Source organism: Parus major, chromosome 3 (genome assembly GCF_001522545.3).
Source record: "Parus major isolate Abel chromosome 3, Parus_major1.1, whole genome shotgun sequence".
Classification (NCBI taxonomy): domain Eukaryota; kingdom Metazoa; phylum Chordata; class Aves; order Passeriformes; family Paridae; genus Parus; species Parus major.
In genome coordinates, this window is record NC_031770.1 from 99,067,888 (window position 1) to 99,195,345 (window position 127,458).

At 37.7% G+C, this 127,458-nt stretch overlaps 2 protein-coding genes across 7 annotated transcripts; one reads left to right on the plus strand and one right to left on the minus strand.

Annotated features, from left to right (window-relative positions):
- The first annotated feature begins 8,510 nt into the window (after positions 1-8,510).
- SLC66A3 (solute carrier family 66 member 3) lies at positions 8,511-18,138 on the plus strand. 2 transcript variants are annotated; one of them, XM_015621457.3, is made up of 7 exons: positions 8,511-8,676; positions 10,753-10,835; positions 11,281-11,350; positions 12,025-12,082; positions 13,245-13,365; positions 14,572-14,613; positions 16,513-18,138. In XM_015621457.3, the coding sequence occupies exons 1-7, from the start codon at positions 8,534-8,536 to the stop codon at positions 16,599-16,601; spliced, it is 606 nt and encodes a 201-aa protein (XP_015476943.1). In that variant the 5' UTR covers positions 8,511-8,533; the 3' UTR covers positions 16,602-18,138. The 2 variants fall into 2 exon arrangements, with proteins under 2 accessions (XP_015476943.1, XP_015476944.1); XM_015621458.2 differs by lacking the exons at positions 14,572-14,613; positions 16,513-18,138 and adding an exon at positions 13,793-14,391.
- ROCK2 (Rho associated coiled-coil containing protein kinase 2) lies at positions 16,807-120,837 on the minus strand. 5 transcript variants are annotated; one of them, XM_015621456.3, is made up of 34 exons: positions 120,663-120,837; positions 80,249-80,330; positions 69,857-69,957; positions 63,502-63,639; positions 60,728-60,988; positions 55,156-55,300; positions 52,709-52,847; positions 50,935-51,026; positions 49,974-50,133; positions 49,333-49,396; positions 49,161-49,172; positions 47,882-47,947; positions 47,501-47,580; positions 47,060-47,108; positions 46,205-46,340; positions 45,985-46,076; positions 45,486-45,732; positions 45,073-45,179; positions 44,248-44,407; positions 43,382-43,542; positions 42,800-42,984; positions 41,549-41,618; positions 40,166-40,269; positions 39,859-40,045; positions 39,441-39,534; positions 39,207-39,301; positions 38,379-38,558; positions 37,992-38,160; positions 34,900-34,970; positions 33,816-33,904; positions 33,027-33,105; positions 32,564-32,825; positions 31,723-31,936; positions 16,807-27,103 (listed from the first exon to the last, which is right to left on the minus strand). In XM_015621456.3, exons 1-34 carry the CDS (start codon positions 120,810-120,812, stop codon positions 27,100-27,102), a joined length of 4,245 nt encoding a protein of 1,414 aa, XP_015476942.1. In that variant the 5' UTR covers positions 120,813-120,837; the 3' UTR covers positions 16,807-27,099. The 5 variants fall into 5 exon arrangements, with proteins under 5 accessions (XP_015476942.1, XP_033368958.1, XP_015476939.3 ...); XM_033513067.1 differs by lacking the exon at positions 16,807-27,103 and adding an exon at positions 27,110-28,437; XM_015621453.3 differs by lacking the exons at positions 16,807-27,103; positions 49,161-49,172 and adding an exon at positions 27,110-28,437.
- Between the last annotated feature and the right edge of the window lie 6,621 nt (positions 120,838-127,458).

Consider the following 127,458-nt stretch of genomic DNA (forward strand, 5'->3'; position numbering starts at 1 on the left):
TTACAACCAGCATTGTTTCACAAATCAAACACTTCTGGTTTTGGACAAGACCTTCCATGTCTTACCCAAAAGTTGTGGGCTACTAATCAGAATCTAGAAAAGCAGTGATGGCAGCCAGAATATGGGAAGATGTGTCATATAAGGAAAGGTTAAAAAGACTGTAAAAAGTTTAACCTGAATGAAAAAAAGCAGTCTTGGAAGAAGATAGCAGTCTTTAGATATGTATGCATCTCTGGAATGAGAAAAGGAATAATTTGCACTTCAAGGGAGTGTCAGGCAACAGCAAAAATAATAAGCCTAAGTTTTAGCATGGAAGAATCACATTAACTTTTTGGGAAGACAGCAGTAAGGATAATGCAGCACTGGAATGGATTCCCTGAGGAATCTCCACCTTTGAAAGTTAAACACATACATCCATCAAGAGGGAGATATTTAATAGGGTTTGTCTTCTATTGAATAAATTGAATGACTGTCTGAAGAGCTTTTTACCAGTTGTCTGAATAACCAGAGCTGTTGGGATCAGAACATGATTTTTCAAACACATTCACAAAGAATTTTTTAAAAATTCCTATTTTAATTATACTAGGTTTAAATAGATTTCACCTCTAAAACACAGATTAATCACTTTTGTTATTATTGAAATATATTTCTAATTCTTCTAACTATTCATATAGGATACTTTTCATGAAGTCCAGATGTGTCTCTTTTAATCACACTCATCTGAGAGGCTTGTTTAGAGACCTCCTGACAGCCATGTAAGGACACTTCTCAAAGAACTTATTATGTCATGTCAAACAATTTTCTTCAAAAAAATTGAGGAAGTCTTTAGTGAAAATGTGTAGTCCTGTGTCCTTAATCAGATAAAGCAGCCACTGAGGTACCAGGCAGTTCCTGAAGTGGGGGCGTGCAGTGGTGATGTGTGCACAGCACAGGCAAAGCCCTGCACTCCCCTCTGCTGTGTACTCCCTTGTAGGGTCACTTCAGGCCAACAGATCACAACTGGAAGGTCTGTAGGAATACCTGAAAGGGAGCCAAAGTATGCAACAATTTTTGCCTTAATTGTCAGAGAGTCCAAACTTGTCCAACTCCAAAATGTAAGTCTGTGCCATGTTGCGAGATCACACCAGCCTGCAACTGTGCTGCCTCTTTTGATGTGCAGTTAAGCTAATATCTTGACTTTCTGAGCTCAAGCTAATTGAAATTACTCTAAAATACTAGTGGACAACAACTGGATAGGACCAGCTTTCCAATTCGTTCCTATTTCCTGTTGAAATCAACAGCAACTCTTAAGCATTTTGACATTTCAATGATTGAGGGGGAATGTCTTGAGAACCAAAGTTTCCGATTTGGAATAGATCAGATAATCTGTGTGACACAGGAATATTGCGAAGATCTGGACATCTGATTTTGTTACATTATTACACTTTCCCTAATAATTACACATAAATTATTTAATGCTGTTGCAATTAGCTCTCCAGCATTATATTTCCAAGGTTAGTTCGGGTCTCTCCACTGTGTACAGCAACCTCCCAAAAAGACCTTTTTGCAATATCCAGGGTCCTAAACAAAACTGCCTCAGCACCTGCAAGTAGAAGGTGGCAAACAGACAATCTCTAGACTCTATTTCATCCCCAGTTTAGCCATAATTTTTCTTTTACAATAATTAACTTTGCCAACTAATCCTTATTTATATAAGCAGAGTGTCTTAGAAAGATTGGATGAGATTATAATAGTAGTGAAATCTGCAAATAATCAGTGGAAATTCCATTTATCAAAGAGATTGTGTAAATATTAAACTGTGTGGTAAGTTACTTGTAAAGCATTCTTATGGTGTATCACTTGGGCTTCAGTTTTATAAGCTTTTTTCCCTTTTGTTGCCAGAACTCAAACAAGGGATTATCCATGTTTAGAGAATTCATTTTCTTTATTTCTTTCAGTTAAAGAGCACAAGTGGGTAGCTATATTGATTTAGTTCTTCCCTTAGTTATATACTGCTTTCTCGCCTATATTTTTGAGTATAGTTATAATATTAATAATGTGAACAGGTGTTTCCAGTGCATCCAGATTTTGCATGTTCTCATTTTGAGTTTCATTCAAATTTAAAAACTGTGAAATATATATTTTTTAAAAACCCATAACATAGATAACTTCTTATAAATCTGCATTTCTTGTGCTTTTAGAACACTCTTTGTACATAGTTCCCAGATGGCACCTTAACTTTAAAATTTTGTTTACAACAGTAAATCCAGTTATTAGAAATTCTATTTAAAACTGTTTCTTGAGCTTTAGATTACTCTAAAGTAAACAAAATAACTAAACAGGTTTTCCTACAAAGAAGGTCTCATCATGCTGTGACAATTACTGCATAAACAGGAAGATTCCTGGAACTGGGAAGGGCGAGGATGATTATGTATGAACATTAGATGGGCAATACTGTCAGTCAGGGCATCATCTGTTTGTATGTTTTATGTGCATACATATTCACGCTGCTCAGCTTCTATAAAGAAATAAATTTCTGAACTAAAGTTCTTCTTAAATCAAACAACAGTTTTCTAAAATGGAGTATTTTTTGGTTTGTTTGTTTTAGAAACCAAAAATAATCTGTCAGGGCTTCAAGTTTCATTTCCTAAATCCTGCACAGATACAAACCACTAAAACTTTCCTAAATCTGAATGTCTCTCTTAAAAACTACTTGCTACTCTGAATCCATGTCAGATATGTTTTCCTTCTTCAGAAAACTTCATGTTTGCGTCAATGAATTCCTTGAAACACAGATGGGTCTCCAAGTAACTCAGGAATTCTGCTGAAGGCTGAAGAGGTGCTGGCACAGGCCTGCCCACAGCCCTCTTCTGTCATAGGGCATAGATCCCACAGACTGACTTCAGCTTGTGACCTTTCCAAAGCCTCTCTGAGAAGCTCTGTGAACCTATGTTTCTACAAAACTGCCAGCACTTAAAAAGGTTATTTCCAGCTGTCTGGGGTTACAGCCTCATCTCAACACAAAGTCTTTATGCCAGGCTGATGGAGCAAAATCACTGCAAATTTTTATTAAGTCTTTTAACCCAGAGGAAAGTCTCAGCTGGCATATAATGATTGATAAATTGCATTAAGAGGTAATGTGCAAATATACTGGCACACTAAATATAAAAATGCTGACATTTGGGTTCACCCTATGACCTGATCTCTTAAAACTGTGGGTTAGCTTTCCCCAGTTACTGATAACCAAATACCATCACTGGACATTTTTTATATGATCTGTGAATTAACAAATTTATTCATGCAGTAACTCTTATGTTAACTGCAGGTGTTGCTGAGAACAAGAAACAAACCAAAGATGTCGTCTAGAACCACCTGCAGCTATCACAGTGCTTATTTAGCAGATACACTGTTATCTTTAAAGCCAAATACACTGAAAACACAATGTTTACATCAACTCTCCACCACAAATCTTAATGGAATGCCAACACGTCTTTAGCAGTGTGTTACTGTGGAGATACATAAAAAACCCCATAAAAACCAGAGTGAAACCCACACCTGGCAGTTTCAGACCTTAGCAAGAGCTGCTTCCCTTATGTACTCACACTCTTAACTCTTGCTGGAGCCTCCTCTTTGGGTAAGTTAGATGTAAGTATGGATCTAGAACAACACCAGTTCCAGATGCAAAAGCTGCAGCTTAACCTCCTCTCTGGGCTACAAGCTCAACACAGAATTTCTAAAAGGGACACAAATTAGTATATTTTCCTTCTCTTCTGCTCCTCCCAGATCATAACTTTATTAGGCTTTTGGAATAGGTTTTAAAATCCATGTTTGGCATTCTAGGCTCTTTCAGTTCTACTTTTTAGATAGCAATATTATTTAAGATAAATGTCATTACCCAGAATGGCCTTAAGGCCTTCTGTTAACTCAAAAAAACATTCCATAGACCAAACACTGAGTTAAGAGGGTTTGGAATTTTGTTTATAGTACTTTCATTCAATTTGTTATGCTTCTGTTCAGCCTAACATCAAGTAAACCTTATTTATATAAAGTCATGTTTTCAGTTGCCACAAATATATACAACACACTGCAGACAGAACCAACTATACCCAACCTCCACTGTTTCTTTTATATTCGTGTCATGCACATATGTACAACCTAATTTCAAACACGAAGCACACAGGGATCCACTGGACTTCTTTAGTAAGATTTAGTAAGGATATTCAGAGTGGAAGCAGTGTCACTGTGCCATCGAGGAGCCTCAGCACAGAGATAACCTCCTCCTCAAGGTGAGCTTTTGTGACAACTCTGCATTGATCTGCTACTCAACAGTAAAGCTCACAGCCCTTGAGCACTACAAGTGCTCAGCAAAGACAACCAAATGCAAAGAGTACCTAAAATCATAGCCATCCTTTTTCAATTTTGTTTTAAAATCTTGATAATTTTTACCTTGTCTTAATCTTGATGTCTCTGGTGGCAGAATGGAGCCTCAAATACGCAGCTTACATAAGGGCTGAAGTACAAATCACAGTCATGTGGCCAGAAGGGACCTCTGGAGGCCTCTAGACCAAGCCCCTGCCCAAAGCAAGGCCAACGCTGATGTTACACCGGGTTACTCAGGACCTGGTCCTGCTCAGTTGTGAATTCTCCACAGATGGGAGATGCCAGAACCTCTCTGGGCCACTGCTCCAGTGGTCAACTCCATTCCCTCACACGTGGGTAGCTCATACCTGGGAAGCTCATTTTCCCAACCCTCCCTTTTTATTAGTGTTTGAGTTCAGAGAAGCACTGCTGGATCAGCCAAGCTCTGCCTACTCAAGTTCCAGCTCACCAGATGAGACAGTTTTTGTTCTGTGAGCATGTTCTCCTCGAGTTTCAATGCACCCTCCTGATCTCCATCGTCCCCGTCGCATGTTCCTGAGACATCCTGACAAACCAATTCCCCAAACAAGAAAAATTCTGTTCTTTTGAAGCCCAGAATCTTTATTCAACTATTTGTCTTACTTCTCCTGGAGTCTGAATTCCAAGTGCCTGGAGTCACTGATGCCAAGGCTGCCCTTTAACTGCACATTACCTATTTTTGATTCCTTCTTTCTTTGTTTTTGAGCAACAAATCCAGCATCTGGGTCAAAAAAGAATGTTCTTGATGACCCACAAAAATTGTTTGGACTGCTTTTACCCAACTGGGTCCTTCTCCAGATAGCAGAGCAATTTTGTATTCCATACATATGCATACATTCCTGTGCCTACAATTGTGAGCTCCTTGTAGTTATTTAGGGCTTTATCTTCCTGATCAGACAATTTAGGAAAGGTGCCTGTACAATGTTCCCCATGCCAGTGTCCCCACCAATTCTGACCCTTCAGCTCTCAGCTGGCTCAGTACTTACTCCAACAAGCAGGGGATAGCCCCAGGCAACACTCCAGGCAACTTCCACTCATCTCCCTGTCTGCTTTTCCAAAAAAACCTTGAACCCTCCCACTCGTAATGTGCTGTGCCATCCTGTCCCTGTGATCCCTAAGAGGTCACAGCCCTGCTGCTGTGCAGGTATGTTTAATTCTTCTGGCTTCTCTCCTGAGCTCTATGGGTTGACACACTGTGCTCACACTCCCTTCCTTGGGCAAACAACGGAGACTCCTGCAACCTGTTGTCCCTGGCAACTCTGTCCATCCCCAGGCTTCCTTCACGTGTCTCTCAGGGATTGTCACCATCCACACAGGTTCCTCACTGGTGCAATCTTCTTTACTGTAACCTAGAGCTTAAAACATCAATTATCTATAAAATGAACTTCTCCCTGTTGGCACAGCAGGTTGTGGAAATAACCAGCAAGAATGCACTCTCCACATTCCTTGCAAACCCACAAAATTTCAGGCATCATTCTGTTCAAAAATTCAACTGTGATAATCCAACATCATTTTGGGGAAAAAAATGTTTTGGCTTTTTGTCCTTGGTTACTATAGGAAGATTATTTTTCTTCTCTTTGTTATTTTCAATAGGAATCAACATTCCCATTTGAGGTGCAGCAGTGTAAAACCACTGCCCATCTGCTGTAGAACTAGCAATCTGTACTGAAGACTCAGATGTTTTGAATTCATTTCCTGAACTGTAATTTGAAGGGGTCTTGCATTCTGCTGCAACTTGCCAAAACTGAAACTTGATGTAGAACTAAATAATTTAAACAGACTAGGAAGAATTCATAGTGCTCACAGATTAATCTTTTTTCATGACCTTGGATGGGGCTGCCCAGCCCTGTGATGTCTGTTCCTTCCCTAAGCTGCTGTTCACGTGGGCAGTGAACAGATGCAGAGAAACAGGGCAGGGGATGGATGGGAAATCATCCTGTTTATCTGACTGCTTGAAATGCAAAGCAGGACACATTTTTAAAAAGGTAAAATGCTGACCAAAGCTAAATACTAAATGTCTCCTTAAATGTAAAAACAGTTGAATAAAATGGGATCACGGACCTGCTTAATAGTTTGAAGTTAGTTCAGCTTCTTGATTACTCTAGAAAGGTACAAGGCAGTACACATTACTGACAATTTTATAGTTTTCTTGGATCAGCATCCACACAGTTGTGCAGATATACAACTCCTACCTTAGATCTTTCTCTGTTATTCTCAGATTATCTGAAATGACTGACACATCTACACCTCAGACCTAATTTTAAATAACTTGAAATTGAACTTGAAATAACTTCAAATCTTGAATAATGATTTCTCAACTTTTTTCAAGCACATAATGCTGCCACAAAGTCAACAACTGTTTATTAAGAAAATCTTGGAACAGTTATTATTTAAGGTAAACCCAGATTTTCCTTTCTTCTTTTAACTTATTCTCTTTGAAAAGCTTATTTTGAGTTGTATTAACAGAAACACAGTTTCTACATCAGAATTTTGTATTGAGGGCTATTTATTTCCGAGTTTTGATATTTTATGTACTTCTTCTACATAACTGCTTCATGTTATGACTGAATTACCAAAGGGCAACATGATTTACAAATTAAGAATTAGTAACACTGTTTTAAAATACCCCAAAGGGTATGTGGAATTAATGCAATTCACCTGTTTCAAGCCATTTTAAGAACTATTAATCGTAGTGAAATACAACTTCCATTAAAAATTAAAATGAAGAAATGCTATGCCTGCAAATAACCCCTCGTGTTAAAGCAATTATGCTCTAGGTAAAACTCTGAATTCATGGTGTGGATTTGACAGTCTGAGCAGTCTTGGCCATATGCAGGCACAAAGGAGCCAAGATTCTGTGTAATCAGTACACGTGTATTCCTTGGGTAACATTATTTAGTTCTGACAAGATGAGAAGTACAAAAGTTTTCCTGTTTGTATATAACTGTGTATGGTAGGTAGATATATGTTCTGGAGAAGCTCCATCTCCAATAACCTGTGACAAGTAACTTAAAGAATAAAAATTTTCAGCTCCCCTGAAGTTGCTGAAAGACTAACTGGAATATAAGATAAAAGAATGTAAAGGTATGCATGCAGGATGATAAACACAGCTGGAACCAGTGAAGAAACAGATAAAAAGGCCTACAGTGGGTTTTTAGCACATTTTATATAACAAGAAACAACAGCACATACACAAACTTCAAGGAAAAGCCACCTTTAATATTGAAGCATTCAGTGAATACAATCACCAGACAGCCATCTTAATAAACCTCCAGAACCATAAACTTCCAGTAAGCAGTGAATGCATGTAAATTAGTTCCAGGAAAATTATATTTACATATTAAATAAGAAACACATTTTAATGAATGCATATAGTTATAATGAATAAAAACTCTGTTTTAAAGTACCACTCCAGACACAGAATAAATAAAGATCTGCTGTGTCTTGCACAAGTAAAGAATGCCTGCTTTCTAATACTTCAAATTGTGTTAGAAAGTTTATTCAAGCCAATTTCGGTATCATCTGACAAGTCCAGCATTTATCAACTTTAAATTTTGCTGCACATTTTTCTTGTAAACATTACGTGCTGCTGTCAGACCCGTGCGATCCCTACTGCAGAATTAGATGCACAGCAATGCAGGGAGAGTGACCTGAAAACCACGGGCGCTGGAGCACTCGGGACTCCACTTTGGGGCAGAAAACCGAGCACCAGCCTACAGCTCCAAAGCCGGAGCTGACCTGCACTGCTCCGGGGTGAACACGGCCCCCGGCCGGCACAGCGTCCCCTCATCCCTGATCTGGGGATGCTGTTTATGGTAACGGAGTCATTCCAGAGCCAACACTCTGAACCTGGAGCGGAGCGGTTCTCGGCCCGGTCACTGAGGGAGTCAGAGGTTGGGAGGCCTCAACCAGCGGCCCGGGGCCGGTGCGGGTGTCCCCTCAGTCACCGCTGTGTCGGGCACCACGGCTCGGGGGTGACCGTGGCACTGCCCCTCCCGACGTGACGGAGGATGCTCCGCCGGGCCCGGCTCTCCCCACCTCGTGCCCCGGGCAGTGCGGGCGCCCCGAGCGCTCCGTGACGGCCGAGCCGGCGCCATCGTCCCACCACACCCCAACCGCCGCTCGCGGACTCCCCGTCCCGGGCCGCCGCAGAGGGATGGCGTCGGTGCTGCTGGACCTGGTGCACTTGACAACGTGGGCCGTGTGTGCCGTGATCAAGCTGCCGCAGCTGGTGGCGGTGCTGAGGGCCGGCTCGGCGTCGGGACTCAGCCTGAGCAGCCTCCTCATGGAGCTGGCCGGGTAAGGCGGGGGCACGCGGGGCAGCGCCGGGAGCAGCGGCTGGAGCCGCGGATCCCCTCAGCCGGGGGTGCGGGGCCCGGGGCTGCTGCGGCAGCCAGGGATTAATTCCTTCCTCCACGGCTCAGGTCAGGCGTGAGGGTGCGCTGAGGGGCGGACTGGGGGGCGGCGAGCACACCCCGCGCCCTCGGTGTCTCACCACCCCCTTCGGAGCTCAGGACCAGCCCCGCCACCTGAGCCCACAGAGCCTTTCGGCAAGGAACTTCCTGTTTTAGTGATTCCGCGCTGTCATTTAAAGGGAAACTCGGCTTTTTTAACTTAGCCCAAAGCATCCCGGAGCGCGCATGTCCCAGGCATACAGCAGCTGCAGAGGGTGTGTGCCTCTGTTCAGGTTATTCAGTGGCCCGTGGCCCGTGTGCCCTGTGGGGCAGGAGCGGTACTCGTCAGACAGGCTTCCCTCACCGGAATCAGTAAGACTTAAGTAATTCCTTAAGAAAATTAAAAGCCGTGTCAAACTCCAAAGACTTGTGAGCCTGTAATGAGCTTACATGGTCTAGGCTTATTAAATTTTGCTTAAAGAGGATTGTATGAAACGACAAATAAATAAATGCGGTGTGGGTACAAGTGAGAGAAAATACCTTGAGGAGCTCTGCGTTGTCCGAACCGAGGCGTGGAGGTGGGCAAAACATCAGCCGGATGTTCAACTCCCCGCGCCGAGCTAGGAAAGGGGGTTTTATTCAGAAAAATCCCTTCACAAAAACGGCGTGGTGTTTCTGAAGGTGCCTGTGCCGTGTCTCTCGGCAGGGCCACAGCTCAGGTTCACAGAAATCTCTCCATGCAGAATCCCTCAGGTTGCTCCCCGCCCGCCTCTCTACAACACTGAGCCCGTTTTTGTGCTGTTCATCCTTAATACACCTCAGAGTAAATGAAGCAAATTGGAGTTCCAGCAGAGATTACTGACCCCACAGCCTCAGCCAAAAAGCAGTGACAGCATTTTAATCATTTGTGTGCGTTGGTGTGCATTAAAAATGCTTTGTAAGTAATGTTTGAGATGAGCATGGAGAAGCTGGAAATATCTCTTCAGCACCTGTGTGAGAACCACGATACCCACACAACTAGAGGTTCTGGTTGTCTTTGAAACATTTATTGTGACTGTATATTTTGTAGACTCTTTATCCTTCTACCTTTAAAGACTTTGAATTCCTTTGCAGGAAGCTGTGTGACTACCACTACAAGCTGGGCTGGTTCTGTGAAATCAACATAGAGTGATCAGGCAGAGGAGTGACACAGAAACATGGTGCTGGTGGCTAGGAGTCTCATTTGACTCTCTATCAAATAGTCCCTCTAGGAAGTTTGGATATTTAAATTCTGAATAGTGTAAAAGACAATTTCTTACAAGGCAGGCTGTTCCTTCTGCCATTTTTTACACCAGCAACCATATTTTTTTTCTTAGGTAAAACTGCCCTTGAGTCCTTTCTCTTTTCTATACAGCTTTGAATTTTCTATCCAACCCTGTGGACTTGAAGGAAAGTTGGAAGTACAGAATACGTTATAAAAGTTCAGTTCCTTTTAGGTACTGTATTGTGGCAGGAAGGAAAATTGCCGTTGTTTGGTGAACTTAGACTCTTAGTCTGACCAGTATAGCTACACTGAGCAGTCTCATAACAGTATAGTCTAGACAGCTTGGAAGACATTTTGAACCCCTATAAAACTTGCTTAATGTATAGATTGAACTACAGACATAAATAAAGAAATCAGAGTTATCCTAGAGATGCCAGGGCTCTTGCAGAGAGAAGGTATCTTCTAGGTCTGGAAGCCTTTCTTTCTCATCAGTTGTAATTAATAAAATTATACCTTATATGAAGACCTCAATGAGAAGTGTGGGCAGCGAGAGTAACAGAAATAGATTACAGAATGATCAGGCTTGCTCTGTGTGTGTGCCTGTGTTTGTTTGATCAGATTGACAGCAAGGGCTACATTTACCTGGAGCCTTTTGGCATGACCAAAACAGTATAAAAGTTGTGAAGGCATTTTCATGTCCTTTTGTGCAGTCATGTTGTTTTGTATCTCTCTGTTCAGCCACATTGTGTTTCTGAGGTACCAGATCTACTATGGTTACCCTCTGAAGACATACCTGGAGTATCCCATCATCATTGCACAAGGTAATTTTTTTAAGCCATGTTGTGGAAATGAAATGGGGCTCATTTAGCACTCCAGGTCTCTGCATGTAAGTACAGTGCTCCACTGCAGTGATGCTGGAGTTGGGGGGAAGAAGGAATTAACATCTCATCAAAAACTGAATTCTTTTAAATGTCATTGAAAGAGATGGTCAGGTAGAGGAGAAAAACCTAATTATTACACAGAGTCACAGTGTAAACTCATCCTTTTGTCCAGTGCCTCCACATGGGAGAGAAACATATTAAACACTTCAGACTCTAAGAAAAGCTTAGTTTTGGAGCTCGCAGTGTTTTGGTCATCAATTACATTTGAGAGACAAAAGCTGTAAGAAAGGAGTTTCCATAGATCTCATGCCCAGTGGAACTGTCTAGGATTGTGTTTGGACCCCTTCAGTCCTTTCTGTGATGGGCCATCTTTTGTTTATTGCAGATGTCATTCTCATTTACTGTATTATGCACTTCAGTGGAAATGCGAAACGTGCTTTGGTCTATGCACTCATGTATCCTTTGAAATAGGAGGTTTGGAGGTTTGGTTTGTGTGGCTTGTTTGGTAGCTCTTGGCATAGCAGCTGTGTCATCATTTCTTGTGTGCTACTATTGTAAATCCTTCTCAGGCACCCCTCAACATGTATTCCACATTCACCTGCTGACTTCTGGGTTCACAGTAAAACCTCTACAGGGAGTAAGCATTATATGTTTGCTCTGCTCTAAAAGACCCCCAACTCAAAAAGAGTAAACAAAATCCTTAATTTACATCTTTGCTACAGGGGTCCAGAGAAGAATCAACAGATTATATATATATATATATATATATATATAATATGGGGTTTTTGTTGTTTTTTTTTTATTCCTACATATGCAGGTTGTACTTACTACAATGAAGACAGCAGTGTCTGGGTTTTTTTCTAAATAGGACTTGGGTTTAAATCTCAAATCTTGTGCTTTGGAGCAGAGTTTGAAAAACTCCAGACACTATTTGACCAAAGACAATGTGAAAAATTGGAACACTTAGTGTTTCAACTAGTTCTTAATATGTTTTATCTGGATTGTACAGTCTGTTTAAAAGTTTCAATAAGATTATTTACAGATGTTTAAAAAAATCCTATTCTTCAAGCAGTTTTGAGAATTTTGTATCCTATAATTTTCAGTGCTATGACACTTAACATACTATAAGATATTGGGGGGGCTGGTACATGCTAACACTGGAGAAGTGGATAATAGACCTGGCTATGGTAAGTGCTACATGATTATCTGAAATTAGATCTTCATATGAAATGTCTTTTTTTGTGGAAGTATTTATTAGTGGACTCTCTCCTACATTTATGTCCCTGGAAGAATTTGTTGTTTAGGTTAGCTGCCAGAATAACCAACCAGTTTGCAGATACAGGTTCTTCTGTGAGTAGCTGGAAAACAGCACTGAAAATAGGGACTCTATGGGGGGAAAAAAAGGTTCTGAGATAAGTTGTTACTTGGTGCCTTAAATAAAACCAGCAAATACTTAAAATGTTGAAATTCTACTGCCACTTTAGTCCTAATGTTGTAATCCCAACCAATAAACCTTTAACACAAGAGGAAGAGAATAGAGCATCAAATCATTTGAAACAGGGATTGTGACGTATTTATTTTTTTCCCCTTCAGTCAACCAATTTTGCAAGGAAAAAGCCATCTGATAATGCCTGTAAAAGTTAAAGATGGTCTTTATTTAGCAGGAAGGAGAAAGTAAAGACGTAGTTGAGATGAACTGCTAATGCAAAAGATGCTACAAATGGGGAGAAAAGCTCCCAAGCCCTACCCTGATCATCCTTACTTGCAGCAGAAATCCAGGCATGGCACAAAGGCCTCTGTGGAATCCTGTCTACCTGCTGCCTTTGCAAATCCCCTTTAAAAGGGGGACTGAGTGAATAGTGCATTCCTGTTACTATTTTTCCCCTCCAACTGGTCTAATTTTCCACACATTGTTGTCAGTTTTCTCATTCCTTTATGGTTTGGTTTGCCAGACATAATGGTAACAGATGGTCTGAATCAACCTTGCTGTTTAGACTGTGTCAGTCTCATTTTAGCTGACTTTCATAAACAGCTTTATGGAACAGATTGCAAAGCTTTTTTTTTTGTTTCTTTGCTTCTTATTGTATTTTCCTCTTTCAAGCATTTGTCAACAACAGTAGCAACTGTGGTCTTTGAGCCTCTTGCTGTGAAGTACCTCAGAAAGGAGTCCCTTGTTTCTGGCAACTTCCAGATTTTGCTTCAGTGTTCCTTACTTAAAAGCCAAAGTGCTTGGGTTGCCAAATACTGGAAAAGTGTCAGGTTTTTTTATTCTAAATGAAAAAGCTACCTCTATTCAGATAATTCCATGGCAGAGGCAGAGGTTCTCTCTCTTTTTCACCTGCTTTTCAGAATGTGTGCACGTTCATCAGTGCAGCTAGTAAGCTGGTTCAGCTGCAGCATCTCTGGCAGACCAAAGATTCTGGACAAGTGAGCACCCTGACCTGGGGAATGTCTGTATACACTTCTTCAGGTAAGCTAGAGAGAACTTGGTGTGAAGTACTGAGTTCTCCTAATGCCTCTTTTCATAGGTCTTTACTCAATCATAGTAGGTAAGGATCTTAGTTTCCCTCAGTGCTGATGCCTGAGACTCAGATACCTACCACACAGTCCCTTGAAAACAAGTTTTAGCTTTGACACCTGTGATAAAAACCAATGATTTAAAGTGTGAATGTGGCCAAGGAAACCTGAATTGAAATAACTGAAAGGCTGTCTTTATGAGGAAATTTTTTCTATATTACACAGTTTAATAAAGTTGATAGTGATCCAGCATGAAAGGTGCTAAAATTTCAGATTGGTATCAGTCAGATAATGCTAATTTTGAAAAGCTGTCTACAAATAAATACACAATGCTAAATACTTTTAACTCTATGGCTACTTGTAATTACATTTCTTGACAGAATTCATTAACAGTCATTTATGGAGTTCCTGTGGTCTGCATGAACCATTCTACAGCTGTTTGTCAGAAGTGCCTTTCTCATCTTCACAAAACTTAAAATATTCTTAAAATATTCTCACTATGAAACTCACCATCCAGTGATGCTAGATCTATTTCTACATGGAAAAAAGTCAGTAATTAGAAGTTGTGATGTGTTTGGTGAACAATGACAGTAAACTTTGTGAATGCTTTTACTCTGCTGCAAGTGTGAAATAATTAACATTTAGATTCCTTGTGGGAACAGAAGCTGTATTTCTTGTATTTGCAAAGCCTGAAGGCACACAGGAGAACATTCCCAATGGTTAAGTCATTCTAGCCCATCTGTGGGTGTAGCTCAGTCAGCTACTGAAGGAGGGGCTGAACAGAAAGAAAAGCAGTAAACGCACCACATCCAATCTAGCATGACAGATATAAAAATTCTAATTATATCTGTGACATTCTCATTAAAAAAGACCCTTAATACATTGTCAGTCAGCTTTGAGAGCTTGATTTCTGAAGCTAAAATAGTGAAGAATGGACACACTGAAAGCAGGAATGTGTACAGAATATATTTTCATACAAGATTATTTTCTGTTGAAAAATATTTTTGAATATTTTTTGAAAAAATTTTGGAAAAAAAATTTTTAACATATTTTGAAAAAATATGTTGAAAAATTATTTTCTGTTGAAAAATTTCATCCTTTTTCATAAGTATAAATGTGTCCTATGTGTTCCACTAATCAGGATTCATTCAATTTACAGCAAGAATTATTACAACTGTAATGACTACAAATGATCTTGCAGGTGAGTGAAGTGTGGAATTCTCTGTCTTTCCAAGGGAACAGCTGCCACAGTAGTTTTTAGTTGTTCTGTAAAACACCTAGAAGGTCTCACAAGAACAAACCATGAACATGATAGGTTAGCATGGTGAGGGCAGGAGTCACACAGGATTACAAATCAGACAAAGACATCAAGAAAAGAAAAAGCCAGAAAACTGCTTACACTTGTCATGTGGTGAAACTGGTCCAAAAGAGTTTTGATTTTTTAAAAAAGGCAAAATTACACTACAAAATTAATCCTTGAAATAGAATAGTAATGTATTAAAAATAATTGCTATTTTAATAAATAAAAAACCATACTAAAATACAACTAAAAAAACCTGTAGTAATTGAATGAGATTTTAAGTAATAAGTATTTCACTTTCTTACTGACAAATTTTTAATTTGTGAATTAAAAAAATTCTTCTAGAAAAGTAAAATTCAGCTTAGTATGTGAACAGTTGCAGGTCCAACATGCAGAAAGTTTATGGCAGGCTGAAAATTAAATGGTAGGCTGATAAGAAACTCAAAAAACTGACTTAAAATACATAATTTGCAGCAAATTATAAAGCAGATTTATTTAACAGCTTCTTACCATTCTGAGAAAACTGCAAGAGCTAGCAAGTGTCACAGATTTTTCAGTAAATTGTTCAAAATCAAGACTTGGTGGATGCAGGAACATTAACAATCCCTTTGTACTTCATCTGGTGGTTCCTTGTTCTTGTTCAAAACTATTTCATCAGAAACATCATTTGAATGGATTTTGTAATTTTCAAGCAGCCTTTGCAGCCCAATAAAGCTGTAGCTTTGCAAGCATTTCAAGTGGGTCTTTCACTGGGAAAGGAAGTCCCATTTTTGGTCCACATTTCCACCCCCATGCTTGCTGCATTTTCTTTGCCAAAGTAAGGAGTTTGTGGGGCTGTGCAGTTAGCTGGATCACCAAGGATTTGGCAAAATGCTCATGAAGGGATTTAGTCAAGGTCAGGTACTGAGTCCACGTCAGTCACAGCTACACATTTACACTGAGGGGGAGGGAGAGCTTCCCTGTGGGGAAAGATGAAACATCAAAGCAAGAAAGCAAAGCTGGTGCTGGGTAAAGCTGCTGTTTAAAATACAGCACCATCTACTTTGGAACATGGAAGGGTCAGCAGCAAACATTGATGCTGTGCTTCTCCAATAGAAAATGTGTCCAGTTAAGTTGCAACACTGAATGCATCACATCCACTGGTATGAAACAGTCAGATATCACATCATTCTGAAACAAAGTTTTGTGTATGTTTCTGTGAATATTCTGTCTACCAAATGGACATCAAACATACCTATACTTTAAATACCTTCTCACAGGTAGAGGTACTATGCTGTTACGGTTTTTAAAGCTGAGTTAACCCAGCTACTGAAAAACTGATTTTTTTGTCAGCAGTTAGATTTTCTGTCACTAAAATCTGACAGATACAAGTTTTTCCGATCTTCTCAAAGTCTAAACTTAAGAGATGGCAGTAGAGAGTAGTTCCTTTATTATAAATAACACATGTAACTATAAAAGACATCTGAGCTGTGACTCTGAAGTTAACTTTTGGTGTACATATAGATTTATATAAGGCTTCTCATGTTTGTACTATTCTCCTGGTTAAAAAAGAATTAAAAGTATTGTAGTGTGTAATTTTGAGCTATCTCTGAAAGTGATCCAAACACTAAATGCCTTTTTCTCTTGGATTCCTGCTCAGAACGTGTGGGTTCCTGAACATGGTAATTGAAACTAATTGGCTGGAAACAGTTTCAGAATGTGAACCAGCCTGTCTGTAAACCAGCAAAAGTTTACAAACCAATGTTATAACAGCAGTTGATTTTTTTTATTTATGCTTAAAATATTTTCTTTCCCTTTTAGTTCTCATCCGTTTCATAATCATGCTCATTCTCAATATTTGGGTCACAGCTACAATTCTGCACTACAGGAAGACTAAAAAGACTGGTTAGAAGACATTCATCAGTACATATATCATTACCATGAAAAAAATATATAATTAAGCCTAAAGAATTTAAGAATTCCTCAAAGACCGAGGAAGCTGTCTTTCTCTAATATTTACCCTTTAGCATACTTCTAAGTATTTACAGTACTTAGAGACTTACAATGTAGTACATTCATGCTTATTTTCTCTTAGAAATAATTCTGATAAGATACTTAATTTAAGCAGCATATTTTTATTGGTCATTTCAGACAAGTTTCACTGATACCACATTTTCTCTGGATTCTTTTTACTACAAGGTATTTCATAATTAGATGTATATATACTCTGGTTTCACTTCAGTACTTTCTGGTTACATATAAGCAATTTTCTTCAATTATACATGATCAATTTTGCACCAACATACTGACTCGTCCTTCTGCTGCAAGACTGAAAAACCACAACAGATGTTTGTCTTCTTCTTGCAAGCAACTCAGTTAGTTCAACATTAACTGTCTGTATTTTAGGATGAAGAAAATCTGAGTCAAGGCCCAATCCAGAACAAGATTCTAAATGTCTTTTACTAAGTCACAAATCCAGTTGGGATTGTAGCACTTACATGCAACACTTAAATAGTACAATTTATACAGCTGATACAGGATACCCACAGTCACTTTCCTCAGTATACCCAGTATATATCGGCTAAGAGCAAAAACTCAACCATGAATTCTTTTTCAACGTGAGCTCTCATTCACTGAACATACTGTTTTGGGAACAGCAGGGACTAGAATGTATGGGAATTAATGAAACTGTAACCAACAGTTAAAAATGCTGTTCAAGCAGAAGTTCCTGGAACCATATGCAGAATTCCCAAACACCATCCTTACTGACAGTGACGTGCACCTTCATGCATCTCAGCAGACTGATCGCCCATCTTGTCAGGTTTTGGTGATACTGCTCTGTGGTTCATGAGGTTTTGGCCTGTCAGTGCTAAGTGTGTTGAAGAACACAGACTTCACTTAAACTTTTACTTCAGAAATTCTAATCAATTTGTTGTACTTGAGTAAAAAGGGGGAAAGGATATTCTTGACAACAGGGGATTTTGGAAGTACTGCCTTCACAACCAAAAGTTACATTAGTATTCATACAGCTTGCCTTCATTTCTCATTACATTCCCCAAAATTAAAAGATACATTTCAAAAGAGTTCTTACAGTATTGTGTTGATTCCATGTAAAAAACCAAGGCACCCTTGATCCCAACACCCTTGAAAAATATGGGAAGACTGCATTGACTACATTTGAGGCAGGTTTTCTTCAGAACATTCTAAATTGTGTGACTGCTGTGGAGCAAAGGGATCTGCAAAAGCAGATGTTTCTTCCAGTGTGCACGCAGCAGCTGGAGCAGGGCCTTCACCATCAGAAAATAACTGCTTCATACTCTGAATTTTAGTGGGAAGGGCTGGGAAGAGACGTGTCTGTGGGCATTGCTTTCATGTATCCCACATTATTGAGAGCAAGTCAAAGATAAGCTTTTTTTTTACTGCTCCAATAAAATACATCAATCCTTCTGTGTTGGTTGAAAGATTAATTGTAAACATTTTTATTTTATTAAAGCTGTGTAAAGTATCTGAAGTGATCTAAATGGTGGCAAGTGTCATGTTACATTTTCAGGTGATATTAATAAATGCTATTCTTCAAAGATTGATACTGTCATTCTTACAGTTAATTTTCATTGCATTTGAGTTTTTATTGCCGCCATATATGAAGAGAAAATGAAATATTCATTACAAGTCATAAATGGGCAGCTTTCACCTTAACACTTGAAGCATCAGGCTGAATATTGACCTGCCAAATGCTAACAAGCTCCAGCATCTTAAAATGAAAAAAACACACCTGCTTTTTAATTAAAGCCTTTTCTTGATAGAGAAGGATTTGTGTGGAATCCAAACCCTCTCTGTTATTGACGTATTTCATTCTCCTGAGGGATGCTGTAGCAAAATGAAGCTGCTCCATTTTTGGTTTGAGAATCAGCACCTCAAGTTGTTTTTTTATCATAAAATACAGAAAATACATTTAGGAACAGTTCCTAATAGGTTACTTAATGCATTTTGAATAAATCACCTTAGAAACCTGTGGGAAAAAAAGACTGAGGAAAACAAACAAAGCTGGGTACTTAATTAACTTAAGGTAAAGTAATTTTGTGGACTTGGAAAGCTGGACCATGAGTTCTCATTCAAACTGCAAGAGATATGGAACAAATCATAAAGTAGCAGTAAATAATTTTAAACACTTTTCCCCCCTCTCAGTTACTTCTTTCACTTTCATAAACAGAGGCACATTCAAGTTCCAGGCAAGCCCCACAAAAGTGCAGACCCTGTGTTTTTCAGGAGGTAAAGAATAATCTTCTCAGTGGCTGGATTAAAGGCAACAGCTTTAGACAAATACATAGACAGGATAAACCTTGTTAAACTCATCATTCACCAGTATCAGGGTGGACACAAGGAGCTTGTTTGATGTGTAATGCAGCAGCGGGGCAAAAGCAAGAGGGGAAAGCATCTTGGATTTATGGCAGAAGGTATAAGCAAGTAAGCAGCTCTTACCCACAGGGCTGCAGGTAATCCAACTCCATTCACAGATGCTGTACAAGTGTGGAATTGGACACTCGGTGTCTAGTTGTACCAGTTCACAATATGCTTACAAGGTAATGCAGTCTGGCTGACAAAGTGTGGGTCTTGTTGGGGCTTTCAAAAACTGTGAGTGTCCTTGTCTGTGAAAAGACAAGATCTGAATTCCAGTAGAGTCCACTGAATAACCCCAAGTACACCTCCAGCAGTGGATATGATGAACTATGACTGGATTTGGCAACAGGTAAGCTAGAAGCTCACTACAGCTATATGAGAGAAAAAAACATTTACCATGAGATTTACTATTGAAAGAATGAGGATGTGAGTCCAGACAGCAGGCTGCAGGACAGTGAAGATGTGGACACTGGAAGATGTGTATAGTTTATTTTTTCTGGACTGTCCTCAGTGAACAGAACATTGATCACAAATGCAAAACCATCCTCTCCCCACACTATGAGTCTCCCTAACACTGGGCTTTCTGTGCAAAGTGGACTCAGATGTCTTTCCTCGTGCTGCTCCGACCCAGCAAGGGATGCTATTGCTTGGACTGCTCAGGAGTCCCTGTCCCTGCCTGACTCCTGAGCCTCTGTCAGCCTTAGTGTGCACTGTGCTCCGGGAGCTAGCTCTGCTCTGATCTACTGCAACAGGAGAGAAAGGAGTGGGGTGGGGAGGCAGCGACACCCCCCAGCCACTGCAGATCTAGAGCTGGATTCTAGTACAGTTTGACCCTGGAGAAAGTAATTCAGAATTAGCTGAATGGCCCCAGTTTTATAGAATACCTTCACTCACTTCTTTAAATGAGGTAAAATTACTCTTCCTCCACCCATCATTATCCATTTAGTCACATATGTAATAGGGGGAAAATAAAAAAAAAAGGAAGTAACAGCTGAGTTCACTCAAGGAACTATTATAAATGAAAAGCTCCACAGATGTGGAGATAACTGAAATGAGGTAGTTTCCCAGTCATGCATTTTTCCTGATGATGAATAATAATGACTTTCCTACAAATTCTCTTCAGGCTGTTTTTTTCACTCTCTTCCAAATTCTTCCATACTTGAAATTCATATTTATGTATGAAGCAGAACATCAAATGTCACCTTCATCACTAATAATGGTTCAAGGATGTCTCACTTTTTCAAGGTGAAGAAGATGAAAAAAATCTTAAAATAGGATGTTATAAAATTCTTGGTTTGTACTGAATTTAACTGCTTGATTTTGAGCCAGTGTTCTCTAGGACACTTCAGAGTTCTCCATGATGACAGCTGTTGAAGTCAAACAAATGCCTGGGAGCTACAGTGATCATCACTGTAAGAATCTGATAGATCATCACTTGTGATGGATCCAATTGCAAGACCTTGCCAGCACCGCAGACCTGAGTCCCAATGGACCTCAGGTGTTTCCTGCCTAATGGCAAGACAGATATACAGACATTTTCAATTTAAAGGTGTCAGCTATTCCATTTTACATTGGCATTAGTTTGGGGCAAACATCTCTGTCTTGGAAAAAAATCCAATCTTTGGGCCGGGGTAAAATAAGAGACTTTTTACATCATAGTTTTGATGAAATTTAATTTGGGATACCTGAAGGACAGTTTAAGTAATTGTCACAATTTTGTTCCTGTTTTGTTTCCTTATTTCATCTTAGCACTGTCTTAAATTGTCAGAAGCCTAAATAGGTACTTCAGTGCATTATGTGGTACCACTGACTCACATGGAGGGAGCTTTAAGAGGCCAGACACTTTGTGTTATCTGTCAAATATTCTGGAAAATGATGTAAAAGACAGAACCTGCACCAGCCTAAAATGTGACAAGGTAAATTGGCTAATGATGATTCTGATTCAAACTGAGTAGTAACATAGCTCCATGCTGAAAATCAATTCTATTTACCACTTTATGATAATTACAAGTTATTTGTGCACACACCTGCTCTGGAATGTACAAGATTTCTGCTTTGGAATGTGAAGGCTTTGGCCAGCAGTACCAAGATTCATACTATATGAAAATCATAAATGGAAGAACACACATCCTATGCCTCAGTGTTGCCTCTGTCATGTAAATCATGACTCTTTAACGAAGCACTAACTGAGCTTCTGTAAAGCATATTTTAAATAGTTACTGGTGAGAAATTATTTCACCTTCAAACAGCTGACTATATACAGATTATGTATACAGAATAGTCTGACTTTCAAGAGTCTGATTTGTGAGATTTTAATTTATTTTTTCATGAAATGCACTGTCAGCACAACTCATGGACTCTCTGAGCTCAAAGGTATTTTCCTCTCTCAGCATTGCTAGTTTAAGTTAGCACAAATGCCCACCTTCCAGCAATACAACTTGCCTTGCTGTAGCTCAGAGCAGGTAGGGGAGCCTCCCCACCATGGCTCCCGACTGGACTAAAGGCTACACAGGTCCTACTGAATCTCAGTGGTCCCCAGGACACAGGGATTGTGATATGCTGGAAAAATCACACAGACACATGAGACCATGGAATCCAGCAAGCAGATTCAAGTCCTGAAGCTGCAGCCTGACCTGCACCCAGCTGCAAGACCTGCTCCAAGAGCCCACTGGGAAATGGAACAATTGAGGTCAGAGACAGCGCAAGGTGAGCTAATATAAACATGGCTCATATGGTGGGGTACCCAGCTCCTTCAGTCTTACAAAGATTATGGGATTTCGTATTTCAGGTAACTCCAAAAAAAGTTTCCACCAGTTCACTTATTAATAAAAAGTCACACATATTGAAGGCAATTCAGTGGCCAAAGTCCAAGCAGTTGGACTGTTGGTGATCCAAAGGAAAAGAGAACTGGCCATGATCTCACAAGCCTGGTGTACTTCTCCCTGGATAGCCATGCTTACTAAGTGGTGCAAGAGCATCCTGGGCAAAAACCACCCCAAACAGCAATGCCAAATTCCCAGAACTACATGACATGAGGCCCACAGCGGCAATATAAGACTATGTATAGAAGTAGGCTCACATCTCTGAACAAACACTGAAAGCCTAGACCTTAAAATAGGGTGGTAGGACTGAAGCATTCCATGCAGTTGTCTTGGCTGTGAAAGCATTTCTGTGCAGCTCCTCCAACAACTAAGGGTTGCAGGGACATGACATTACTGGACTCTGCCCTTTCTTTTCAGGGTGATGGTGTGTCTTTCCAGAGTTCTTTTAAGAGATCAGGACTACATACACTTACAACTGAAATTTTGTGACCTTTCATCATGACTTTCATCTTGAAAGATCACTTTAATCTTACAGCTTCTACAAGATTATTGGAGCAGAAGCAGCTGCAGTCAAATGCTTCACCTTTGCAATATCAAGTAGAAGAGTGGCTTTCTTACCTTCATAAAACACTGCTTCCTGCCTACAAAGTGGCAAATATTCTGAACACAAATTTTCATTTATAAGACCTGGTAATTAGCATCATTATTTTCTCTACATCCCCACTTTGTGGAGCTATGTTTCTACAGTTACAGCTTTTCCATTCATTGCAGTAGTTTCTGGGGAGAACTGGGCTGGCTGTATTTTGAGTGTTCTCTGCCACACACATTTCAGTAGACTTGTCTAATTTTTCAGATGAGAATGTCTGAGTATATACATACACCTGTCCACTTTTTAAGCAACTTCAACATGGAACACAAATTGTAGTTTCAGAACCACTCCATCAACATTCTTTATTGAGATTGAAAAGAAGACTCCTCCCCACCCTCATGAGGGGTACTTCAAAGCAGCAGGCAAACCCTATGATCCTTGGGATTCTGATAGAACCTTAAATGATTCAGAAGATAATTTTAAAAAATAAGAAATAATGTTTTCAATGTAAAGTATATTATGTGCAGAGATAATAATTTGTAAAAAAACTGTAATGCACTGAAAAAAGCACCAAGCTTGTCAGAGGTTAAGGACTGTCTAGATGACACTTTTAGTCATATGGTTTAGTTTTAGGTAGTTCTGTGAGGAGCAGACAGTTGGACTTGATCCTTAAAAGTACCTTCCAACTTGATATATTCTATTACATGAAAAAATAAATTAATCATTATTTTAACATGAATGTCAAAGCAAACTATCCAGGAATGTGGAAGAGACTGAAATACTCCACTGAACTGGACCTTGTACAGTTTGTTCTTCTGCCTCAAAAACAGAATAAGGAGGTGATTAAGGGTTTGTAAGAGCAATGCAGATAAGAAGTTTGCTTTCATGTAAGTTCTCCCTTTTCACAGCAGCATCCCAAATATCACCTCACAAGCACAGGATGGGTAAAGGCACTTGGGACCAAAACATATAGGCCTCTTCCAAGGATGAATTTCTCAAAGCTAGAAGATGGGAAACTAATACATTGTAAGATTACAAACAGAAATGCTCAAATTCCTAATGACCATTTGACATTAGAAACCAAAAAGAAACTAAAGAGAAAAAGCACTTAATTTCAATGGCAGCTTCCCTGGCCTTGATGCCTTCAGAGAGCCACTGAATGACTGTCAAAATTTAGGAGGTTCAGTGTTTTCAAGAGGCACTAAGAGATTTAGACACTTGCAGTGAAATTTCAGTGTTTTTTTAAATTTAGCCCCTGTCACTAATAAGATCCTTGAGCCTCTTGCATATTTCCAAGTCCTACATCATGCTGTGAGTCTATGTCATGTGTTTGGTTACAGCATCAGCTGTGCTCAGAAGCACAAGAACCACCATAGCTTTCCTCTAGTTAAAAGCAGAGGTGGTGCTGGATTGCTGGCAGTGCTGGGAGGGGCTGCACTTTGGCAGGGACCACAAGAGGTCCCTCGGGAATTGCAGCACACAGCTAGGACAGAAGTGGATGTCTCACTGCAGAAAGCTGCAGAAAGGTCTGGCACCTGACAAGGTAATTCCAATGGGGTCTGCCTTTCCTGTTCAAGTGAGCTCTTGGATTTGGAACCAATGAGCAAGTTGCCTTGAGCTTCTGGCTCCAAGTTTGTCCCCTGTTTTTTCCAGATTAATCTGCTGGCTATGCTATTTGTTTAGTCTTGTAAGACAAAAGGACTTGCAATAAGAGAATTTTCTATAGGTAAGTGGTTCAGGCCATAAAAATGTCCTGTTTGCTTAGGACAAGCCTGTACAAAAAGTGTTAAAACACTGGTGAGTTTCAAGACAAATACTCCTTAGTTCATGAATATACCCTTCTCTCAAAAATGTTAAAATGTCACCACTAGACAATAAGGAAACAACACAATCTCCAGGAACTAGCATTAAAGAGGTGTTTGCATTTCACAGCTGAATAAGGGAGAAGAAGAGAACAGCAGTTTTGCCTTTTGTGTCCTGGGTATAAAGTGAGGTTTGTGCACCTCAGACCACTGGCCTTGAGGAACCTGTGCTAAGTTTGCTCTGCTCTGAGGCAGAGGGCAGAGCACAGGACCCCCTGTGCTCCCCCTCAGCCCGTGTTGCTCCACGACACCATCTCAGTACAGCCTGCTGTATGTACAGCTAATGACCATTTGTACAAGCACGGAATTTATCAACTGTGGCTAGCAAATACTCTAACATAGTACATTTCCTAAAATGTCAGGCTTAGCAGGGCCCTGTGGATTCACAGAAAATGAGGGCAAGCCAGGGAGAGAAAGTGCAAAGGATCCAGCCCCAGCAGTGGAGGAGCTGCAAAACGGCTCCCTTGGAGTCTGCGCTTCCTCCGCACACAGGCTTTGCTGGGCTGCCTTTGGAGCAGCCCTTGCCTTTCCCATATCTGCTGCAGTAGTTATCTTTTTATTTAAATATTTCCATTTAAAACCAGCTTCTCAAGTTCAGGAACTATTTTACCTTACTCAAATAGTTTATTTAAAAATATATATATATATATATATATAATATTCTCCAATTCAGAAAAGGATAGAACTTCCCGCAATGTAACATTTTTTTTTTATATATATAAAATATTTATGCATTCAGTGAATGGAAACAGTTTTACTGTATACATTTTTAATGTTGTACTCTATGCAAATCTGCATTATCTAAAAATATACCGTACTTCTGTAAATCAAAACAAGCAAGGAAAAACCACTGTAGCTGTGCTCTGGGTTATAATACCTAAGAGAAATGATATGAAAGTTTTAGTTTGAATTTAAGAACTCACAAACAACATTTTACTTTGTGAGTGCATAAATAGAAGACTGAATACATTCTTGCTTTGTTAAGCTGAACTGTAGCAGAGGTTACAAAATGTAAATATATTTATTAATTTTCAGTATTTCAGTGTTTCCAAGTCCACCTTTCATGATAGTGTTAAATAAAACATGGTCCTATCCTTCCAAACATTTCAACACTCTTTAAAAAACAAAAACAAACAAACAAAATTTTAAAGTGAAATGTCCTCCTTCATTGAAGTGTTAGATCATATTTTAAATTACTGCACTCCCACACAATATTTTATATATATATATATTCTAAATATATATATATATTTATATATATATATAAAGAGACCAAATAGGAGACTACATTTTTTACTGTCAATATGTTTAACATCACATACTGTAGTTGTATAAAACATGCATTTTCTGGGATAATTATGAACACATCATGAATGAGCCCACATAAATTATATTTTTTGTACAACTCCAAGTTAAAAAAAAGGTCAGATTAAGTGCCTCTGAGGCCCTTTCTTCCCAGCTATCAGTTCTCAAAACACACTACTGAAATATTTATCTATGCCTACAGATATGTGCTAGAGAACCCGATTAAAACTTTAAAATACATCTACAGTATATTTTACTTTTCTTAAAGTTTGTGACAGTCCTCGGATATTGTGTTGTGAAATGTAAAAATAGTCACAGATTCTTTTATTTTCCAGAAATAAAATAAAAAAAAAATCAAAAACACATCTAGGAGAGTATGCAAAAACAAGGCAAAATGAAGTTTCATAGCACTTAATGAGGGTTAATATAAGTCAATAACTAGTATTGAGGTTTGTAAAAAGGGCTGGATGAGCAGTTACATGTACAAGCAAATGGTCTGGTAAATCTCATGCTCTCAGACATTGTTCCTGTAACCAGCACTTCTCCACCCTTAGAACCAGTCAATATACATTCAAAATAGGTTGACACTGATATACTTACGAGGTGTAAAAATAGTGCACTATTTTTTCTGCCACAAAGCAAAACTGCATCCTAAGAGCTGGTAAACTTTCCTTAAATAGAAAGAATGGGCAAAAAAAAGAAACTTGGAAAAAATTTAAATTAAGGCAATTAGACAGGTAAAAGTGGACTGCCCTTGATGACATAGCTGAAACTAGTATATACTTCAAACCTATACTAGCTGCTGAACACTGACATGCAGCTTCTGATAGATGTGTATGAATGATATAAACTTCAACATTATGGCTTTATACAAGTGCATAGTTGCAACTGCAATAAGTAACGGTATCTGATTAATAAGCATAAAAAAATAAAGTGGAAAGATTTTTAAAACCCTCTTGCAGTATTACAGTACAATATATATACACAGTATAATGGTCACTTCTTACAGATGCAGTCTATATCACTATGGTGGATCTTCCTCCAGTTCACTTGCAGACGTGCTGGTGGCATCTTTACGAAAGCTGAAAAGTCAGTTTCTTCCATTTCAATACTCATTCCTCTCGATCCTTTCATGAAATGTAGTGTATGTGTCTTGCCAAGAAAGCTTTTGTGGAACAGAGTTTAAAAGGTTACCTAACATATCCTTTGACTATTTACCAACCATTCCTCAACTCATCAGTCACTCGGGAGAATACAGGAAAACCCTCAGAGATTAGTAATTTATATTGCAGCAAAAATGTAAACCTCTGATATATATAGCACAATCTCTCAGGAAAATATATATTTTTAATATATTTTGGGATATGTTTCAGTCTTGCTGTAATGGGAAGAAAATTATCACCTTGACTGTGTCTGCATTCACGGAAAGCAGTTAGCTGAAAAAGAAGAAGGAAGTTTGGTCAGTAAATGCAACAAATGTAAATCTGACAGAAATACGCTTCTTCAAAGTCTTCATTTAATATGGGTTCATCATTGTACTTGTGAGAAGCACCTTTCCCCTGCATCCAACAGCAACATTACTTTGGTATAGCACATCCTTACACACTGTAATCCCAAATCAAAGCCCCTTGCAATACATGAGGGTAAAGTACAATATGCACTGTGTAATAGTTACTTCTAAGGGATTAGTGATCTGTAAGCTTTTAATACACAAAGATGCAGTATATTTAATTAACATAATGCTCATTACTGTGAACACTAAGCCAGTTAAGTTCTGCAGGAGCTGGTTCCTCAGTTCCCTGAGCACAAAGCTGAGGAGCAGCCCCAGCACCACTGTTATACAGCTGAGACACATCTCACACACTGTTTAAAACAATTATTGGGCATTTAACATTTACGAGTTTTTTTTCTGTTTAAATGTAAGATTGCATCAATGTGTGAAATGATCAGATACTGAGGTCTATAAACTAGGTAAAGCTATTTGCAGTATATCCAGAATTAAGCCACGGGACAAATCAGATCACTGCAATGGCTGTATCTTTCTAAAGCAGTCAAGGAAACCACATCACAGAAGCTGCAGACCCATTTGTTTACAGTTTTCAAATGCGTGGTTAGGTACCCAGAAAGCACAGCACTGCAAAGGAATGCCAAGTCAAATTCACTTCAGAACAGAGGCAAAAAAGCAAAATGCAACTCCAGTGATTTCATGTCTGCTAGCCATAGATCAGTCAGTTTATGTCCAAAGCTTAAAAATGAAAAGTATTTGTAAATACCAAGTCTATTTCAGCTAAACATCCAACTGCTACCACTTCCCTTTTATTCTTCAAGTATTCTCTGCTGAGGTTAGCAGTATTAGCATTAGAGATGAGCAACAACCCTGGAAAAAGCAGTTTTGGGGTTTTTTATCAGGCAGGCAGACATGAATTTTGAAAAATAAATCTAGAATTAGAAAAATAAAAACACTGACAAAGGCAACAACTTTGTTTTAATGAAAATGACTCCTCTCAAAGTTCAGTATGAGGAACAGAATCTCATTTTTCTGTTTAAAATATTAAAATGAGATCTTTATATTTTCTCTGCTTTGAGAAGCAAAATCCAACATAGCATGCTGTATTCAAAGGCAAACAAATCCATTCCTCTCTATTTAGATTTACCCCTTATACTTCTTCAGAAATCAAAAACATCGTCATCATCATCATCATCATCATCATCAATATCATCAACATCATCAAAGGACCAATCCCAATCCTTAAATGCCAGATCAAGTAATCTGCAACAGGAGGGTTTGATGTTTAATGAGTGTCACACTTTTATAAAAGACTTGAAAATTCCTTTTGGTATCACTAAACCTTTTTAACTGAAAGACTGTTTAAGGCAGGTGGGTTTGTCCCTTTGCCTGTCATGGGTAAGAAGATTCACTTAGTGTTCATGTAACTTAAGAATATTGCATTCATTGCAAATTCGTCTCAAAAATCATTCCATTCAATATAGAGCACTTACCACATTGATTTTTTTCACCTAGAATTTCAGTAGGAAAGACCAAAATTAAGCGGTTTTATGCTCTCCTGCTATCTCCTTCCAGACAACAATGCAAGCTTAACAATTTTTCCAATAAAATCAAGATTTTGAGTGCTGAAAAGAACACTGAATAAGATAGCTTCATCTGAATGTACAAACAAATAAAGCAGGATTTTACTGTATCCCAAACACAGGGTAGTTACACCATACAGCTATTCTGTAGCTCATTATTTAAAGTTAAGCAATGCCAAAAAAGAGGATATATCAAATTGTTGTCTAGGCCTCCCTGTCTGTGCTCCTTGTATGGTCACTATAGAACAAAGAAGGCAAGCAAGGCAAACCCTGTCAGCAAATGAGTCATTTTACTTATCTGAGGCATTTATTTTGGGATGGGGTGAATCATTGTCTAGAAGCACTCATCTCTGTCTGTTGTAATACCTTAAGTAGTGACTTTTCAACTGCTATAGCGACAACAAATGAAAGCCAGCCTAGTCTTCTGTCCAGTGAGCTGGAAGGATCCTAATTAGCATTGTATGCCCAAGCATAGGATGCAGGCATGGAAACCTTACCCTAAGAGACCATCAGTATAAACATGTTACATTGTTTAGTAAAGTCAATCACATGTTTTAAATAAAATGTGTTTCAGGGGAATTTGGATTTTCAGGCTTTAAACTATTTAAACCTTTAAATGTGACAGAGCCCTGAAAAGGCTCAATATTCATTTGTTAATGAACTATGGCTATTACACTTTAAACAATTTATCAGGAAGTAAAATACATTAACGTTGGCTTTTTTCCAACTTGGAATTATCCATCTGGCATGATCCAAGCAAATGGCTAAGCAGAAATTATATGGTCTGTATGAAAAACTGGTTTGCCCTTAAATCCTCATGAAGAAAAACAGCCATGAAAGCACTGAAGAAACCATCATTGTGTGAAATTCCTAGCAGCAACAGCATTTTTAGGAGCAGGCAGCTTGGAAGGGACCTCAGGAGGTTTCTAGCCCAACCTCCTGCTTAAAGCAGGGGCAGATGCAAAGCCACTGAAGGAAGCTCAAGGCCTTGTCAGGTGTTGAGAGCCTCCAGGGATGAAGCCTGTCCAGCCTCTTTGGCCTCCCTCTGCACTGGCTTTACCCTGTACCCAGATCAGGAGTGTTTCCTGGTTCAAGGGAGCCCCTTGTTTCTCACCCTGCCACCATGCAGCACTGCCGAGCCTGGCTCTGTCTCCTGGACACCCTCCCCACAGGCTGGGGCAGGCTGCTGTGGGAGCCCCTGGACATGTCCATCATCCTGGCTCAACCAGCCCAGCACCCTCAGGCGTCTGCTCTGACCATCCTGGCGGCCTCTGCTTGGCCCTTCCCCAGGGTGTTCAGGTCTGGCTGGAACTTGGGGGCTCAAAGGGAGGCAGTATGGTGCTGCAGACTATGGAGTGAACACAGAGGGATAAAATCTCCTCCCTGCCATCCAGCTCCGCTCCTCTTGGTGCAGTCCCAGAGCCTACCTGGCTGCCAGGGCCCACTGCTCAGTCCCTAGATTGAACTGGCAATTACATCTTCATTCTTAATAAAGTTCGTAAAAGAAAATTATTTCATATGGTAAGCTCTTGCACAAAAGCCTCATAGAAGCAACACTGACCTATAAATTTACCATAGCAATTACAGCTATTTATGAGTATGTGGTTTCTAATTAAAGGTGTTTAAATCCATACAAATTTCCAGGTCAGTTTGACCGACCTGCATTAATCTGGTAATAAGCGACATGACCTCACAGAAGTACACTTTTCATCTGTTAGGTACATTTGCAAGGCTAACTTGGAAGCTTAAACTGAAGAATTACATGCTTTACACACAAAAATAATACTCCTCGTTTTTTCACCAGTGTAGAATGGCAAATACTGTACTATGAAAGCATTTTGTATAAATGCTTAAGACTGAAAAAAGGGTACTGGAAGGAGAAGAATTATTTCCAGAACACCTAAGAATAGCCATTGAAAAAAAAATAAGAATTTATAATATACATTTATATGTTAACAGCAAGAAACAGAGTACCACCACTAAGACTGCAAACAGTATGCAGAAGAAAAGTAATCTACCTGTCCCCCAAATTGTCACGAATGTTTTTTGATTCATGCTTTCATTCCTATCACTGATGTTTTGGTTATTTTTGCACTAAGAAACTCCTCAATAATTGTTCCCTAAAAAGTGATTTTAAAGCTTTTTTCCTTTGTGATTATAATAAATCTATTAATTTAAATTCCAGATTATGATTTGGATCAAATCTGATTCTCTTTTAAATATGTAAATTAAATCACCAAAAATTAGACTGTTTGAAGGCTGAGAGGGAAGTGCAATTAAATTACGCTAGGTCCTTCCACTATGCATTTCCACCCATTAAAATCCCAGCATCTGTTGAAGATTTAACTCTTCATAGCATAAGGATGTTTTGTGGTAATAGCAACATCACAGCAAGAGTGTGCTTCCCTGCATTCCCCACTGTAACTCTGGCCACTCACCCAGCCCAGGTCTCACCAAGCCAGCTGAGATACTGGTACCAGTCTGGTCACAGAAAAAAGGACAGCAATCCTGTCTAGGCACTGCCTAATTACCTCTCTGGGGAAAAATGTTAAGCCTTTGCTAAACTGGAATACTGCAAGGAACAAAGTAAGTCAGACAAACCTTTTCACAGGCTGCCAGCACTGGGAACTGACAGAAGCAAACATAACCTAGTACTGCAGGTGATGAAAAAAGCAAATTGGAAAAAAAGCAGAAACTCTGCACTGCACAATCATATAAATGCTACCTGCAGAATGCTATCAACTTCCACAGCACAACACATAGGATTCTGCTCCTTAGAAGTGATCCAGTCATAAATGAACAATTTTTGTATGGACAATTTTTAGCAAATCAGAAGAATCTGATATGACTATTCTTTCAGGAATCCTGAGACATTAGCATGAGTCCTTCTACCTCAAATACGGAACTGAAACCAATTGTAGTAAAACATGTAAAACAATAAATTAAACAGCAGCTCTTGTGTCACCTTGGTTTGTTTGGAGGAAGCTGTCGACTTGGTCGTCTGATGGACTGGTTTGGCTGTACCTTCATGGAAGTTCTAGGAGAAGATCGAGCAAAGGGGTCTGGTGCTGGAGGCTTCTTGGGTATTTTTTTCACCAGTCGGCTCACCCATTTTTGCTGTTCTTCTGTAGAATTAGCTAACAGTAGCAGATTCTTCGCAGTAGAAATATCATAGTACACTGTAAAAAGATTTAAAAAAATAAAAATTATTATTCTTATTATTCTAAACATGGCCTCATATCAAAAATTAGCTGCCAGATTAGCATATTCTCATACTTGGTGCAGAGAAATCAGCAGAGAGGTCAAAAGCAAAAGGAACCAGTAGGTTTCCTGGCTGCTCACAGTACCTCCTCCTTATATTTAGAGAGTAACTACTTAGTACTGTGGAAGATACACATTCACATGGGGGAAAACACAGGTAATACAAAGAGGTGTGACTGAGACTAAGAAATTATATACCACTGTGTCACAAGGAGCAACCTTCACCAAATGTAACCCCTTCCACAGCACTGTTGTTTCCCACAGCAGAGCAAAACACACAGTGTGAGCACTTTACAGCCACCACGCTCTGCTGCATGAGGATGACAACACAAAAGGTACATGCACATCACAGCCACACGCCATGAGCTCAAAGCAGGGTGACCTGCATGGAGACACCCTTGGGTCTGATGGGGCTGATGGCCATGTACTAATAAAAGACAAACCAACCTTTATGTTTAGTTGGGGTTAGATCATTACTAGAATCCTCTGATATTAGGATGCCTCGACTCCAGCACTATCTGCATATTCAAATACTTGCTATTTACCTTTGCAAGGCGCTATAATCTCTTCTTTTTTATCCATGTGATCTTTGTGACATTTGATATGGCAGCGGCGACATTCCAGAGCAGGAGGAGGTTTAAACATGTGCCACAGGGGCTTCATACAAGCTTCACAATTGGTTGGGAAGTGGTAAAGAGTAGGTATAAACTCATGTCCTTTGTGACAAATGTAATTTGACTTCTCTCCCATGGGCTCCACAGGAAATTCCTGTTCCTTTTTGCTCTCTCCTTCATTAGCATATAGGATCTAGAATGAATGCAAAATAATCTCAGTACTCCTAGATGACAAATATAAATTCAGAGTCATTATCTTAGTACAAAGACTGAAGAAGTACACTAGGAACGATTTTTCAATGATTTTTAGTAAATATTTCATTATACCACATTTTTGACAATGTCTGAAATGCCATGTCTGTTATACTAGAAACATTAATTTAATAATGAATACCTGGAATATCCTAGGAATTTCCTTTGAATCTGCTCTGTACACATCAGTCTGAGTGACTGGTCGGACATGGAAGAGTTTGCTATAGGAAATTGTTTCAATAAGGACAAAAGTTATTGTTACCACAATGATAAATATTTGTACAGATTTCTAATCACTTGATAAAGCCCTGTCTTTTAACCCTGCACATGAACTCCCAAAAACCTTTAAAAAAAGAAGTAAAGAAGTATGTGTATATATATATATACACACACACACACAGATATATTGGGAGAAGCACTGAGAAACCATCATCGTGTGACTTTAATGGTTGCTGGCAACTTTCTAACACAATCCTGTCCCCATGCTCTGAATAGCCACATTCTGCTATTTATTAAGAAAATAAAATAACTATATAACCCATCTGTAAGGCCACGTTGTAAGAGAAAATATATGAACACTGAAAATGATATCTGCTGTTACAGTTTTCTTTGCGTGCTTTGCTCCCAAGTGTGTGTGAGGAAGGTCTGTCTGAGCTAGTGGGTGCAGTTCAGTTAGACCAGGGCTCAGTGCAGCTCCCTAGATCAGTCTGAGCACCACACTGCTCCTCCTGCACCAGTGCCTACAGCAAACCCCACTCATCACCACAGTGGGTACCCAAGGGTCCTACTCTTAAAGTTGAGATTAAAAAAAGTCACGTCCCATGTGATATTGTGCTCCCAGACTGGACCTCAAAAGGCCCTTTGGTCAGAGATCTTCCCAACAGAGTTCAGCTACAAATCAGAAGAAGGAAACACACGTGGCAGTACTTACTCTATATCCAATACCATATGGGGATTAGATTGTTCTTTATCTTGTTCGCTGTCATAGAACAGGATCTTCTTGCTGCTTACAATTACATACTGTTAGGAGACAAAAGGATAAAACATGTTTTAATCCAGCTTATCACAGATATCAAATATGTCACAGCAATTATCTATCACATTATCTATCATATGTTGTAGCAATATTTTTCTACAATTTGATTAAATGGTACCTAAGTGGACAATGGTAGTACTGTATACTAAGTCCATGCCAAGGAATTCATTGCATAACAAATAAAATTCTGATTACCTGACAAATCAAGTTATATTATCAGGTTAACTGATTTTTAAACATATGTTAGTATCTATGAAGAAACAAAAATAAAAGTCAGGAAGAAAATAGGATATAAGCTTTTCCTTCCTATTTTATTGATTTAATTTTCACTTTTGAAAGTGAAAGGACTGGTAGAGAGAGTAACAGTCATCCTCTGCCTATTTCATGTGTGCAGGTCATACCTAATAGGGATCATACTTAAAGAGATTACTATTATACTTACCAGAATAGCTATCAATGTTCACTAAAAAGCTAATTACCTAAAAGCTGTCCTACTTCAAGAATTTTGCCTAGAATTAACTGTATGACATCAGTAAAGAAATTTGCATGTAAATGTGTATTATTACATTTTGGACAAATACTCATGAAAGAGATTACTGAGAAGCAGTAAACAAATGAAGGCTGCACAAGGCAGGAGGAGTAGGTTTTAGTCTTATCTCGTAAATAAAGTAATTGTCAAGAGCACCTGTTTCCAGACTCTGCCCAATTCCAGCTATGTCAAACTGCTGGGAATGCTTATAGCATGTATAAACATTTGTAGATCATGAATGAATGTTCTCACTTCTGGCTATACAAAGAGGTGTCTTAAGCTACTGCAGTTGTCTTAAGCTGCTTCTCTCAGATGTAGCTATACTAGCTAACATATTTTATGTGTTTAAGTAATGAGAATCATGTATCAAAGAAAAACTGAAGTGCTGAAAACCTACATCAAGCTTGAAGTTGAACCTATGCATCAAAAACATAAATCTGGTTTTCTTACCTTTTTAACCCATCCAAATTTTTTTGTGTTATTTCTAACAGGCATTGATAACCAGCCTTCCAATCTTGATTCTGAAAAAAGAGAAAAGTATTAAAGAACAGACAAAACATCATTTTTGGGACTACTGTGTATTTCAAAAGTTATTGAACATCAATAATAAAGCAGGAGAGCAAACATGGGAAGATGAACTATTTACCAGTATGAGATCTTGCCAAGTTTACCATGGTAAATGTTCAGGAATACGTTAAATAATGTACCCCTGAGTACAGCCAATAACCAGCAATGCAATCACAAAAAAGTAGAAGACAGAAGGAGGAAGGGGAAGAACAAACTTGCAAATATAGCACACACATTCCCTTTAGTAATTTTTTCAAGTCTTGAAAGCCTTATATCTATTAAGCTTTACCTTTTACAACAGCACCTGAAGATATTAGTACAGACCACACATCCAATCCAAGACCAAAAAAAAAGACAAATTACCACCACAAATAACCTATATACCCTATATGCTGGGGAAAATGTCAGTTTAGTATACCAAGTCATACTTTTTGGTCTGTAAATTTTTCTTTTCTCTAATTCTGCCTGCATCTCCTAGACTTTCCAATCCAAAATAAGTAATTTCTGGTTAACCCTTAGGCCTTGCCTGAATACAACTGCCCTTTCACACACTTGCAGTATTTTATATAACACTGGCACATTTGTCAGATTTGATTTATCTAGAGTATTGAGAGCTCAGCTGTTGTTTGGCACACACATTTCAGTAGTCACCAAAAGCTCAAGAGGATCACACTTTCCCAGTTCTTGGTAATACATGGGATCACATACCCTTTGACCCTATTTTTGTAGCTGCACTTAACACAAGTGTTTCTTCCCCCTATGTGTTATTAAGGGGAACTATTTAATTGCAATAATATTTTCCTAATGAGTTTCCTACACTAGCAGATAACCTCTACTGCTGTTGAGGGACCTCCAACTCAGAAATAGTGAAGTGTTAAGCATTAACAAACACAAAACCATGGAAAAAGCAGAAACATGCTCCAAAATTACAAAAACTATTTTCCTTCTCATCAGAGGGCATTTGTAGGCTCCTGCCTATGTTTAACACAGTGTAACAAATAATTACTAGATATTCATAGAATTCTTTTAGGGTCTAGAGAGACTTAAAGCAAGATACACAGATACACTGTGTCTTCAACATTTATGGCCCTACCAGCAATGCTGTTGGTGACCTACTTTAATATACACATCAAGTACATTATGTACTTTTTGTACACATTTGTACATTTTGTAATGTGTTTTGCCTCATAGCTGCCACCTTATATTGTTCCTCTCAACTACACCTCATAGAAAGTGTAGGAAGCACAATGCAAAAAAATAGTCTATGCAAAAAAATAGTCTATGCCATATCCAGGAAGCACATGTAGGGCACAAAATATGCATGTTTCTCCTATTTCCTAATATATGATTTTCCTATTTTTCTCTGTAACCTGTAATATAGATTAAATTGGACAAAATGAGAGCTTCTGATTATACTTTTTCACTTCTGGTGTCCATTCAATACTAACAGATCAGAAAAAGGGCAGAATATTCCAAACTTCTCACAATACATGTTTATAAACACTAGGAGGGGAAAAACAATGGAAGACACTATCCTACCTCAAATCTTTTATAATTATGTCAGCAAAAAATCCCAGCTTAGCCATGTTTTTTACTTTAGAACAAAGCAAATCCATACACATACCAGAACAGCAGCTAGCAAAGAAAAAAATATGTATGTATGTACGTATGTATGGAGATTTTATTTCACTGGAAGCTTCAGAGCAAAAACCAGAGGATGAGGAAAATAGAGGAAATGCATTATTCTTTACTCTAGTTTGATGAAATAATGTCAAAATGCCAAAAGAGGTTGCACCTTCAGAGGAAAGGTATTCACACTTTAAAGGAACCTCATGTGAAATAGAGTAAGTGGAATGCAATAAATTTAACATGAATCAGAAGCTTTGTTAAAAGGGTGTATGTATAGTCATATCAAATGAACACAGAATTAGTAAAACAGGGCCTTATCACTCATAATATACTTTTAAGGAAAACATTGTAATTCTCAGGACTGTAGAATGAATTTCTACAAGAAAATCACATATGTTTAGATGTGAAGAGTAAGATGTTTCCACACTTCACTTAAACACAAAGATTTGATTTCTTGCTATCCAGCACCTTAGGGTCATACAGAGAGCTGCAGATACTGTGTAGGGGCTATCCTGAAAACAAGCCATAAGGCTCATTTATTCAATGTCTCAATAAAAATGGTGGGTTTATAACTGTCAGCAAGCATTTGCAAGCATTTAGAGAAAACAGGCCAGTTACTTGTTCATGCAAACTTTCTCATGTATTTGTCAGTAATGTTTACTGCCACTGCAGTGTGTAATCTGCCAGATTTGGTTTATGCTTCTTTAATTATGCATTAATAGTGTTAGTTCTGAAACAGAGAAAACGACACAATAAGAACAAAACCAAATGGTTCTTAGGGATGTCACCTGCGCTATCAACTTCTGTAGGGCTGTGGGAACAAGACAAAGGTTCTTCCTCTGAGTCAGAATCGGAATCAAGAAGCATGCGAGAACTGGAAGGCTTAGTGGCAATACTGACAGAGGTAGAAGAGTGCTGATAGGTAAAGGACATGGATTCCATAGTGTGAGACTGAGTGATATGGACTAAACATAAAGCATAAAGGAGGAAAAGTAGAAAAGAAGTCAAAATAGAATCTCTAAGAGATTATTAGTTTTACATTTCATCACGTACACACAGTAATTGTAAAGTAGCCTCTAAAATAAAGTGAAAAATATTTAGTTCTAATGGAGCAAAACAGAATTTAAAAAAAAATCTTTAAATAAATGTAAGGTGAAGTATTACAACAGGCAGATTTAACTAGCATGTAAAACAAGTGATCACTATCAATGGATCGATAAGATGGTAGAAATAGATGAAGATGTAAATCACAGAATCATCAGACCATCAATTTAATACTCCACTTTTTATGGAAAAACACTGGTATAAACTCAGTTAAGGAAGAAATACTGATAAAATTTACATACCAGGGAATCCATCATCTGCCTCAGCTTCTCCAGGTCCACTGCCTATGCTACTGCTGTCCAGCCCAATGTGCAGTGACTGCAGCTGGGAACGAAGCTGTTCAATATCACTGTCTTTGCTGTCCAAAGTCATCTGCAGTTCAATCCGTATCTGACTCTCTTCTGCTATTTGCTGCAGGGATAAATTGCAAGATTTCCTATTATCACAATATTTGGTTACTCAGAGAAAATGATGCAGAATTCATACCCAATCTCAATATACATTCTGTGTATTTCTTTTGGTTGGGGAAAATTCAGAAATGGAGACTGGATACTCTACCTTAAAGTTTGTATCAACAGTATGATTTTACAGGAAATACTGCAATGTTTATATTTACAAAAGGATCTTACTGCCTGCATTTCATTTATTTCCTTCTGATATTTGATCATCATCTGGGTTAACTTTTCTCGTTCAGACTTCAGTTCCATATGCAGCTTCCTATTTTCCTTTTCCTTCCGCCGTACATCAGTGTCAGCTCCACGTTTGACTGGACCCTTCCGATTCATGATTTCAGCCAATTTATTCACAGCCTTCCCATAGGAAAAAAGAAGTGACAAGACCAACACTAATAAATACACAGAGTTATGTTGTGAAGAAATAAAGTTTTCTCTCTGTCTATAATCAGGCACTTCTAACTATAAACTAAGACCTCTGCAATCCAGTACTAGAAGCTTGCTTTAATCCAACGTATTACACAAAATATAAAAGAAGGTAATGATGCCATTTTTACTTGAAGGAAGCATTAGCTGTGTGAGCACTTTCACTCATTTAAATAATCCCTTCAATTTTCATTAGGTAGACCCAAAATATGTCTTTGTTTTAAAATGACACTTGTTCTAAAAAACAATCTAGATTAAAATCAGAAATGTACTTCTTTATACAGAGGAAAAGACTGAGTAAAGGAAAGCCTGAAATCAGTAATATATCAAATAATTTGACAGAAATTAAGGCTTTTGCTAGTGGAATACATCTGGATTAGAAGTTCCTCTATTACAAATCATAAGGATCCATTTTCACTACACTGTAAGCCTACTTAGAAGAAGGAAGAGAAAAACCCATATATTTTCTTTCAGAGCAAAAAGAAATAAAGCCTTACTAGTACATATCTATAGTTTATAATGGAAAGTATTATATTAAAAAATACATGTGTCTACATGTATTTGAATATATTTGCTTACCTGGGTTTTTAATGTTCTTTCATTCAACAGCTGTTTCTCAAATTGTGCTCTAATATTTCCTACATTTGCTTCTTCTTCTTTCAGCTTTGTAATTTCTGTAGCAAGGTAATTGAAAAAAATCTATGAAAACTCATTACAAACAAATATAGTACTATGAAAGAACAATTAAGGGTTCTAAGGTTTCAATTTAAGGGTTCTAGTTTCAATTTAAATCACATTTCAGAGATTACGTACGTTCTTGTGCTTCCTTCAGTTTATTGTTTAGCTCTTCTTTCTCATTAGCAAGATTAGCCACATCACTAGTTAGTGTCCTGTTTGCTTCCTCCAACTAAAAAAAAAAGACATGTGACCATGTAACAAAACTCATGTGGCAAGTGAAGAAGCATTAGAGGACAGAAGGAAATGCTGCAGAGTGAGACCAGGATAAGAGGACTTGCTGTAAGAGGGGTAGGGGCAGAAGAAAGAATGGTCAGAGAAATGCATGGAAGAAACACGGTAAGAGATTCTTGAATTTCAATAATAAGAAATAAATATTTTTAAAACATTAGATATACTCCTCTATCTTTAAAGTTGCTAAAGATCAATGGATAACTCAAACTGCAAATAAAGTTCATGTACAACTACAACCAAAATTACAGGTCATGTAACTCACCGAGGCTATGGTGGCATCTTTCTCAGTAAGTTCCTGTTTATGCCTCGCCATCATCTCTTTAATCTCCAGCTCTTTCATAATCTTCTCTTTTTCCAAATCAGAATACTGCTCCTCAGCAATGGAACGGGCAAGTTGTTCTGAATCTGCTTTTGTCAAAGTGATCTCTAGCTGAGCAGCCAAGGAATCTCTGCAAATTATTGATATATACTTTTAACTTCAAAATGGGTAGGTTAGGGAGGGGAGGAAAGAAAACAGCAAAAAAACATCCTGATCTTTTATGTATTAGTAGCCCAACTAGCAATCCTACCTCTCATCCTGTAACTCTTGTATCTTTTGTTGCATTTCTTTACAAATTTTGGTCTTTTCCTCACATTCTTCTTTAAGTTCTCGAACTTGTGTCTTATAGAGAGTCTAGAATTTAAAGTTGGAAAGAAAATTATGTGATTTCTATACTATTGAAGGTCCACAAAAATTATACAAGTTGACATGGTATGCAGTTCCTTAATCGTATTAATTGGAGTATAACTGTGCAATGCCTTCTCTATACTTATCTAAATGTCATCATTCTCACTCACAAATGTGCTTTGGTTATTTTACTTCATTGTTGTTCCTTTTTAAACTTGTATATTTGTGGATGGTAGATGTACGATATACACTTTCTATGTTGGTATACATACTGTTGAAGATACTCTGAATGTGAAAATCACTATTTCATACAAAATCAGAAGTATCAGAAGCAGAGAAAATAATTTTTGTATCTATTGTAAATGCATGTGGAGTTTAGATTCTAATAATATAAATCCATGAAACCAACATGACAGTTAAAGAACTAAAAGAAATACAGGAATAAGAGAAAAAACAATTAGAAAATAATTTGAAATTCAAAATTTCATGGAATCAATATAAATCTAAAACTCTGAAGGAAATGAAAATGACTGACTACAAGTCAAGTGACAGACAACTCTAAGTGTACTTACTGCAGGGATTTCAGGACAGATTGTCTCTCTCTGGCCCATCTACAGCAGTCAACTGACCTCAATTCTCCCTTTCTTTCCTATAATGTGTATGACATTTCCATCTATAAAACTCTAGGTAGGCCTTCTCCTCACAGACCTAATTCCACAAGGAAATCTTAATTTTCCGTTAATACTGAAACAAACCTTTTGGCATCTCCTGCAGTGCAACTGGCTGTGCACTGTTAATAAAAAATAACCTCCACATGCCAGTGATTATTTTTAAGTATTTATTCCGGTTCACCACACAACAATAAATGAAAAACTCCCAACAGACACTACCAAGTTTGGTCGTAATGCAAAATTTCCTTCTGAGCCGTAGATGCACATGTTTTGTCACATCATGTGAGAATACAGCTCTTCTCTACCAGACAGCATGGAAGAGATGCTGAATGCCAAAGGCTTGAAACATGCAGAGATTATTCACAGGGTGGGAAAATGAGCTGCCTGACTCCTCCCTCTGAATTTCCCTACAAAGCTGGGACATTTCTCAACATGAGCTTTTTGTGCTGCCCAGTGATCAAGATCAAGGCAGCAGACAACACTGGAGACAGCCACAAGAAAAACAAGTAGCTTTGGGTTAGAGATGTGAAACATCTGATGGCTCAGGGGGAAGAAGAAAAGCTAACATACTCAGTAAACAGATTAATATTAAATTAAAGCAGCATAAGACATACTGAGAAATATTGTTCAGCTTCGAGCTGGTCTTGAAGCTCTTTCATTTGTCCATCTGCATCTTGACGTTCCCTAGAAAGGAAAAAAATGATTTAGAGATATGAAGATATTCCAAAACAGTAAACAGAAAAGACAGCATTCACACCCTTGAGATCTCCACCAATTTCTTGACCTGAGTATCATCAGCTATTAAACCTGAAGCTTCCTCTGGGTACCAGCTCTCTTTTTCACTTGTACAGCTGAGAATACTGCAGTAATAAGTCAGTTTAATACTGCTAACACACTAACTACAACAGTGTCACAAAGTTTAACCAGTAAGAAACACTGATAAAGTAAACAGCACCAACAGAATCTTATTTCCATGTAAAATGTCACTGATCTGACTGGCTGTTTTGGGTCTCTTGTTTGCTAGTTCACAGTCTGTGAATGTCTGTATTCCTTGACATGCATATTTTCTTGAATTCATCTGTTATTTAAACAACAGTCATCTCCTTAACAACAGAAATGTAGCAGAAAGTACTTCTGTCAGTGTTCCACATTATGGCTACCTTCTACATGACTAAATACATCTTGCTGACAGAAAAGCAAAGCACAGGGAGACAAAGTCAAAAAGGAGCTAGGATTGAGATTCATCTGATACTAATGGTAATCTGGTCTTTTTATTCACAAGAAAGTTCTTTATATTAAAAAAAAAAAAAGTTTCTTTCCTTACTATCAGGTGCAAATACTGCTTCTGCTTGTAAGACCTTGAAGAGCTCCTATCTAGACTCCTATCTAAAGGTCCTACCGATGTGTTTAAAGATCTGTACTACTAGATATTTCCAAATGGTTATGCTTCGTAGCTCTGTAGCAGTATTAATTTCCAACTTTGATAAGCTCCCCTAGACTAATAATTCCAGTAACTTTCCTCTTCATTGAAGTCCTACATCATTAAAAAAAGTACCTAGACCTTCAGTTAATTAAGTGTTTCTCTGAAGTTTTCAGACTTATATTTAAGCTGTGTTTTCTAAAATTTTCAGAATAACAAACATCTTTTAATACAAACCTATACATTGCTGAATTACTAGGGCAAGTCTCAATTAGAGTCACTTAGTCAATTAAAGTAAATTATTTTAAAGAACAATTAAGTTTTGCACTGTAGAATAGCATATTCTTTGCAGCAATTATTTAAAATTAATTTTACTCCCAACTTTTGTTCCAAAAATATTTCAAAATCAGTAACATGACTAAAACATATAGAACAACTTGCATACTTGCGGAGTTCATTGTTTTGTTTTTCCAGACTTAATTTGATTTCCTGAAGGTGGTTATTCTCCTGTTTTAACTGCTTCTCCGACATTTTCAAGGTGTTGACCTGCTGTGTTTGCATCTTGAGGTCATTTTGAGTGAGACAGCGCTTTTGTGTTTCTTGCTCTATTTTTAATGTCAAGTTTTTTACCTGAAAAAGAAGCAGAAACCTGTAAATTTTACAGATCTACACAGGAAAACAACATTTAAATAGTCTCTAATTGACTTCCTTTACATCTTTTGGTAACTCAAAGCTGCTTCCTGAATAAAGGCATTAGCACACATTAAATTACCTAGCTTTTCCATGTCAATCTCACAGCATTTTCCACTGTAGAGGACAAACCTTTTAACACGAATAATGCTGAAATATTTCAGACAAATGACACCACATTCCACGAAGTAGACTTTTTAAAGTTTCAAAGGCAGAGAAGAAAAACTTTGTTGCAATTTTCATTCACTACTATTTCTAAATACAGCTATAACAGGAAAACTACTAGGACACTGAAAACAAAGTTTGAGTCAAGACTCCTTCTGTCAGTGTTCCTTACATCTTCACTCAGTATATCCTTTTGCCGAAGGAGCTCATTTATTTTCTGTTGCGATTGTTTGAGATCACAGTCCAACATGGAGCGCTGCTTCTCAGCTTCCAACAGCCGATTTTCTACTTTCTGCTTTAGAGCTCTCTCTTCCAAAAGTTTCTTTTCCATTTCTGTGAAGTAAAAGATGTAAGACATCAGTGAAGTGTAAAACAGGAGATTTTGGAGGCCAAAGGGAAGAGGATGCCTACCCTGTACTAACAATAAGCCACATGTTTCTCCCTTTAAAACTGAAGAGAAAGACTACTTAAAAGTGATTAATTAAAATTTTCACAGTAGATACACACCCAGAGGATGCTTTTTCAAGCATTTCTGACAGAGCTATTTCCTACTTTTGAGCTTCTAGATAACTTCCAGTTTATCTGCAACACCTCTGAGATTAAGAAAACGGGTGGAATTTAAAAAATAAAACATTTAAATCTACTGTGATCTGTGATAATATAAAATCAAAGAGTTGAAGCTATTTGGGAACCTGATATGCCAAGTGACTCAGCCATTATTACTGAATCATTTTTGCTTCTTTTGAAGATCTGTAACCCCAAAATTTTTGTGAATGCTCTGCAATTGGAAGGACAGGATCTGTAGGTAGCTTTTTCATTAACTGAAATAAACATAAGCCATTTAATTGAAAAGTAAGAGCCATCTTCTGGATTTTTTTGGTAATTATCCTTCTCTTCAAGATACTTCAGTTGTAATGAGATGTACCAGAATATGCACAGTGAAAAATTCTACTATCTACTTTGTATAATTCACACCTAAGTCCAACTGTGATGCCAAATAGATATACTATATATATATATATATTTATACAAATATACCTTTCATGGCTTCAGATTTTGCTTCCTCTATCGACTCATAGATTTTATTTTTGTCTGCTAATCGTGCTTTTGTGGCTTTATGTTCAGCTTCTTCTTGTTCAAGGTTCTGCTGCATAACTTTAAATTTATATGTCATATCTATTTCCATGTTGCTCTTTTCCTGTTAAATAAAAAATAACATTGAAATAAAACATTAAATACATCAGGTTAGTGGCAGAATGTTGAACAACAGTAACATGCTGCATGAAAGGATGCTTGGAGCAGAAGAGAGAGCTCATGCTAAGGAACTAACTGAGAGCTCATTTCCATAAATGTTTTTTTTGTGAATGCCAAAACGCTCTAAAAATTTACAGTGACATCCCCAGTTGCAAACTATTACAGAATTACTGCCTTAACAACCAACACTCTGTAGTAAGAGCAGCTCAAAGATTAAATTTATTGAAGAAATTTTTCAAGCCTTTTGTTTCAATAACATATTTGTTAAAAAAATCCTATTAGCAGAAGCTCTTTTATTTTTGTCAACAATGAGAGTGTAAAAATACTCCCCACATGAAATGAAATGTAACTACTCTACTGTTAAGGTACACACCGGAGTACATAATTGGGTACTTAAGTACTTCAGAAGTAAAATGTATCATGATTTTTTGGGAAATTATGTCTTTTTTCTCCCATTTATCAAACTGGAAAAAAATTATTTAAAAAAAAAAATCTGAAAACAAGGCTTATTTTTTGTATAGGTTTGGTTGCAATGTCTCAAGTAATAAAAGTACAAATCAAAAATTCCTTAAGAATGTAACAATGATGTTTATTTAGCAGTGCTGTTACCTTTTCTAAATCTGTGAGCTTTTCCTGCAGTTGTCTCTTCTCCATTTCCAGTTTAGCTAATGCGCTCTTTCCATTTTTTACTTCTTCTTCGAGGCTAGATATTCGACCTAAAAATTACCAAAATATCAATGAGGTTGGTCAGTGTGTGAAAACAAGACTGTATTTTATCTATTTTGAGATTTTTGAAATATAACCGTTTCTAATTCTGACTATTAAGAATGCCTCCTTTGGGGTGATTCCACAAGTTATCAATAATGTTTTATAGATGTTACCACACATTTTTTCTAAAATGCTATTCACAATTATGTAACATATTATAAAACAGCACAGTTATCCAGTCACAGTCTGAAACTCAACACCACCCAAACTAGAAACAAGAAGCAATCTTAACTTCAGAAGATTTGCAGAAATACCTTGTAAATCACTGATAATCTCTGATCCATGACTTCGATCTCTCCTTTCTGATTCTAGAGCTGACTGAAGATTGAGATACTCCTTCTCCAGTTTGAGTTTTGCATTCTCTAGCAGGCAGTTCTTATCTTGTAGCTCTCTGTTATTAATTTCCAGCTGCTGGATTTGCTTTGTGCTTTCTGTCTGGTTCTTCCTTAACCTGGCTGCAGTATCAGACTCGGACCGCAGCAAAGAATTGGCTTCATCCAACTAAGAGTGATAAAAACATACTTCAGAAATAATTAAAATATAAACCCCACTATTTCTACTACAGAATACTAAATTTTATGGATTAAAGAAACAAGGAGTATATTTTAAGATTACTTTTGAACACCAAAACCTAGAGAAAAAACAGCTTTTAAAATCCAATTACACATTTCAAATTCCCCCACTGTTACCAAAATCTGTACTGTAATCAGTACAGTGATTATTTTAAAATACGTGTATATAAAGTTGGCATACTTGTCTTTGTAGTTGATTGATTTTTTCATTGGATATTTGAGAGTTTTGATTCCTCTTTTTTAAATCTTCAAGTTGGTCTTTCAAACTGTTAACTGCAACAAAAACAATTCAACATTGTTAATCACTGCCATGAAAATGCTTCAGTTGGAACTATAATTAATTTATTTCAAGAATTAAAAACCCACATCAAAATGGAACCTTTAAGCATGGTTCAACATACCCTCATTTTCCAAATTGCGTTTCTTATCTGCTTCATGTTCTGCTTTCCTCTGGTATTCTGTATTCTTATGCTGAAGAAGAGCTTTCTCTCTCTCTAACTGCCTGACTGCAGACTCTACATTCTTCCTTGAAGTTATCTGGATATATTTAAAAAAATACACTGCTAATTACACACACAGGAGTAGTATTCTTATACGATAAAAACACAGCTCATGCACTCAGTTTCGTCTGTAATGGAGGAAGCCAGTCCTGCTGTAAATACAACGTACCAGAACACGTGGTCAAACCCAGCCCAGCATGTCTGTGGCCAGGAGCTTTGCAATTTAAATACTGTTTGATCATCTGGGTTTGACAAACCTGGTGGACCTGCCTAAGCAGTCACTCTGGGAGCAGAGTGACATGTAAAGGTACAGTCTTGACGTGCACCTGCATGAACTATACATTAAGTTGTACACAGCCACATCCAGATTTGTAGAAGCAGTAAGGTGCAAAGCTGGGCAAGAAACAGGGTCCCATTACTAACATCAAACAAAAGCATGGCCTTTCTCCTCTGGAAATACTACTCTCATACCTTCAGTTTTTAAAATCTGTACGGGATATTTGTGTCATGCTGTCTGCCAACTTAAAAATATGGTAAAAAACTAGCTCTGGAAAGAAATGTGCAGTTATGGTACAGAAATCATAATGAAAATATTTTAGCAATGACAACAATTTATGCTTGTGAATACCAAGAAATCAGCTGGTGTTATTTGTTATAAAATATACAGCTACTCAAAAGCAATTTGCTGTTATTGAGGGAAGAAAATCCATGCACAAATGTTAAAGCTCTAATTCAGTGAGAAATCTATGGCCTTACCTCTTCTTCGAGCTCTTTCGCTATCTTCTCTAAGCGAACACTTGTAGACCTGAACAAAATTGAAAAATCATTTAAAACCCTGCTGATAACACAGAAATAAGAATGTTTTGATGTGTTTCAGTAATTTTATGTAAGGTGTTTTTGTCTCATTAATTTTATGCAGGATATTCTATTTTAAGCAATAATATAAAACTTCAAGGACTGCTGAAATCACTAAACAGTGAGATTCTTATAGGGAGTTAAAGCAAAAAAAAACCTCAACAAATCCCAAAAAAACCACTAGTCACAGGAGTAGCAAGAATTAAGCCAGCAACTTACAGTAAGGTCTGCTTGCAGGGTTGGGAATCCCCAAACTGGATTAAAATGCTTTTAAGCATTCAAAAACAAAAGGTCTAATAAAATATCCTTATAAACACACCAAATATGTTCAAACATTCTCACCTGTACTTCTGTTCTAGTTCATCTTTGGCTTGTAATTCATTACTGAGCTGTTCTTCTAGCTTGCTTAATTTTTTCTGAAACTGTGTAAAATGTCAAAAAAAGCATGGCCCACATATTAAAATGCTTTCACAGAAAACAAATGGAATTCAATTAAATAACAAAATAAGGGAAAGTGAGGAAAATTAATTCAATCTTCCAGTATATTATTTTAAAACCATCACTAAAATGTTAAATCTTTACAAGGTATTAATTCTGATGATTTTAAATATATGAATTTATAGCAACAAAATTTGCTGCATGCTGAATTGAATTGAACTGTTGCAGAATTATGTGCCACAGATTGTGAGTCATTAAATTTATATGGGCAAAAAACATTGTTACCGGCCCTTTGCTGTGCTCTGTAGCCAGAGACTTTCCACTGGAGCAGATGTTTTTGGATAGCATTTTCTAAATGAAATGAAAAAATAGAAAAGGGGTGTACATGACCAAATTGGACAATATTCAGATAATATGAACACATGTTCAGTGACCTCACATAAAGAAGAATTTCTTAAGTCTTGCACCTTAGGAGCTAATGAATACTTTGAAAATGCTTTGATTTGCTTACTCAAATATTTTAAAAAAATAATTGTGACTCCAGTACCCAAATAGTCATGAAATAAATTTTAAATAATAAATTTTGGATTTATCTCATTACTTCAGGCTTTCAAATGTATTTATTTTCCTCCCTTCCTCTTCCTCCTCTACCCTCCAAACACAAAATGTAAAATGTGGTTTTCCAAAACATTTATTATTGTTACAATTAGAAGATTTCCACAACTGGAACACTGAAAAGGACATCAAAACCAGAGATTTGCTGCTTGAGAAAATACAAATAAAATAAGTTGTCAAAAGTGAAATGCAAAATTTTACCATCTGCATGTACTAACACAACATAAAGCAAACATCATGAATGTGACCATATGTATTTCAAACAGCAGTACATTTCTATTTAAAAGCTGAAGTTTAAACTATTCATCAATTCATCAATGACAGGAAGGAAGTCTAATAAACATCTGCATTTAAATTTATCTGATCAATACATAATGCATTTCCTTAATGTATTTTTTAAAGTTTGAAAAAGAATTGTAAGTTTTAAGGAATGTTAACAATATATTATATACACTCAGATAATACAAATGTTTAAGTAATATGAGTAAGTAAGTATATGAAAATACCATCACTTTTCCTGTCATGCAAATTTAAATTCATTTGTCAGTCTTCAAAAGCTGGATAAACATGCTCCATATACTCCAACTGAGTATGATATAAACATTCCCTTATCCCTGCAGATGACAATTTACTTTTTCAAATCCTGAATAAACCAGTCATGAATCATTAATGCAAGTGTGGGACCTTCACAGGACTACTGCTGTCTGTGAGAAACAGAGCTTCACGCATTGGCTTTCCAAACAAATTCTGGATGCAAAAAGAATTTGAGAAAAATCTGTATTCATTTATCTTTATACTATAGCACCTTAACACTTGAGTACAACTGTTTCAAAATACAACTGATTTACTGCTAACAATTTGGTGAATAAACATTTAAGATACTTCACACCCACATAAAATTATGTTGGAATTTTTTCTATTCCTTTCATAATTCAGATACTATACTTACCTCCTTGTTGTCCTGTAAAGAGAAAATACCATTTTTTTTTACTCAGGATCATTAAAAGACAAAAAGCCCCCCACAAAACTTCTTTAACACTTATTTTAGACTGTTTCTTTTCTTAACAGACTTAACAAAATTAGATAATCATCCCATTATTACTAACAAAAAAGGCACTAACCTCATTTTTACTAGATTGCACAGATTCGTTCTCTCTACAAGACTGAGAGGAGTCACTTAGCAACCTGTCAAAAACAAAAACAAATCCCTCCAGCTCTTACTCAAGTTTTTAACAACTCTGGCAGCCTTGCCATTTTAGTAAGTTCTCTCAAGTCTCAAGTTGTCCTACGCTGCTCTCAGAATGAAGCTTATTTTATTTTGGTGCTAGTGCATCTTTCTGATTTGAACCTTTCCTTAACAGAATGTTTCAAAACTACAGCAGCTTGTAATTTTTTAATTAATACAATTATTTCCTGATTATTAGGATAAATTCTAAAATGTTATTATGCTGTGTAAGCTTTCTTCTAAAATAACTAGTAAAAAGCCATTTTAGAAAAATAATTAGAAATCTATCAGAACTTTAACTGATTTTTAAGATATTGTATACTTTTGTGCATATAAAGATACACTGTATAATCAGAGTTATTGAAATAATTGAAAGAGTAACAAATTATTTTACTCAAACTTTGCATTTTGGATCTTCACAAGTGGACATAAATTAATATAATGCAAGAAATAAATTATGTATTTAGACTGAAAAAAAAGAATATAAGAAAAATGTGCAGGCATGCTTTTAAAAATGCATATTAAAGTATCACATACAAATTGTCTCTGTAGTAGGTGAATCCTATGAAAGGCAGCTGGTTTCCCACAAAGGCTTTGGGGATTGGAAAGGTTTCCACGTCTCCCTTGTCGTCCTCAATGTCATCAAAATTACTGCTATCTATATCACTGCTAAGCTCAGGAACAACAGGAGCAGCAGCTGTAAAAAGGGGAAAAAAGATGCATTTCACACCAAGATGCAGTCACTTGCTAGATACTGGTAATCTCTCTAGTGTTAAAATACTGTATTATAAGTTGTCCTTAAATAACTTGGAGTTAAATATGTATCAACCAGACAGGAGATCTGGAAATATTACTGTGAACAATTTTTTCTAGAGTAATCTTATTTTTGTATTGCTGCCTAATGCATAGACCATCTAGTATGCAAGACATATTTTCTCAGGTAATCACATTTCAGAATAGAACTTTAAATACAATCATCATTTAAAAAATTCTTAGTAAATATATAACTTTAGAAGTAATGACAAGCTTATAAGAACTGACATACTTTGATTTTTTTGCCTAAAGCTATCAGGTTCTCAATACCTTACATGAAAAGCACTAAAACTGAGAAGACCATTGTCAAACTACTGTCTTAACTACCAGAAGATTAAAAGAAAAATAAAACAAGAAACTCACCTCAAAAGAACAAAAAAACCCCAGAGAAACAGAACCTAACATGCATTCCTTTTAGTTAAAATTTCTGAAACATCCAATACCATTGTTTAAAATGGAAATGACTACATTAGAAACAGGATAAAGATGTGATAATTCCAGTAGAAAAAATGCATATTTATTAACCCTTCCTCATATAAGGTTTTATAATACAAGTTATAAATATGAATGTTTGAGCAAGATTCTTCATAGATAGGAAGTACTTAATTTTTACAACTGAAAGATTTTTTCATTTCTGCTACTGCAAGTAATGAATAAAATAGAACTTTTAACCTAATTTACTTACTCTCTCGAATGTTGTCCCAGTTCCACTGATCACTTCTGAAGAAAGGGTGATGTTTTATTTCTTCTACCCCATTTCTCCCAAGTCGCACATCCCTAAAGAGCAATTAATCCAGAGTCACGTTAGGAAAAATAGCTGCTTTTTATTTTTATTTATTTAAATTCTAACTTGATCATAAGCAGCAATGAAATTTTTAGTAAAGATTCTCTGTGTTAACCACACTAATAGTCAAGCAAAAACAAAATTTAAAAACCACCAACCACTAATCTGTAGATTCTTATATAAAATATACTGATTCTTAGTATGTACTCTCCCTGTGACTGCTAAAATGTCCAGAATCTGGAGTCTGCCACGTGGGGAGTAAAGCAAGAAAGAGAGCACTGAGTCAAAAACTAAGAAAAAACTAAAAACACAAACAAAAACTCAACACCCTTGGGGGAAATAAAACCACAGAACATTCATGTCTGCCAAACCACATGACAGACCATAAGACGCAAGTGAAGGAAGGTCTAACTTGCTGCACAGAACAGTTATTCAAAGCTGGACTAAAATAAATACTCTAAGAATTCCATCCTCTGCCCCACAACTAACCCTGACACGTCTCTTGCTGATATTTGCCGCGAAGTAAATCTTAAGTGCAACAAGAAACTTTTAGTTTGAACAGAAGAATCTCTCTCGAAGCTACGTACAAGAACAGGACATAAAAACAATGCATGGAAAAGAAGCAATAAATCACAGGGTCGATGTTTAGTCCTTCTTTAAGTGCTTCAGCAGGATCACGCAGCATCTGTTTCAAATAAATTGCTCAAGCCCTGTGTTAAATATAAACAGGAAGAGGGACACACGTAGTGGAAGTCCACCTTACTACATTTACACTATTAAATTCTAATCATATTTTCTCTCTACCCTTCAGCTACTAAGGGTGAAAAATGCTGTTAAATAAAGCACATCCTTCCTGACCAACCACAGGCTTGCTCAGTAGAGCAAACAATCTCTCTTTGAATGCAAAACCCATTATAAGGCATTTTGTTTTCCTAACTCCTCCTTCTATAGTGGCCGGATGCCCTACTCCAGCCAAGTTCAGGTGAACACAGGAAAGCAGAAAAAGGCATCACCTATCCAGAGTTAACTGTGGACCTACACTGTTGTTCTTCAAAATCAGTTAAATTAAAGATTATCTCTGCTTTCTGAAACTAAACAAAATATAAGTGTTCAGGTCAAGAACAAGCTTACACAGCTTAATTTCAATAAGTGGCTTAGTTCCATTACGGGAAACTTCTAGGAATAATCTTGCAGGTTTGTTACCTATATTTACCAATTAATGCAACAAAGCAAATAAAAAAAAAAAATAAATCAAACACTTTAAGAGACCTTAAACAAATTCAGTAAATACATGCTCACTTTCAGGAAAGTATTTGCTTCCACTTTTTTTATGTAACACCCACACAGACATTGAGCAAAACAATTTTTTCCCTGCCTTGGAGGTTATGAATTACTTTCAGCCTTACAGATTTGTCACTGCTATTGGAAGGATTTGTCCAGCACAAACTGTGTTTTTAACAAGAGCTGTCAGAACTGCTCATAGAAATAAAATACAATACCTGGAAAAAACACCTCAAAAGAAAAACTAGAGAACAGGAGGTTTGACAGAATAGATTTGAACAGAGATCAGGAGAAGTAGGAGAAGGAATTAATTTTTACAATGTATCATCCAAAATAAATACAGCCAATACCATCTAAAATAAAAAAACAGTGCCAGAACAATATGTGCACTTACCTATCAGTTAAAAAGGCACAGATAAGGTTCTTTGCATGCTTTGAGATTTCCACATCATCTGGGAAATGCAATGAGTTCTTATGATCCATAATTTTACTATATGTTCCTACTAGTGAGTCTGCATAAAAAGGAGTATCACCTGAAAATAAGATATTAAATTTGCTGTGATTTTATATCATGTTTAAGTTATGTGAGTTGAATAAAACAAAAGAGATAATGCAAAGTCTACAAGCAGTTTACCTAGAAGAGTATTTTATTAAGAAAAAGAAAAAAATTGGACATACAGTGTACAAATAATGTATACTACTAAAAATATTCCTTCCCTAAAATGTCTGTGTTACAAACTGCACCATTTTACATCCTGTCTGTCACTACCAAAATTTTGCCTGGTGAATTATATCTTTTATTCTGCCTTAAGACTCTCAATATATTTTCTAATTTATATAATGGTTGACACCCATATGAATCAATCTTTAAACACTCCAAGGATAAAATGGACCAAAACTCATTAAAGACTTGCTAATGCACATTTGTTGGAAGGAGTCCACCAAAGCTCTCTGAAGACCATGTCAGAGGCACACAAGTCTATCCTCCTTAAGGCATGTCAGCTCTGAGCAGTAGCCTTCCCAGTGTGTTACCACACTGTTAAACCCATATTAATAAATCTTGTTGACTGACAAATTACATCAGCTTGAATGCCCATATTAACGTGACAGGTGGCTTTTATAATAATAGACTTTTCTCACCCAGAGGTTTCCAGCCCAGGCTGTAGTTAAAGATATTTGCAAAGGAACTAGACTTTTAAAAGGTAAAACTAGGGCAAGAGAAAAGAATAGGCTGTGATAAAGGCAACTGACAAATTAACTGGCAACATTCTCAAGAAACAAATGGTTTGAGTCTGTAATCAAGACGCTGCAACTATTACAGGAGTCCTTTCTCCCAGCTAATCCATAGGTTTAATAGAGAAAGTGAACAATCACGTGAGCTAGGCTCTTCCCTTGGTTCTGGTGTGCTGTGCACAGGCAGGAATCATCTGGCATCACAGGCTGCGGCCTTCCAACAAGGAACTGAGCATTTCAAAAGCCATGAACATGAAAAAATGTACAAACAGACCAATGGACAACCACCATTCTGCTTTCAAAAGAACAATCCTAACTTTTGTCTCTTTCTATCATTTTAGAGCAAAATAAAAAATTAGCACAACAGCAGCTTGAATGTAGCTTCTAGATTTCTAGGAAATTTTTTAGGTTGCCACACCAGTGCACTTCAGGTGGGTATCACTGTTATTTGCTCCTGCCTCCCTGAACTAACATTAGGATTCATCCTGTGACCAACATTTTATGGTTTGGTTAAGCATACAATAAAATTTTCATTTTCATAATAAAATTACCATTTTCATTAGTTCTGCGGCTTTTTCAAAACCAGAAAAACAAAACCGTTTCTGTGCTTTCTTTGAAGTGCAAAGTTTTAGAAGACCATAGCCAGAATCTGATACATAAGCACAGACAAAAATAGATACTTTCTACTGATATGTGGGATATGGAGAAATTAAGTAATATTTTCCTCCTAGATACAACGGGGAAAAAAAGAGGCTCTGAAAGGCTGAGAAAACATTCTGGACAGCTTTGCCTAATATTTTAAGAACTGAATAATTTTATTTACTGCTAAAATGATTCATGAGAGACTATTAACTATAAACCACATATTCTTAAAGTCAAAATGTTGTAATTCTGAAAGAGCTGGAAATAGTAATAGCATCATATGTTTAACTGTCTTTCCTGTCTCAGGATACCAGAAACATCAAATCTGCAATATTCCCAGAAAATGCTGATTTGTATTTTTAATAATTGTATGCTCAATTACATCCTTTCATAGTCAGTATTTTGCTACCAGACTATCATACTGATCCTCACTATATTTTAAGATGCAGATGACTCATCTCCTTAACAGATTATATTCTATGTTCGTTGCCATAGCAGTCCAGTATATTTTACTAGAAAATCCTGACTCAAGCACAAAAGAAGGAATTGAGCCATTCCTTTGGCTCCTTCCACACTTTGACCTAACAGAAGACACTGATGTGCTGTGGAAAAGGAGGAAAAAAGAAAAGACAGTCCTGCCCTTGCCACTCATCTCTTGTGTCCCTGCAAACTCAATCCTGCCTGAGTTGGCACAAATGTGGTGAGGTAGCTGACCCCAGTTAAAACTATTCTAAGAATTAATTTTAAGCTGAACCAAGTCAGGAAACTCATCACTGAGCAAGCATGCAAACAGCTGTTGCCGTGTGAGAGTGACAGAGAGCAAAGAGAACAACAATGAAGCCACAGCATCAGCCAAAACTCAGAAGCTGTTAGGGAGGTATGAGCAGCCTCCACACAGCAATATGTAGCTAAAGGCAGAGGGAAGATTGAGTGATAATCTTATTAGCAGAAGAAATCATTACTTACCAACTAACATCTCAAAAAGGAAAACCCCTACAGACCACCAGTCACATTCCCGTCCATAATAACCATCACCCCCCTGCGATTTCAGGACTTCAGGCGAGATGTAGTCAGGAGTCCCCACGGCTGTGTCGCAGCGCACCATTCCTGTCTGTGCAACAGTAACAACACAAACAGCTCAGTTCAAGGGGCTTCTGAGCACCTCTAACCAATTCCTCTGTTAGTAGGACAGAAAACCATAAAAATGCAGCCTAAAATACTTGGTTCGAGGAGTGTGTTTTAAAGACTATTTATAATTCAAGAAGCAATATGGATTGAAATGACATTTCTTGCTAATGTGCTTACCCCTGCCTACTCCATAGTGATTTCTCTTGACTTCATCTTCTCAAAATTCACCAATTTTATTATTTTTACCATTGGCTTTAATTTGAAGGTACACACCATATCAGACTGCTCCTTTTCTCATTTAATTCAGGGACAAACTTTAGAAAAATTTTGACAAGTTATGAACTCTAGGCCCTACAAGCAGATACATAATTTTGTCTAATTCAGCAAATAAATCAAGTAATAAGCAAATTTTTATAGACATGCCTTGTTTTTGTTTAAAGATAAGAAGAAGAATAAAAGGAGAAGCTGTTTTTAAAGAATAGCAAAGCCTTCATTTTTTAAAAAAATATTTTTTATTAACATATTACCACAGTTGTATCAATTAAATGATTCCTCATCCTCTGCTCCACACTGAGAATCTAAAAATGTAGGGACCAAATGACGCAGAAGCATCAATCAGCTCTGCCATCATTCTGATTCAGAGTTATAGGTTTTGTTTCCTTTAATGAAGATCACTGAATTCACTCCTGAGAGACCAGATGGATGAAAGAAATTAAATTCTCGATGAAGTTAGAGAAGTACCAAAAATACACTCATCTTTTTTTCTGTTTCCCAATCTGAAGTTTTATCTAAATCCTTTTACAAACGTTCTTCATGCATTTTGCCATCAGCATGAAAATATTTATTAATTCTGATTACTAATACAGAACATTAGTAGTAACATCTGTTCAAAATACATATTTAAAGAAAAAGGTGAAACATTTCATTTTGGGAATTGTACTGATACACAAAATTTAGACACCACATTAAAATATTCCTTCTCATACACAATACGAACTGTGAAAAGCTTTTATTTCTGTACTAAAACAGAATCCATAAGTCATGAACCAGCAGGCAAAAACTAAAGGAATGACTGTAGAGACCTGTGGAGTACTTCAAATGTCCTCCTGGCAAATGCCTATCTTCTATCACTCCATGCTAAAACTGAAACTTAAAGAAATTTTAACTTCTCAGATCCAGAATAAAGAGCAGGTAAACTTTTGCATTCTATACTGGATGAGATAGCACATAGCTTATTCATACTGGGATAAGACAATGAAGTTAACTCTTTCCAGAAAACCTATTGCATTCATTTGACAAAGAAAAATACAGGCAAACACATTTTAATGCTGCGAAGTAAACTAAAGCTCAAAGACTCCAGAAATCTAAAGTTGAGAGCATTTGAAAATGGATCTAGCACATGGCAAGGAACTACTATTTGAATACTCTACTTGTCACAGTACTCTGTGCACTAACCTGTGTGTGTCTTCTCTGAAGCCTAAGCCTTTCCTTGCTTGAGCGCAGGAGGAATTGATCTAGGGTTATGTGGTTTTGCTAATCCAGTAGAACTGTGGCAACTTAGTAAGGCTCCAACTGGTGCCTATCTCTTCCTTATCCAAACACAAAATTATAACAAAGTCAAGTCTGAATTTTTGCTCAGTCAAGTCTGGTTGAAGCCACCTGAATCCCACCCTGGGTAAGGAGATTCCTTAAAAACAAAGTCACCAGAACAGTTCTTGAAAGAGCTCTCTGAAGTCTGCAGCTTCAGTCACAAGCCTCTCCACCTTGACACTTAAGCACTTAATAACACCCTATTTCCCATTCCTCTATAATTAATACACCAAAGAAAGAATACCTTTTAATATATTACACATGTTGATATTTTCTGAAGTCTTAAACAAAGCAAAGGCTTTTTCTGCAATAAAAGAAGCCCTTGCATGCTAACACCAGGTTCAATGGGCCATAGCTCTCTGAAGCACATGGAGCTGGTTGTACTTTTTCCCCATAAAACTCTCTACTTTCTGTCTCAGGAACTAATCTAGAAATGCATTTGCAGATCACAGAACAGCCTGGCTTGGAAGGGACCTGAAAGATCATCTGACTCAACTGGTCATAGTAAAAGGAGCTAATATATGATTATCTAGCACCATGTGGGACTGCATCACAAAATGGGGATTCTACTTTGTCCCTGAGGAGATTGGCCCATTACCACTTGAATATAAAACTCCCAGATTTCTGTTCCGCTCATTCACACACTTCTTTCAAAGAACTTGGGTGTTCTGTATGTATTTTTAAGTACTGGGTACCTTTAATACCACATTCAGACTGTGATCTCTGGCTAAAAAGCTGAGTAAACAGGGACATGCTATCTGCCCAGCACAGAACACATTGGCAGTCCCTTCATTTTGACAAGACTTGAATGATCCTATTTTGTCTGGGCAATGTGTTACTCCTGAGTCTGAAAGACTAAGCCTCTATTTATGCCTGAGTAGCACACTTATTTTAACAGTTACCACACAAAGCTTTGAGTAGAGAGTCTTAGGCCAGTGTTTAAGCTGAAACTTTTCTCATCACCACAAAAGATCAAGGTGGACCTTGGAACTCATCTCCTGCAGCTATGTGATAGATGTAGAGTGAACAATTATTAAAAAATGGGCTGTCCAGCAATGTTCTCGCAGCTCCTGACAACTTGGAGATGAGGTTCCCTGTAGTGTTTCCCAGCATCATTCAGCAATATTATAGAGCTGAAGACAAAGCAATTCAGGTTTCATCTTCAGAAGGATCTCCATCAAACCTGAATGACTTGCTGTCTTGAACCAAGGCTTGAATCAGGCTTTCACTCCCTCAGGAAATTCCTTCCACTAAACAAGAGCTGGAGGGTGTTTGTGTGGAAACATGAGGACAGCACACATCAGGTGTTAGCAGCAGACAATGCACTGAGGCAGGAAGGATCCAGCAGAGTCCTCTTCACTGGACAAGCTTCGATGAGAAAGAATCTGAGTTCCAAAAAGAGGAACACGCTGCTTCTTTCAGCTGATCTGCCTGGGCTGAGGCAATAATCCCAAGTGGCAAACATCCCTTCTTTTGGTCACATCTCTTTCAACAGATACTCTCTGAATCTGTGCTCTGCTGAAAGCTCAGTTAGCACGGGAAAGTGCTGTGCATGATGACACTGGCAGCTCCTGGCCCTAGGTTACCTACCAAAGCCAACTGCTGTTTGGTTTCTTACACAACACCTGAAGATGACCCTGCCCTGGTCTACCTTATCATACCTAAATACCAAAAAAAGATACCACTATTCCTACTAAATTTTTGAGTCTAACTCCATTCTTTATTCAACAACAGAAATACTCACTTTGTTGCAGATTTTAAAAAAAGATGACTAATTAAAAAAAAACCAAAAAAACAAAACAAAAAAAAACTTAGCAGCTCTTTTTAGAAAATTTTAAGGAGAAACTCTGCTGCAAGTGTCTGTTCTGGCCTGGCCTGGCTGACTTAAGCAAACACTGAACAGAAAAGGTCAGAAAAATCTCTCAACAAATTGTAGCAAAATTTCCCTGGGCTCTCAACAGCATAAGGAAGATGCTAATGCTCACAACTGCTAAAAGAGATCCAAATCCAAAAAACAAGTAAGTACTGGGTATGCATATATTTTCTACAAATCAGTCTGCCAGCACCAATATTATATTTACACAGCTGGAATGTGTTCATATTTTGTGAGAAGTAGCATGAGATTTGGAGACAATCCAGAACCTCTCTACTTCTAGCTTCCTGTAGAAAAAATTTTTGCCATTCCACTGAGTCTGAGAAACACAAAAAACTTAAAATTTAATACTTTAAAAAATTAACTTCTCTAGGAGATCACTGGTCCACTGATGATACCCAGTCTAAAGAGGAGCTCACTGTAACTTTTTACGAGAAACACGGATTCATTTCTCACATCTACAGTACCATCATACTCATTTTAGTATTCCATTCTTTTAAAAATAGCAGTGAAAAAGAAAAAAAGTACAAAGCATAGGTCCACCATTTCTGGAGTCCCTAAAACAGCACAGAGGATCACCTTTTTTACTGGCAGATTTATACTGTGAGCTTTTTTGATGCTTTTTTGTTGTCACTTCCAACAAACAACAGATTCCCTTAAGACATTACAATCTACTGACTTAAAACAAATAATAATTTTAAGGACTGAATTAAGAGACCAAGTACTACTTTTGATTTTTTCAATTAAAGTAAATGCTGCCCTCTAAAAGCAAGTAAATCAACAAAATGTTGGTAAATATTATCTTTCCCTTTAGACTAACAACTACAACATCAACAAAACTGAATAGAGTGAACTTCAACAAACAGCTGCAGATGGGCAATGGTGAAGTTAATACATTATCATGTAGAAAAAAATCCATCCTAAACAGACACAGTACTTGTGGATACTGCTGAAGAGACATTAACCTAATGATGCAAATGCAAATTAAGTAGATAGCAGAAATTATATCAAGCACTGTCTAAACAATACAGAAAGAAACCCAAAACATAATAGCAAGTAAGCTTAAATGGATCATCCTTGCCAACACTACTACAGAAAACTTTCCATGACCAGGTAAATCATAACACACATTCACATGCAGTTTTTTTGTATATATTATAATCTGGTATAGATTTTCATAGGAAGAATAGTTATAGTTTTTCACAGGAGGAACATATTCTGTAAATTACAGCATAACCCTGTCTGTCAGACAAGATTTTAGGAGTGCAAACTACAAAATGGTAGTTTTATTTTCAAGTTTTTTAATAATATAAAGTATCCTGTTAAAAATATTCTTATACAAACTCATTAGAAAACTGTATTTGACTGTACGTGGCAAAATCTGTACAAGTAAATAATTTTAATTGACATCTTGGCATACTGACAAATAACTAACAGATTTTGATCAATATATCACATATCACCGCTGCTGTACTGTGACCTCATTTGAATGACCACTAGAGGATGCTATGAGAACAATTAGATACAGGAAAAAAACACATGGAATGAATCTTGGCTATAAAATAATTTCATTTACAAAAATAATGTCAGCTCATCAACTGTTCCAAGGTTATTAGTGTTGAAACTAAGAGTTATCTTGCAAGCTTTTCAAACATTTGGCAAAAAAACGTACCTCAGAAATTCATAAACACACATGCTTTCATAAATAGCAAAGAGTAAGTTTACATCCTTCTTCCGTGTGATAGAACAGTTTATAACAGAAAAGGTTACACTATTTAAAATACTCTTATATTTAAAAGTAGGAAACAAGAAACAGCTTTCTACTCAAGTAGATAATTTGATGAATATTCCTTTGGGTATTGTACTTCATAAGAAAATAATGTTAGATATAGATGTAATTAAGAATTACAGTTTAACAGATGGTAAATTATTCAGTTGCATACTTACTTCATCCATTTTCATGCAAGTGCCAAAATCTGCCAGCTTCAGATGCCCATACTTATCTAAAAGCATATTGTCAGGCTTCACATCTCTGTGTATCAAGCCCATGGAGTGAATTGCATCAAGAGCAAGAACAACTTCAGCTGTGTAGAACTTGGCCCATTTCTCAGGCACATCATAATTGCTCATAAGGTTTACAAGATCTCCACCTGGCATGTATTCCATTACCATGTACAAATATTTGTCATCTTGAAAGGCACAAAATAGCTGCAACATTAAAAATAGGAAAGGAAAAAAATGCAATTACTTTTCAGACAGCTAGGGAAATGAATAAAGCCCTTTATCTTGAAGTTTCATTAAACCTGAGAATATGTTTTCAAGATTACTTTTAATATGCATGAAAGATACATTTTTCTATTAATTATGGGAGTACCTTGGAATTTACTGAACTTCAGAACCCCTCATTATAATTTTTGAGAAAGTGGAAAGTATTTCCTGATTATAGGCATCTATCTGTCTGCCTGTCTATCTATCATCCATCTCTATGTTTCTTGGCATTAAGAAATATCACTGAGTCAAAATGCAAAGTATCAAATCTGTGACAGGGGGCAACATGTTCTGATTTGAAAATAGCTCAACAGTGAGCAGCATCTTAGACTGTTTCCAAATTTTCTATATTATAATTTTCTTATCTCTGTACATTTTTGTGAAGTCACTGCTGGCTTTGTCTAAAACAACACATATTGAAATAAGAAATAAAACCAAAATGTTTCTGAAGATAACTATAATACAATACAAAGAAACTGTCCTTAACAATAAAATACTGGTCTGGTATAAGTTGTAGTGGGTGTTTCCTACTGGCATGATAGTGAAAGTAAGTTCAGTCTCTTTAAAATGTATTTCAGACCTGGAGTGCTAAAGTTTTGGAGATTCCACTTGGTGATCACCAGTCTGGCAAAAGTATTATAATCAAATGTTCAATGACTGCTCTGAAAGTCTCTGAAATTTTCCCCTTGTTTCTCAGGGAATACTGACTTACCTTAAGAACTAAAATCACTCACATCTTTAAATTACATACACAAAATTAAAAGGCAATTGAAAAATAGGATGTGTGGAAAGTACCAAGTCAGAATCAGGGAGACTGTGGAGGATAAGGAACCATGATAGGCAGGTATGTTACTATGGTGATCTGACTTTCAGATTAAAATTATTTGTATAACTAGTGTCAGAAGCCCTTGATTACAAATATTTATTTGAATACATATATGTTGCACTGTACTTGTTTGCACAAATGGATAATACATGCAATATATAGTACAATAATGCATTGGGTCAATAAAATCCAAATGAAGATTCAAAATAATCTCTATTTTGTCACATGTAGAGATATTAATAGAATAATAAATAAAAGCACTATGTCTTTGTATAGCACACTGTTATTGCCCTCAAGCAACTTTATAAAAAAAAAAATAAAATAAAACTATCCAGGGATCTTGTTGCATTTGTTTTTCACATAAATACTAGACAGAGAGAAGCAGTGTCATCTGTCTCAGCTTCTAGATCAGAACAGGACCTACATTTTCTTCAAACCAGCTCAATGTCCTACCCCATTGGAAATATCACCTAAATATATCACACTAATACTCTTAATCATAGAAGGCACAATTGCAACTACACTTCAGTTCATTTGCTATTTACAAATGCAGACACACATTTATATCCTGCTTGTGATAGTTTCATTTAAAAATCCATGTCATGAATTTCTCATCACTTTCAACTGCATGTGAAAAATAGTTCCTGACAATTGTTACTAGAACAAAGAACTAAATAAAAAAATCATCTATTTGTTTAAGTATTTCTGCTGAATATAGGCAAGAGCACAGAACATGCTCAAAGAGCAAAACACATCTTTGTATACCTGAGGTAAAGCATTATGAAAAATATATGGAAAGCTTAAATCCAGTCTTATTAAATATACAGAAGTATGGCAATATATATGAGAGAATTTAAATTAAGTATTTAAAATTTAAGTATTTCTCCAAGCACATGCTTTCACTACTCCTTTTGTTAATTGGTGCAATTTACCAGTTACAACAAATGGCAATAATCAGTACTGATTGTTCCCAAAGGCATAATTCACATTACAGTATCTTGATGACACATGTCAAGAGACAGCTGCGAGTGATGGTGTTCAACACCAGATGAAGAAGTCAACTCCCTGCTATTTGGATATGTTGAGTGTTGATGCTCAGAACTGACCACTACGAGAAGATGGTTTCAAGGAAACCACTGCTACAGCTCCTTGTCTTGTAGGAGACCAGCACTGAACCATATATCAAACTGTAGCTGAAAAGACAGCCACTATTTAAAAACACTCTTAATACCAATTGCCTGTGATCAACTAACTGTATCACGAGGAAAGACAATGAATACCAGTTGCATTTGTTTCTATATTCCTATACAGAATGTTTCACGGTTGGATAACTTCCATATTATTCCAAATAATTATGTAGGCATTTAAAAAATCTATTTAATTTTATGTTATGATGCATTTGTAGTGACTAAAATGCAAATTAATCTACTTTTTAACACAGCCAAATATACAAAACTTAGTGAAATTGCTGTAAAAATGTATTTTTAGAAGTAAAAATCTGAACCTAAACCTGGATTTGAGTTTCAAAGTAAAGTCAAAACCAGCTCAAGCCTGCGACGTATTTATGGCATCAGCATCATTACTATTGCTGCTATTATTTACATGTTATTGTACACATCTTCCTTACCTGAACCACCCACGGGCTGTTGGCAAAGGCCATGATATCTCTTTCTTCCCAGAAAAAGGCCGAATCTGATCTCTTGATCATTTCAAATTTACTAAGTAGCTTCATTGCATAAACCTTCTGTGTCATTTTATGGCGAACCTGTTGGTAGAGAAAGAAGGGAATCAACCATTTTAAAATGCCTTGTTACAAACCAGAGTACCATCATAGTATGTTTCTGCTATGTGCAAACTGCTTTCTGGAATGCAATACCTCCAGGTATTCATACACCCAATTTCTACACAGTAAGGATCTGAGTACTAACCTAAAAAGAAAAGTTTAACAGTTGCTCAAAAAAACTCACCATAGCAGGAAATAAACTATAACTCTGCTTTTATTTTCTTATTCTGAACATTGTGCCATTGAATTCATTCAAGTTAGAAACTGGGCAAGCAGTCTGCTTCAGCCTCTGCCAATTTTTATTTTACACCAAAACATGATTGCTCCTACTTCTTTTCCAAAACAGTTCTTAAATTCACTTTAAATGTTGCAAAATTAATACAATGTATCTTGTTGGAAAAATGTAATTAAAGCTTTTTTAAAAAAATATGAAAACTTCATCTGAATTCAGACACAAAGCCAAATCCTTAAATTGCATACTGCAGTCATTACTCAGCTAATTAGTCATGAGACATTCTATTTTATGAAAAAGCTATTAAAGGAACAGGTTTTTAACATTTTTGAGTGTTTCTTAAAGAAATCAAGGTGAGAAGTATTTAGCTGTAAGAAGTCTGAGTCATTAGGACCTTAAGTTTCTGTGTAATTTTTTCCTGTTAAAATAAAAAATTCAGTGGACTAGTTTGTGAAATTGATTCATGAAAATTATGAAATGCACCAGAAACTGAAGTTGTAATTTTCTGGTGCATTTAAAACCTCTCACATCTAGTAAATAAAGCAGATCTCCTAACTTCTTAGTTTTGCACAAAATCTGACTTTAATTATGTCACTTGAAAGAATGTTTAATAGGCTTTTCTGAACAGCTGTAGATGCAGGTCCATGACATCTGCAGAACAAAGCTTTTGAGAGGCACCTATTTCGGTCTATAGATGTGGGAGCATCAGTCTCCTGCTCCTGAGGAGCTGTAAAAATTAATACTGCTGAAGGGATAGAAGAAGCATCAGGTGGAAGGGGTAGTCTGGGATAAAGCAAGAAGATGAACAGAAAGAGGATTATTTAAGGAGTTGCTGTTCTTGAAATTGGGGCTTTTTGCCTCAGTTATAGATGCAAAGGTTTTATTAGTAGTATCTTGCATAGTTTAACAAACAACCTTCTCTACAATTCAAAAATTGATAGACCAATAGATCAAAAAACCTCCAACCTAACACCAGAACAGAAGCATGGTATCTACATGCATTAACAACTCTATAAGCATATTTTAGGACATTAATTAGTCAGCTACTGAAGGTGTCCTAAACCAGTATTTTGAAAATGCACTTCTTCCCACTTACTAATCCCACATGGGATTATTTACAAAGACTTGGTGGTACACCACAAACTACACTCCCCTAAGTAGAGCTTTTGTAATCCTGCCCAAACCCAGAAGAAACACAAAGACCAGAAACCTCAAAAAGATATTGTTTAACTGAAGATGCATTTTCTGTGAAATTTCACACTGAAGCTCTGCAATGTATTTAGTAGTTTACAATTCCTTAAATTGCTGTGTACTTTTGTCTAGGTGCAGTTAGAGTAGTTGCCTGCATTTAGAAAAACAACTGTCTCCTATGACTAGGGGGAAAAATTTCTTCAAAGTCAGCACAGCCTGAAGGAAGCTCATGTACAGGAGATGCAAAGTAAAGAGGGGTGGAGGGCCCAAAATCAGTTTGTAAACCTCTTTAAATAGTGCCAATAGGTTATTGGCTAAATGATTTACTGAGAAAATCTCAAGATAGGCTCTTTCTCTGTACAAAATCAAAGCAATAACAAGAGCACTGGCACACCCAGAGACTAGGTGTGTCTTGGCACACCTTGCAGGTGAGCAGACCTACCGCTGACATTCCTTCTTCTATCAGCACCATGGCCCCTGGAGACAGCCTTTTGAGCTGCTAGTCACTGTGCTCTTTACTCAGAGCTATATTTGTACATACAGATATTGGCTCATACAGCAGATTATTCATGTATTAAACTGTCATGATGTTTCAATTTCTTCCAGCTGTTAAAATGAACTGCCAAATTTAAACTGCAGCTCACCAGAGTAATACTCAAAATAGGTAGGAAAATCCCTTCATGCCATTAGCACTGAGTAACATGGCCTTGTTTAACTCATGAAATACATTAAGAAAAAAGAATTTCACTCTACTCTGCTTCAACAATCTAACACTTTCAATAAACAAAATGTATCCATAATTTCCCCATGGGAATTTACATGGGAAGACAATCTGTAGGCAAAGAAAATAACACATCCATTTGAAGTTATCAGATTTAGTACACAGTATTGATAATAGTACTGTCCTTTTTATGATTTTGAAAAAAATTACCATCTTAGAGTGGAGTTTTGAAATTAACTATAAGGCTTGAAGTAATTACAGGTACCCTAAAACAATTAATAAAGCCATAAGATATGACTACAATAAGAAATGACTACAGATAAGGTATTAAAGTTCATAACCTGACAAATTTTCAGTTAATAAAATATTTATCTTTATATAAAAGCTTTATCTACTTTACAACAGAACTGTACATCAGCAGTGGATGGGGAATTAAACCTAATAAACAAAGCACTTAATGAAGAAAAATAAACCAGCATCTGTTTATGCAGGCCATGACAATCACTGGTTTGCAAGACTAAGAAATCAGACAGTAAAGACTGTCACCCAGACCATCCTCTAGCACCCAAACACAAGGAAGTATTAACTTTGCTTTAGTTTTCTCTCCCAATACATGAGCAGGTTAGTCTGCTGTGCCACTGCAACATTACAGTCCCTCATGGTAAGACCTGGGAGAAGGAACTAAAGTTAAGTTTCAATTTCAAACCAAGATGATTTTCCACAAGTGCAAACAAACAAGAACAATCCAGGATGTGTGTTCATAAATAACTGTTTCTGCATAAACCAGAAGTAACATATTAAGCACCATAATTAAATTTTTCTGTCTGCCCTAGACACCAGTCACTTTTATTCACAGCACTGTGTAAGAGAAGAAGTGATCTGGCAGCCGGCAATCATTTTCTTCGCTTTCCCCATCACTACAAATCGAGCAAAACCAGAGACCAGAGCACAAATGTAGAGTTTAATACTTCTGGATTTATAAGGAAATTGTTCCTCCACCACAGTCAGATGCTCAGACCAGAGTAATCTGATCTCTCCTTACTGGACTATTTTTTAAATTTTTTGGAGGGGAGAAGAAGAGGAAAAATCAAGCCTTTTTTAAAAATAATCTAGCTGTAAGACACAATGGTAGAGAATGTGTTTCACTTTCTTGGCAGAATCTGGAAAGCTGATTGCTTCACATCACTTTAGCAAGAAAATGCTATACTGGAGCAGAAGACTAAGGGAAAACAAAATTAAATGAAAGAGGTCATAGCTGACTAATTTATGCTGCAAATATTACAAGCCAAAAATATGAGCATACTAATATAATCATTAGAAACATATATTAAATATTTGTGCTACAATTCCTATGCACAATAACACATACTGATAACACAACATTCATTAATTTAACTCATGTACTTAATCATGTTTTATTTATGGTTCTTTCTTTATTTAATCCCCACTGAAGCAAATTTCTATTTTGATCACAGAAAGTGTTGCAAAATATTTTCATTACCGCAAATCCATCATCTGCAATAGTGGTGTTAACATTCTGAATGGAGTAGGAATAGATAGAGCTTAGCTCAATAGTTTAAACTTATACCATACCTTGTGAGGCAAAAAACTGAGGTATGTATGTCCACATCACCAGCTAATATTAGTTCAGATCTGCAGTTGCATTTACTAGCTCACTGCTTTTCAGCTGTATGACTGCATAACATTATGACTTCTATCTGTACTTTTACTCTTCAGAAAAAGTGTTTGTTTAAGTTGACATGAAGTACAGAAAACCTCCATATGAACACACAGGAGTTTCTTTCCAATACCAAGGATTCTTGCATTTTTGGAAGGGCTTATTAAAGATTAAAAAAAAACAAACCTATGACAACAATGCAACCCAAACCCCATTATTGAATGACCAGGTTACTAGACATTTTGTCATTACATTTTAATGGTTGGACAAATGAAAAATAAAGTTTGTCTTCAGATCCCTCAAAGTACCCAACCGCAGCATGTACACTATGAAAAATTATCTCTTCTTAAAAATTTATATTGTGTATGACATGGTGAATTAAGAAAAAGAGTTTCCAGAACAAATCAGGACCTTCTATTTGAAATGAAATGTTAAAAAGAAAAAAAAAATAATTTAGAAAAACCCTTCTGTTCTTAAGAAATACACATATGAAAACAATGTATTTTCATTTTTGAAGCACCTCAAAAATACAATTCTCTTGTGTGCTTCCAGGAAATATATGAGTTTGACATCTAAAAATGGCACATAACTTCTGTTATTGGGACTTGCTTTTTTTCATCTTCAACCCCTTCAACAAGTGGACAAGGAACTCTGATCCTTACAACTTGATTTTTCATTGACTTCACATGCCAGTGTGTAAGGAGTGTCTCTATTCACTGCTCCATGTGGATTAATGTAAAGATACAAATGTCTAATAGAAGACTTTAAAATAAACCATTTGATGTGACTGTCATTGAAAAGACATGGAGCAGACTGCTTTCCTACAAACACGCTGCAGCAGCCCATTCATAAGAAAGTACAGTTCTGCTGAAGATTCTGGGTTTGGTTTTAATTTCTTGCCTACAAGGCTATAAAATCATGTATACATAATAATTCTTTAAAATCCTGCTAGAAAATGAGGATTTTTGGAAATGCTCTACTCCATATTTCATTCAATCTTCTAGACAAAACAAAATGTAAATGACCCTGACAGAAATAGGGAAGAGGGTGCTACATTCTCAAATTACTAGACTTGGATGAAGCTGTCTTAAAAAATTACATAGATGAATAAAAATTGCTTATTAGATGTTGCTGTCTGACATACTAATCACATCTAAACTTATAAATTGCCCATGAGTCATGCAAATAATATTAGGCTAGTCAGAGGGGTTTTTTCCAGTTCCAATGAATTTCAGCAACACTAATATGGAAAATACAATGAATTTCATAAATTGATCATAAATTTAGTGCCATTATACATTGTGTACCTCCTATAAGCTCTTCACTGCCTAGATCTTACCACATTCCTCAACAAAACTCCAGCATATCTTTGTATTTTCCAAAATGGTTATACATTACAAGATACGATTTCCCCAGCTTCCTAGTGCAAAATTACCACAGAGCAGTAAAATGCCAGTTCCAGGTCAACTAATACCAGCAAAAGTACTTGTAAAAAGGGTAATTTTTGTTACCTCATGGTAACAAGATAACAAGATTTAATTTTAGAAAATTAGTTGCTTCCCTTCTATTGACTTGCTTCACATCTCTCTTCCTCCAAAAATACTCACACAGAACATCACCATGGAGCAATTGGTGCAGTTATCTGTTAGCTCATGACAACTTGTCCCTAATGTCTGCATTCTATATTCTATCTGTCATTTACATCCAATGCTTATTTCAAAACTGACATATCAATCCACCTTATACATATGTTCACATTTTTGTGTCATGTATCAGAGAGTAGGACTTGGAAGGCCTGGAAAAATCAAAATTAAATTAAAATCAGACTACACGTGATACACCAAGTTACCTTTTGTAGCTTGATTACCTTTTTTTAATAACAGAATTTCTCAGCAATAGAAATTTTAAAAATAAACCCATTCATACTTCAGTTATTATATTGCATACAATGTCAAGGAGACAATGTTAAGAAAGAATCTTTTAAAAATCCTGTGTCATGTCACTTAAAATACAATGCAAGCATCACAATTATAAGAACAAAACAAAAATATTTTGTTGCAGCGTTTGCCTGCTCTTTTTAGAAGGTTTCAGATATTATTATACAGTGACACTTGTGGCCAAAAATATTTAGAATTTCCAGGAATTGCCTTTTTGATTTTGATCAAAGGACAGAAAACATTCCTGAGTTTATCCCTTCCTATCCATCATATTTTAAACTCAGATTTTCTGTTTACTATGCACAGAAACAATCTCTCAATACAATGAATATTATACATGTTCTTTTTAAGAATGAATTTTTACATATAAAACATGAAGATTGAGGAAGGTTTTGGCTAAAGCTGTTAGCTGTCTAAATATTAAATCATTACACTCTTACCAGCTGCACTTCTCCAAAAGCCCCTCTTCCAATCACCTTAACAACATCGTAGTCTTCAGCTTTCATTTGTAAAGCTCGGATTTTTTCCACAATCTTCTCATCTAAAACAAATCAAACAGAAGTTGTGATAACACATATATTAGCAGAATACAAGGATTTTAGCTATTAATTTAGTGGAAAAATAAGCTATTTTATTCAAATGTTTAGAACCTTCTTTCTAATTCTTGAAATCTGTACTCACTATTAATATCCCCTTTCATCATTCTTTGGAAACCATTAACCCTCTACCTTTAGCTGTAACTACTGAAATATCTTTCATCTTTTGCTGACTCTCAATTCACACCTCTAATAATCACTCACAGGCTTATGGGAAGACTCTGGTAATGAAGAGAGCCAGAGATGCCTATCGGGAATTTTCAATCATTCCTTGCTACCCGCTGCACTCCCAGGATCCACTGACACTCCACTGAGTGCCGAGGTGGAGCACGTGGTGTGCAAGAAGCACTGCAGGTGCAACCTGCTCCTACACACCTGGAGGGTTCAACAGCACTCACAAGGTGAGGAATGTGACTGGGTGACCTTCATGTACAACTGCAGATCACACAAACATCTGGCACATCCACTCATCCATTCCATACAAAACATTGATTAAGTTTACATGTCTGCTGGCCATCTCAAAGCGTTTTTTTTTGGTATTCACCACATGTGTAGCTCTACACTTCTTAAAATGATGTCTACAATGTTCGGTTCAGCATTCTGCAGATAAGCACTGCCTGTCAGTATGTGTCATACTGGCAGTTGTAAGAATCTGTAAAAGGGAAAACAGTGAAATTCTCATTTCTGACAAGTTCTAAAAACACACAAGGTCCTAGACTCTTTAATTTTGTAAATGAAACATGCTATGAATGTATTCCTAGCTAAACACATTTTTAAAATCTATTCTTAATACAAGAACAAAAGATAATGGAATCGGTGAATGGAATCCATAATACTAGAGGTAATCTGAGGCATGACAAGCCCCTACACATGCTTAGAGGAAGAACAAAAAGCAAAACAGGTGGCTGAAGCAAGAACTCTACCAGGAAAGAGCATGAAATTGTATGAAAGGCTGTGGATGCTTATATTCAGAGAGAGGTAGAGGTTTATATTGTGAGAGCCCTGTTTAGGGACAAATACCATGGAATTTTAACCCTAGAAAGGCATTAAAGAGGATGTCAGATCTGAATACAGGGGAAAAAAGAATCAAATACAGTTAATCCAGTATGACATTAAAGATGACATGGTCTAAGGGAGTTAATGATAAGAACATCTAGTAAATAGCTTAACCATTCCTACATATTCATGAAGAGCAGCTTGGCAGGCTACAAGCAATCCAAGAGATGCCTGACCATCACTTCTTTTCTTCCAAACAAGCAATAACCCAAAACAGGGAGGCACTCTGATTTATTACTCACAAACAAGAATGAACTGGCTCAAGAAGACAAAGTCTGTGGCAGACTTGGCAAAAGAAACTGTGAGATGGTGGAATTTAAAACTCGAACAGACCTGAAGTAGGAAAATAGCAGACTTTGGACTTCAGGAGAACAGACTGTGGCTTGTTTAGAAAATTTGGTGGCAGTATCCTGTGAAAAGCTGCTGTGAAGGGCAGAGGAGTGGGCTGATCTGCAGACATGACATGTTCATAGCACAAGAACAGTCTGTTCTGGCTAGCTAGAAATTGAGCAGGAATGTCAAGGAGCCAGTCCGCCTAAATGGACAACCTCTGCCTCAACTCAAGCACAAAAGGTAAAGGTTTGGAACACGGACACTGAGTTGGGTTACCCAGCAGGAACCTCTCAAACAAGAAAAGATGGAATTGGGAAAGCCAGGATCAGCTGGAACTGAAACTAGCCAGGATTATATTAAGAGAAAAAACAGACACTATAAATACAGTGGCCATAAAAGAAAGAATGAGGCAAATATGGTCCCACTGCTCTCAGTGAGGGAGGTGATCTAGTACCAGGGACCTGGAGAAGATCAAGGCAGTCAATGCCTTTTTTTGCTTCACTTCACCCTCAAGCCCTGCTCAGAGGCCTCCCAGCTCCTTGAAATCCATAGCAGTGTGGAGCAGCACAATATCATAGTAGAGGAAGTTATGAGGTAAAGACCAGCGAAGCAGACTTGGCATCTACCAGGTCTTGAGACAATACAGGATGGATACAAGTGGCCTGAAAAATCCAATCAAAACCATTACCAGGCTGTTCTCTATCACCTTTGAAAGGTCATGGCAACTTGGAAATGTGATAAAGTGCAAATGTCATGTCCATGTTCTAAAAAGGCAGCAAGGAGGCTACAGGGTGGAACAGCAGCCTGACCACACTGCCCAAGATGATCACGGAGAAAAATCCTTCAGGTATCCACTTCCAAGCACATGATGCCCATGGAAGGATAGGAACAGCCAGAATAGATCTAAAAAAGACAAATTGTGCTTGACTAGCCTGATTTCCTTCAATGACAATATGTCTGTCTTGGTGGACAAAAGGAAAGCAGTACATTTCCTTGGCTGTTGCATGATTTCCAACACAGCATCTCAAATTATCTTTGTAGCCAAACCAGGCTGACATGGATTGCACAGATGAGTTACCAGGCAAGTGGAAAACTTGCTGGAGTCACAGCCAGTGGTTTTAAGTTCAAAGCTGATACACTGGAGGGCAGGGTGGCTTCTACGGGTGACCCAGACAGGATGAGTAATGAGCTGACAGGAAGTTCACAGTTCAACAACAGCAAGTACAGAGTCCTGTAGCTGGGATGGAACAGCACCACACAACAGAATAGGATGCACACACCAGCTAGAAAGCACCATGAGAAAGAGGACCTGACAGCCCTGATGGATAACAAGCCAAGCAGAGAGGAATGAGTCTTTGCAGTGACTCTGCAAGTATGTGTTGGTAAATGTACAGCCAGTAAGGTTGAGGGAAATAGACTTCCTCCTGTAATTTGTCAAACCATATATGGAATATTATGACTAACTTTGGGGTCCTCAGTGCACAAAAAGTACTAGACATTCCCTAGCTTCATGGAAGACCACCAAGATGCTACATGATGCTCAAGAGAAGCTGAGAGAACTGGAATTGTTCACGTTAGGGATGGATAAATGGTAGGCCTCAACAGAAGTTGAAATAAGCTTTAACTTCTAAAGGGTACAAAGTAAAAGGACAAGAGTCACCAGACAAAATGAAATACCAGAAATCCTATTTTGTAAGAAAAGAAACTGGACAAAGGTGCAGACTGTCGAGAGGAATTGAAAAACCTCCATATTTGGAAATTCTTAAGATTCAACTGCACAAGAACCTGAACAATCTGATATAACATCAAAACTGGTTTGACTTTGAGCAGAGAGTTGGACCAGTTGCCCTCCAGAGATCCTTCCTAACCTGTAGAACACAAAAACATAACTGTAAGTTTCTTCTTCTGAGGAAAAGACAGGGAAGGGGAGAGATTATTGTTACAATGAGGGAATGGTCTGCTAGTAAAGTTGTAAGGACAGACGCAATTAAAATCTTCAAAAGTAAACAAATCTGCTACATTCAGTGAGTGTACTAATATGACTGAAGTAATTCCTGTGTCAACAAGAAGAGGAGTTGAGAGAATTGTGATGTTGTTTCTATACTGAATCATGAAAGCCTAGACCAAAAGCATAGGAAAGAAACAATGTTTCACCCACATCAAGTTTATAATTTTTGTTAATAATATGAATTAATTTTGCAGATTGTGAAGAGAATGCTGTGTTTGGAAGTTAACTGCAGATCACAAGCCCTGGCAGTAGACAAGGAGGATAAATACAAATTCACAGGAAGCAGCAGTAGAGAAAGAATACCAGCAAACTTCAAGTCACAGAGAATGTGCAGTTACACGTTTGAATACAATGTTACACATCTCATGAGACATGGGAATGACATGAGTTTATTTTAAATGTTTCTGACATGTTTCAATGTTTGCAAATATGTGAAATGAGCAGGGATCTATACACATTGAAAAAGTAGTGCCTAGTTTTATGCAACTCAATTTCTGAGACGAAATTCACAGGAATACTTCTGTAGAAGGTAGAAACTATAAACAAAGTTACTACAGCTCTGGTGAAACTCATCAAGCATTAAATAATGCAAACAAGCAATGAAAACCCCAAAAATATATGAAACAACCAACTGAGGGGTTACTAGTTTTATCATCCCTGCAAAATGCTGAGAAATCCTACTTGCTTTATGAAAAGAACAGAATAGAACAGAATAGAGTAGAACAGACTATAGACTTTTCAGTTCAAAGGGACCTACAGTGACCATCACTGCAATTGGCTGACTATTTCAGGGTTGACCAACAGGTAAACATTGTTAAATGCCTCTTAAACACTGACAAGCTCAGGACATTGACTGCCTCTCAAGGAAGCCTGTTCCAGTGTTTGACCACCCTCACATGATGTCTTGTCTGAACCTCCCCTGGTGCAGCTTTGGACCATTCCCATATGTCTTGTCACTGCATCCCAGGAAGAAGAGCTCAGGACCTCCCTCTCCACTTTCCCTCTCGTTAGAGAACAATGAGGTCACTCCTCCTAACTCCTTTAACTAAAATTTAATAATCTCAGTTAATAATAATACCACATAGGAATGTAAGTGTTGCAAAGTTATCAGTTACACAGATGGATTGTCTATTTTGGCATAAAATCTTATGGATATGGACCAGATAATCAATGTATGAAACAAAAAACTGGGGTGCAAGAAGGCAAGCTTAGATTAACCCTGAAGCCACATCATCATTGCAACATACTGGATCGTAAGATTTAGCTCATGTATCACATAACATGATCTAATACAGGGTGCAGGAGACCCTTCCAAGAGCAGTCTTCTTATAATGGTCGAATTTTCAGATTTCACACAGATGAGTTTGAAAATTTTGATATCTGTATGCACATGTCTCATGAATTTGCAACAACATAAAGCCCAGCAGAAGAAAAATGTCATATTTAAAGGAAGGTATTAGATGGACTCCCCAGCCCTAGGATGCAATGGAATCTTATAGAAATATTATGACATTTGAAAGAAAGTCCTAAAACATGAGAATACCATTACCTATGACTCAGTTTTCTTCTTTAGGAAGGACCAGGAATGCTAGATACAAAGAATCCTTAAAGACAGCTTTTGATTTACTATTTGAAAATGGCACTATAATTTTTAAGCAAATAAAGTTTCACTTTCTGAAAGGACAGAGTGTTTGGATCAGTCACTGACAGCTGGAAGCAAGAATGTGGCCAAAGGTTGCAAATGCTTGTGGAAATGGAAAAAATACCTGTCTAAGACAGAAAAGGGAGATGGGGAAGAAGGAAAAACCCAAACTCTTCTGCCTTTTAAGGTAAAAAAAGTCCATATGCAGGTTATTTTCTTTAAAAAAAAATAAGTGCGTCAAGTAGTTCTGGGGACTGTATATGTGACAAATAAAATTGCAAGGGAGTGCAATTTTACCCCACAAATCAGACAGTTAGTCAATGAGTGCTGCTATGGAGTACATTAAGTCAAAAGTTGCTGTCCTAGGCAGAAGTCCAGCCAGAAGTTAAACTGAAGTACAGCCAGGAAGTGCTGCAATACCACAGCTGAACAAAACCAAAGAGGAAGCACAACAGAAAGATTGAAGTAATTAGGGGTGCATCCATAGTGTCTGGTCAAAGGTGTGTGAAGAAGAAGCTGCTGGAGACCTTGTAGAACCAGGAGGAACTAGAAGGCACAGCTCCAGACATGGTAATGTTTCCTCCCTCTAAAAAATAAAAGGAGAACATGAGAAGTATGCTCTCTTGCACAGAAAAGAGCAGAACATGGGAACAGAAAGCAGCAGCCCTCCGGCTTACAGAGAACACATCCCTAATGTAATGAAAATAAGCCTGATGGCAGGGCTGAATTGCTTTGTATCTACCAAGTACCCAAATGGGAATGTGGTTAATGACACTGACATATAATTTGTTTATACATCTAAGACATTCTGTGTTACACACTGTGACTTCCACGCTCTGTTTGGGAAAGTTGGTTATTTGATATTTCTCCCATCACTACTCCTACCAGAACAATATCATTAAGGATGGAACTGGAGTCCAACGTGCTGAGGCGACTGTGAAGACCTGGCAAGGGAGCTGCCTTAGAGAAGCCAAGAGAAAACCAGAGGAGCAATTAGCTCCTTAACTCAGTGGAAGTTCTACTGTGCACTAAATTTCTAAGATTCTTTTTGGCATCTGACATTTCATGAGTGCTGCTGACAGGAAGCCGAGAGCACACAGAGCTGCGGCCCTGGGAGGCACTGACACCACACCGGATAATGCGTTTCTGTTGGTGACCACATGGCTGGGCAGGATTCAGAAACTTCAAATTACATAACAAAATGCAAGGGAGGGAACCAGAACTGTTGATTTTGCAAGAAATTAATCTTAACAGATACATCCTCTAAGTAAGGAGTGTCTGCTTGGAGAGGAAAATGGCCAAAGGAACTTTTCAGGGAGTCTAGAAAAACTGGTGCACAGGTGCCACATCTCTACTAGAAGTCACTTCCACTTAAATACATCCACTGTCACTACACTCTACGAGTCTGCCAACCTAGATAATATCAGCAAATAATTTTAACAACACAAATTTCCAGCTCTTGAATGATGCTGAATAATGCATAGAAAACCACTGATTCATTTAGGGAGTCAAGACTTCTGGGTTGTACCAGGCCTGTTGATGGCACCATTCTCTGTGCTGCTGTTTGGGCTTACTCAAAATCCATTTTTCATGCCCTTCTATTCATGAGAAATGATATATGATATTAATGATTTAAATGTTTTAAACTATTGTTTAAACTCATTATTTAACTATTTAAGACTAAGTTGTATCTGCATAGGAGACCACCAAAAAAGGCACAAGCCTCTAAGACATTATTCAACACTTGGCAAATCTTAGACGGCAGAAAAATTGACTTGGAAGAATTTACTCAACCTATTGTCTTTGCCTGGATGACAGAAGAGGACAAGACCAAGAAAGATTTGTTACACCAAGCCTATGCTGAAAAACTCGGCTTTCTTTTCTAAAATAAGCCAATTTGTTTTTGCTCTCACAGGACTATGAGATGCCTCTCAGTTTTGGGAATTAAATAATGCATTACGCTTCTTCTGTTCCATGAATACGCTAAAAAGCACAGCAATTTAAATCAGAATCCCAACAGCTGATTAAAGCAACAGAAAAGGAATCAAAAGACTGAAAAAGAATGCTTGTATTATGTGAGATATTTAATGTGCTTCTTTTCTTATAACAAACAGGCTCCACTTTGGTTCAATACCTTAGAGAAAATGCTAAGAAATCAGAATAGTATGGCAAAGCAGGCAATTAAAGAATTTCTTTCATATTAAACAAGTGAAGAGGCTGCTTCTGGAAAGTGGTCACAGAAACAGAATGCACCAAACTCCTATGGCACAGACAATTAATAAATTGCCATTGTGAAACAGCTGAAACATTTGAGTTTCATCTTGCAATTATGAGTTGAACTGAACAAATTAATGTCTCAGCTGAAGTGCAAGCTATTTCATTTTTAAATTAAAATAAGCTATTAATAAAACATTAACCTGAATAGTAATGACTTGATGTAGGTTGGAAGTAGGGTGCATGCAAACCCCTGAGAATGTGGTGGGGGGAAAAAAATTCCTTTCTCCAAGTGTTATTGTGAAAGAAGTGATTAAACTGACTGAAAGTGTGATGATTATTTAGTGTTCTCCACAATTTCTGCAGACCTTTGTAGTATGGATGAAAACACAGGCAGTGACTCTGCTTTAGCTGCCTCACTGTGCAGCACAGGGTAACTCACAGGAAGCCCTGCCACCTCTCTGTGCTTGCCTTGGGGAGGGTTGCAGGCTCCAGGCCCCAGGCACAGACTGTTCATCAGTTTGTCACAACCTTTCGACAGCCATTCTCAGCTGGGCATTTGCAACAGTTCTTCAGATACTGAGAAAAATCACAAGAGACAAGAACTCACTGTTCCTTACCCTAAGAAAGCAACAACTTACAGTTCCATAAATTCTCAATACAGTTCCCAACTTTTCTTCCAAGCCCAAGGTGGCAAGAGGCTTCAGCAAGCACATGCCACACTCTTTCCAGTGATACTTGCTACCCTCAGAACAGTTTCCAAGAAGACCTGAGTTATGGGTTTAGCAATTTAAAACTGCATAAAATGGCAATGTCAATAAGAAACCAGTTGTCCTGTTTTTTCCTGTACCCCAGTGCTATTACAAGTATCAGTGAAGTGAAATGAAAATCAGAAACTAGTCTTTGCTTTTGTTTTGCCTGACTAGTTTTAATAAAAAGAAAAAACGAACCACGTGACTCTCTGCATTAATTCTGCTCAGTTCCCCTGTGTGGCACATAACAAACCATACAACCACCTGGGTCAGAAAAGACTTTGAAATGAATCACTGTGGCAGGATTGATTCTTTCTTCTGCAATATTAAAATAATACCAGCCTCAAATATTTACAAAATTCTCATTTTGCAATTTATTTTTTCCCCAAAGTTTAAGCCACAGAAGATATGCAGCAATATTTTTATTCTCTCGCAGTCAGTACAGAAACAGGAGAGAAGTTACATGCATGATTCATATGAAAGATGAACTGTCACAAAGAATGATGGTCAAAATAGTCAGATGTTGCATACTTTTTTAAAGTTCAACAGGTAAGGATGAAGTGCACCCTTGAAAACTCTTTATTAACTACTGTGAATTTTTTTGTAACACATCTCAAAATTCTTTTAACTAGTATCTGGCTATTTCAACTGTATATTGTCAGCTGATTTAAAAATAAAAAGGAAGTAACAAAATAGTGAACAAAAGTATATTTTCATGTTTCTGACATTGCTGGCAGCCTCCAGGTCACCTAAGATACTTAAAAATATTTACTAGAACAATGAGAGAGAACCTAGAGGAGGAGAAGGAGCAGAAGCCTTCGGAAAAAGGGAGGCAGTCAGTTAGAATATTCAGGGGCTGCAGAAAACAAACAAGCAAACAAACAAAAACCAACCAATCAAATAACAAACAGATCTCCAACCTGTTCCTGAGGTTAAATTGTTTTCCCACAGTTACTATTTCTAATAGTCAAAAGACTCTGGTCTTCTGATCATAGAGAAGCTTCTAATTTTGTTCTAGTGCAAAAATAGTAATGTCATAGCAAATATGACCAGCTTACAGAAGATGCTGATAAATGTTATTTATATAATTTTCAGAGGGTTGTCCCCTCACTTTACACATGAAATGCTCAGTTGCAAATAAGAGAAGTATTTCAGATGCTATTACGGACCCTTTCTTTTATAAATATCTGCTTGAATTCCTTTGAACTCAAACTGAATATAATCCCGAGGTATGCCTCTATATCCTAATCTGCTCTTTCTTATTTACTGTATTTTAAATGATTTCTCCAAATGAGACTTTATTGGCAACTGTAAAAGTTGTTTGTCCATCTACGGGTTCTGCTAAACCTCATGGAGAAGCACCGAATTCCAAACAAATTACTACACCAGCCACTATTTAAGTGAAGAGTGTGAGTGGATATTCCAAGGAGTCCCAGGGCAACAGAGGGCAGACACATACATCTCTTACCAGTAAAGAATCTAAAAGGAGCTGCTGATAAGACTGTATCTGGAGTAATCTAACCTCAACATATGCAAGAGAAAAGGTTTTATTAAAAAATATATATATCTTGAAATAAGCTCACTACAAAGCATAGTTATTCCAAGAAGGCTTACTCACTGCAAATTACATTTTAAAACAAAGGATTTGCTATTTTTAGAAGAAAAAAAAAATCTGCTTATATACATGAATAGAAAACACTTCAAAACCACAAAACACAGCTACTCTGATGTAGACTCGTATGCTTAATAAACTCCAAGATCCCATCTACAATTAATTTGGGGAGAATCACAAACATTTATGCAAAGGTTCAAAAATTAACCAACAGATTTTAAGGTACAACTATTTAGATTTAAAAACTCACAGAAGGCTTCTCTGTTAGATTAAATACGACTATATAAACAATGTTGATATTCAGTGTAATGAATTCCTGAAGAATAATAAGTAGGATATACTTAGCAAGTTATGTAGCTACACATACATAAGATTAGAAAATAACATAAAAGGATTTTTCCAAGTGTATTTAGGAAAAATAAAAATATTTTTCCAACATATTTTCACAATATAATGACTCCCTAAAATTAAATTTCTCTCTGTAATAAATGATCCTCTAAAGCCACCTGAAGCTCAGAGTTACAAAAATTAGCAGAATACCCATGGGCAATGCATTTCTGACCACTCAACTTCTTCTGATTGAGATCACAACAATGTTTAAGGGCCACTTGCAACTTACATCTATTTAAAAAATTATCAATGTTCTTGTTCTTCCTCAGTGCTGGATAATCCAGATCAAGGACCAAAGAATTCAAGCCATCCTGAAAAAAAAAAAAATAATAAGTTAATTGAGTTCTAAAATCTTAATAAACATATTTCCAAAAAATTACTGCACTGAGATTGATTATATATTATTCAAGCATGCATTACATTCCTAGCAAGCAAATCAAACAAGCTCTCAAGTATGTTTATAAACCAGCAGAGGAGCCAATGCACACTGACTGGCTCCAAGTTCTATAAACAGTACAGCTATATTACCACTGATTAGTGGCACTGGGACTTAAACTGGAGTAGTAGTTTTAATCTTAATCAGTAAGTAATCTTACTCATTAAACACTGATTTAAGATACTGCATTTACCCAATCCATTTTTCTTACTTCTGTTACACTTTTCCTGCAAAGCCTTTGTTTGTGTATTCATATTATTGCTTTGATCAAAGTCTCTCTGCCTTCTCATTCTGGACCTTCAAAAACCAACCACACATTTTTCTTGGAAGCAAGACGTGACCTAAACCTAAGACAATTCACCATGTAATTCAGGCTCACAAGACAAGAATACCTTTTCTAAGTGACTCAACAGAAGAGGAGCCAGAACTCTACATGCTGTTCTGCTACCCATTATCAGTGCCTCAGCAGAAAACAATAGAGACTCTTAAAATGGCAAGGGGTGAGATCACCAAATCTAAACCAAAAATAGTATTTTAAATGCCTGTTACAAGACTTTACTCAATTCCACCTTTCTGCAACCTGGAAAAACTTCAGAAAATTACTCTTCAAACACTGAGACCTTTCCAGTTACACAGGGACAAATAAAACTAAAAATTAGTTTCAGATACTAAGAGGAGTCTGAGACACCATTCACTGTCAGCAGCTGCAGTGTTCAGCCTGCACTGGAAGCTTTATTCATTGCCCTAAGAACAAAATCCTGAGACTGCTTTTTCAGGTTTTTGGGACTCAACAGGGCAGCACAGAGACTTAAGTCAGAGACCACATCATGTATTATTAATAGGAGCCAACAGAATTAGATCACTTTTCAGTCTTCTTAATAACTAGGGCTAACAACCTGCTGATTTTTTTATTTTTTATTAATATGTCTGGGAAGGTATAATTTATTGCAAATATTACTAGAATTATTATATTCATTTTAATAATATGTCTGGAGAGACTCAGAGGCAAAGCCAAAGATTATTAAATACATTTTGAATGCCACTTTGTCCTAAATAAGCTTATACAAATATAAGACCAACTCATCTGTGGCAGTATCAGTTTACACTACGAACCACAGTAACGGTTAAGACCATTTTAAAAATGAAGGTATTTTATTTATTTATTACTTCCTAACAAATTAAAGTGTCTTGGAAAGTGTCACAGACACGCTGATGGAGTACAGGTTAAACAAATGATTAAAAGCTGGTTGAAAGACTTGACCCAGAAGACTGATCAGTGGCACAAAGTCCAGCTGGAGCCAGTCACCAGCACTGCACCCCTGCACTGGCATTCCTCTGGGCAGAGAAGGTTTCCACAAAGGTCAATGATAGTAAAAGCCAAGTCCTGCTGCTGGAGAGGAAAATCCCCAAGTGCCAGGTATAGGCTGTGGCCTGAGAAGCAGGAGAGCAGCTTTGCAAAGAAGCACCTGAGGGTCCTGGTGAACAACAGGTTCCTCTCTACTCAGCACTGATGAGGTCCCACCTGGAGTGCAGTGTTCACTCCTGGTCTCCCAAAGCATCAAGGGCAGGGATCTACTGGAGGGAGTCCTGCAAAGGGCCAGTAAGATTAAGGCACTAATGTATTTCTCCAAGGAGAAAAGGCTCAAAGACCTGTGACTCTGCAGCCTGAGAAGAAAAGACTCAGGGCAGGCAGGGGAGCTCATCAATGTCTGTAAGTACCAGCTGGGAAGAACTAAAGAAAAGGCACCATTCACTGAAAGAAGACAATGGACATAAGGTAAAACACACAAAATTCTATTTGAACACCACACTTTTATCCTGTGAAAGTGGTCAAGTACTGGAACAAAATGCCCACAGAGCCTGTGGAGTCTCCCCCAAATAGCGTGTGTCAGTCTTCAAGTGAGTGAGGAGATACTCAAAATCTGATGGGACATGGTCCTGGACAACCTACTTTGGTTGACCCTGCAGTGCCCAGGGTGTTGGACTAGACAATATCAAGAGGTCCTTGCCAACTTCAAACATCCTGTAACACCTATAAGATTTCCACAGCTGCACAGAAAAAAGGTGGAATTTTACTCCTGACTCTATGTAACCTTAACTGTTATGATGATAAGTTTTAGAACTTCCTACCAGAAGGAAGCGTAAGACAGTGTAAATAAGCAGACAGAAAGTCAGTCAAGAAGGCACAGTAGTTGCTTTACTAACAGTAAATATAGGGATTATTTTAGTCTTTCTCCTAATGTGGAGAGAGAAATTAAGGAGAAAGGAGCAATGCACCAGGACATCATACTCATCTTTCAGAGGGACAGAAGACTTACTACCTCTTCCTAATTTATGCTACAATTTTACAGATGATACAATCAAACCAAAACAAAGTAACAAAATTGTTATATACTTACGGATTAGTCACTACAGAATTCCACAGGTAATGCCCAATAATCTGGACAAATCCAACAGAAACTACTAATTTGAGATGAGTTCCTGCAAAATAGCATTATAGAATCCATACTGCTCTAGATTTGGCAAACACCACCTTCAAGAAGGGTATCTCATTCTGCTGCACAGCGCATCTGCAGAGATATGGATCCTCACCCTGCGCCATGTAGAGAAGGACCATACTGAATGCCCTGATAGGAACAGCTGGGCCACCTTTTAGGATTTTACCTAGCTCAATGAAGTATTAATTTCAATTAGACGGCAGTCTACACTGAACTCCAACATTCTTCTTTCACTGCTACTGAGAAAATACTCTCATGATCACCAACAACTGGGTAGACATTTTAAGGGAGATGTAAAAGCAGTCTGTGCTAACAAAAATCAGCAAGGCATATTTTTGTTCTTCCTATTTTGGAGGGGAAGAGGTGAGGTCACCTGATGTCTTAATGCTTTTCATGTGACAATATTTTAGTGGTTGACCAAGAAACATATATATATATATAGTGTGCTTTACTTCTATCTTATGCAAAACATCAAGGGAAAAAATAGTTATCACCCAAACAAAAATTTTAGTGAAGTTGGATTACAAGGTCCAAAACAATCATAAATTCCACTTTAAACTGAACTGTATATTATAATTTTAGATGTCACCTTTTTCCCCTGATTCTGATTCCATGACTGTTTTGTGGGCTATACAAATGGAGAATCATATTTGCAGCTAATTTTTAAGTAGCTCTTTTTTTCTCTTTTTCATGGACTCCAGGTAACAATTTTCACAAGTAGTTATTAATGAAAAGAAATTTGAGAACTGCACATCTGACTATTTTAGCTCTTTGCTAGTGTCGTAACTCTAGAACACAGCCAGATACAGCTGGTGTCAGAGACACGATCAGTATCATCATCACAAGGAACAGAAAGTGTGTCAAATTTTTTTTTAGCCCTGTGGGCAAATCTTATTATCATACTCTTTCAAAGACAAGATTTTAAGCTTTTAAACAAAATTTTAATGTAAGAGATTTCAAGTTCATATCAATATGTAATTTATGAAAAACTTGTCCTGCACACTAGTATTTTGTCAAAAGTTGTTTCCTTAAAGCTTTACATTTTCATTGAAAGACCTAGTTTATATCACTTAACAGAAAAACTCACTACAATGAAGAAGCTGGGTAGAAAGATCATGCAGTAAAACAGACAGTTGGGATTGAAGAGAAGTAATGCAGGAAATGACGTCTCCTCTGTCTAGGCCTCACAGATAAGTCACTTCAAGCAGGAAATATGCTATTAAAGGGATTTCACTGTTCACTTCCGCTTTCTGCTATTACAAAAGACTCAGAGCTAAATGGCCAAAAATAGCAACTTCCAAGTAAACACATCACTGGCAAAGACAGATCTGCCCCTATCAAAGGCATTTTGCTGATGGCAAACATGCTGAAATGTTTTCCAAGAGAAAAGACCAAACTTGATAAGTTTTGTAACACTCTCCTATTACATGAGGAGCAGACTCCATGGCCACTCTGACAGCAGTCACCCTTTGTGGTCAACATGGAGCTTGGCTTTCCCAGCAAGCAGTTTGTACTGTTTACCAACCCAAATGAACCAAAGGAAAAATAGGCAAGAAAAGTTCATGAAATACAGGAACTAAATGTTTATATTCTTCTCTGACAGAAGGGTCAGTAATAGGGAAAAATACTAGTAGCTTCTCAACAATGAGCTTAATATTAATTCCAGGCAATCCCACAGAAGCCCTCACTAAATTAAACCATTCTGTGTTAATAAGAATTTCTGATGTTAAAGTAGCTGTCTGAACCTGTCTAACATTGATATGTGCATGTAAACTCCTCTGGCTGTCAAAAGCAGCTTTGGCTATTTTAATTTACTACTCACTTTCATGATGATGTGAAAAAAAAATAAAACATACGGCCAAACAGTGGATGATTGAATAAAAAAGGTATCAGTGACTTCAGGAAACAATTCATAATTCTGCAACACCTGGAAAACATAAAAAACCTGATCTAGTGAAAGATGTCCCTGCCCACAGAGAAGGGGCTGAAATAGATTATCTTTCAAGTTTCCCTTCCAACCTACACCCACAAGATCCTATGAAAATTTCACTAAATCATTAGTTATAAGAAAACCAAAACAATATTCCCTTCCTCTTCCAAATCATCAAATAAAATTTAATATAATATGCTGCAGCAAAAAGGACAGAAAAGTCATGTAACATCATATTGCATTTTTCTAACTGGGCCTAAATGCTTTTAAAGGCAGAACTTCTCAAATCTACAAACACAGGACGTGAACATCTAATGACTCTTCCCCAGGACTAAACCTCACTGTGTTCTTCCATATGCCAGTGGGACCCTTAAATAATTCTGGTCTTTCCTGAGCAATTACTTCTTTCCATAACACAGAAGCTATGCTTGGATGCAAGGTGAACAGCTCAGTAACAGCAAACAATAAAAAAAACAACTGAAAGGTCATATGCAAGGCAAATACAGACTTTTCCCAAGCCTGTCCTGCTTAGTGATCTTTTCTTAGGATAAGTTGCAATTCACTTTTCTCTTATTCAAGCATTAGAAATCAGTATGTGAATGAATAATCTGAGCCATGATAATGCAGTTGACATCTACTGCTGGAAGGTCTTGCTATTCTAGTTCTTTAACAGTTTTACATTAATTAACAGGTTTTTTTAACAGTATTGACTATGTACAGTTTAGAAACCTAAAAGCAGCTACTGTCCACAAATGAGTATGTAAATACTTAACAACAGGCTTTACTTACAGTCTGATTTCTGTACATGATGGTAAACAAATACTGAAATGGTTTTAATGTTGTCTACTATTGAATACAGGCAAATTTTTCTTCATTGTACAAGCAATACTCCTCAAGATATATCCTCTGATGTGCTGCATCTTATGTGTGTATTTTATACATGGTTTTATACATTTTCCCCTGCTATTTGAAAGGCACAGTGTAAAAGTGTAATAACAACAGGATGGTAATAGTCCAAAAACAGCTTCCTCCTAAATACTTACGAAAGTATAATCACAAAATTGTTCAAGTTGCAGCAAAAAGGACATAAGGAACACCACTATGGAAGGGTAAAGCATGTAAATAATGACTAGGAAGGCAATGGGGTATAATGAGTTGTAGTTTACAAGAGACCATAACAGAATATACTTTACATTAAGAATGATAAAAAAAAAATCCTTTAAGAGTTACAAAAAGAATGTACAGAAGGTTTAAGTTTTGCGTGCTTTCTGGGATAAGATTGAAAACAAATCCTAAAGAAAATCATGATATACATGAAGAAATGTGCTGAGGACAGCCAGATCCACTGAAATTCACACAAAGTACTTAAGGAGACTGTCCTAATCAATTTATACTGAAAACAGGAAAACAGGAGAGGTTAGCAGGACTGAAAAGGGTAAATCAAAGCACTCCCATTAAAAAGCATAGGATTTTTCCAAACTACAAATAAGAATATTTAGCAATGGGGAGCTAGAAAAAGACATTACTCATCTTTCAAACAACCATTAACATGTGAGATCCAGGGTTTAAAGATAAAATAATGCCATATGAAAGATTTCTGGCAGATTATAGGGAGTAATCAATAAGGCAAAACATCTTAACATAGGAATAAAATGCAAGACTCACCATTCACATTGGCAAAGTAAAAAAATATGGTAAAGGGAATCATGAAGAAAAGGTCCAAAAGATAATTATTAGGAGTTTGGTAATCATCAGGACTTGTAATCAAGTAATCATCAGGAAAAGTGTGTCAGAAAGAAATTCCATTGGGTTTGTCCTGTTTCAGTTCTACAGAATATTTTCATTGCCACAATAAAGCAACAGAATTAGAAAGACATCTATTAAGAACTAAAAGTAAAATAAATAAATTCATCAAATGATAGCAAGCTTGGAGTTTTGAGCACGGGCTTTTTACTGCATTTGAAATTACCTCAAAAACAAGGGAAAAAAATCCCTGAAAAAAATATAGTAAGATGCAACTCAAAGTACAAAAAGGAGGGTGAAATTTCCACTAATATATGCTTTTGAAAGAACTTAAATGGACAGAACATAAAAATTGAAATAATAACCAGGCAAGAAGATAATGGAAAATGATGTGGAATATATAGCAGACTAGAAGCACAGTCTAAGATGCATAAACAGAAGGTGAATTGGGTAAGACCTCACAGAGAACTAAGATTCTTTTGTAAATAATGATCAGAAATCATTTGCTGATATTGGCACAGCCTAAGCCAGAATATTGTGTCCAGTTCTGTGAATCCCTATACAGAGGACAACAAAAGACAAGCTGGAAAAGAACTCAAGGGAAGTTAACAAGAGCAGGAAAACTATAAGCAATTTGTTCTAAAATAGGCTGTCAGGACCAGAGATTTAGTCTTTATAAAGGTTAGCCTAAGTAGACAGGACAAGTTCTCTCAGAACATAAAAAGCTTTTATGAGCAATGCTGATGATAGACAATTCCTCACATTCACCAAAACAGCATAAAAAATTAGAATTAGGCACAAAAGCTAGGTCGCAGATTAGGAAAGTAAGTTCTAAATAGCAGTAGTGATAAACTGACAAACTGCAGCTCCTCAAGGGAGTTGAGAAATCAACTCCACAAGAGATTCACAAGCTAGAGAAATATTTCTTACAGTAGGTCCAGCTGTGGATCCTTTAGCAGCGATCTCTAAAATTACTTCCAAGCCTATCTAAAATCTCTTCACAAATTACTTAATAAATGCACAAAGGCAATAAATCAAGCCAAAGAAAAAGGACTGAAAACAGGAGTAAACTAGAAGCTCTGAAGATACAACTTAACATTATTCACTAAAAAAACCCCATAAACTTAACCATTAAAAAATGCTTATTTTTCCCTCCAAATTGGTTGTTGCTGTTTTCTCTTTAAGCTTTAATAAAATAAAACTGGTCTTGCATATGTTGCTGATTATCATGGTAGCCATGGGAAATTCAGTAGTTCAGCAAAATCTGCTTTCATCTGAAGTCACTGTACGTTTCCAGGTTCTTTAGCTACTTTTGATTTTTCAATTCACCCTGCTTTCAAAACATTAATGTGCACCAAAGCTCAGAACTACAAACCTGTTAAAATGACGCTAGAGATAATTTCCTATTCACTGGAAATCTCCAAGGCCTTTATTAGCAATCTTTGCTCCTTAATGAGAGCAAGAGTGGACTGGTAATTCTGATTGTCACTTTCCCACAGTCATTTATGCACCAGCTCAGATGGAGTTTACCCAAGCCATCAAGCAAAACAGTACAAGTACTAGAACTGCAAAAAGACTATCTACAAATGCACAAAAAATAAACCCATGCCTGGAATTGTTTCTCTGACATCCTGAAAAAAATGTAATTACTTACTGTTTCAAGAAAATCAAATGCAACACACAACCTTTTATTCATTCCTCTTTTTCAAAAAAAGCTTCCAAAGGCAACAGCTGCTAGACTAAGGGGTGATACCAGGAACACAGATAAAAGGTCAGGAGGCTCATCCGTGTTGTGAGGATGGAGACAGACGTACAGCCTATTCTTAAAATCATGTTTCGATCACAAGGTCATCCTTGTTCCATATAAACTAAGAATCCCACTTCTCCATCATGAAAATTACTCTATTTATCTTTTTGTAACCTCAGACAGTTCAGTCTGTGAAGCTACAGTCAGAAACTTTCCATTGCATGCTATACCAGCAGTTTCACTCACCCTTCAATTCCACCATTAACTTCTTTTTGGATAAATGTATTTCCTACATATTTCTTCATGTAATGCTGATGGTTATATTAGATGATGTGTTTTTACAAACCTATTTAGCAGTCATGGATAAACAAGACACAAGTACACAATCCACCAACTAAAAAGGATGCTTATTTGGGTAAATAACAAAAATTGTAACTACCCCTGTTACAGTAACTGGAACTGCAAACAACATGGCTTGAAAAAAAAGATAAAAACCTAGCACCCTCCTCCATTAAAAGCATGATCAATTAGAAGTTATAAAAGGACTTTTTTTTTTTTTTTTTAGTCACTGATTCATAACAAATTATTATAAAATTTCCTGGTACTAAAATACCACCAACTGTTTAAAATCACTTTTTAAAACACTTCAAACCAAATAAATACTGGCCTGCCCATCATGTTATCTCCTATCTAACTTCAAATTTGATGTCAGCAGCATATTCTAATTAGCTGCACCACATATTTCTTGAAATCTAAGTGCTGTACTCCACCATAATTCCATGAGCCCAGATTTCCAGTTAAAGCGATGAATAAAACCAAGGTAATCAAAATCACATCTAATTTTGGAGTACAGAACTTGGATACAGTATGGAAAAAATGTACTTGTCAATATGTTAAAATACACAAATATTTAAAATGTTTAAATATATAAAATAACAGAAATAACACTTTAATTCCAATTTCTGTGTCAGTACCCCTAATGGAACATTCTAGATTTTAAAGCAGGAACAGGATTTTTTCCGGATGTTTTCTGCTGGAACTCTATATACGTTCTTCTAGGGACTGACTAAACTAATAGTTCCATCATTTGCAAAATCCATGAAAATGAGGTATTATAAAAAACTGAAGTTTTCTCATCAACTTCAATAACAAAAAAAATATTTAAGCAGTGAATAGCGTCAGCCTCTAGGACTGTAACAGGGTTTGTCTCTTTATCTGGGACAGCCCAACTAAAAGTATTTGAAAACTTCCCGCACCCCAAACAGGAGAAGAACAAACCCTGTCCTACCACATAACTGGCTGTCCTGTATAAAAGAGGCTGGGTTCACACTCAGGACAGACATTAAGCAGTCACTTTGAGCAGGAGTTGAACCTAGATGACCTCCAGAGGTCTTCAAAGCTGAGTTACTCTGTGGTGCTACTATTACTTTTGACCTGAGCATATGGCAGGTCAGCAACATTAAAATCAGTTTTTGTATCAATGAGTCCAAAAACTTCTGTTCTTTCAAAGTTAAAGACAGTCCTTGAATAAGGATTTTCTTTACTGTAAAAAAGTATGAAGTAAAGCAGTAGAAAAGAAGTATTGACAGGAACTTGCTATCTACAGATTTTGAAAGGCCTACTTCAGCAAGCATAGGGAAGTGAATGCCTACTGGAATCTATTGCTATAACTACTCACTTCCCAAGTTTCTGAGTGAGAAGTTTGTACTGTGCACAAATCCATATTAATTAGCTATTTCTCCCACAAGATTAGTTAGGACCTTCACACTGCAAACAACTGCTCCCCAAAGCTGTGGGTAGCCTTTTCCAAGGTCTTTGGGCTTCTTTCATTGCAGGAGGAGGTGACACAAAGGGCCACACAAGAGAGCATAACATTTCTTCTGAAGGATTTTTTCAACTACTTCATCAATAAATTAGTTTAGCAATGGAAGAACTTTTATTTCTTTAGTCACTAAAATCTAGTTAATGTAAAGTTTAAAAGATATCAAGGCAATGGCAGAACCCTGTTTTAGAAGCTGGTAGTATGTGAATTCATTACAAAATTTAAAATTTCTATGACAGTTGACCACCAACTTGGGAAAATAACAGCTCTTGATTTCTGATCTGTCTATCTAGCCATAAATTCTTCTCAGTGGGTGTTGTTATATCCTCTGCCTTATGAATCAGTTTTCAGAAGCTTTTAATGCTAATTGCAAGTTATATCAGAAGGAACTGTATTTAAAAATAAACATTACATAATATTAAGACACTCAAGAAAAAATTTCAAACTACTGCAGCTTGAAGAGACAAATATAAGCAATAAACACTTGTGTTTATACACAACACCTTAGTTTTGCCTCAGTGAGGAGAACATCACCTTATCAATGTCTGTGAGATATTCAAATGTCATGTATGACCATAATAAAATATTATGTCACTTTGGATAGTGTAAAAAATCCTGTGCCATGCATAAAAGAGAATGACTTGGAGCATGACACAGAATGACTGTGATTAAACCTGTTTCTCTTAAACTGGGAAGTATTTAGTATTTCTGCCCCTAGAAAACCAAAATACGTACACATACATGCACACTCTCTCACACAATGACAGGCTCAGGTCTTGGCACTGAAAGGGTATGAAGGACAAGAACAAAAGCTTCTATGAGTAATTCAAATCTGCAACTAAAGAAAGTAAATAGGGACACACTGTCTTGGTAGAGCAGATCTGGGGACAGAAGATGGGCACTTCATGCCTCTTCTGCTATTGTCCCTTGGGACATACAGAGCTCCACCTCGGGCATCCTCATGGGACCCATCTGAGCGGCGTGAAGGAGCCAGTCAAAACCATTACCAGGCTGTTCTCTACCTCCTCTGAGAGGTCACTACACTGGGGGAGTCTCCCGTTAAGTGGAAAAGGACAAGTTTTCTGCCTATGTTAAACAAGGTGAACCTTCAGAAAAACAGGCCAAAATGCCAATTAAGTTCAGGCCCCTTGACACCATTACCAATCAAATGGAGAATAAGATAACTGAATAAATTGATCAGAAGTAAATTGTAAATCATAATCAACTCGTCTTCTCTAATGAGATGACTGTTTCGGTGCCCAAGGAGTGAGCCATGTTGTTTATCTAGACTTCAGCAAGGTATTCAACACAGATTCCTGCAGTAATTGTATGGGTCACTTGGGTATGCAAACAATCAGCTGGGTGGAAACCTGGCTGGACCATCTGGCTCAAAGTATCATTGTGATCAGCAGAATCAAGTCCAACTTGGCACCTAGTGACCACTGGCATTCCCCAGGGACTAATAATGGGAACGATACTGGGACCAATACTGTTTGTTTTTACTAATGACCCAAAAGCTAGGACACAGTGTACCTTCAGCAGCCTCACGGATAACACAACCGGGGCAGGGGCTGATACACTGGAGGGCAGAGCTGCTATTCAGAGGGACCTGGAAAGGCAGGGGAAAATGGGCTGAGAGGAGCCTCATGCAGTTCAGAGACACACAGAGATTCTCACACATCGGATGGAACACCACCACACACCAGGAGAGGCTAGCACTTCCTGGCTAGACAGTGGTTTTGAGGAAAAGGATCCGAGAGTCCTGGTGAACAAAAAGCTGGTCACAGGTCAACAGTGGGCCCTGTAGCAGAGGAGTATGACAAGAGGCAACAGACACAAGCTGCCATATAGGAAACTGAAATTAGCTATGTGGAAACATTTTCTCCACCATTGTCAAATGTTGGAACAGGTTGCCCAGAGAGGATATAGCATCTCCATGTTAGATATTTTACAAATTAAATTCTTAAACATCATCTAATTGAAGCTGATAATGAGTACATCAGCAGTTTGGACCAGAAGACCTCCACAGGTCCCTTGTATCCTAAATTATCCTATGATGGGTATTTGTATTCAATTCTGGAAACAGCTTCAACCAGAGCTCAATTACTGACAGGGTGCCATGCACATCACCAGAAATACCACAAATTATTTGGCTAGACATTACTGTTAGAAGAGCTGACAGGATATTTTGTGAAACAATATTTCATCATGAATTGCATTATCACAGTGTCATCGATCATGGGCTGGGGCTTGTCTGTGGAAGATCACGACTGTTTTGTTTTGTATTGCAGTCAAATCTAAGATAAGAGACGTCTGATGGATAAGCACAAATTGAAATAAGCAGAGACATCAGACAGTATCACAGGCATTCAGCTGGAACCTGGTCTCCTATGTATGTGGTGACTCAGACTTCCTGGCTAGCTGGATCCCCATTAATAGGAAGATAGAAGGCAAATGAAGCCAGCATGCAAGACACTTAAAATGAAAGGAAGGGTTTATTCCCATCATAGAACTTATTGCCACGGGATGTTTCTGCTGCCAAGGAGTTTACATTGGGCAGAAGGCTATTTAATTCAAGGGAGATAAAGCTGCCGAGGGCTGTGAGACAGAAGACAACCACATCTACCTTGCAGATTCCCTGAGTTGCCATGTCTCTCTAAGCTGGGAGAGTAGAAGTGAACAGGCAGAAAGTCCTTCTGCACTCTGTCCCAGGCACTTCTGAGCTATTGACCACTGCTGGGAACAGCATAGTTAGGCTAGAAAAACTCCTAATTCAATCTAGTGATCCACTTTCATGTTATTACTTTGGGAAACTGTCTTTTCATGCTCACATAAACTGCTTTAACTACAAATGGAAGTAAGGCAAGTTTCTTTCAGCCTAAGTATTACATGCTCTGGACAAAAGAGAGCATCATGCCAAACTCAAAAGTATACATGGAAAAAGAGAAGAGCTTCAACAACAGAGACTAAGATAAATCATTTTGAAACCAGCAGTACATTGTATCTTGCCTGTTGTCTTCCCAAACTGCAAGAGAAATCTTGAAATTTGGGGCTGGAGGAGTAATTTGTTGATGAGGTGGTGATTGGTCAAAGGTTGAACTCTGATGATCTTGGAGGTCTTTTCCAATCTAAATAGCTCTGTGAGAAAACAGGCTGGATTCAAATGCCAACTCTGGCAACAGCCAAATCAAGTGCCACTTCCACAAAGCAGGCTGTGAGCTTGCAGAAAACATTTGAAAGGACTTAGTATCAGCCCTATGCAATAAAACCATTTTTCTAATCTTTGAAATATACAAGAAAAAAACTACTTACCATTTAGTAATGTTTTAAAGTCATACTGCAACTATTTTAAGCCAACTTTGGCTTAGGAGTGGCAGTACAACTGCATTAACATACAGACATATTAGAAGGAAAAAAAAAATCAAAACTCAGAGGATAAAATAGAATAAAGGTTGACTGCCCAACTGTGTTTTACTTTCCCTTCCACATGGTAATCCAGCATGTGTGCACTCTTTCCTGGCTGCAACTTCACCTCTTGCTCGGTGAAAAAAAAAACATCAGAATTAATTGTTTAAAATTTCTCTTGGGTAGCTTAAAAATTACTTTCAGGTACATTCAATGTTCTAGGAACTTGACTTTCATTACTGCATAGACAATGTAAAAACCACTCACACTGCAGTTTCTGAAATACCATGAGTGATTATCAATTTTACAGCTGGTTAAACCTCATTCTAGTTAAAAAAGGCCATTTGTTGTGGTAATACTCTAGATGGTAACTCCAAAATAAAGTGGGACACTTGGTCTGGCATTTGCATAACGAGTTCCCAGAACATTCCTCTTCCCAATGTTCCAGCTGTAGGTGCAAATCAAACAACTGGGTGTGCTTATGTATACAAGATCTTTTTGTTTGCATTTGTGAAAAGGAATCACATCAAATTGGCAAAGGAAACTGTAGTCCTTTCAGAAGAGACTTAAAATCATAATGAAGTTAATTAGATTTTACTGCTAAGAGCAAAAATAATTTCAAGTTATAGCCATACTTTAAATATAATATTTATCCTTAAGAGAATTCGAGTGTCTTTTCTTCCCAGACACCGCAGTTCTCAATATTTATATTTTGAATATAGTGTTATTTGCATAATTTCACTAACCTAGGAAATTATTATTTCCAAATCAAATTCAAAAAAACACTTATCTCTACTAACACAAGCACTACTGCAAAACTCCAAAATTAGAGCAAATATACTTTTTTCACAACAAAGATGTTACTCCTGAGGTATGGTAAACTCACTCTTCTGTTCATTATGGATGAAGTAAAATCTAAGGTTTTGCTCTACATATGCACACTTGTTCTTTTATCCATGAGTAATGTGATTTTCAGATGGACATACATGTCTCTGAGCTCTCAAGAAAAAAATCTCATCCAAACCCACCACATTTTCAAGCTGGTATGTACCTTTACTGTCTTTTACTTTTCAAGGGAATTTGTGGTTCCTGACTTCCTGTACACAAATCAAGAAGATTGAGGTACACAGGTGAGAGATAAGAAGATCACATTTTAATTTTCATCACTTAGAGGTGCAATGACCCCACCATGCAGCTTACCTTCTAATATTTATTTCTGAATTTTGATATCGCCCTATACTACACAGTATGCAATTCTATATTTAACCCATCTCTTCACTCAGAATGCCATCACTCTCAATGGAAATACTTTAGTTACATACTAAAATAGAACTCCTAGAAGCAGTAATCCTTTATCCTGACTCATTGACCTGAAAATATAATTTCAGTTCTTCGAAAGCATATACCTAACTTCATGATGCGCTCAAATCACCCACGTAAACATGTACTTTTCAGAAACAATGAATTACAGTTACCACAAGAACTATTTGTGAAAATTCATTAATGTGCAGCTAATCCCTACTATTCTGTTTGAGCCCAAAGTGACTTCAATACTTCTGAATAGCAAACCTCTCATGGAAACCTGTTTGAAAAGTACCTATGATTGTATTTGCGTAATAGCAGCAACATAAAACTTCTAAAAAAGGACAGGCAAAGAAGCGACAGGCTAAGAAATTTTTGGTCATCGAATTAGAAGATATTTAAGACCTATTACTAATCATCAAATATTGATGAAAGTTTGGCATGAAAACAAGATCACATTTGCTCACGCAAAGGATTTGGAAGAATGAAAATCTATAGACAGATTTCTACAGTAAATCATGATACTGAAAATCCAAGTTAGTATTAAAAAGACCAGAAAAAACAGGCCAGAGTTTTAGCAGTCATAATGCAGACAAGAAAGGTGGTCAATAGTTAAATAGATGAAAGAATAGAAAAGGATTACAGAGGGAAATGTCAAAGATCATTGCAAACACATTTTGAAAGGAATTCTAAATATTATCACTTATATTTGGGCAAAAAGAAAGGAGTAGTTAAAATTATTATGGCTTTTTCAATCTGAACAGCTTAATTCCAATTATACACCAATATTTCTGCACTGGCTTTAATTCCCATTACTAGTAAAATATATAATAAATTAAGTAATAAAATCTTTTAAAATAAAGCAAATTAATTAAATGGAAATTTAACTCCCTAGATACACCATTGACTGATGATGTTGGAGAAATTGAAGCAAATTATTTTAAAAATTATCTTTCCTGTAAAATTTTAAAATCGTACTAACACAAATTAGTGCTAGAATTCTAGAACTAGTGTCAAAATTCCAGAACTAGTTCTAGACTTTATGAACAATCTTTGTTCATAAATTTCTTTCAAAGGACCATGTTAGTTTTTTTGGAAGTACTCCTACATGCATATGTGAAAAAACAGCCCACAAAACCTCATCAATTGAATCAGATTTGATGATTTCTTATCTGAGTCCTTCCCAATATAACAACTGAAAGAATCATTTGCCTTGAAGTCACTTGTTGAGACAGCAAAATAGATGACTTTCAGGTCATTCACCACTACCTGTACATCAACACAGAATATGATTCATGATTTGTCAATTATTTCCAGAATTCCCCACACTACATCCATGTGAATAATATGGGGGTAAATAATCAGAAAATGGAAGTTTATTGTTTTTTTAATGTTAGGTTAGTGGTTGGGCTTGATGATTTTAAGGGTCTTTTACAACCTTAATGATTCTATGAAAAGCAATCCAGTAGGCTTACAAAGCAAGAGTGGGGGATGCCAGCACCTCTGATGTGACGACACAGGCAAATGGGAAGCCTTTCAGGTAGACAGCACAGGCTGAGTAGGGTACAAGTCAAACAACAACAACAACAAAAATAGGTACAGGTGAAAGAAAATAAACTCAACTCTAAGAGTACAGTCATCTTCCAAGAGGACAGCCCTGATTTCAGAATCACAAGTGCCCTGAGTTCCCAGGAAAAGATACTCTTCAACAAGCCAATGAAGCCTTCCCTGTGCAGATACCCAATGCAGTGGCTGAGCCTCATGCAGACTATAGAGCTGTGTTTTATGGCTATGGCTGTGTCTGAACAATACCAGCAGTGAAGACCATGCCCAGAGTCCAGCTCAAACTTAACCCTGCACTGCAAACCAAAAGGTGGATGATCTCACCAACTGTTACTTGGTCTTCCCACTGCAACTTGAACGGCAGACACACTTCTAGGCGGAGACTTCTGGTGTACAACAACACCTTCCTCCTCCCTCTTAGAAATTTTTACTCTATACCAATGTCACAGCTCATATCTTACCCATTGCACAAACAACACTCAGCTAAGCAACTAACATGCTTTATTGGGAAATAGGATCAGTTTAATAAAAATGCTTCCTTACCATCCCTTTGCTAGGCACCGTGTCCCCTGCAGCCATGCAGCCCATGGTGCACTGCTGAGCAGAGCAGCAATGGTGGCCAGGGCAGGACACAGCCACTCTGGTTCTGTCCTCCACACTTAAACAGCTGTGGTCAGGAGCAGGGGCTTCACGTCCCTTTACACATTCAGGAATAAGAACCAGAATTCCCCTCCTACACCAAGAACCCTTTAGAGCTGCTTCCCCCACCAGTCCTTGCTGGCTCTTCCCTGCTACATCACGACAACTTCTCTTTGCCTCAAAATTATTAAGAGCAAGAAAAAAAACCCATAACCCCAAGACAGCACCACAGACATTTTCAAAACTAGGAGACTGTTCTTCAGCTCCTATGAAAAGCCAATGCTGCACTCAAAGCAACAGCCTTATCCTTATCTCAGACATGGAATTCCATTCTAGCTGTACAAAGATTACCTTTCTTTACCAAAATTATGTTTACCAGAAATCAGGGTTATTTTCTAGGATGTACTGTTTTGCAGATCAATTTTACATTTACAGTTGTGATATTCAATCAACAAGAATGCTAATGAAAATATTAACTCACTTCCTTTGTCAAGAAGAAATATTTTAAATGTAAAACCTCTTACTAACACAATTTTAGATTTTCTGCATTTAAATGAAGTGCTAAGCAAAAACAACTATGGGAAAATCAGTAAAAAGTATGCATAAATCATTCTGAGCTGACATTTCCAAGTCTCCCAGGTTCTGAAGCCACCTATAAATTTGCAACCATGCTTTGCTATATATTGATTTCAACCCCCTCAGTTACCTCAATTAAGATTGTATGCAAAGTTTACAGTATGACATTTTAATCTTATAAAATGTCTAAGAAATTATCATCGTACTTTACTTAATTTTAAAAATCTTCCCTTCACCACAGGAAGTAGCCGAACAAAAGCAGAATAGGGCACCTGCCCACCCCTAGGAACAGCTACTCAAATACTACCCTCTAGTAAGTACATGATTAGATGGGAAATTATTTAATTTCCTGATCAGCCTCAAATTTAAGGTGGTACATAACACAGAACCATCTCCATGAGCTACATGTGAATGCTTCTGTGAAAAGCATGAATTTTTAACGTTAAGACTTGCAATTTATCCAAACAATGGGTACGTCAAATTTAAAACTCCAAACGTGATAGCATACTTTGCTAAACTGACAATAGAAAACAGTAAAGCAACACTCAATGTAGCTGTGACAAAGTAAATCATGATGCTCTATGAAAACTCAGTTTCTGACTGCATAATGATGGCATGCTGTAATTATGCATATTATTTCAACCAGTCATGATCTTAGTAAACCAACTCTCTCCTTTTAAATTTTCTCACCAAGTCAAAAAGGATGATGCATTTAGTGACCTTCATCAACCCTTCCAAAAGCCCTATGACACAGTGGCCTTCCAGCTGCACAAGCTTCCCGCTGAAGGCATGACATCCTGTCATGTTTCACTAAATTATCTAGGTCCTACCCTGTACAGAAATGGACTGAATGCACATTTTAAAGCATGACAGAAGACCTGAGATCAATGGAAAATTATGCTGTGATTTTTTTGGGCAGCTCAGAGGAACATGAAGTACTGTCCCTGTAAATGCATGTAATATAAATGTAAGCCATTTTGCAAAGAAGGCAAGAAAACAAGGTGAGTGCTTTCACAAGTTCCACTTCCAAACTAAGCTGCACCAACTCTTTATGCTACAGGAATAAGGAGGAAAGCTAAAAGCTTCTTACTTCCTTGTGCTGCAATATGGCCCTTCAGTCAAGATCCATTTTGCTTCTGCTGAAGTCAGAACTGTCTTATTTTCATTTTAAAGCTTTTTAAAAAGTGGTGCTTTAACTGAGCCAGTAATACAATGTCAGAAGCACATTTTTAGCAAGGCCATGCTCCTGTGTTTGTCTTATCTCCTGATCTTTTCTTCTTTGTGTTTCTTTCCTTGCTATAGCTCCATATCAGCTGGATTCCCCGACAAAATTTCATTTTCTCAAAACTGATCTTGCATTATTCTCATGATTTGTCATTAACTGCTCTCAATATGAGATGTTTGACCACAGTCATAGCTCTTCTTCAGAGTTGCAATGTCAGCCAGCACATTTGCAGCTCTTTAAACTCATCTTATCTACGCAGTCCAGGTTGCCATGTAATTTTTTTCATATAATTAATAGATTTTTCTTCATTACATGTGAAGAGATTTGCAACAATGCTTGCCATTCTTCTCATCAGATCACATCGTAAAAACCTTTTCAAACCTTCAGATTGAAAACACCACAAACTTTTCAATATTATGGACCTTTTTTCAGGGAGGTCAAGCTTTTAAATAATATTTTTCAGAATCCTTCTCTTTAGATTACAACAGTTCAGCTGTTCATTTTTTCTCTAGATGCACCTACAGGCCTTGGGAGGACATCAGGAGTTTTCCTCTGACCTTAGTGCCTTCTTCACATTGCTTTCTGAAGGTTTGTTGGTTTTCAGTCTACTCAATGGCAAAAACAATACTCCAGTTCTACTTCACAGCTAAACAACAATCCACCAACTTCACAAAAACAGAGAAATTCCAAATAACTACTATCAATAACCATTTAGAAAGAAGTTCTGTACATTTGTTTTACAAAATGATAATGTGCCAGCATTTTCTGTGAAAGTTTTACATTTACTGCACAATTAAAGTTGTAACTCTGTTACAAACATTCAACTTCCATATGCTGCAAAGAGAATTTTTTAGTGAGTATGACTGCATAGTGGAATTTGACAGAAGCAGACAAGATAACTGAAAAATGCTGTCAGGAAATTATCAAATGTTTGATAGAAATATTATTTAACAGCACTTCAAAAACTTGACTGGGGAGCAGAAGAGGATCTAGCCTGGCACCATCTCCTTAGGAGGCACACACCACTGCATAAACCACTGGAGTTTCATCAACAGAGTGCCTGGGTGGCCCTATGAAGTTACAGCTTTACATTCAGAGTATTTTATGTAATTTCTTGGAATGCAGTTTATAGCTTGACACAGAAATCTGTCCAATCTTTTAGTTTTAGCTCTGTGATGTCATTTCATCTCTTTAAAAAGATAACAACTTTCAGAAAATTAAGCCCTTCATTACAAAGATTATGTAAATGAGCATTAATACATTCCTTCCATGGCATTAACAATAATGCACTTACTAGATTTATAAATAAATTCTATGCACTCTATGTCTCCTACATCACCTACCTTCATGTCTCAACATCTCAAAATATCTGGCTTACACAAAACAAATTGTCACAGGTATTGCAAGCAATAACTATACGGAATGTATAAAGGTATTTTATAAAGACACTTTAAAAAAATAAAGTTAATAAGTCTGAAACTCATGCCTAAACATATTAGAGTCAACTAAAATCGTTTAAAGAGGATTGTCTTTAAGGTAAAATGAGAAAAAGCCTAGTTGTAGTGAACGACCCTTGGATTACACAATGTAGTTATTTGCTGCATTTGCTAACAAAGCCTGAATGACTTCCACAAATAACAAGTGTTGAAATGTTGAAACTGTAAAACACATTGGCAATTGCTTTGTTTTAATTCACTGAAGAAAAGTGGTGGCTCTATGGGAGGGATTTTGAGATGGAATTACTGAACAGAGTGTAATTTTCATTAAGAGTGACCAATACTGATATTTTTTATATAAAATAATTACCATTATAGAGCATTTGAATACATATGCTGTATCAAAGACATGTGAATTATTTTCATTTGCCCCAGACTGCAAAACACAGCCATTACATTATTGACCCTATTACGAAGCAGTTGAATAAAAAGCCACAGAGAAGTTGGAAGCTTGAACCTATGCGATATGTGATATCCACAGCAGTCAGGACAGATGTCTCAAGAACTTACTCCACCCAATTCTTCTCAAAACAAACTTCGAAAGCAGGTTAACACTAACGTTTGCTTCCAAAGCTGTGTTGCATGCACCTAACAATAAGTAAATAAATTACAGCAACCCACAGTAATTTTCAGAGCTGCAGATTAACCAGTCAGGCAGCATATGTTTGCATGTAGAAGTGATCTATTCAGGGTCTGAGGATGAAGTTCCAGGACAGTCTAAGCCAGTCTCCCTGTCCCCTAAACAAAAGTCCCCATGCCTCCTTTGCCTCAGTGGTTATGTCCTTCTCTCCCTGAGCAAGACAGTTTAGGGAGCTGAACTGGACAGATCTGCTGTTTTCATTTTTGGACATTTAGCTCCTTAAACCTGCTCACTGCAGGGTCAGAGAAGTAACATAATCAGTGAAAAGGCAGCAGAAAGAATATAGCAACAAAGACAGATCAGTCCCATGCATGGAGAATTACTCCTGAGAAAATGTAATTTCATTCAAACCTGAAAAACAGAGAGGGGGAAAAACACAAACAAAACAACAAAAAGCTGTAAAGAACCTGCTTTTTTTATTCTACCAATGCAAATTAATTTGAAAAGGAGCTGTAGAGAATCATTAGAATTGTTTCCTGGCCTACTAATCAGTCTAATCAGAATAGAAAATACTGCCACAATTCTGTAAGAAAAATATGCTAAGCATACTATCAACAGCAATTACTTTATCCACAGAAAATGTTTTCTGTTTCACTAAGTTATGGTTCACATCCAAATGGGCAGATAGATGTCTCAAGAACAAAACACTCCCTACATATTTTAGAGTAACCCAGTAAGCTCATTTTTCGCTTCCTGCCAAACATAAAAAGAAAGTCAAAATGTCAAAATAGTGAATATTTATATAACTATATAAAAAGCTCTTCACACATGCAAATAGTACCTTCTTTTGCTTAGGAAATAGAGCTATAGAGAGAGTTAAAAGGTGGAAGACCATTTTTAAGAAAATCTTATTGACATAGAGCACAAGGGTCCCTCCCCTTCAGCTGTAAACACACAGAGCTATATCAGTAAGGACGTATTTTGGGAAAAGATTGATTGCTAACTATTGTCCCCTATGGAGAAACAGTAACATCACCTCTTCAAGTAATTTTCCTTTCTTGTTCTATTTAAGACAATCGTCATGACCTTGCTCATAAAACTGTTGTTTGGATTTATATCAAGCAGTTTGAAAGAATGTTTATCCTGAATTTCATGTATCCGCACTGTCAACTTGAAAATCTCTTTCCTCCCTACCCTTAAAAAAAAACCCACCCTGCAAAAATCTGAAAAACGTTTTTCCTCCTCAACTTCCTATCCCATACTGGAGATAAGCCTTACTTATTCTACTTATCTTAAATCTTGCTGGAGTGCTGCCATACAATTTTATGGACATGAAGATTTCTGGAGCCTAGTCCTGCTATACCAAACACTGCAGTGTTACTCCACAGCCAGACCAGCAGTCTCAAAACATTTGCCTTTGGCTCCTGTAGTAGATTCAGACTTTACAAATCCATCTCAGCATTCACTGAGGAACACAGAGTTCATCAGCTGGGCCTTACAGTGCCACCACACCAGTGAAATCTCTCACCTGAAGACTGTGGTGTATAATTACATTCCTCTTGAGCAAAGCATATTTGCAAAACAGAGATGAGTTTTATCATCTCTGTTTGGAAGCCTAAGATTTTGTGACACTTATCCAAAATTAGGAAATAAAATTCCACAGAATTAAGGACCACAGAAAAGCTCACCATCTTTTCCAGCACAAGCTGCCTCTTTCCCAGTTAAATGCTACATTTTTCCTACAGGATTTGTCTCTAAATATCACAGCAGAGGAAACTGGCACAATAATATAGGGGAAAGTGAATGTAACTCCCCAAATTCAAACACAAAGAGAGCTTGCAGCTCTGGGGGCAGACAGTGCTGCAGGTCTGAGACAGACTGTAGTTTTCTTCATTTTATCAAACTCATTTTTTAAATGCATTTCATGACACTGAAGTGTGTTCTTTCAATAACATCTGAAGTTTGTTGTAGAAAGTTTCTTCTACAAACAGTAAAGAAGTTACCATAATCACTTACAAAATTAGTGCTTAGGAAATGCTGCCATTTATCACAAAATTTTTGATATATATTTATTCTTTTTAAGACCTGTGTGCATTTGGACAAAAAGGGGAGAAAAATATGATAGCCAGTTATTTTTTGACAGTTTGGATCAAGACTGCTTTTCAAAGACTAGCCTAGTAAAGGTAGTGCAGCTTGTACCAAGATGAGCAGAGTGTATATAAAATCAAAGTAAATTTCATTAAACACTTGGGAAAATGAGATAAATATGAGAAAACATCTGTCAGCCAATATCGCCTGATACTGGAACACTAAGGGGAAAGAAAAGACAGGTAGTATATATATTTCCTCACTAAAAATATTGAAAAATACTTACTATTATTTCCAGTGTTACATATACGTATTTGTCAAAACAGTTGAATATCAGAAGATAAACACTTAGATAATCATAGCAGAAATGAAGAGTAACACATTTTTGTAACTACTCAAGTAAGGCACCTGAAACAAATCCCTGGAAAAAACTCACTTTCAGGAAAGAAATACTGTCTTCCAATTACAGATGCACACACACACATAAATATACATATACATAGATAAAGATATAGCTATAGATATAGATATATATGCAACAGAAAACATTGTAGATTCCAACCAATGATCTCAAAGAAAAGCTGCCAGCACGATCCTCCTTTGGACACTCTCCCATAGTTTAATGTCCTTCTTACAGTGTGACACCAAAACATTCAGTGTTTTTCAGACATTGTCTTTTAGAATAATAATAAAAAGGTTCTATCTACCTGTTCATATTTAAAGATGTGATAAATCAGTAATTTTAATTCTGTGATTTTCATTACAGTGGCAAATATTCCAGTTATGCTTCAAGTTTCACCTGGATATTTTAGTAACAGAAAAAACCATCTGGAGTCTGAAAAAAAAAAAATCATCACTGGAACTGGGACATCTGCTCTTTCCTCTTCCTCCAATTATTTCTCCATAAAGCATAAAAAACTCACTCCAACAACACAATGAAATACCTGAGAAAGAAGGGGCAGAATTCCACAGAAATGAGTTGAATGTATTACTGAATGCATTACTAAGTTTCACATAAAGTAAACAGCTTGGCTTCAAAGCAGTAATGACTAAGCTCACAGAACTACACACTAACAGAACACACATTCAAACATTAGCTCTTAGATGTCAGGAATCCACTTAAACAGAGCATATTTTTATTAGGAAATAGACTTCGTTTGTTAGCCTCAGCTGAAATGGCTCCATGTTGCTCTAAGATGAGAAGAGAGATTAGAATGAAGTGGGTACAACAAGTATCTTACATATCAAAGAGATGACAAGGAAAAATTATACAGTCCTGGCAACAACCACCCAATCCACAGCCCTGTGGACTGAAACAACCTTATGTCTAATTCTGGGCCTATAAGTAGTCCTACCCACTTAATTGTATTTACTAAAATGTTTTACACTAAACACGCAAGTAAGGGCTTGCAAAACTGCACTCCTAAAAATATTTCTGAAAAACACACCCCCCTACCCCAAAGTGTCTTTCAAAAGACTTCCAGAAATCCATCTCTCTAGGATCCATTTTGCTTTCATGATTTCTTTAGTAATAATTTTAAAAATCCATGTCTGGCTATCTAATCTGTTTATCTAGGGGGAAAGAATTCAAACAGCCAAAGAAGCTTCCCACTATGACAGAGACATTTCTATCTTTTTTTTCTCTGAAGGGATGATATATTCGTGTTTTGACAACATCTGAACAAGTATAACAATACAGATTTTTGATGAGCTGTATTTGATTTTTGACATTAGTGCTGTCAAAAAAAGGAAATTATATGAAAATATTTGGCCAATGCTATTCCCTGGGATTCCCACTTCTCTGGAAGAAAACTGCCTTTAGCTTATCTGACCAGGAGATTCAGTATCTACAGAAACTCATCCTGTCGTGGTTCCTACACTCTAATGGTGAAAAAAAATTATTTTACAACCCTCAATCTGTTTTGTTACCAAAACAGAGCTCTGAATTGTTTAATATCAAGCTACAAATCAGAAACAAATTGAATGCAAAACTGATTGTGGTGACACTGCAAGTGGTTGCTCTCTCCATAAATTGCATTTGACACAGTTTTCTAACATTTTCAGGCAAAAAATCAAGAATACCAATTCCAGGTACTGCAGTACAACTATTGGCCTGCTTCTTCATGCGAACCTTATGAAGTTAAACAAGGCCAAGTGCCAAGTCAAGGACATGGGCTGGGGCAATCCAGGCAGACCTGGGGCTGAAGGAATTGAGAACAGAAGAACTTTGGGGTGCTGTGGGTGAGAGGCTGGACATGACCCAGCCATGTGCCCTTGCAGCCTGGAGAGCCAAATGTGCCCTGGGCTGCACCCAAAGCAGCGTGGGCAGCAGGTGAGGGAGGGGATTCTGCCCCTCTGCTCTGCCCTGCTGAGACCCCACCTGCAGGGCTGCATCCAGCCCTGGGGTCCCAGCACAGGAAGGACATCGTTGGAGTGAGTCCAGAGGAGGCCACCGAGATCATCAAAGGGATGGAAAACCTCAGCTATGAGGAAAGACTTAGAGAATTGGTTTTGTTCAGCCTGGAGAAGAGGCTTCAAGGAGACCTTACTGTGACCTTTTAATACTTAAAGGGGGATAATTGGAAAGACTGAGATCTTTTAGCAGCACCTGTAGTGACAGGACAAAGGGTAACATTTTTAAATTCAGAGATGCTGATTTATAATGGACATAAGGAGAAATTCTTTGCCGTGAGAAAGTTGAGACATTGGTTGTCCAGAGAGGTTGTGGATGCCTCATCTCTGGAAAAGTTCCAGGTTAGTTTGGATGGGGCTTTTATCAATCTGGTTTAGTGGAAAATGTCCCTGCCCATGGCAGTACGGTTGAAACTACGTGATTTTAAGCCCCTTACAAGTCAAACTGCTCTGTAATTCTGGAATAATTTTGTAATCGGTACTGAAAATGATACATCAATAATCAGCTATTTCCTTAATTTGTAAATGGTACCCATCATTAAAAATACTTCTTTCTTTTACCAACTGTAAAATAAATATGTATTTTCTGAACCTTCAGAATAATTTTGTCTATTACAAATATACCCACCTCTCCATCAAAAACCTTTTTTCTTTAAACAACCTTGTCTCAATACTAACACTACTGATGCAGCTGATGATGTTGCCCTGATGAAAGAGTATAAAATCAGAAAACTGTGTAAGTGTAAGGTCAAATAACTATTTATATCATTTATTTCAGTCAGGTATCAAAGCAGGCTGCAGTGGTATCAGTCTGCTTTGTGCCGGTGTAACAGAACTTACACATTGAAGATGGAGCAATAATAACATGGCACTAAAAACAACTTTTAGCTAATCACTGGCAGCTAATGACTGAAATTAGTCATTTTGGCATTTCTTACGTTGATGGAGTCCACTGTTTCCAGAAGAAAACATGAGCCAGTATTTATCTTTAAAACAACCATGTTTACTCACAGATTCCTGCTTTTTCCTAAAAGAACAGATTAAAGCAATAGACTAAAGCACAAAAAATCTGTTCAAATTACCTGAATTCAAACACAGGCAAGTACTAATAGGAATTGACTTTTCACTAGTTTTTTTGGAAAAGAAAACCTTTCCAGTTTCTACAATTTTCTCTGTACACAGACTAGTAAGACAGTGTGATATTACCCCTGAATGTGATAGCAGAATTTATTTCATTCTTTTACTTTCATTCTCTTTTCTCCTAAATTTATATTAGCATATTCTAGCTGAAGTTCTCTGCAATCTGAAAGAAGCTACAGTATTTGCAGAGCAGTATACAAAATTTCTTTCTTGGCCCCACACTTTTGAAGTTTCATTACCAACACTGTGGTAGGACATGCAGATGATGGCCTGCGTTAAGAAAAAGTAGGCTGCATATTTTAATCAATAAACGCACCATCCTCTTGGAACATGGCTCTTTGAAGAAAGGAGATATGCTGCAGATTTTTTTATTTCCTTTGGAGAGATTCAGGATTGTGAGTTGTTTGGAGATTTTTATGTTATTGTTATAGTTTGTAGACTCATAGAGCATGCTGAGTTGGAAGAAACCCACAAGGATCACTGAGTCCAACTCCTGGCCCTGCAAAGGACACCCCAAAAAATCCACCATGTGCCTGAGAGGACTGTTCAAATTCTCCTTGACCTCTGTCAGGCTGGTGCTGTGACCACTTCCCTGGCAAGCCTGTTCCAGTGCCCAACCACTCTCTGGGGGAAGAACCTTTTCCTAAACCTCCCCTGACTCAGCTTCATGCTGCTTCCTTAAGTCTTTCACTGGCCTTGAGAGTGAAAAGATTGGTGTCTGCTCCTCTTCCCCTCACAAGGAAGCTGTAACTGCAGTGAGGTCTCCCCTCAGTCTCCTCCAGGCTGAACAGACCAAGTGACCTCAGCCACTCCTCACACGGCTTCCCCTCAGGACCCTTCACCACCTTTGTTATCCTCCTTTGGACACTCTCCCATGGTTTAATCTCCTTCTTACACTGTGACACCCAAACTGCCCCAGCACTGGAGGTGAGGCTGCCCCAGCCCAGAGCAGAGCAGGACAATCCCCTCCCTGGTCCAGCTGGTGATGCTGGGGCTGATGCCCCCAGGGCTGGGTTGGCCCTCCTGGCTGCCAGGGCACTGCTGGCTCCTGTTCAACTTGCCAGGGACCAGGACCCTCAGGACCCTTTTCAGAGCACTGCTCTCCGGCACCTCATTCCCCTGTGTATACATGAAACTGGGGTTGCACCATCCAAGTACAGAATCCAGCACTTGTCCTTGTTAAATTTGTTAATCACTTGTTGGTGAACATTCTGCAAATCTGCCAGGATTAGCTGAGAAAATCATTCAGGCTAGTTTTAATCCAGGTTAGGTACTCAAAGCAATTCACAACACACCAGCACAAATATTGTGCCACCACCAAGGTGGTGCCTCAGGGAACTGGGTGGAGCTACTGCTTCTGATAGTGAAACTATTTGTCTTAGCCATGTGTTTTTAAATTGATTCATATAGTTACTAAAGGAGAAAAACAGGGGTTTCTGAGATCACTAAGGCTTAGTTTCTCATACTGGAAAACATCTCTGTTCTTCAGACTTCTGAACATTTCTTGTTCTAACATTAAAAGCTGGTTGGTATCTTCATCTAACACTACAATTTTATTGGTTCATTTACAAATTCTTCCAAGACAGATGTATTTTTTTAAATATGTAAAGATTTGATTGGTACTACCCTTAATGATGGAAGCCCTTAAACAAATACAAAAAAATATACAAAACTTTAAAAAAAAAAATCTAGACCATAAAGAAAAACCCAGAAAACTTTATTCCAATTATCAAGATGACCAAAAGAACAGTCCATGTCTATTCCTCTTCTAAATGTTCTAGTCCTAAGGCAAAAAAAGTAAGTTGCTGCCATTAATAACAATTATTGCATATATATCTGAGAACACATCCGTCTTCTGCTGTGCCCATCTTTTCCGAAATAACAGGGTCATCCTCTCTGTTGTATCTTCCTTCAGAGCATTACAGACTACCTGAGAATTTTAGCTTGTCTTAATTACTGCTGCATTTACTTCCACATTACAGACCAGAGTTATCTGACCCAAGCATGGAACTCACATATTTTTACTAAGTTTATGTCTGCAAAATCTCATCTCTTTCTGCATCTTAGAAGTAGTTCAGAAACAGATACAGCATCCTAAAGCATTTTTAGGCTTCCCTTATCCCCCACAGACATTCTAACATCTTTGTCTATGGCTGATAGTCACAAAGGAACCCACATCCTCAGGAAGTTTGGTCTCAACGTGACAATGCAGTATGCTGTATCTTCAAAATGGTAGGACTATTTCACAGCCCTTTCAAAGTAAAGTTATTACAAGCAAAGGCTCCTGGGCACTGTAAAACTTGAACCAGATACAAAATACTCTTTCCAATTGATAATAGCTCTGCAAGGTAGTGGTATCTTCATATATGCAGGCAATGAAATCCCGCCTTTTCACCTTGTTATTTAACAGAAGATACGCAGGACTTCCTTCACTGAGACAGTTAAATTAAAACTCTATCAGAATTTGTTTACAAACTGTTATTAAAAATATCAGCTGAGATTATGGTAGCAAAAAGAGATTTTTAAAATAAAACATTATTTTTCAGTTTATTTAACTTGTGTTTATTCCACCATAATAATTTTCCCTTTCTTTGAACAGGTATTTCTTTGAAATACAAAAAATTAAAAAAACCCACAACTTTTAAATAAAAATATGACAAGAAATTCAGGGCTAAGCAAATACCCTAAATTACTTGGGAAAGCAAAGCAAAATAGAAAATAGATTTCTATTTCCTCATGGTTTTATAAGTGGAAAACAGTTTTCCCAGACAATAACGAGATGTTTCCAAAATTTTCCTTCAGCTTTGGCAATAAATGATCCTTATATGGAAAGGCAAGAAAATATTTGCCTAAGACTTGATCAGATTAATCCCCACAAGTGCCATCTGCATCAGCTGCTTCCTCAAGGAATCACATTTTTTACATTTGAAGGAAAAACTCGTGCATCAAGACCATTAAGGTCAGAAGAAGTGTATGCACTTGGCTAAAGATTGTGGGGAAGAAAACAAATTAACACAGGTCTCTTGTAAGAGTATTTCTGACCATATCCTATATGAATATAGGCAGATGAACAGCACGCAACCATGACCTAACCAGAAACAGGACAGCCACAACAGCAGGGCACTACCCAACAGCAAGCAGAGATCACTACTAACTCTCTACTAAAGCAGAATTTAAATCCGGGGATCCAAAGTCCTTGTATCAACAAAAAACAATTTAACAGCTTTACTGCACATTGAGTAGGTAAGAGCATGACCCTGGTGTTTCACACCATTCTAGACAAAACTGGGTCCCTAAATTATCTGAGTTTCTTGTCATTCCTTATTACCCTACTCAGAAAATGTGCATGCAACTAGCTACATATACCTCACCATCAAAGGGAGTTCAGACATACAAAAACATTGATTATTGAGTAGGGAGATGTTCATTTACTCAAAGACCAGCATTTTCAGAAATAATTCTGGAATAACATGAGATAATCAGGGCTGCTCTTGCTTCACTTGCTGCTACAGATGTGGCCTTGGAAACCATCATTCACTCTGAGCACTGGGAAGGTTCATTTTAAGCCTAAATCGCTGATTATTCTGCTGGTTTTGACTTAAATCACAGATTCACAGAAGGATACACAGAATATTCTGTGTTGAAAGAGTATTCTGTGAATCCTTCTGTGAAACAACAGCAGCAACTGAACCTCTGTTTGAGGCCTCCAGTCCCATTGCTGTAACCACGGTGATGCTTTTGGACAACCTTGGGCCAGGAACTTCTCACTAGGGACAGAGCTATACCACACCAGTTACAGGGGAGAGCCCTAACACGGTCTGAGTTACTTTTACTAGATAAAAAATGACAGGTGACAGAGATATTTTGCCACAATAATGACTGTTTCGTTATTTTTTTTTAACACGCAATCAAACACAAAGAAGATAAAAAGTTATGCTTCTCTCACAATCCATATGTGCTTTCAGCATCAGTGAACCTATGATATAAATACTTTTCTCCTCCACTTCCATTTTAGAGGACAACTGATGCAACAGTGCTAAGATTTCACACATGAGAAAAAAAATCAAGGCACAATGGCAGTAAAACCAATACAGATTCCACAATTCAGAAATTTAGTCTGTGTATAAACCCAAGAACAATTCCTGTGTGCCAAGAAAGGAGTCAAATTACTTGGCAGCTTCTTCTGATAAACTCTAGAAAATAAGCTTGAAATCAAAATAGAACTAAAAAGTTCTGCCTTGGAATAAAATGTGCCTAAGACTTTTCTTCAGTCATGCCTCCTGCATACTCAAAAAAGGCAAAACAGCCATTCCTCTCCCCTGTGACATTCAGCATCCATTTGGTGTAAAACATTGATAAAATAGAAATAACTTCAGTGTACATTCACTTGGTTTTGATTTAACGAAGAAGAATTTGTATTGCAAGTATACTGCAATTTTATTAATTCCCATCTGTCTGTAAGACACACTGTACATCTTCCCTCATAAATTTAGACAGTGTGATTTCAAAACATAAATACCATATCACCATATGTACTTTTACCTAACCTATACCAAACATTCTTTCAGCAATATGGCATAACCAAAACAGTCCATTCTATGTAGAAAACATAAAAATAAGCTCCACAGTTAGGCTCAATGCTGTCTGATTTTCTGGTTCAGTGAAGTTCTGCAGTAGAGTCATATAAAATAAAGCCAGGAGCTTTTTAAATAGTGAACAACGTCATACCTTACAGCATTTTTAAGATACATTTTCCACTTTATATCTGTCAAAATTTGCCAAAGATGTTTTCACAGGTAGAGAGGGGACATTTGGGACTTCTGGCACTTGAGAAACACTGCAAGGCACACGTGGGAACAAATACTGTTATTTCTTCTAAAAAAATGAGAGCACTGAAATAGTTTATTTTGACACTTAAATTGCCTTTCTTCAGAGGCAGCCAACCATTAAAATAGATGAAATGATTCACACCTCATGGTGCTACTGTTTCAGGCTTCTACGCACATGAACCATTCTTCATCATAGTGTCCATATTTAGAGGTTTTCTTCATAATCCCAGCAGAAATAATTTCTAAAACAGAACTAGCTAGATATCTATGATTAAAAGGAATTGACAACATAATATTTTTTCACGAGATGTAGCTTATATTATTGTATTTACTATTAATCTTTTAATACAAGCTTAAAATATTCGTGACACAGAACACTAAATGCATATAAAACAATGTTCAGGCTGCCTCATTTTCTGTTACATTCAGGTTTTACCAGCAGAATTCTGACAGTGGAGTTCTGCTGCTTCCCACCCTCACTGGCAATAATGCCACATTTGCAAAGTCAAGACAAATCCTTTAGGTCTGGAAAGATAATGAGTGGGGAATAAGGAAAATAACTTAAAAATACAATAAAAAAAGAAGCATGTTCCAGGTAATTAAACTAATACTGAAAAATTAACTTGAAAGCAATTTTTAAAAATGGCTTTACAAAACTTAACAATTTAGTAATAGGATTTTTTTTTTTAAAGTACAGCTATTTTCAGCTTTCCCTATCAGATCTATAGCTCAGTTCAGGTACTTGCAATACCAGCATGGATACGAGTCTTAAGTTTAACAGAATTATTATTTTGTATTCACAGAGAAATAAAATTAACAGAGAATAATGTTTGAATTAATAGCAGCAGCTGCAATACAGTAATAAATTGTCCATACCTCCTTGCCAGATGAGTAATTCAAGCAGTTCCCAGTCACTTTTCGTATAAAAGAACATAAAATAAAAGGTGGGAGGGGGCGTATTTTATAATCCAGGTTTATACACCCTAAAAAGGTCATTAAATTGAACAGGCCAAGAAATAAAAACTATAGTTTAATAATTGGGCTAACTTTTATTGTTGGAGGAGGAGGTCCCGAGATGTTCCCTAAAGGAAACAGAACATGTATGCATACCCCTGGCATTGGAAAGGTTTTCATTACTCCCTAAACCAACTCCCAACTCCCTTCCAACATGGTATCATGTCCCACTCTCCACCATTTTCCTTAACTGTTAGAAGGAATAATTCTATTCCTAATTTGAGAGACTTCATGGTTATTTTATCACAGAAGTTTAAAATCCCACAAAAACCTCCTCATTCAGAAGTCAAGCAGAGTTATAAAATTGTGCAAGAAGGGGTGCAATCAATATTAAGTAACCCCGTAAGATCTTTTATCTATTTACTGCAGCTTGCTTCCAATGACTTTAGCTGCACATTTTATAAGACTATTATAATATAGCCTTCCCTATATAACAGATGGTTCTAAAAGTCATTTACAAATAAAAAAATCTGTGTCCTAAACATGCAACAAATGACAAGGCTTGTCTCCTTAATCTTGCACTTAATATAATCAGCACTAAACTGAAAACAGACTAGAATAAACTAGTTTCAGAAACCACAAGGAAAACCAGTTTAAAACTATTTTCTGTATGAAATAGAACATTTTCATAGCATAGGTGGGCCAAACGTTTGTGTACCACTCAACCAACACCTGTGCTATTACTGTTTCTAGAGCATAATATCTTTAAAAGTATGCACATACACAGTACTGTGAATTAATGAATACAGCACTCTTCATTTCAAACAAAAGAAAAACAAAGAGGGTCAATCAAGTTGTACAGTAGCAACAAATGCAAGCAGATTTCCAAATTCAGGGTTCATTCAATAAAAAGGAATTCCCAAAGAACACCTGAAGATCCTTCTCTCTATGTATTCTATACTAGTACAAATTTATGCTGTTGAGGGAACTATGTTTGATATTCAATCAACAATTAAGCTATAGACTTTGGACAGCTACCTATAATAGCAGAGACATGGACAAAGAACAATGATGCGTTACAGCCTTTAAATAGTAATCAAGATTTTAGTTAAACTTTAAATAGCAATTGGAAGAAAGTGTGGAACTCAGGCATTTTTTCTTCTGGTTATTTATTTATTTGGTGACAGTAACAGTCAACATTATGTGTTTTGAAATTAAAAAAAAATAGGAGTATTTGCTAAAGCTTAACTTTTCTTCTTTCATAGATGTTCAAGCCTACTTTCATGCCTGTATGCGACCTCCTCTTCATTTTCTCCTGAAGAAAAGTATGAGAAAATTCTTGTGTTTGGATGAGTCATCCAAGCTTTATCTTGCTTTATGTAGGATCCTGTAATTCTGTACTTTAAATACAGACTAATAAAGTCAGTACCCATGATTTAGAACAGTCAAAAGGCAATAGAGCAATCACCTGATTAGGTGAATCCTTAAGGTTTGGAACTAAACACTTGGGCATAGCTTTTTTGTGATCATATGTTTTAATCACATAAGTCTATTCTAAATATTAAATTATTCTTCAGTACATCTTAAAAATAAAACTTCATCATCTCCATTTCATATAGCTGGAAATGAACAAAGATTTGTCTGAAGCCATAAAGTGATAGAAGTACATTAGGGTTCGACCCTCCTGCATACCATTTTTTTTTTATTCTCTGTACCATCTGAACAACACTATCCTAAAAAAAAAAAGCATGATGAAATGACTATGGAATTAAAGTAACAATGCTGAACACTAATAACACATCATTAGTCTCCATCTGGGCACACAGAAAACACAAAGTATGTGACTGGCTACTTTTTGCAAAAGATATGACTTAGGTAAGTCATTCTACATGAATTGTAAAATAAAATTAAAGACAAGCATAATCAAAACCCCACTGTATGTGGCATCCAGATTGTTTTTCTTCTCATGTCTACCACCTTCTGTACCCTAGGACAAATGAAGCAGAGACTGAAAAGGAGGCATGTTTCACATGACACTGAAGAAATTCATGTCCATCCAACAACAAAACTCCATACCTCACAGACAAATAAGGCCCCTCTCTCAATAGCTGTAACAGTAGCAGACAAACACAGAGAAAAAGCTAAGTCCGTTTCACATAAAGCACCTGCTACAGACTGAGACTATCCAACATAGTGAAATCTGAACAAAATTCACAAAATCACAATCTTCCAAATATTCCAACTCCTTTGCACAGTAGGGGCCCAATCACTGACTTAAGCACACAGTCTTAAAAGTCTGTTAGTAGGTAATGAACATAATGTTGCCAGTGAAGGATGCAGGTGATGCTCCACCTGCGCTCAGGCAGCTGTGGTGCAGGGCCAGGCACAGAGGTGCTCTCTGGGCAATGTGGGGCTGTTTGGACACTGCACTGCTGCAGGAGCGTCACACACAGTAGGTATGGCTGGGGAACTGAGCACTACATTCAACCTTGTGTTTACATTGCTAACAGCTCATTAAAATAAGTTTATTACTAGCCAAGTCTGCCAATATAAACATCGTATTCTTGTTCTTAATCAATGGGATATACCAAGAAAAAAAGTATTTTTAATAAATTTGTTACCAGAAACTTTCACTGCTTTTCAGAGTAACAGTTTAGAAGAAACCTTGGAAACAATATAGCATTCTTCCCCCCAAACCCCCCCCATATGGTTATGAGTTATAAAAATACACAGATTTAATTTTTTATACCTTTCATTGTGAAAAATTTTATTACCAAATTTCAGTCATTTTCATCTTTAAATCCGAAGTCAACTCCTCTGTGACACTGATACAATTCCAGTCATATTCTGTAGATCAAATACTGGCAAGAAATCATCAACTGACTGCTGTGGGGATTGGCTACTGAGGTAGCATTTTTCCTTCTTTTTAAATTAGGCAGCTTTTGTTATGGATTGCATTACTAGACAAAGAGTCAAATGCTTTGGCACTGCTCTGCCATTAGTTAGAATTAAAAATGTACTTTAAAAAACAGCTTCTAATGAACATTTGCACACATTCCAACTGAAACTGAGACTACTAATATTTGGAAAAGTGAACAGTTCCTGAATTTTTATTCCTGCACATATAAAGCAGGAAAAAAAACCTCTGCTAATTGACAGTGTAGGTGCATTTATGTTTCTCTTAAATTGTTACAAAGATTGAACAATTGAAGTATACTAATGATACATTCTGCAATCTGATCAACAAGAGATGAAATATTGGGAGTGAACATGCCTCTTGTGAATACACACACACAAAATCTCCATGCATCTCGTGCAGCAGTAAAAAGGCCTGAAGCTGAGCAAAATGTCCTTTTTCCTTTCTCAAACCAGAAGTGAAACACTTTAATCCTAGTGTAGAATAAAACAGAAGACAAAAACACGTAAAACTGTCAGAAAAATAGAACTATCTTTTTCCAGGTAACTATACTGCTATATATAAATCCATCAGAGGGGAACAATGAACAAAAGACAATTCTGTTTCCTTAAGGATCATAATTTTTAACTATGCAGTAGATGCTCTAAAATTACAGATCAAAAATAGAACATTTATAGAAATATTTAGAAACTAAGAGAGAAATAACAGCACAGGAAATACAACAAATAAGAAAAGGTTATTTATCCAAGAACAGAGAATCATCTGGTCTTCCAATTACTTAGAAGGCAATGAATTTTAGATCAGATCCTGCTAACTGCTACATTTGTATCTCTTCCCAGTACTTGCTGGCTCAAATTAACACAACAGACTGTTCTTACTGATTCAAAATTATGTGGCAATAAATTTAGGAAAGTGAAACAAGTTTCACATTAAATATGAAATACTTGGAAAGTTCCTAAGGCTAAAATCCTGCTAAGGGATACCTTGTATCAGCCATAATGACCTGTAGACCCTGAATTAACAGAGCTGAGCCTTGTGATCTGCTCAATTAACACTCTTGGTACAAGGTTGGCATCTACTCAATTGATGAGATCTTTATGGACAGATGCCCCTATTAAAAGCATAGGAGTCACAGCTGTATCTCCAATCCACTTTTCATTAAGAGTAAAATTCCAGGGTCTTGATGGCAATGATCCATGTAGATGAACTTCTATTCATTCACAGGTAAACTGTGTATTAAATATATATATATTTATTCAAACACTAGTTTGAACATATATATATATATATATATATATATATATATATTCAAACATACAGTTTACCTGTCAGCTTTATTCAAAGAAAAGAAAGAAATGTCAAATTAGTTCCGTTTTGGTTGTGGGTTTGGGTTTCACGAGTTCTAAGACGTGTATTCTGAGACACTTGAGCACTCTCCTGCTAATCATCTTTCCATTTCTCAGCCCACTATGCTTCCATTCTAGCATAGCCCAGCACTGCGCTCACAGTTTCACTGCTGCACTGCCTAATTAACAGTTTTAAGAGCTCCTTCTTTCAAAAGCTGACACAACCATAGCAGAACAAGCAGAATATACTCAACATTTTACACCTCCAGTGTAATGTCAAACTTCAAGCTTAACACTAAAATCCTGAGGCTTGCACTGATCAAGTGAGTCAAAGGGCAAACACCAGTGCCTTTCTTTGGACAACGCACTAAAGCAGCTTCAGCCCAGACAAAGCACTGCAGGAAGAGGATGGTAAGATTTACCAGAGCTGTTCACCACCAGCACACAACTCAAAAGTTGAGTTCAGCATGTGCTGAAGTGATACAATTACACATGGCAAGGAAGCGGAGGTCTGGATTAGTTTTACACAGCCTACAGTGACCTATCTGCTCTTGTTTTAGACCAGATGCCATTCGCCAACGCACCCCTAGATAATATGTATTAAATACTATCAAAGATAACTCAGTTCATACTGTAGACAGGGTTTCTATGCAAAATCAGAAATGCCCAAATGTATTTGAGCACTGTTAAGCTCTCCTTAAATTCAGCTGTCAACTCGGAACTATTCGGTAGGAATGTATTTATAGAAGGGTTTCTTATACATCACCAAAGGTCAAATGCCATTAAGTGCTATCATCCATGTGTACATGCAGTACACATAAAAATGTCACTTCATTAAATTAGTGGATGACACAACTGGCAGAAAAGCAAATAATAAATATATGTTAGCTTTACAAAGTAATCTGCATGATCTAAATGTGTCACAGAAATGCAACACAAAAACAGGTTTCTATGACCACTAATGCACTGTTACATGCCCAAAAAGCAACACTGTACCATATAAAGCTGTGACAATATCAAAATTTTTTTATCTTACCATAGGCAACTTAACAACAGGCTTTCAACAAGGTACAATGAGAGAAGGAGCACTCGGTCAATGCCTCAATGAGGTTGCAATAACCACTTCCCTTTGTGGATGTCTTTGCTGACACCTATCATGGCACTGAGTACACAGTTCTATCATTCCTCTTTTCATCTCTTCATCAGACCAAAACCAGAAGAACCCCACCAAGTGCTGGCTGTGCATCTGATCTATGCTAATGAGTAGAAAGTCCTTCATGATTTTTTTTAATTCAGCAAAAAAAGAGCGTTATTAACCACATATTTTGGTCGGTTGATTGCTTTCTGGGATTTTTTTTTTTCCTTCATAACTGCCTGTGACAAGAAACTAAATGCAGAGGTCTCCATCTTGTAATGTCTCTGAACTGAGAATGCATAGGTCTTTTTTTAAGATATGCTTTAATCAAACACAAATAATTATGCTCAACACAGACATTAATAACAAGTGTTAAGGCACACAAGATAGCAAAAATTACTGATAGAAAACGTATCAGTCTCTCTTGAGCCCAGAAGGGGGATTGGAGAAACATAATCAATCAATGTATTTGGCATCATAGATTCTCTTGCTGAAGAAACAGATGGATGTGGTCAGCCATCCTGTGGTCAGGAAGGTACACAAAGAAAGTCTTTTCATTTAGAGCCACTGAATAAAATATCTCTTGATGACAGTGGAATTGCTATCTAGAGAAAGACAGCTTATTACCTCAGCTTCTCACGTCTTTCAAATTTACACCATGTGTTATAGATTAACAGCTACTTTTTCGCTTTTTACGGCTTCCCAAAAATAAAGCATGCACACAAAATACAGAATAGCAGCTGTTTATGACTTTTTACACTGTAAGGAAATGAATTCCATTTTGAATTCCATTCCACATTTTTAGTTTTGGTTATGTTATTTTTGGAGGATGAAATAGTGGCATTCCAGCTAGTCTTTTTAAGATGCTTTCCCTGACTCTCAGTTCATGTTGCTGTATTTCTACTTTTAACTGAAAACACATTTCCACTTTTGATAATTTACACTGAAAGTGAACTGTTTAGTAAACAAGTGTATTTTTCAATATGAATATGATGTTTTCATGCTCAGACTATTTAGCAGCACACCAATGCAAAATTAATGTCAAGCTGTGTAAAGCAACAATACCAGAGACCAAAATAAAACGCTTTTACAGGAAATCTGTAGCAAATTTCCTAAATAAGAATAATAAATAGATCATTATTTCATACACCGATATGTAGACTGCACAAGCTAGGAAATTTGATTGATTAGTATTATATTTTACTTGCTGCTAGCTTTTTAAACAATACTTACAGAGTGCAGAGAACAGTGATGACCTTTGCTATAAAAACTATGCATTTACAATCCAGCTAACACTCTCCCATGGTTTGTTTTCTCAATGTATTACACGAAGCAGTCTACATTGCTAGTATATAAAACAAACAAACAAAAAAATCAAGTTCTAAGCAGCCCAGTCTCAATTTTGTAGCTAGGATTTCTCTTCAGAACCATAAACATATTTTAGTGCATTTAATCTATGTCCAAGGCATGGGAGGTGAGAGAATAAAAGAATCATGCTGTTGAGTATAAAAGCAGAGTGTGAAAAAGTCTACTGGGGTTAAGTATTAACCCGATGCATTTTTCAGAACGACTGTACTATTTTTAACTGTTCGTTTTTGGCCACAGGTCAAAGTTTTCCTAGCAAAATACCAAAGTGAAAATGCTGGGAGCGAAGCCCAGAGGCAGCTCTCTTTGCTATGGCCTAAGCAAAAACTTATCTGAATCCAGTCAGATATGTAACACTATTTCCCACTCCCCTCCATTGACTATGGGTGTCATTATGCCTCTCAACATCTGAGGAGTAACACAGCACCACAGCCTCAGGAAGAACATTTTTCAGATGTTATAGGAAATTCCTATATTCTCCACACAGCACAGGCATACATTCTGTTCAGTCAGTTCCTGTAGTTTTGGCCAAACAGAACTGAGTCATTTGAAAGCATAAAAAAAGACACAGTGTAAGTGCAGCTCTTGGAAGGACTAGGATGTATTCCCCCTTTTTCTGCTCCTCATAACTGGGACACATTGGAAATCTTGTGGTAGACTGGAAATATAGGTTTTGAGGACCCTAAAGTTCAGTTAAAGTACTAATAAATATAATACTAATAATGATAACAACAATGATAGCAATAACGATAATAATCTGTCTCTTTCTATAGTTCAGATGGTTAAATGGAGAAATCTAACCTCTTCCACACTTCTTCCCGAGGGCACAGATTACTCACTGAAGTAAACTGTATTTCATACACTCACACGGAAAAATAATATTTGAAAGAGGACACAGACGAATCAATTTGCCCCAGTGAAAAATAAATGTGACCCTACTGGACCCCTCAGCTACATTTCTCCCTTAGGCGTGTCCCCTTTTCCTGAATTATTTCCACATCACACAGCAACCTCAGCTTCACCAGGGCACGTTTCACAGGGGATGAGCGATGGGTGCCCGGCAGCGCACACAAAGGCAGGTACTTCGGGGACGGACACACTGTGATTACGAGGCGCAAAAGCGAACGGTGTGAACGATGCTGGGAGGGAAAACAAGGCACCTTCTTCTCCCTGGATCGAATCGCGCCAGGGACGTTTCTCACTTTCCCCCAAATAAGATGTAGCTAATCGGAGAGCGCTTGCTCTCCTCTCACAGCGCCGTGCCCGTCCCCTCGCTCAGTGCAGCCCTGGGGGCGAGGGCTGCTCCCGCCACCTCCCCGCTGCCGGTGGCCCGGCCGGGGGCGTGGAGACGATCCTTCGTCCTCCCCCAGGAAAGCACTTTCAGGACGCGGGAGCCCTTTCCTTCCTTCCCGTTCCCTCCCGCTCGCCCGAGGCGAGGGCAGCGCTCCCTTTGTTCCCCCGCCGAGCGCTCCCCCCGGGCGCGGCCGCCCCTCACCAGCAGGCTCTCCACGTTGACCGGGGAGCGCGGGTCGCGGATCATGGACTCCAGCTTCCTCTGGCGGCCCTCGAGCATCCCCGCCGCCGGCTCCAGCGCCTCGGCCGCCAGGGGAGCCGCCGACATCTTCCCCGCCGGCTGCTGGCTCATCCTCCGGCCCGCCTAGTGCCGGCCCGCGGAGGGCACTGCGCGGGGCCGCCCGGCGGGCCTAGCGCGGCAGCGAGCCCGGGAAGGGCGGGGGCGGCGAGGCGGGAGTGGAGGGCAGCGCCGCCGGTGGCCGCCGCCCGGGCATGAAGGGCGAGGGAAAACGGCCGCTGCTCCGCCCGGGCGCGGGGAGAGGGAGGGGAGATTGCTGGAAGGGAGGGACGGAGCGCTTCCCGCCGTGCCCCCGCCTCTCCCCGCTCAGGGCGTCCCTCGGCGGCCGCCGCCTCACTGCCCGCTCCGCTGGGACATCGCTCCGAGGGCGGGGGGAGGCGGAGAGCGAAGGGGGAGCGGCTGCGGCGGGGTCGGGCTCAGAGTGCGGCTCCTTCTGCAGCGCTCGCCGGCTGCTGGGGCGGGAGCCGCGATCCCCGCCGGCTTGGCTTTCCCTCGCCGCTCTCTCCGCGTTCCGCCCACCCCCGGCCCGGCCCGATCCGGCCTCCCGCTCCCCGGCCCCGCGCAGGCCGCCTCCCCTACCCACAAGGCCCCGCTGCGAGCGGGGCATTGTTCGGCGCTCGCTCAGCGCCCGGCTGCAGCCCTGCGCTCGGCGGGGCCGTGCCGGGCCTGGGCGAGGCAGCCGCTCAGAGACAGGGCTGTGTGCGTTTTGGCACATGAGACCTCACCCTGCCCCCATGGCGTCAAGCACACGGGGAAAAAAATGAAAAACATTTGAGAAGGTGGGCGAGCAGCGTTTCAGATAGAGCAGCAGTTATCACGGCATGAATCAGGGATTTATGGAATGGTTTCAGTTCAAAAGGACCTTAAATATCATGTAATTCCAAGCCCTCTGCCATGGGCAGTGATACCTTTCACTCAGACAGATTGATCAGAGCTCCATCCAGCCTGGCCGTCCCACGTCGGGGATGGAGCATCCACAATTTCCGTGGGCAATGTATTCCAGTGCCTCACCACCCCCGTGGTAAAGATTCCCAATCCCCACCCCCCGTATCTAATCTAAACCTACACTCCTTGAATTTGAAACTATTTCCCCTTGTTTTGTATCTACGTGCTCTTGTCAATAATCTTACCCTACCTTTTCTATAAATTCTCTTCAGGTATTTAAAGGCCCCACAATAAGGTCACCCCAAAGCCTTCTCCTTTCCAGGCCAAACGATGCAAATTCTCTCATAGGAGAGGTACTCCATCCCTCTCCTGTGTGTATATCCTACAAGTATGAGAGGGGGGATGGAGAACTAGGCAGTGAGAAGCTGTACTGGGGAAGGCGCAGGCCAGCCTCATGGCCCCTGAGGGAGGTGAGCTCCACACTGTGCTGGAGATGGATACAGCCACCTTGCCACACTCGCTGGCCCTTTGAGGAGACAGGATGCTGTGTATCACACCCAGGCAAGAGAGGCTACAGCAGGGAGGGTGTCCCTGATGACTGAGCTGTGGCTGCAGGGATGGAGGTGAGGAGCTGGATGGTGGGGATGCCCAATGGAATGGCATGTGAGGTTGTGGCCAAACTATGGTTCCAGCAGACCTGAGATCTGGCTGCTGGGCAGAACAACAGAGACTGTGGAAGTGTCATTTGCTCAGGTGGCGGGACCTCAGGGAGGAAAGGTTAACATTTTACTGTGTTGACTTTCAGCTGATAGCTGGATGGCAGTGAACTGATGTCAGAAAAGTGGCCTAATATTTTAACTTTAAAGGAAGACGAGTCAGAGAAGTAAATATGTGAGTCACTTGCATGGCTTTGAACGAGATCACTCTCAGTGACATTCTGAGTCAGGGCCCTGATGCTGAACAGCTCCCAACTTGAGGGAAGGTCTGCTCTGAATATCCACCCAAACCCCATAACTGGATTCTGCTTTTACAGTCTACTGAGTGAAAATCCTCAAACCTGAGAGAAACACACACACACATGAATATTTTGAAAAGTCAAATTGGGCGTTATCACTCACGTTTTACAGTGAACCACATTGAGCTTGTGAGTTTCCTGAAGGAATTGGTGAAATCTGTTTGGGAGAGGCACTGATTATTTATATCTTAGGACTACTTCATCTAAAAAATAGATTAGGATCTGTTTAACTGCAGCACCACCATCAAAAAAAAAAAAATCACATCATCTCCTTGAGCAGTTTACTTTGCTAGAAGATAAAAGAAGTAAATTTGACAATGAGTTTGGTTGCTACTAGGATTATACGTGGGTACGAGCTGGATCATGAAGTTACAAAGCCTTGCAAAACAACAGTTCAAAACTCTAAATTACCTAAAATAAACATGACTTCTTCATTTATAGATTATTCATTGCCTACTTTTTATAAGTGGCACAACAAAACAAATCCTTTAAAAAGCCATGTTTTGGCTTTTTTAAAGGATTTAAAATAGGTTTGGACAACAGACCAAATATGAGAAGTGTGTCTCTAGTGATCCATAAGGAGCTTGTGGTAAGTTCTGTTACTGTAAACAGCAATTTTGGGGGTGATTTCAATAACCTCAGAACTGGGCACCAGGTAATGTGATGATCTAAGCTTTTAGTTTCCTCTTGGCTATAGGCAAGGTGCTTCTCTTCAGTTTTTTTAATCTATAAGCTTTATAAAAACTGGTCTTTAGCTTATGTGATTTAATGACGTTTAGGGTGGTCTCTAAACAAAGGTAACAAAGAAAATCTTAATTAAGCATAACAGCCCTTTTTACATAGGGAAAAAAGTGTGATTGTGACTTCAAAAGCAAGTGTGTGGAAACAGTGCCTTCTTGAAATTCTTGCCCAATAGATCTAGTCTTCCACCCTATGGGACATATCTGTTTACTGACTAAACAAGTTTTACTCTATTATAGGGACAAATTGACAAAGGTAGTCAGCTGAATTCCTTTGTACGATACCAATCCTCAACAAAATCAGCAGCATAAGATTTATTGCTGGTTATAAGTGGCTAAGTGACAAAAATAGTACTCAGAAAGTCAGATCCCTATCTCAGTGTTTGCAAAAAAACTGTTTTAACATGCCCTAGAGGAAAAATAACACCACCTTCTGTGGTCTTTTTACAGGTCTACCTTTTCTGTCTTTAGTGGTGTAAATTTCTCAGGGTGTCACCTATTCCTTCAATGACCATCTAAGGAAGAACTGTTCCTACTCACTCTGTGTATGCTAGTTTTGAAGTCCCATGCAGTGAAATGTCAAATGCTATTTACCATGTTTTGTAAGGCAAAGTCCAAGCCTTCCAGCATACCTGCTGTAGCTTTAAGCCTGAGTCCACAGTTGGATGGTTCATCTGTCTGTCTGCTCCCAAAAATGCTGCTGAAGGCTTTAGTTATCTGCAGCCCAAATATGCTTTAGGTGTCCCAAGGCAGTAGGGAACTTGCTGTTGACCATTTTGAGAACTGGCTACATTTATAGGAGCAGATTTGTAAGAAGTTGGTAAATGTGGCTTAGTAGTTAAAAGTCATCAGCTTCAGGTTGTTCTGTTAGGGTATTCCATAGGGCTTAAGCCTGTTCAGGGAAAAGAGGGATTTAGCTTTGAACCTCCAGCATGCTTTCACTACTATTGCAAAAGAAGCAAAAGGAGACAAACTACCCACGTGCACATTTGTTTTAGGAGAAGGGGCTGTGCTTTTAGGACTTGCCACTTGCTAAGTAAGGCTTTTGCAAATCCTCTGTTCAGGCTCCCACTCTGCAAATGTTTGAAGAACATAGGAGCATTACTGACAGGGGAGTTGATTCTCCTAATAGCTAGGGTCTCTAAAATTTAGGTTTAGCATCTTGTGGATCAAATCCATTTTAGTGTTTTGCATATGGGAGAACAGATTGAAGAGCTAAATGAGTTGCCAGTGATACCATGGAGTATCTCTGTCCAGTAATATGAATTGACTCTATCCCAAATAAGAATCAAATTGTGACAACAGAGTAAGAAAGACAAAACACCTGTTAATAGTCCAAGCAAATACAGTCTTTGAAAGCTGGCAAAATTAAACCATGTCAGACTGCTGCAGGCAAAGGTGCATAACTATCGTCACTCAGGATGCTGCACTGATGTGGATCAGAGTTGTTGTGATGGAAATAGGACAGAAATAATTTTTTAGATAATGAGGTCTTGAGACTTTGGAGGGCGTAGCTAAAGATCATAATTCTACCTCCAGAAAATAATGTAGATTTATGCCATTGGTACAGGGGTTTATTTACTTTTAGATTCATAAATATAAAATAGGGGTGAAAAGGAATATAAGTTTATTGTGGGTTTTGTTTGTTTTATTTTCCTTTCTCACATGCTAGTGTTCAATCAGCCTAAAGGTTAATAAATTATTTTTTCTAGATTAAAAATAAACTTCTTCATTTTGGGTAAATGAAGAGACAGAAAGAAACAATACAATTTGTGTACATAAGAGTTATGTTTTTGAAGGACTTGGAAAGTCAGCCACAATCTTTATCACTGATATACTGATTCCAGTGTTGTCTTGGGACAAATAGTACAGTTATGTAAAGTCCACAAAAAAAACAACCAACATTGTTTAACATTCTTTCATTTAATTCATCTCTTTCATTGTAACTAGAGGCTTTAAATACAAGCAGCTTTTCAAACACCATGCATTTCCAAACCAGCCTCAGTAAGACTGACACTACCACATCAATTGCTAGCACAGGCCAGCTATAAAATTACAAAACCACTCAGCCATCTGTATAATTAAATTCAAACCAAAGTAATCAAGCAAATGTTAAAGAAAATGTCTTCATCTGGTAAGCTTTGTAAGTAAAGGCCTATATCTACTATTCTGCTTGGGAAGGGATGTACCTTTGTCTCTGAAGGTGTGCCAGGTAGCTGCTTCCCATTTTTTCAAACAGCATATATAGCTGATAAATACAGAACTTTTAGTTGGTACTGTCTGTTGCTGTCTTAAAGTCAGTATCTTAAGCACAAATACCAGAGAACCAAGAAAAGGAGGTGTGAATCAAAAGTGGCTGCGTAATGCCTGGGTGTGTCTGATAATGCAGGACTTGGTCTCTGCCTGACTCTTAATTGCTTACATAATTCTCCCCAGCTAAATAACATTGCTTGTGTTAATAAGGTAGTTTCATAGTTTCTTGGATGGATTGGGAAGACAGAAGTGAAGCTGTGAATCTAGGTTAATTGAAATGCTTATGTGATGGTGATGTGCCAGATTCTCTGCTCTAAGTCTCAGGAGAAAACTTGAAGTAAGTGTAGCTTGAAGAGTAAGGACAAAGTGACCTCGAGTTTTCCTTTGCTGCTTTGTGCGTTTAGGTGAAGCTTAGAGCTCTGTGGCCCATAGGTGTAAGCCACAGCAGTTTGAAAGACTGCTGTGATTTATGAAATCCTTGCTGTTATGCTGTCAGTAGGCTTACAGTATACCTCACAGTACCTTGGAGCAGAGGAGGGTTTCTACTACACTTTCTGCTGTGAGCATAATCTCCAGCACTTCCCTCACATGACACATCGTAAAGGTTAAAATACTGGAAATATGCAGGAGTAAAACTCTGCTGGTCCTTTGGAAGTGCTGGCCAGAACTTCTCAAAGCTGTCTCTGCCTCCTTTTAATTCGACAAGGGGACTAGGGATTGATTCAGACCTGTCGCTTGCATGCCTCTAACAATCTCTTCCAGTGAACACATACCTGTAAGAACAAAAGCATTTCTGATAATTTATTCTGTATTTAAGATCTAACATTAGCTTCTCCAAATGGAACCCAAAGTCCAGAATTGGGGAAATAGGCTCCTTATAGAAAATCTGAGGAGAATCAGACATGTTAGAAAGAGGGCCCAACTGGATACCGAATGGGAATTACGAGAAATGTGGCCAAAGCCCCATATTTTCCTAGATGAGACATAATCTGAATCAGCACGGTCATCTTGATCTGATTCAGAATTCTTTAGCAGAACAAGAACCCATGTATATGTTCTCCTTTCTCCATCCTGCGGCAATTCATGCTGCACCTCCAAATAAAGTTCCTAGACACAATCTTGCAGGCTGCTGTATGGTTTTGCAGAAAATTGCATTAATAAGAAATGGGATGCCAGGAAGAAAAGGCTCTGTAGCCTTTCAGTGAGAACACTCAGCAGGATGGAGGCAGAGAGGTAGGTAGCAAACGTAGTGACCTTCACAGTTAGACAGCTATTGAGTATTTTTTGGTCATCTTGGATTTTGGTTTAAGAACCACTGTAGGGACCTGATCAGTCCTTTTGATCTGGTCTTTTGCTATAAGTATGCAAGAACTGGCTTGGAAAATGACAGTAAAACCCCAGGCACTGAATGCTCCCTGCAATTAGGGGGAAATGCCAGTAGAAGATGACTTGGATAGAACAAGCTAAAAAAAGATGATTAGTGCAGAAGTTCTCTGTGTGTCTCTGAATACCCACATTATGTGTCTCTGCATTAGCACTGTCATTCCTGTGGTCTGCTTTTCATCAAGACTTAGCTACTGTTAATTGTAGAGAAACCAAGTTAGCCCAGCTGATACCAGGGTGTAAACAACTACAGCTGCTGCTATGCCTGCTCCTCTCTGGGAACTTGCAGGGGCTTTTAGATACAAATGAGAACGTGAGTACGTGAGTGAAGACATAGCTTTGCATATAATGGTTTACAGTCTTTGAGAAATGACATAATTTTGTATTTAAACAACATCAGAATCAAGGAGGGAGAGGAAGGAGA

Excerpts from the sequence above, each read along its gene's own strand:
- SLC66A3 (XM_015621457.3), top strand. The coding sequence starts at position 8,534 with ATGGCGTCGGTGCTGCTGGACCTGGTGCACTTGACAACGTGGGCCGTG. Across the intron at positions 12,083-13,244 it reads GGATAATAGACCTGGCTATG|AATGTGTGCACGTTCATCAG; the intron begins GTAAGTGCTACA and ends CCTGCTTTTCAG. Across the intron at positions 13,366-14,571 it reads GTCTGTATACACTTCTTCAG|CAAGAATTATTACAACTGTA; the intron begins GTAAGCTAGAGA and ends TTCAATTTACAG.
- ROCK2 (XM_033513067.1), bottom strand. The coding sequence starts at position 120,812 with ATGAGCCAGCAGCCGGCGGGGAAGATGTCGGCGGCTCCCCTGGCGGCC. Across the intron at positions 41,619-42,799 it reads CAAAACAATGAACTCCGCAA|GGAACGTCAAGATGCAGATG; the intron begins GTATGCAAGTTG and ends TTTCCTTTCTAG. Across the intron at positions 39,535-39,858 it reads AAGATGCCACCATAGCCTCG|TTGGAGGAAGCAAACAGGAC; the intron begins GTGAGTTACATG and ends TTTTTTTTTTAG.